The following is a 126,966-nucleotide window of genomic DNA, read 5'->3' on the forward strand; positions in this document are numbered from 1 at the left end:
GTCACTTAGGCGAAATATGAATGACTGTCCATGAAAGAACATCCCTCTGGGTTTGTGGCATATGTATAGTTGTGTAAAGGGAACCTATCATCACCTATCATTACCATAAACTAAGTTGTATGTTCAAAAGAGTGTATTCAAAGTAACACAAGTTGAGAAAAAAAGAGAACACATTTTTAGTTAACAAAACAGTTTTTATTAAATAGATATGATTGATGAGATACACATTTGGTAATCATAACGTCTTGTATAGTAGGTTTTATTAGTACGGCACAGTTACGATATAAATAAATAGAACACTGAGAGAATAACTTTTGCCTATCCGCCCGTCCTCCACAAAGGCCTCGTGCCCACAGTCGGGTAGGATTCTGACTGCGAAATCTCACAACGGAATCAGACCCGGTGTCCCGGCAGTGACCCCCAGAGACCCATACTCACCTGTCCGGATCCGCTGCGAGTATGTCGGCTGGCGCGCATGCACAGTGCAGGGCATGATGCACTGGGCTATGAGCCGGATTTCCCACGATACTTCCGCAGTGCTCACTGTGAAAGTACGGCTGGATGGACGGCTTCCATTGACTGCAATGGAAGCCGTCCGTGTGATTTTCTGCAGCAATGCACCAATCCTTAGCAAGCGGAAAATCGCAGTTGATTTCCACTCGTGACCAGGAAAGAATCTGTCTATGGACGGACATTGCTGCAGAATTCGGGGGGCGGGTGTCTGGCCACATATTCTGCATCGAAAACCCATCCTTGGGCATTGGGCCTAAAGAGTAAAGGCTAAAGGGGTTTTCCAGGAGAATACTATTGATCACCAATCCTCAGGACAGGTCATCAATAGTCGACGGATGAGTTCTGCTGTTTCGGACACCGACCGATCAGCTGATCGGGCGCCTGCTTTCAGCGCCGCAAGACATAGTGGTCAAAGCAGAAAGTGCTGCTCTGACCCCTGTATAGTGGCAGGTGCTTGTAACTGCAAGTGAGCTGGGGTCTCATTAAAATCAATGGGAGCTGCACCTGCAGTTACAAGTGACAGCCACTACACCGCTTCTTCTCCATACTCCAGTGTACTATGGTGCTAACAGTGGACACCTGATCAGCTGGGCCTGCAAGTGGTGAACCCCAGCCGATGAGCTATGAAGGACTTACTTGGGGATAGGTCATTATTAGCATTTTTCTGGAAAACCCCTTTTAATGTACTTAAAATGATACCACTGACAAATACGACTCATCCTACAAAAAACAAGACCAGGGTAAATTTGAAGGAATCTGCTGTGTCTTTAAGGTACTGATTGGCAAGTCAGATTGGAGCAGCAGGGTAATTTGTATCACAGCATTGCCAAGCGGATCTGTTATTCCAGAGCCTATAAAGTGTGCTAAAACTCTTGTGTTAGCAGTGTTGGAGGCCATATTAGTTGTCATCCTCCAACACCGATAATTCAAGAGTTTTTTGCCCACTTTATAGGCTCAATAGAATACTTAATAAGATCAAAAAGATAACAAGTGAATGATGTACTTCATGCCACATTTGGAAAGTTCCCAACAAAACTGTAAGGCCAGATTCACATGACAGCAGGCACATTTGCATGCGCATGAGTGTAGTGTTTTGCACTGCTTTTTTGCACACGCATTGGCAGACTTTTCTGCACTTATTCCGCGTGCATTGCAAAAAAATACACACGATTGAAATGGCAAATTAGTTCCAGATATGTTCTTTTTTCTGCACAATTGCGCAGTATTTCATGTATCTCCTCTAGTATTTTGCATGCATTTGTGTATCCCCTTTGACTTCTATAATAGAAAGTAAGAGCATGCTGCGTTTTCTTTTCGTGTGTGACTAGAGATGAGCGAACCTACTCGTTTCGAGTATTTACTCGATTGAGCACCGCGATTTTCGAGTACTTCAGTACTCGGGTAAAAAGATTCGGGGGGGGGGGGGAGGCGTGGCGGCGCGGGGGGTAGCAGCTGGGAACAGGGGGAGCCCTCTCTCTCTCCCTCTCCCCCCCCCCCCTACTCCCCGCTGCAACCCCCCACTCACCCACGGCGCCCCCCGAATCTTTTCGTCCAAGTACGGAAGTACTCGAAAATCGCGGTGCTCGGGCGAAAAAGGGGCGTGGCCGAGTAGGCTCGCTCATCTCTATGTGTGATCAAAGTATGTAGGAAAAATATGTGCATGTGAACAAACCCATTGAAATCAACGGGTTCTATTCACTGCGTGTTGCGTGCTAAAATACACCCGTGTAAATCTGGCCTAAGGGTGCATTCACACGAACGTATATCGGTTGGGTTTTCACGCCGAGCCGATATACGGCGTCTCTCTCTGCGGGGGGGGGGGGGGGACGGAAGAGCCAGGAGCAGGAACTGAGCTCTCGCCCCCTCTCTGCACTATTTGCAATGAGAGGAGGCGGGGGCGGGGCTAAGTGCAGCAAATTAGCCCCGCCCCCGTCCCACCTCTCCCCATTGCAAATAGTGCAGAGGAGCGGAGAGGAGGCAGAGAGGGGGCGGGAGCTCAGTTCCTGCTCCTGGCTCTTCCATCCTCCCCCCCCCCCCCCCCCCTGCAGATGAGGACACCGTATATCGGCTCGGCGTGAAAACCGAGCCGATATACATTCGTCTGAATCCAGCCTAAATCTGCTAGGCAAGTCACCTGCAGTGTAAGAAGTAAAATAACTAATTGTTATATTTAGCATTCATTTTCAGCAGTAATGCCTTTTGCAAACCTGCCACATCAATGTATCTCATACAACTGATCCTTGTTAGCCAACTTGGAAAAACAATGTCATTTTTGCTAATATTCAACAATGGTAAAAACATAAAAGTCTTCATGAATTTGGATGGCTGCCTCGTACAAACACATTTAAGCTTATATGGCTACACCACCTTGCTAATGTTAATAATGATGCCAGTATTATAGTAAAATAGATAATTACAGCCATAAAAAATAAGCTTTGTTAAAAACAGTATTTAGAAAGGCCAGCTGGAAGCAGGCCAGCAGCTTACATGCCCTCGGACATATTAAACTCATGCTGGAAAATTAATTGCTGCAATACAAGTGATTATTAGGACTTTCCCAGAATGCTGACTTTTCTCTCCGTGGCTCTCAGTTGCCTAATTTAGAAGTCATCCCACTGAACCTTATGTATGTTGGCACAAAGCCTGTATGGCTGTGCATGGAACCGCAACGGCTTCTTTAGCTTGGGAACGTACAGCCCCCGTGCAATGCTGCACTGTGTATATGGAGATACTCTACCTTAAACACAATGGTGCGCCATGACGAAGGACGCTTTTACATGGAATGATTCAGTTAATCACTAATCGTTTAGTGTAAAAACTGCCAGCGACTGAACGACGAGCGATAATTACTTTTTTTTTATATTCGTTGTTTGGGTTATCCAGGCTTAAAAGTCAATCAATGAACGGGGGATTTAAACAGGCGGTCATTCATCTGAGAACAATGCCTGTATATGTGAATGGAGTGGGCGGCCAGAAGAGCTCTCCGGCGCACTCTGACTCGGTTCAGTGGGTGATTATCGCTCTTGTGTGAAAGCATGGGAGCGATAATCCTTGGAACAACAGTCATCCCGTGTAAAAGGACCCTAATTATCCTTTTTGAAAAAACAATTATCGTTTAAGTGACGCCCCCACTAGCTTGTTCGGGAACACGCAGCCTGTTTAGACAGGTAGATACATCATTGGCTCAAACGAGAATCATTCAGTCTTTTACACTCGCAGTACGATTGAATGAGATGGACTGAACGAGCGCTGTTTAATGCGAATCATAAGTGAACGAACCACCATGCTTGCTTTTATGCCTGCGTAATATTAACAACTAACAGAAAGTAAACGATTCCCGTTTGTCGTTCAGTTATTGGCTCGTGTTTAGACCAAATGATTATCATTCACTTTCGCTCGTTTGAATGATAATCGTTTAGTCTAAAAGCACCTTAAGTGTCACCAACATTCTACAAACTGACAGGTGTCTATCACCTGCTTCCAGCTGTGCCTGTTGTATAGAGGCCAGCAGGTGCCATTCGAAAAAGTGCTCTTGTATGTAAATTATGTGGCCCTCTTGGTTTGTTGGTCAGGAGCCCATGGCTTCTTTCTTACCAAGCTATTGTGAATGTGGCCACAGGCTTGTTTTCCCCAAAGCTTCCCTGTTCAATTTTTGGAATATTCCGATCCTTAACCCCTTAGTGACAAAGTCTGTTTGCGCCTTAGTGACGGAGCCAAATTTTGGAAATTTGACATGCGTCTGTCAACATAGCATAACTCCGTAAAGGTTTTGCATACCCAAGTGATTCTGACATTGGTTTGGTTGTACTTAAAGGGGTTGTCTCGCGGGAGCAAGTGGGGTTCTACACTTCTGTATGGCCATATTAATGCACTTTGTAATATACATCGTGCATTAAATATTGGCCATACAGAAGTTATACACTTACCTGCTCTGTTGCTGGCGTCATCGTCTCCATGGTGCCGTCTAACGCTGTCTTCTCCTTCCATTTAGACGCGCTTGCGCTGTGCGGTCTTCTGCTGTTTCAATGGAGCCGCTCCGGCGTGCTTGCGCTGGAGAGCTGGTCTGCGCATGCGCAGAAGACCTCGGCGGCGCGAGCACGCCGGAGCAGCTCCATTGAAACAGCAGAAGACCGCACAGCGCAAGTGCGTCTAAATGGAAGGAGAAGACAGCGTTAGACGGCACCATGGAGACGAGGACGCCAGCAACGGAGCAGGTAAGTGTATAACTTCTGTATGGCTCATATTTAATGCACGATGTATATTACAAAGTGCATTAATATGGTCATACAGAAGTGTATAACCCCACTTGCTCCCGTGAGACAACCCCTTTAATTTAGGTAGTAAAAATAGACCGATATAATTTGTGTATATTTATTAAAAGTACCAATATTGGAAAAATTGTCATTATTTTCACATTTTCAACTGTAATATCTCAAATATGTGCAAACATACTGTACAAATGTTTGATAGGATATATATTTCCATCTGTTTACTTTATTCTGAATGCACATTTTAAAAACTTTTGTGTTTTTTTTAACCATTTAGATGACGTACAAATTTAACATTACTTTTCAGTATTTTGAGGAACACCTTGTTTTCCTATACCAAGCCAAGTTTGCAAAGGCTCATGAGTGTCAGAATGATAGATACCCCCACAAATGACCCCATTTTAAAAACTACACCCCTTAATGTATTCACTGAGGGAGTGTCGTAAGTATTTTGACCCCACAGTTTTTTTTCAGGAATTAATTCAATTTAGAGGAGAAAAAATAAAATTTCATATTTTTGCAAATATGTCATTTTAAAGACATATTTTTTTCCTATAGTGCACATGAAAATGAGGATTGACACCCCAAAATGGATACCCCTGTTTCTCCCGTGTTCAGAAATATACCCATTGTGGCCCTAATATACCCATTTTGGCACAACGGGGCCCAAAACGAAAGGTGTAGTCAGTGTCTTTCAGAACATAAATTTTGCTTGAAGGCGTTTTAGGCCCCATAGCACTTTTGTAGAGCTCTTGAGCGGCCAAAACCAAAGAGAACCCCCACAAATGACCCCATTTTGAAAACTAGACCCCTTAACGAATTTATCTAGGGGTGTACTGCCCATTTTGACACCACGGTTTTTGAATGAATTCAAGCAAAGCAAAAGTAAAAAAATTGTGATTTTCGTTTTTTTGTCAATTCTGTCATTTTAAAAACAGCCTTTTTTGTACAGCACACACATGAATGAAGACTTGCACCTCAAAATGGATACCCCTGTTTGTCCCGTGTTCGGAGACATACCCATTGTGGCCCTAATCTTATGTCTGGATGCACAACGGGGCCCAAAATGAAAGAAGTAGTCGGTGGTTTTCAGAACAGAAATTTAGCATGAAGGTGATTTAGGCCCCATTGCCCCCTTGTAGAGCCCTTGAGAGGCCAAAACAACAGAGAACCCCAACAAATGATCCCATTTTGAAAACTAGACCCCTTAACGAATTTATCTAGGGGTGTACTATGTATTTTTACCCTACAATTTTTGAATAAATCTAAGCAAAGCAGTAGGAAAAAAATTACAATTTTCATTATTTCGGCAGTTGTATCAATTTAAAAACGTTTTTTTTTTGTACAGCACACAAATGAATGAAGACTTTCACCCCAAAATGGATATCCCGTTTGTCCCGTGTTCAGAAACATACCCCTTGTGGCCCTAATCTACTTAAAGGACACATAGCTAGGCCTATAATGGAAGAAGCACCCGTTGGATTTCAGGGTACAACTGAATAAATTCCAGGCCCCATTGCCCACTTATAGAGCCATTGAGTGTCCAAAACGATAAAGAACCCCCACAGATGACCCCATTTTGAAAACTAGACCCCTTAATAAATTCATCTAGGGGTGTACTGCATATTTTGATCCCACAGTATTTGAATGAATCTAAGCAAAGCAGAAGGAAAAAATTACGATTTTCATTTTTTGGCAATTTTGTCAATTTAAAAAGTTTTTTTGTACAGTGTACATAGGAATGAAGACGTTCACCCCAAAATGGATACCCCCGTTTGTCCCGTGTTCAAAAACATTCCCGTTGTGGCCCTAATCTACTTACAGGAAACATTGCAAGGCCTGTAATGGAGGGAACACCCATTGGATTGCAGGGCACAACTGAATAAATTCCAGGCCCCATCGCGCAGTTGTACGGAATAAAAATTGACACTTAAAAAAAATTCTTCTACCCCCCCCACCCCCCCTCCATGCCCTTTTCGGCGTTCCCCAAATCTTAGATAAAAGTAATAATATGAACGGTGTGGTATTTCCGAAGACAGGGGCAATTATGGAGGCTGGTTGGGATGGGTATATGGGGCAATAAAACCGGGTATCCCCCTCCTCCCATGCTTTTTGGGGGGTATTTCGGTATCTCAGCGGCAGGGATGGGGTGTAAAAAGTGTCACTCTCTAAGTCTCCGTAAGCTTGCTGAAGTGTGGCGGTCTCACACAGAAGGTGCTCAACAAGCTGCTCCTGGAACTGCATGAAGGCGAGCGTTCCCGGGGCTTCTTGTAAATTACGGATTACAGGTAGTGGTCTGAATAATGCCGGGCTCACACGGCCGGATGTGGAATCTGCTTGCGGAGGCCCGCAGCGGATCTCATCTGTGAGCCCGGCTGTGACCTTGCGAACGGGCACATAATGTACTGCGCATAACTGCCTACTCACACAGGTGGTCATTCGCAGTACACTTTTTTTTTTGTTTGTATTTTCCGCAACGTCGCTTAGCGATGACACAGGTACCCGCAGCCCGTACACAATATAGTTGCGTATGGGCTGCGGGTATATCTGCAACCATGGAGCACAACGGACTCTATATTGCGGATGTCACAAAAATCAGAAGTTGCAGCAGCACCCCTCAAGAACCTGTTGTCAGGGGTGGAGATGCGAAAGCAATGGTGCCGTGCATGCTGAGCCTGAGCCCACACTTTTCAATGGGCTCAGTGGAATGTAAACATAAGAGAAAAAAATGGACCAGCAGCACTTGCAGAAAAATACTTAATGAGGGAGGAGATCCACCACGAAGTAGAAGAGTAAAAAAGCGTACCTTGAGTATCCCAGATAGTAAACGGACAGCAACGTTTCGGCTATAAAATTGCCTTTGTCACGACACCGCAGCGAGAAAACGCAGCATTATCGCACAGAAATCGTGGGAACACAGCTGCAATTTTCTTGCAGCGATATTGCCGTCGCCCATGTGAAAAAGGACTTAGGGCGAGCACCCACTGGCGTTTGCGTTTTCCGCGGGAAAAAAACGCAGCGTTTTCGCGGCGTTTTTCGCGGCGTTTTCCGCGGCGTTTTCGCGGCGTTTTTCGCGGCGTTTTCGCGGCTTTTCCATTAATTTCCATGGAGAAAAATAAGGACACATATGCAACTGACAGTTCCTATGTTAAAAACGCAAACGCAACGCAAAAAAAACGCCAGTGGACAGGAACACATGTTATCTCTATGCCTGTGCAGGAAAAACGCAAAACGCAAAACGCAGGTAAAAAAACGCCAGTGGGTGCTCGCCCTAATTCTAGAGTGTATTGGCAACTTTGGACACATATTTTCAGCAATGTACAGAAAGCCTTGGTCAGTGGTTACTTGTACCTTCCAGCTTAGGACACAGCTAAAGAATGCAATGTTTTGTGCAAAACGGGAAACTGCACTGCAAAACTGGTTTCTGATCCAATACTGACCTGCCCTGTTGTGTGACCTTGCTGCTGACACTCTTTTGTATCTGCCTATTTCTTTGTTGAGTAAATATTTCTCGTCTCAACATTCTGCTTTGCCTGACTGCTTTGGCTACCATAACTTGTTCTTCTGTCAACTGCTAGCACTGGGATTTCTTTGAAAATGACCATAGTGGAAGGTAAGGTTGAAGAATAGATTGTCCCTGTTCACACATGATGAAACGGTTGCGGATTTTCTGTGCAATATCCCACAAATAAGAACAGAATGCAATGTAAGTGATCTGTTTTACTAATCCCAATTTAAACAATATGGTAAAAATTAGAGTAGATGTAGTGTGGATTTTCAGATCTACTCTATGCCCTATATGTGGAGTATTCGTAAAGGACATTTGCCTACAGATCCTGCCACAAGTCTGTGCAGCTAAGAAATTCTGTGGACCTAGCCTTTAATCTAGGTCTAAATGTATGCTAAATCGCAATGCAACCCTGTCAATCCACAGCCTGGTTATGAGATAAGGCAGAATAGGAGTTAAGGCCCTTTTACACAGACCGGCAATCTGCTGACTACACGAGCGCTGATGTCACTGCTAAGGTCGTCAGCATTCGTGGAGTGCTTTCAGACTGAAAGCGCTGCTGGATGGGCTTCTTGTCTGCCTCTTGCTCCCCGCTCGGCGCTTCCTATGCATTGAGTGGGGAGCTGTCACACATGACGAGAAGCCAGCGAGTGCTATTGAGGTTTTTTAAGTTGACTGAAAAGTTAGCTTAAACAACGGTGAAAGACAAGTGAGCGATATTTTCGGTTCACATTGAATAATTATCACTCACTTTTGCTGGTTTAAACGAATTTTGAGCGATAATCATGTGTAAAAGGGCCATTAGGTAAATTGCGCTAATTGTGCTGTTAAAGGGATTGTACCAGAATTACAAGCTTTCCCCTATTCTGTGGATAGGGGATATCTTGCTGATCACCGCTGAGACCCCCACCGATTCTGAGAACAGCGGTCTCATACCCCCATGTTCTCATCACTGGAGAGATGCTTCTCCCACCTGCAGTGTTGTTACATTGAATGGAGCGCCAGCTGAGCTTGTGCAGTCACTGCTCCATTCATTTCAATAGGGCTGACGGAATACGGCTAGCTGTGGCAGTCCCAATGAAAACTAAATATGCGACCGTTGCTCCATTTAAAAGCCAACTGACAGCAGGGCCAGCAGTGAGGATGACGGTGACACATTCTCGGGATTGGTGGGGGTCTCAGCTGTGAGATCTTAAACGATCAGCAAGATATCCCCTATCCTACAAATGAGAGCACGTTCACACTGAGCACATATGACAGACTTGAAAGTGTCAGAAGAAATCCTGGTTCATTAGGAGCTGATATATGATTTCAAGGGAATGTGTCATCAGAAAATGACCTATTATATAAATCACATTTTTGTGTTAAACATATTTTTAAGAATTTTTGACGATTTTGTTTTTTTAAACTTTCTGTCACAAACTATATTTAACATAAAACAAACTCCTAAAATCCTGCATTTTTCCCACTGAGCGTAATACTAGTCTGATGCTTCCTCCTGCTCTATAGAGAAAGCTTTACAGCAGTCATCTAACTAAGGCCGCCTGCACATGGGCGGATTTGCATTGCGAAATCTGGAGCAGGATTCCGCAGTAAATCCAGCCCATAGCATGCTATGGCAAAATGCGATTTCTTGCCAACGAGCGGAAATCAATTGTGATTTTTCCCTACGCAGGGGAGACATCACATCATGCTGCGATTTTGTGCGGGCTACGCACAGACAGCTTCCATTGAAGCTAATGGAAACCATCCGTTAATGGAAGCAATCATCATTGCATAATGGTCGCAGCGTCCGCGTCAACGCCATCGTCCTCTGTATTGCGAATGTGCGATGGACGGCAAATCAGCAGTAGAGGAGAAGACCCTGGACAGGTAAGCAGGGGAGCCTGCCGAGCACCGGGTAAAACTCTGCTGCGGGAATCCCGCATGCGGGGTCCAACTCGCCCGTGTGCAGGTGGCCTAACACAGCAAGGTTATACTGAGAGGTGACACCTATGTGGAGATAACGCAGGATCCATCATTTACTAGAGGTCTAAACTGAGACTATCTACTCCCCTTCCTGCAAAATAACCCCTCCACAGATTACAATGGTCTCCCATACAAGTGAAGGAGTCCCCTCCTGTCTATTGTGTGAATGGCCCATGAGGCTGCTGTAAAGCATCTCTAAACACTGTTAAATGCAGCTCAGGGAACCTGGCCGCCCCCATAGTCATGTACAGACATCAGAATAAAAAATACTACAATCAGAAAATGAAAACTTTATTTATAAAAATGGAAAATGCTTCTCTATCTGGTTTTAGGCTTCTCTATCTCTTGGTGATATAGTCCCTTTAAATGTTCCCTTAATTTTTTGAGCAGTGTACGAGTCTTCCAACAAGCTCTTTCTTCTTTGGATCACCATTTTAACAAGTGAAGTATGTAGACATTGTGGAACCAAGCATTTGGAGCGTGAACGCACCTCAGATGAGTAAGAGATTTGTTTTTTGGAAAAAGCAAAATGTGGCTGGAAACTCTTACTGAATGAAAAGCTTTTGATGTCAGCACAACTTTGGCAGAGGACAAAAAAGTTACAACACCTCAGAATGGGACTGGTTTGCCAGAATCTATCTCCTTTTCACTAAGCACAATTAAAACCCAAATCAAAGCAGGGGTTTATGGGATTCAAAAAGGTGTTCTGTGAGAGATAGACCTGTTTCATAGGGATCCAAATACTCTAAGCTGGGCTCAGTGGACTTGGAAGAAGATGGGTGTCTGAGTTTTAGGTAGATAAAAAAGGATAAAAATATGGTAAAGGGGGGGAGAAACGGAACTACATGCTGGGTGGTACAGTTGATAGGGCAATCAGCAACTGCACTGCTCACCATCCTTTTTACGTCACTCCACACTCAATGCCAGATCAGGTGGGAAAGTATCCTGGCAGCATACTTTAACTCTTCAATAGTGATAATACAACCTGCGGCAATGGTTGGCTGTTGCAGGAATTGCGTATTGCGCAACCGGAAAAAAACGCAGCTCGCTCTACTTTGCCGCACAATCTGTGCATATGAACCCAATTGATCTCTATGGATGCATTCGAAATGTAGTGCATACGCAATTAACATTGCTTATAGACGCGGGTCCATACGTATGTTGCTAGGAGACCAGATGATTAATGGTATAAAGCAGGAATTTGTGGGCAGACAATGCAAGACAGAGTCTGGGGAGCAACAACCAATACAGACTACTGTCTGCAACCTCGCTTATTCTTCTGGGCTCTCCCTCCACAAGAATATGTGGGTATGTTTTTTTTTTTAATGGTTTACACTACTTCCAAAATAAGTAGTATAAAGCAGCCGAGCCTGGAGAGCAGTATCCCGTTCTGAAGGCTCTCACAGCAGCTCCTACCACGACCGCACAAGGGAATGTCACCTGGGTGGTAGAAGGGTGTTAGGCGACTTTCTGAAGTCATTCTAAATTCTTCCTGTCCAACTTCAGATGACCGCAGGGAAGGGGTAACATGGACTTTTGACCATGTTATGAACCCTCCAATCAAGCAGAGAGCATATTTGCTGTCTGATTGTCACATATGGGTGGTCTTTTTTCCCATAAAGGAGTGATTACATGAGCATTTGCTCATCTAATCATTCCTCTGAGTCTAGTTAAGCCGTTTATTGACTCTACAACCCAGTTATTTAACTATTCTGATACAAGGGTCAATGTTAACTGCAACACTCAAGTATTTTTAGGGAAAAATAAACCTTTTTCTCTTTTAGGGCTCATGCCTACGGCTGTGACAGGCTCCGCAAGCGGAATACCGCAGCAGAGTCCGTCAGGTCCCCCCCCCCCCAAATTCACCTCCTGGATCCACTGTGCGAGTCCCGCATGACGCACCAGCGCAGTACAGCGCATGACGAGCCGGCAGTGTTATATGACGCGGCTGGCGGGGAAGCGTTATATGACACGCTGAACTTCCGCTGTGCTATAGCGGAAGTAAGGGCTAATGCCCGTGTCCTAATAGCTTAATGTTCACGCTGCAGAATTCCACCGCGGAATTCCGCAGCGTGAAATAACCTGCGGTATGTCCTATTTGCCGCCGGAATACGCGCGGCCGGCTTCCATTGTAGTCAATGGAAGTCGTCCATCATGCTATACTTTCGCTGTAGCACAGCGGAAGTATAGCATGAATACGCTTCCCTGCCCACCGCATCATATGACACTGCCGGCGTGTCATGCGGGATTTGCACAGCGGATCCGGGAGGTAAGTATGAAGTCTTGGGGGGGTGCCATGACGGACTCCACTGCAGTATTCCGTTTGCGGAGCCCGTCACGGCCTTGGGCATGAGCCCTTAAGCGTTACGGCCGGCTTCCATTGACTACAATGCAATGTTTTTTTGTGAAATAAAGAATAAACAACCACACAATTGTTATCTCTGTATCCATAGAGATCCATACTATTACATTAGTATGGCCTCATGTCCATGGCACGTGCAGATTTTTCATGCGGATTTTCACAGCGGATGCACTGCAAGTCATCATTTCATTGATTATTTATTGCTTGAGGGAGATCGCGAATTGCATTTTTTTTCCGCGAGGGAAAAATCTACAACCCCACCTCCCAGCCTTTTCCCCACCTCCCTAATTGATTTTAGCCTTCAAATCTGCAGTGAATCCGCAAATGTATTTGCGGATGCACTGTGGATCGTAAGCTCCCATAGAGATGAATGGAGCACATCCGCACGTGATCCACGGTAAAATGGAGCATGCTGCGATTTATTATCCGTGCATGGCATCCATAAATCAAATAAAAACACATCCGCAGGTGTTAAATGCAGACGCCCCATGCTTTACTATGGGCGGCTTGAGTTGCAGATCTCACGCGCGGCTTCCCCAAATCAAATCCACCTGTGGACATTCGGTCTAACAGTAAATGGCATAAAAAGTACATTTTTTATCCTGGTTCTCTGGGTTGTTTTACCATCAGTCATATGATCCAGTCTGCTGGAAGCTGCACAAAACAATATTATGCCGTATGGCTAACAGGAGTGATCAAGGAATACACACAGGTTAGAAATCTGGTGTGTTCATTAGCAAAGCGCTTCCTCCGGTGAATGCTGAAAAGCTACTGTGCTTCTGCACATACAGCAACCTGTCAATCACTGTGAGAAGGTGCAGCTAGGGGGCGTAGTGAGCACTTGCTTGTGAATACATCAGACTCCTAAACCAGGCATCTGCTGTATTCTCCGATTGCTCTTTTTCACCAAATAGCACAATATCTTTTTGTGTTGTTTTGGCTAATAGGAGAGGAGCTGTCTGAATACTATGCCACCGTTAGGGCAGACACCCACTGGCATTTTTTTCTCCACTGTGCTGCTAGAGTAAAGGAAAAGTCTCGCAGCGCAGTGCGAGAAAAATCCGGCATAATGCCGGGATATCGCCAGTCTTTTCAATGGGGCCAGCGGCAGCAGCGCTAGCCCCATTGAAAAGAAATGGAGAATGCCGTGGACTTCTGCCACAGCTGTGGCAGAAATGCAGAATAATATCCCATTGCTTGCTTTCTTGCAAGCCCCGCAGTATGATTATCGGGGAAGGGCTTGAAATATAAGCCCTTCCCTGAAAATCATCAATAAGTGTTAAAAAAATGTAAAAAAAATTTACTCACCTCTCCGCCGCTCAGACGCGTCCTCCGGCTGGCTCCCCGACACTGCTGTCCAGCACTTTCAGCAGGCGGGGATTTAAAAATCCCCGCCCTTCTGAAAGGGCTGTGCTGATTGGCTGAGGGCTCAGCCAATAGCAGCTAGTGCTTAGCTATTGGCTGAGGGCTCAGCCAATAGCCAATAGCAGCTAGTGCTTAGCTATTGGCTGAGGGCTCAGCCAATAGCAGCTAGTGCTTAGCTATTGGCTGAGCGCTCAGCCAATTACAGATAGTGTTTAGCTATTCATTCATGAATAGCACTATCTTACCTATTCATGAATGAATAGCTAAGCACTATCTGTAATTGGCTGAGCGCTCAGCCAATAGCTAAGCACTAGCTGCTATTGGCTGAGCGCTCAGCCAATAGCTAAGCACTAGCTGCTATTGGCTGAGCCCTCAGCCAATCAGCACAGCACTTATAGGAGGCAGGGATTTTTAAATCCCCGCCTGCTGAAAGTGCTGGACAGCAGTGCCGGGGAGCAAGCCGAAGTGGTGAGTAAATTTAAAAAAAAAATTTTTAACACTTATTGATGATTTTCAGGGAAGGGCTTATATTTCAAGCCCTTCCCCGATAATCATACTGCGGGGCTTGCAAGAAAGCACTGCTTTCAATGGGATATCATTCTGCACTTCTGCTACAGCTGTGGCAGAGGATTCTTTCATCCCTGCGGGGATGAAGGAAACTCCTGCCACAGCTGTGGCAGAAGTCTGTGGTATTCTCCCTATGTTTTCAATGGGGCTAGCGCTGCTGCCGCTGGCCCCGTTGAGAACACTGGCGATATGCCGGTTCTATTTCGGCATCTTTCTTGCGCTGCGAGGCGAGAGTTTTCCCGTGCTACCGCAGCGCAAGAAAGAAAATATCGCCAATGGGTGTCCACCGTTAGGCCCCCTGTCCACGGGCGAGGCGGAATATTGCTAGTGATATTCCGCCGCGGCTCACTGCGGTGAGCCTATCTGACAGATAGGCTCACCGCGGAGAATCGGGGGACGCCGCAATTTGAATCCTGCATGTGGAGAATCGCTATGATTCGCCGTTCGTAGACAGGGTGGCTGCGCTTTCCATAGCAACACTATGGAAAGCGTTCACTGCATTACCCGCGGCCGGATTATCGCTGCGGATAACGCAGTGAACAATCGCCCGTGGACAGGCAGTCTTACATATGGCAGTAGAGTCTTTTGACTGAGCCATTTTAAGTGACAAGAATCCTAGACAAGCCCCATAATGGAATGTACTAGGGCTCTTCTTCCTTAGTAAGTCTTCGGGAAGACACGGCATTCCATGCATTGGCAGAGTATGTCACAAGGCTTCTGGCTCAGGGCTTCCCTCTCTGTCAGTGCTGTTGCTATTTATATAATGTATATTGATATTTCTTTTTTGGTTCAGCCTATTTTGGAGGTCAACAGTTAAGGTTAAGTATGTGCTTGCTTGTTATATCACATTCTGTTGGGCTCACGTATTTTATTTGCCTTTAGATATATTAGATATATTTTTTTTAATTTATTATAACAGCCCGCCCATCTATTAGCTTACAAAATAACTAACTCACAAGTTGTCCACATCAAGTTTTAATAAGATTCCCATCAGTCTGGATAAAAACATTTTCCTACTTTCTACTGGACAGGCCATCAAGGTTTCATTGAATGAGGTCCAACCTCCAGGACCATCACTGATCAGGACGGTGAAGGGGCCTGTAGTTGGATAAGTCACTGTGTGTAAAGGGGCCCCTCACCAATCAAATACTGATGGGCAACCTACAGTACTTAAAGGGGTTGTCCAAGTTATGTAAAGGGTATTAACGGGTCCTTCATGGTGTAAAATAACAAAGCAACTAATACGCACCGCTCCCCGCCCATCCCCCACCAGTGGCTCCGGGTCTCCTGATGATCTCATCTTTACAGGCTACAGTCAGCCTGAGCCATCTCCAAACAAGCTGCTGCAGCCAGTGACCATGCTCAGCACCAGTTGCTGAGCATGGTCATTGGCTGCTGCAGCAGGTTTACGGGGCGCCATAGGCTTTGGCCTCATTCACATGGGTGTTTTCGCACTTCATATTACAAGTGTGTTTCTTTACGCATGTAATAGAGATAAAATGAACCCCATTGGTTTCATGCTCAGTACAATTTTGAGACCATACGCAGAGTCATGGCCAATATGGGAGGCCTGCAGCGGATTCCACTTATGGCCATGTGAGCCCGGCCTTAGTAGTAGTCCAAGCTGGTTCCTGGCATGTTGTACATCATCATAAAAGTGTGCACAATAGTCTTCAGATGTCAAGCTTCATCTGGTATAAACGTCTCATTTTTTCAAAAACATAGCTAACTATGGCCTACATCTTGTGGGTAGGGACATCTAATATTATTTTAGCCTAAAGAACCAAGGACCGTAAATTTACAACGCTTGGTCCTAGGCTTTAATTCTGGCCGATAGTTAAAAAATAAGGTGCGGGATGAAGGTCTGTTTCACACAGGCTACAACACGCATGTATGTGAAGCCCATGGTTTCCCTTAGGGTTCTTTCAGGCTACAAAATATATCATGTGAAAGAACCCACTGGAAACCATGGGCTTCACATACATGCAACCGCACTACAAAATCGTTCGATTTTGTAGCCTGTGTGAAACAGGCCTAAAGCTCCTGCAATCTAGCAGGAGCATGTCAAGTCCTCAGCTGTCAGACAGCCGAGGACCCGAAGGAGAAGACAGAAGCCGTTTTTAACCACCTCTGCCTCCTCCTGTACAAGCTACATAGCGTTCAATCAGTGGAGGAAGTGGCAGTGCCATTTTGTGCACAGGACCCGACTATCTGGTGAACGCTGGTGAACCCTGGCATATAAGAGCTGCAGGATTATAGCAGACCCCTGACCAGCTCCGACAGGGACTACTGTCACACTAGCGGGATTTTTTCCCCTATAACTGGGGCTTCTATGGATGCTATTCCTATGGATGCCCCAGTTACAGTGTGAAAGTGTGAAATTAAAAAAAATACAGCGTGAATAACCCGCAGAGGTCTTCCATGACGTCATTGTGGATAAAGATGTTAAATAAAACATTCATTAAAAAAAAAAAAGTTAAATAAAAATATATATGAAAAATGGAAAACAATGCACCACCAACATAAACCGTTGCCATACCTGGCCTGTAATCTGCGATTAGACAATTATATATCAAAATAAAATGAAAAACACATTCCTGTACTTTATTTTAAAGGGGTTGTCCCGCGAAAGCAAGTGGGGGTATACACTTCTGTATGGCCATATAAATGCACTTTGTAATGTACATTGTGCATTAATTATGAGCCATACAGAAGTTATTCACTTACCTGTTCCGTTGCTAGCGTCCTCGTCTCTATGGTGCCGTCTAATTTTCAGCGTCTAATCGCCCGATTAGACGCGCTTGCGCAGTCCGATCTTCTCCCTTCTGAATGGGGCCGCTCGTGCTGGAGAGCTGCTCCTCGTAGCTCCGCCCCGTCACGTGTGCCGATTCCAGCCAATCAGGAGGCTGGAATCGGCAATGGAACGCACAGAGCCCACGGTGCACCATGGGAGAAGACCTGCGGTCCACCGTGGGTGAAGATCCCGGCGGCCATCTTCGCAAGGTAAGTAAGAAGTCACCGGAGCGCGGGGATTCGGGTAAGTACTATCTGGTTTTTTTTTTAAACCCCTGCATCGGGTTTGTCTCGCGCCGAACGGGGCGGCTATTGAAAAACAAAAAAAAACGTTTCGGCGCGGGACAACCCCTTTAACGTAAATATAATACTTTTAAAAATAATTCTAAATTTTAAAAGATCTTTTTTTGTCTTTCGTACAAATTACCCCTAATCAAATAAAATAACTGAAACAATTTCAGTGAAAAAAAAGTAATGAAATATAACCCTGTATGTGACAAAAAACACCGCAAAAATAAGTTTAATAGGCCATAAAAAAAAAATTGTGCCATAAAACCACCACATGGGGAAAATTGCTACAAAGTGTCTGGTCCTTTAGAAGTGAAATAGCCTGGTCTTTAAGGGGTTAAAATGAATCTGTCATTGGGCTGGTGCTGCCTGAACCACAGGCGCCATGAATGCAGTGACAGGTTCTCTTTAATATGTGGAGCATATAAGTTTTTCTTTCCTTTTAAAGACACGAGTGCCGGCAGTATATAGACAGACTGGGTGCCGGCAGTATACAGACAGACTGGGTGCCGGCAGTATACAGACAGACTGGGTGCCGGCAGTATACAGACAGACTGGGTGCCGGCAGTATACAGACAGACTGGGTGCCGGCAGTATACAGACAGACTGGGTGCCGGCAGTATACAGACAGACTGGGTGCCGGCAGTATACAGACAGACTGGGTGCCGGCAGTATACAGACAGACTGGGTGCCGGCAGTATACAGACAGACTGGGTGCCGGCAGTATACAGACAGACTGGGTGCCGGCAGTATACAGACAGACTGGGTGCCGGCAGTATACAGACAGACTGGGTGCCGGCAGTATACAGACAGACTGGGTGCCGGCAGTATACAGACAGACTGGGTGCCGGCAGTATACAGACAGACTGGGTGCCGGCAGTATACAGACAGACTGGGTGCCGGCAGTCTGTTGCAACCAAGCCACGCTGAAACTGACATGCCACGCGTAATTCAAAGCCGCGACATGTCAATTGTATCGCCGTTTCCGCTGCCGGCTCTATCATCCCTATGGGGAAAAATGGCCACAGCAAAACAAGCCGCTTTCAAAACCCACAGAACTTCAGCTGTGGAAATCTCGCTGAATTTCCGTGCGGTCTCGCTGTGTACACGGTTCATGACATTTGCGCCCCGTGTGAACCCAGCCTTAGGCTATTTTCACATTGTGCAATATCGGCCGTGAAACTCAGCTCTCGTTAAAGAGCCTGAGGTCTCTTTTGCGCCGGGACCTATGTGCGCAATAATCACTGTAAAAACGTGCGGCTATTAGAACCCATGGCTTCCTATGGGAGCGGTCAGATGACAGAATTTTAGACGTGCAAAAACATCTGCACATTCCCATAGGAAACCATTGGTTCTGAAAGCCCCAAGTTTTTTTTTACGCGCGTGATTTTTGCGCACGTAGGTCCGCGTACAGAAGAGGCCCTAAGGCAGCCTCCATAATAATCTGCAGGCTGCAGCATGAACAAAGCTTCCATGTAGCCCTACTTATAAATAGGCCTTGTCTTGGCCTAAATGCTAATGTAGTCAAGAAACGCCGGGCACTCGTCCATAGCAACCAATCAGATCGTCGCTTCTATTTTCTAACCTGGCAAGAAAGCTGAAGTCTGATTGGTTGCTACGGGCAACCGCTGCCTGAGAGCACTTCTTACCAGCAGACTCTGTATAGACTGCACATAAGAGTGTGAGCGCCGCGACATGTCCGCACACACGACCACCTACCCCATCCATCACCCGGCCCCGCCGCCTCCTCCCTCCTGTGAGGGAGAGCCGCCGTGATGCATGCTGGGCCGGGACATCCCCCTTCCCGCGCCGCCGTGTGAGCCGCAGAGTCTGCGCTGCCGCCGCCATGTTGCCAGCAGCCGCTACCGTCAGGCTCTAGCTGTGTCCCGCTTCGGTCCTCCTTTCCCCCCTCCCTTCGCCTCTCCCTCCCTGGAAATAGCAAACCGAGCCGCCAGGAGGAGGAGGAGGCCGAGTGACTGCAGCAGGGAGAGGCCCCGCCGCCATGTCCACCAAGGACGGTAAACACTCCACCACCGAGCGGGCGGTTAAATGTGAGTCTCGTGTGTGTCGGTGTGACTCCCCGCTGTGCGCGGCTCCCTCCCCGACCGAGTGACAGCTCTTCTGTAATAAAGATGGCGGGCCCGCAGCTGATAGCACTGGGGGGAGGCGGCGGCCTGGAGCGGGACCGACTGGAAGGGAATCCCCAGCTTAGTGTATCCTCCAGCGGCCTGACCTTCCGGCCCCGCAGGCGGCCCTCCATGGCCGTGCAGCGCTCAGCCGGAGGAGGATGCGGGACTCCCTCTGTGTAGTCCTACCCGGGGAGATAGGGGCTGTCAGTGTGCGGGAGGCTGCAGGCCGGCCCTGCTGCAGCTACTGGAGGGGCCGCTGCAGAGGAGGGAAGGCAACAATGTATCCATTCTGTAGGCTCACGGTGTCAAAACATACAAACACACATGTTGTTATACTGTGTTCCTCTGCTGATGCCTAGCAACCAATGTATGCCAGAAAAGCGAGTCTTGGGACATAGCCGGGTGCATGGAAGCCTATGGACTGTCAGATGTTTACGTCCAGAAACTCTTCTGATGCGCAGAAAAAACGGGACATGAGCGACTAAGGCCGGCTGCACATGAGCGGGTCAGATTCCGCATGCGGGATCCCACAGCAGAATCTGACCCTGTGCCCGGCCGGTGACCCAGTGTACCTGTCCGGATTCTTCTTTATCCTGTACTGCGGATATGCCGGCCGGCGCACATGTGCAGCACAGATTATGCTGCGCCATCGCTAGCTGATGACGTGGATCCCGCAGTGTTTCCGTAATGATGATTACGGAAGGGCCGCGGGTTGGACGCCTTTTCTATTGACTTCAATGGAAGCCATCTGCACAGAAATAGAGCATGTTGCGATTTCCTCCACCCCCCACCCTCCCTCTGCAAGCGGAAAATCGCAATTGATTTCCACTCGTTAGCAGGAAAAACTGCTTTTCATAGCATGCTATGGAAGATATTTGCTGCGGAATCCAGAGGCGGACGCCTGCTCCGGATTCCGCAAACCAAATCCAGCGGTGTACAGGCGGCCTTAAGCTTGGCTCACACAGGCGGATTTGTATTGCTGGTTCTGGGATCACCATCTGCGGTAAAACACATGCTTTTTTGTTCACACTCGCAGGTATTAATCGTGTATTCCGCGAGTGGAAGAAAAATTGCAGCGTGCTCTATTTTGCCATGGAATACGTGCGGATGGGCTTCATTGATGTCATAGGACGCCATCTGACCCGCAGTCCATGCGCAATTAATATTGTGTATGGGCTGCGGGTACCTGCTTCCTCTCTAAGCAACGGCGCAGGAAATCCCAGCAAAAAAAACTGCTGCGCATGACCGCCTGCGAGCCACCATGGTCATGCGCCATACAATTAATTGCTGAACGCAGTGTCACCGGCCGGGTTCACAGAATCTGACCCACTCGTGTGAGCCCAGTGTAACGTTGTGTGTTGGAGGACTGATTTGTGGCCGATGTATTTGTGTTTCAGACGAGTAAGGGGATATCGTAATTTTGTTTGTTTGTATGGTGAAATAATGATTTTTGCAACCATGTTATAGTCAATGGGGTCCGTTCGGCGCTGTTCAGTTCCATCATAAGACTAATCCGTTCGGCCCGGAACCCCGAACACAGATGTGAAATCAGCCTGAAAGGGTTTTCCAAGCTATTGGTGGCAGTGGGAGGATGCCGAGTACAGAAACAAATACTTACTCCTGCTGCTGTGATGCCCTCCCAGTCCAGCGGTCTACTGTTTACAAGCGCTGCATCGGACAGACATGTTCTTTAACGATGTGACCACTGCATTCAAGTGAAGCCCCGACAGGGACGTCATTGATGATGTCCCATAAACCTGCTAGGGGCTTCTATGTTAAAAACCAACGTGACAGGTCTAAATCACCTGTCAGGTGCCTTGGCACTGGACCTCCAAAACGCCAGTCTGGTGTTGCAGTTTGTGTATTTACTTTATATATTTTGGGGCATGAGAGACCCAAAACTACACCCAAAAACGTTAAATAACTCAGCAAACCCCTTTGAAAGGAATTTTCCAGGCAATAACTATTGGTGACTTATCCTCAGGGGGCACTGGTAGTTGATTGGTGGGGACCCCTGCCAATTAGCTGATCCTTCGACCCCCAATGTGGAGCCAAAAGTGTAATAGAAGGCATTTATTTCAGTGGGAGCAAAGCTTTTCTATTACCCTTGTAGCTCCGACCCAACCCCCCCCCCCCCCCCCCACCATGACGATGTTAGGTCCCACTGCACTGACAGCAGGCTCACACAGGCGGATTTGTATTGCTGGTTCTGGGATCACCATCTGCGGTAAAACACATGCTTTTTTGTTCTCACACTCAGGTATAAATCGCGTATTCCGCGAGTGGAAGAAAAATTGCAGCGTGCTCTATTTTACCATGGAATACGTGCGGATGGGCTTCATTGATGTCATAGGACGCCATCTGACCCGCAGCCCATGCGCAATTAATATTGTGTATGGGCTGCCGGTACCTGCTTCCTCTCTAAGCAACGGCGCAGGAAATCCCAGCAAAAAAAACTGCTGCGCATGACCGCCTGCGAGCCACCATGGTCATGCGCCATACAATTAATTGCTGAACGCATGTCACCGGCCGGGTTCACAGACAGAATCTGACCCACTCGTGTGAGCCCAGTGTAACGTTGTGTGTTGGAGGACTGATTTGTGGCCGATGTATTTGTGTTTCAGACGAGACTCACTTGTGATTGTCAGGGGCTCCCCGCTGATCGACTGTTGATGACCTATTGTGAAAATAGCTCATCAATACTAAATGCCCACAGAACCCCTTGAAAGGGCTATTCACAAAATTTCATTTTATCACCTATGTACGGCTTACAAAGGCCTGATCCTTGGGGGTGTATTCTATTCCTCTTTTCCTCACTTGTGTGCTCATTGCTTCCACCCTTTAGTTGAACATGCCCTCTGCTGCTACATTCACTTTCAGTGGGACTGCTGGAGGGTGCTGTTGTATGTTGTCTACACCGAAACGATGGGTGGAGTTCTAGGCAACGCCCACAGCTGGCGATTGGCTGGTATATTTGCTGCTGCTGTACCATAATGTCCCGTGCCGTCTCCTGTCACTCTGGTACCATAATGTCCCCTGACGTCTCCTGTCCCTTCTGTGCTCACTGCTTTTGCGCTCTCCCCTCCCTGCTCCTGTCAATGCTGCGGGGCACAATTCTTCTGCTCCATTCTAGTTCCTCCATGGAAGGATGCAGGAAGGAGAGGGGGACATGGGACCCCTGTACTTGGGATTGGTAGTCTCAGCAGTGAGACCGCCACTGATCAAACTTTTATCCTGTGGATAAAAGTCAGTTTTGGGGTAAACCCTTTAAAGTCGTCGTGCCATGATTACAAGTTATCCCCTATGCACAGATTAGGGGATAATTTGTAATCATGGCACCCCCCCTTTAAGGAGCTTCCACGACCAGAGTGATATAGACTGGGATGACTGCACTGGGTTGGGGGACATCTAACTGGTGAATACTGGATAGTTTATTCTGTGCCATTTCGGGTCTTTAGCTTCTTTTCAGCTCCCTGTGGTAAATATTGGAAGTGTGCAGAAACTGTTAGCATTATAAGGCTGGTTCATGTTGCAGAGGCGTTCTATAGGCGTGCGATTGTTTTCTCCTTGTATGCTCTTAATTGGTAGAAGTAGTTTACTTGGCATTGTTCTGGTCATATAGGCACATGCTGTACGCCCGCTCAGGTCAGTACTTCAGAAAGAATCTGTAAAAGGTGGCCTAGTGCAGCACGAAGAGGTGCAAGGGAGCAGTACAACTACTAACCTGGTGGAGTAGTGTAGGTTCAAGGGCACGTTTGCATGAATCAGCTGTAGCCGAGTCAAAACCAGTAAATGGAACATAAAAGAAGCTAAAAATTAGGACCAATGGCACTTCTGATGTAGTGACAGATATTCTTCATCGTTTAGATGTCAGCAGCACAATTTGGTCCCATTTTTCTTTCTTTTGCTTTTTCAGTGCAGTGCTTCAGAAAGATGGTCGTATGAGGTGTCAGGGAAAGATGAATTCAGTAGAACAATGATTATTTACACCAGAATAACACCAGCAGATAAAATGTATTGCAAGCATTTCTATAATATTTGATAATTGTCATAACTGGAGAACCTCAGAGGTTGTCTGAGTTTTTTGTTTCTTTTAAGTTCATGTTCCCCATGAAGAAACATAATACATGATCTTTACATGCAAAGATAATCGTTCAAAAGATCGTTTTGAGCGATTGTTTTGCATAAACTGCTAATGAACACTATTGTTCAGTGTTCATTAGCAGCTTATCACCTTCATTTGCATGTAAATGAGCCTTTAGGACCTGCCTGCAGAGAACAGGTGGCCTGTTCTCTGCATACAGCTCCTTTGTTCTGCCACAGGGCTGCAAGCTGAAAACAATGTAATCAGCAGCTCCCATGGAGAATACAGCACCATGCGGTCTGTGTTATCTTCTCTCCGGCTGAAGATGGATTTTATGCTCAAATTATGGCTTTTTAGCGATAGTCATTGTGTGTAAATGGGCCTTTATACTCACCCCTTTCGTGTCCGCTGGTTTCTCCTCTGACAATGTTGACCAGCTGCAGTCAACCATACAGGAAATTACAGACTGCTGCAGCCAGCCACACACCTCAGTTTGTACACTGAGGTCTTTGATTGGCTGACGTACCGTAAACAGGCTCACTAGAGCCTGTCGACAGACCCGGCAAAGAAAAAAGAGCTGCAGGGACCTGTGAGAGATAAGTTATAGGATAATGCATTGTTTGTTCATGGGGATCGCTAATTAAGAAAAAAAAACCCGTGTACAACGCCTTTAATTATCAGGACATAATCCTTAAGGGGGTTGTCTCGTCAGTGTATTCCCTTTGAGAATACACTCCCCGATACTTTCACCACTAGTGATGGGCATTCTTGGTGAACTGGTTTATTTTACTCAGTTCACCAAAAAAAGATCTGGCTTTTTAAAAATTTTTGAATGGCCCTTTTGTAATGGGTTTTTCTAGCATTACACTATTGACGACCTATCCACAGGATACATCATCAATAGTTGATCCGCGGTGGATCGCCACTCAGGATCTGCACCGATCAGCTGATTGAAATAACAGTGTGTGAGAACTTCTGCCACTTCAGTTCATGCCAGACACATCGCCGATGTGACAGTGCTACAAATCTCATGTATGTGATGCCCATGCTTTCCTATGGGTTCCTTCACACTAGCGATGTTTTGTAGCATGCGACATTGCAAGACAAAAACATTTTAGGTTTTGCGATATGCACACGACCTACGAGGTTTTGTAGCTTATGTTTCCCTATGGAGCCTTCCTCACTGTTGCATCGCACAAAAATGCGGTATTCGTGCAGTGCAATTTTGACAGTAGGAAATCTACTGTCAAAGCCATAACCACCTAAGCCCTAGCTGCAGGGGGAAAAAAAAGTATACATCACTTTAGAAGCGCTGTCCAGGGCTCTGCTGCAGCTTCTTCCTGATCCCCAGCACTGTTCTTCTTCATCTCTTCCTGCCTCCTGGAAGCGCTGCCTCTGATTGGCTAAGGCTTAGCCAATCAGAGCCAGCGCTCGATGAATGGCTGTGATTGGTTCATCAAGCGCTGGCTCTGATTGGCTAAGCGTCAGCGACCACCGATCCTCCTCCATACAAACCCCGAACCTTCAGGACGTAAACGTACGTCCTGTAGCATTAATAGGTTTTCTGACACTGGGAAAAAAGTGTCTGAAGACTAGGGAGGGTTTAAATTATCCAGTTATGTCATACTCAATGGACAGATGTCCCCCAGGTTCTTCGCTTTCACTGCAGCAGTCTTGTGCTCTTCATTGTGTACATGACCACTCAGCCAATCACAGGCTTCAGGGGTAATTCTACCATGAACACACATGACCACTGAAGCCAGGGATTGGCTGACTAGTCTCATGCACAAAGAACAGCCTGTGATCGTGGCTGCGATGGACTCGGAGAACATCCAACCATTGAGTATGCCTTAGTTTATTTTGCTGACTCCTCAGCCACTTTTTTCCGAGTCTTTTAAAACTCCTTTAATCTGATTTTTCCCTTTTAGTATTCAATGTGACTCAACGCTGTCTGTTATGTTTGAAAGTGGTTCTTGGCCTAAAAAGGATGACCACCTCTATACACTGTAATAGAGTAGATGCTTTAACGTAGACTCCTCCAATACTCTGCTATGGTTGTGGAAGTCCATAGTAGTGCATTGATGCCTATATCTGAGGTACCCAACTTGTTTGTAGCTGTGAGGCACTTTTAAATATGACAGGTGATGCGGAGCCCAATGTATATTAAAAATAAAGTCTTTAAGGTTACATCCACACGGGGCATAAATAGTGGGCTTGCGTGCGGAAAATCTACAGTGTTCACAATAGCGGCATAATGGATGAGATTTTACTAAAACGTATCAAAATTTAAAAAGAAAAAAACTGCAGCAGAAGTTAATCTGCCCTGTAGATATCAAATCCACAACATTTCAACTTATAGTGGGGAGTTTTGGTACAGATTTCGCCCTTTGGAGTGCACAGCAGGGAAGCCACATGCAGAGTGCTGCATCGAAAACTTAGCATGGCATGTCGTGCTGTATCAGTGGTGCTCCATCATTCTCAGGATAGTTAGGGGTGTCAGAGGTCAATCCACCGCTGATCATAAAGTGATGCCTTCTACTAGTGAGAAATACATCTTTAATAGAGGCTGGCAATTGAGAATGTTTCTGAGTTTTCCAAAAGACTACAATAGAGAGGCAACAGTTGTGGGGAAATCAACATTGGGAATAGGGGACTGTGCCCTCTTCTCAGGCTAAGCCAATTATGGTATATCAAGCTAACTTGTCATTAAAGGTAAAGGGGTTTTCTGGAACTAAGATACTGATGACCTATTATCAAATTGGTAGGTCTGCTGCTTGGGACTCCCCATTCATCTGTTTGAAGTGGCTACAGCCACTTCAGCCATACCATGCATAGCATCATACAATTCATAGCAGCTGTGCCTGGTATAGCAGATCATCCCATAAACTGCTCTCAGGCCATGTGACCAATGAATATGATGTCGCAGCGCTAACTCCAGTGCCGTAGTCTCTTCAATCATTGGAGATCCCGGGTAGCAGACTCCGACTGATTTCCTAAAAATCAAAAAAATCGGAGAGCAGCACAACCTTGTAGTAGATAAAGATGGATACGCTCTTGGTGCACAGTCCAGGAATGGATCCAGACTTGAAGATCCCCACAGAGCCAGGATATAACCAAACAGAGGAGAGGACCAGCACATGGGAAACTTTGCGAAAGATCGTCTTCTTTATTTCCCAGTACAATGCATAAAAACTGCGACGTTTCGACCAAATAGAATAGGTCTTTGTCAAGCATCATTCTATTTGGTCGAAATGTCGCAGTTTTTATGCATTGTACTGGGGAATAAAGAAGACGATCTTTTGCAGTTTCCTGTGTGCTGGTCCTCTCCTCTCCTCTGTTTGGTTATATCCCACTGATTACCTTTCTTGGGAATAGATCATCAATATCTTATTACAGGAGAACCCTCTAACTCCGCGGGCATATATGTACGCCCTGGATGAGAAGGGGTTCCTGCAAATGGCATACAGTTACATCCTATGGATGAAGCGGGCTTAATCAATGGCATACTGTTCTGCCATGGCCTGTGAGTACTGCGATAAGCGATAATGCATTGCTGTACAGAAGTACTACAGTGCATTAAAGAATCATAGCACTGCAGGTTCAAGTCCCCTACAGGGGCAAAAAAAAGTAAGAAAAAAAGACAATAAATTGAGCAGACTTTTTATCTTGCAAGAGAAAAGCTATAAAAAAGAGCAAAAATACTTATCTTTGTGGTCATTTCGCCTCCCAAAAAAACACAATAACAGGGCTCAAAAAAGCCATATGTACCTCAAAACGCTATCAATAAAAGTTACAGCTTGTCACACAAAAAGCAATTTATCAATGAACTCAGGCGATGAAAAAACAATTATCGGACTTTGAATGCAGCAATGTAGAAAATATATATATTTTCCAAAAAAGGGTTTTTATTGTGCAAAAGGGAAAAAGCCTAAAAGAAAATATATAATTTTGGTATTGCTGTAATTGGACTAACCCACAGAAAAAAATGCTCGTGTTATTTACACAAGCGTATATCGGCCGGCATTTTCACGGCCAGCCGATTATATGCTTCCATCTAAGCAGCTCACCCCTTTCACTCACCTGCTCTTTGCTTCTCTCCTCCCCTCCAAGTGGATTGCAGCGAGAGTGGGCGAGATGGAGGTGGAGCTAAGTTCCTGCCCCCTCCCCATAGCCAACAATGGGAGTGGGCGGAGCATAGCTGACTTAGCTTCACCCCATCCCACTCCCTCCTATTGCAAACGCCGGAGTGGAGGAGAGAGGCAGAGAACCGGGAAGGTGAGGGGGAAACTTCTTAGATGAAAGCATATATCGGCCAGTCGTGAAAACGCCGGTCGATATACGCTCGTGTAAATAAGCCCTCATGCTGTAAAAAAAAGATTAAAAAAAGGCAGAATATTTTTTTCCCTGCCCTCAAAAGAATTAATAAGTTCTGCAATACATTATACGAACCCAAAAAAATAGTATTAGTAAAAACTACAGCTCACCATGCAAAAAAACAAGCCCTCGGGGGGCGTGGTCTGCAGATGGCCGAGTAGGACACGTTTGAGCCGGGCTCCCGATAAAACCCCGTTCCCCTCAGTGTATACCACCGGAATCCGGTCAAAAACACCCACCCAGGCAGCATGGGTAAGAAGAAGACGACCCCTGAGACGAAAACCGCGGCACCCACCAGCAGAAGAGGAACGCTGGAGCGGTTTATCAGCGCGCCGGCCGCCGGCGGGAGAGGACCTAAGATGGCGCCGGCGCCGACTTCCAGAGCGCACGCGCCGCCTCTCTCTCCATCTCCGGCACCCGATGCGGCTCAGCTGGGCCCCGACACACCGCCTGCGCAAAGGGAAGGGCCGACACCGCCAGCGACACCAGCGGCAGCGGGGACCACAGGCTCCACGAGCTCCAGAGTGCACGCACCGCCTCTCTCTCCATCTCCGGCACCCGATGCGGCTCAGCTGGGCCCCGACACACTGCATGCACGGAGGGAAGCGCCGACACCGCCAGCGACACCAGCGGCAGCGGGGACTACAGGCTCCACGAGCTCCACACAGCACAGACCAACAGAGGAAAGCAGCCCAGGGACTGAGACCCGAGGTGCGATGCAGGCACCCATCAGAACTGTGAGTAAGGGGCAAGACAGCCCCAACAGCAGCCATGCAGACCCCAGCCCTGCACCATATAGCACTACAGCAATACAGCCCCACAGCCCTGAGGATAGTGGTGGCCCCCACAGCTGGAGCAGCCCCTCAGACAAAAGTGCACACAGCAGCCCCGCACACAGCTCCCCAGAAAGGGCAATACCCACAGCAGACAACAGCACATGGAAAGCACGTATAATGTCTATCCCAACAACCGACGAGCTGAACGCGCTTTTTACAAGATTTGAAACGTCCAACAGACAGGCCCTAGAACGCATCCATTCCGATATACATCAACTGGGTCACAGAGTCCTACAAGTTGAGGAGACACAGGAGGGAATGGCGGACATATTGGAATCTCACAGACAGGTCATACAGTATCAGTCAGACCAAATCTCCAACATTATATCGCACTTAGACGATCTTGAAAATAGAAACAGGAGGAACAATGTGCGAATAAGAGGCGTAACAGAAGAGATAGAGGGACACCAACTGGAAGAATGGGCCCAAGCGTTCTTCCTACGATTATTAGGACGCTCTCGAGAAAAACCGATAATGATAGACAGGATCCACAGAGCTCTAAGCCCCAAGGTGTTAGATCCTAACCGCCCACGCGACATAATCTGCAGGATCCATTTTTTCAGAGATAAAGATGACATAATGCGGAAAGCCAGAGAGAAGGGAGACCTCACCCATAACGGCCGACCGCTAATCCTCCTACAGGATCTCGCGCGCAATACACTGCGCCTTAGAGGAGCGCTGAGACCACTGCTGACAGCATTAAAAGAAAAGGACATTAAATATAGATGGGGCTTCCCATTTGCATTAATCGCCAAGAAAGAAGGGAAAACGGCCACCTTTCGCATGTTAGGAGACCTACCTAACTTTTTAGGAACATTCAAACTTCCTCAGATCAAACTACCGGACTGGCCAACACCCCCGCTACCAACCGCCTACACAGCCCAGGAACAGTGGCAATCAGTTCCCCCCAAACAACGACGAGGCGGTCGCAGACACCCGGAACACGACATATAGAGACTAGAACACCAGTGTCTCAACAGGAACATCATGGAAAGGACATCTTAAGGCCCTTACACCGCTGCCTGGCCACAAGCAAAAATTTATAACACTAACTTCTGTCGTCATTTAATGTTTATAGTTATGTTATAAGTTACCGTAACCCATCACGACCACAGAGAAAGTGTACTGATACCGGAACCCACCAACGCAAGGATCCCATTAGGGACCTCAACACAGGAATACACACGCTGGGGGGGGAGGGGTGGGGCGTGACCCGGCCCTGTTTCCCCGGACACCTCACCACTCTCCACCAGGGTGAAGAGTCGCATGACAATGCGACACACAACGAGTTTATACTCTCACCACACTGGTGTGGCAATTCAAAGCCACACAAAGGTTTCTCCTTACAAACCTTTTTTCTTTTACTCTATTTTAACCCTCTATCTTCCCTCCCCCCACCCTCCACTCCCTGAAATCCGGTCAAAAGACAATCGCCCAAAAACCCAACATGATGACTAATATCACGTTCAGCACTTACAATGTAAGGGGACTGAACAAACCTGCCAAAAGAGGGCAGATCCTAGATCATCTGCATAAACACAGAATTATGATCGCACTCTTGCAGGAAACACATTTTCAGACGAACAAGATACCCAATTGTAAGAATCGTAACTACACCACTTGGTATCACAGCCCCCACCCGGACAAAAAAGCAGGAGGCACCTCGATAACTATACATAAAAATTTCGCGCATAAATTTATTTCCATGTCAAAGGACAACGAAGGCCGCTACATTTTCCTAAAAATCCAGGTTGGCAATGAAATTATTACCATAGCTAATGTGTACTTCCCGAACCAGTCGCAGGTACGATACGGGATCCGGATACTGGGGGCTCTGAGGACCTTTGCGGACGGCTCCAACATCATAATGGGAGGCGACCTCAACCTCAGCCTGGAACCCAAAATTGACTCCTCTGGGGGTAAGTCAACTATTGCATACACAGCACTCCGTAGATTCCGTAGGGAACTAGCGAACCTCCGCCTGATTGACCTCTGGCGGACGTTACACCCGGGAACAAAGGACTATAGCTTTTATTCCCCACCACACAACTGCTATTATCGATTAGATTACTTATTCATATCGCACAAACTTCTAGATCGAGACCCCTCAAGCTCAATAGGCTCCCTTATATGGTCCGACCATGCTCCGGTCTGGGGGTCCCTAGGGGGGCTCCAGAATAACAATACAGGCACTAGCTGGCGTCTAAATGATAATTTATTGAATGACGCCATATGCTTACACGAAATCCAAGAGACCATTAAAAACTTTAACCAGGATCACGCCCTAGACCCAACCCCAGCACCCACGAAATGGGAAGCCCTTAAATGCGTAATTCGAGGAATACTTATCTCGCATGGAGCGCGCTTAAAGAGAGAGAGGGCTGGAACGCTAAAGAGCCTAATTACCCAACTAGAACAACTTGAACAGGCAAACAAAACCCTATCCTCCACGAGCAGAGCGGCGGAAATTTCTGCGGTACGGGATAAGATTCTACACATATTAGATCAGAACTCGTTATGCCAGAGGGACAAGGCGAGGGGTTGGTTTTACGAGCACGGAAATAAGAGCGGCAAAGGACTAGCTAAAGTACTAAACCCCAGGACCCCACAGACATATGTCTTCGCCATTCAGACACAAAAGGAGGGATTAGTACACACCAACACAAAAATAATAAATAGCTTTCACCAATATTACCGCGAGCTATACAACCTCCCAGACAGATACGGGAGTAGGGGAACGAACATAATACAGGAAAGGGACGCATACTTAGACGAACACGTCTCAGCCCGGATATCGGACTCTGATCAGACCTTACTAGAAGAGGACTTTACACTTCAGGAGGTAAAAGAAGCAATCAAAACGCTTAAACTAGGGAAGAGCCCCGGGCCAGACGGGTACACGCCCCGATTTTTTAAGCTCCTGGAGGAACACTTAGCCCCCCTACTACTCCACACCTTCAACTCCATCTCGCACACATGCCCTTTTACAACCCAAGGCCTACAAGCAGTGATTACAGTCATCCCAAAGCCGGGCAAGGATCCAGCAGCCTGTGGTAGCTACAGGCCGATCTCCCTCCTAAACATCGACACAAAAATCTATGCAAAGATCCTGGCCACCCGTCTACAAACACACATACCATCATTAGTTCACAAAGACCAGGTTGGCTTCGTCCCGGGGAGGGAGGCAGGGGATAACACGATACGAACGCTGGCTCTTATATCACGAGCAGTTAAATCCGGGGACCCCCTTTGTCTCCTATCGGTAGATGCGGAGAAAGCATTTGACAGGGTAGGCTGGGGGTTCCTGGAGGCGGTCCTGGGGAGGGTCGGCTGCGGTCCCAAACTCAGAAGCAGAATAATGGCTTTATACAGAGACCCCACGGCTCGCATCCGGGTCAACGGCCAGCTGTCAGACCCAATCCAGATCCGCAATGGAACGCGTCAAGGGTGTCCCCTGTCTCCCTCCCTATACATATTGGTTATGGAGACCCTGGCAGGTGCCCTCCGGGCGAACCCGGACATACGCGGGATTAAGCTGGATGGCACAGAACATAAAACAGCTCTATATGCGGACGATCTCTTACTGTACATCACAAACCCCAGGATAGGTCTCCCCAACATATTAGAGGAATTTAAAAGGTTTGGACGGCTCTCTAACTTTAAAGTAAATCTGAGTAAATCAGTAATCTTAAATATCACACTAACAGACTTAGAAGTCGCCACCTTAAGACCATCCCTTCCTTTTGCCTGGAGACAGGATGAGATCAAGTACCTAGGGGTCACGATAACACCAGACCTAGACCAGCTTTTCCAGAAAAACTATAAAACTCTTCTAACCAAATTAGAGACGGACTTTGATAGATGGAAGGCGGTCCATCTGTCCTGGTTTGGGAAGATTAACACCGTCAAAATGAACGTCCTCCCTAGATTTTTATACATGTTTCAGACGGTACCCATAAAGCTACCCAGGACATTCCTTCTGAAGATTAGGAGATCCATGATGAAATTTATTTGGGGAAACAACAGGCCAAGACGAAACTGGAGGGCTCTGACAGCACCTAAGGACTTAGGGGGAATGGGCATTCCAAACCTAGCCTTGTACCACAAGGCCTCTCTAACTAAGCACATCCTAGAATTACAGAACGACGGAACGCAAAAATTATGGGCAAGAGCGGAACAAAATTCGACCCCCTTTAAAGGGCTGGGTCTCATATGGCTACCGGGCAAAGGACACCACAGAGGTCAGGGACTATCACCCTTTACAGAAAACATGATTGCAGCCTGGTTAGAATACGCGACCACAAAAGGCCTAATCAACAAACCTGGTCCCTTGACCCCCCTGACAGGCAACCCCGAGTGCCCTGACTTTTTCAGAGGCATACCTCTGATACAAAACTCACCAAATACCATGATAAGGGTCCGGGACGTGGTCTCGGAAGAGGGACTCAGGCCATTGAATGATATACAGGGAGATGGGAGACCCCAGCCCGGAGCATGGTTCCAGTACCTACAGCTTAGACACTACATCAGGTCACTAGGAACCATCCAACAACTAAGCCGTCCCATTACCTCTTTCGAGAAAATAAGCATCTCACCCGCTTCAGAACAATCAACAATATCAGCATTGTATCGGATGCTGATCGAAAGAGACACCCAAAACAGTGGGAGGGATATAATAAGGAATTGGGAGCAAGACCTGACTGGCATCCCCCCAGAGGAGTCCTGGGAAAAGGCATACATCCTATCACACAAAATTACTATCTCTAACAGAATACAGGAGTTAAATTATAAAATTCTAATAAGATGGTACCAGACCCCAGTGAATTTAGCCAGGATATTCCCCCAGTATCCGGATACCTGCTGGAGATGCCTAACAGAAAAAGGGTCATTTATCCACCTATGGTGGTCATGCCCTCGCATTCAACCCCTTTGGCAGGAGGTCAATGCCCTTTACACGGCGGTCAGTAGAAACCACGTTCTATTTACACCAGAGATTGCACTACTATCTATGCTCCCCGGACCAGTGACACAAGCTAAAAAATCCTTACTCAGATTCTTTGTTCTGACCATGAGACAAATAATACCCAGAGTTTGGAAATCTACGTCACCCCCCACTAGAATAATGTGGCTGGAGGCCATGGATCAGATAAAACATATGGAAGAGCTATGTGCTAAAGATGAACTAAGGTATGAGAAACACATTGTTACCTGGATGATCTGGGATCAGTTCCGGCACTCTTCCGACCTAACCACTTGGCTGGAAACCGGTGCCCCCCCAATCACGAACATGACCGTAGTAATACCACAACCAACGGATTATTAACCCCAAAACAGTAGATACAACCTAATCTTCATGGGACTTAGACCGGATTTCACCCCACACAACACTCCCTATTCCCCCCCTCCTTTCCCCCCTGTCCCATCTCATCTCTTCTCTCTATTTTTTCTATATTCTATTTTACTCCAATTATCAATTCCAGTTGAATGTTATAATTAATTTAGGAATATATCTAAACATAGTATAAGAACCAGATATTTTGGAGTTGTTCAAAAATGTTTAGTTAAGAAAATAAACTGCCTTATAGCAAAAGATTACATTACAGGAAAGAAGACAACAGGACAAGAAAAGAATAGAAGTTTAGATTGTTTATATAGTTTGTCTATCGACATCTTTGTATAATATTGTACACATTATGTAAGCACGGCAGACCAATAAAATCCTTTTGAACCATAAAAAAAAAAAAAAAAAAAAAAAAAAAAACAAGCCCTCATATGGCCATATTGACAAGAGAAATACGTTATAGTTTGATGAAAATACCCCAAAAATCATTGCACCCTTGGGTCAAAAATAGGCCGCATTACTTAGGCCCCCTGTCCATGGCCGTTGCAGAATATTTGGAAAGCCTTCACTGTGTTACACGCGGCCAGATTATCGCCCGATGAACAATCGCCCGTGGACAGACAGCCTTAGGGGTTAAATTGAAACTCTGGTCTTGATTTGACATTAGAGCTGAAATAATACACTACTGCAGGTTTTTTAGAGATAAAACGTAGGCGTAAATTCAGTTTTTTGCTCTCTGACATTCCATGGAGTCTCATCCTCTAAACTGAGAGTTTAATTGTAGGCTTCTATATTTACTGAACGTTGGGCTCCTTTTACACTGGACGATTGTCTGGCGCTTAAGCCCAACAGTCATCCCCACTGCTTTCACACAGGTGAGCTGATCGCTCAGTGAATGGAGGTGGAGCAGGCTGGAGATCGCTTCCATCCGCCTCCATTTGCCCCTCTACACAGGCCAATTATTGTTTGATTACTGTGCCTACAGAAACTGAATGATAAGCAAATGAATTATCTTTCGTCATTTAGTGACTGGCATCATTTTCACAGAATGACTATCATTCAGATTTCCGCGTTCCAGCGAGAATCTGACCGATAATCCTATTATGCAAAAGGGCCCTACGATTTAACAGTATGTAGACATTGTAGGAGGCTGTTCATGTAAAATCAAGGGATGGCTTTGTTCATACACTTGCAAACAATCGTAATATTAGCAAGATACAGATCCACAGTGCAAGTTGGATCAATAGCTGCTTCTTTTTAGCCGATACAATCGTTTGGCCCTGTATAGAAAACATGTATCATTAATTGTGTATCCCCCTGCTACAGATAATCTGCCAGTGTGCAGCATATTAACAAGTACCATCCAGCATGCTTCTTGTCAGTCAGTGCTCATTGCCAAGAGTAGATTATCTTCCCATGTAAAGGCTTACCTTTGGCTAAATTAACACAGTGAATTTTTTTCCAACACGGATTTTCACATGCAGTTGCCATGGATTTAGCCCATTTCAATGGGTCAAATCCATGGTCTGATATCTCGATGTGAAATCTGATCATGTCAGGTTTTTTTCCCATAATGTAGAAAAATCCATGACCTATAATCTGTGGTGTGACTTGCCCTAAAAGGAGTTTGCCAGGCTGCACCCTCCAAGAGGCATCTGGGTCGGAGCAGAAGTCGCTACTCCAAATCTTGTGCAGTGGCCGGCACTCATAATTGCAGGTGCAGCTGTCATTGAAATCAAACAGAGGCTTCTGCCTTGACCCCAGTTCATCCTAGTGGGGTGCTGCTTGGGGGACCCTTTTAATATACTGTGTGATGCGGATTTCACCACAGATTTGATGCAGACTTGGTGTGGATTCCGCATCAAAACTATGGTGAGCATAGCCTCAAAAATAGCAGAAAGTTTTGCAACTCTGAACCTGTTTTGTACATTTGAATGGGCCGGTTTCTGCAATATCTGCTTCGGGTTTTTAAAAACCCTCTTGAACCTGTGTGGAACAGTTGCAACAATTCTGCCATGTGTGAACAAGATGTAACAGGAGTTCTGCTCTGATAACATGAGCAGCTGGCTACTTCCTTGACCTAGAATTTAGTATATTGTCGGAATATTCTAAACGTTGTGTCCTTTGCAGTTGAGTCATGTTGCCAAGTATCCGGAGTGCTAGACTAACACGGGAGATGACCGGAGGCTTCAGGTGACAGTGACGGCCCAACACTGTCATCTGACATTTGGCCATAGCTTAATTCAAGCATCAAAACCATTTTTTGCTTTCTTCTAAATAACCGTCCTAAACTGCCTCTCCTATAACTGTAACTCTATTTATATATTGGAGCTACTTAAAATAGCATTTTTGTCTGGCAAATGCAGCAGCTGTGACTTCTTGGTACATATGGTGGTGCGTGTCTTACTCTGTAGCACCTTCAGTGCGTTGTACTTATGTGGAAGTTGTACGCGTAGTTTCTCATAATTTTTGTACCCGCAATTTAGGAGTATAGTAGTGGTTAACGTTTATTGTCGAATCTTCCATTTGTTACTTCTGTTGGCCAACGGAATGAGAAATCTGCTTGTATTCTTTTGGCTTGTCTAACCCATATATAAGCCAAACTGGAAATTCTACCATTATTGCGAAACAACGCGAGGAAACTGCATGTGTCTGTTATTCCTAATCATATTTTAAGCAATCCTGCTAGCTTGGCCTTGTTCTCTTGGAGGAGCCTGGTTATACTATTAGAAGTTTAGGGACTGGAAGAATTTGTACTAGGTACATGCTATACAGATAAGGGGAGGTTAAAGGGGTTCTCCATATCTAGTATTGCAGCTTATTCTCACGAAGCTGAGCTGTGAGACATGGGCCATGGACAAGGATGGCGCTATTTGTTAAGAGGTGAAAAATATGGCTTATTTACTGGTCAAAATACAACGATTCTCTGGCTCAAATTACGCCAGAAAACTAGCCTACATTCTTGCTCCACATGTATCATGTGGTTTTAGACACTTTCAGACAGTTTTCCGACTTGTCAGAAATAGGGACGTGACCTAAATTGCATCAACTTCTCCGGCTTATTGAAATGTATGTAGAGAGCGAAGCAGAGGTGGGAGGGAAGGAGAAACCTGTGTAGATGCTGCCTAATTTCATATTTATATGGTCGTATTGCCTATTCGTATTACGCACGTATTTTATACGTGCAGAATAAACCCCATAGACTTGCATTGAAGTATACAAACATGCGTTTTTCACATGCATGTAAAACAAATAGCATCATGTCTTCTTTTGGTCCGTGTGACAGACCAAGTCTATGGGAGCGTTAAAAATACAAAGTGACTTCACATGATACAAACGTATTTGATGCGTATTTATGCTGGGAGGCAGGAGAAATCCATTGGGCCTAATGCAGTGAATATGCGTGCAAAAAAAAATGCAGCAAGGACAGAGTAAATACAAGTAGTTTCTGTTTATGACAGTGCTGCGTATTTCACAGACTGAAACTGCATACACTAGTGTGAATGATCCCTAACAGTCACTTGTTACTATTTTTGGGCTGCAGAAATCACGTCTCCACTGCTCATTCGTGCTGTACAGGTTTTAGTAGTCCTAAGGTTAAAGGCACATGGCTGTATATTCAGGCCTTATGCTGTCTGTGTGGACAGCACAATGTCATGTTATGGCCCAGGTGGCTATACAGATGCACAATTTTTCTTCGGAACAATGGTTTACATAGAAAAGGAAAATAAATCCTCATGGTATGTGCTATTCCCTCTTGTTTTTACAGACAAGAATAGGTCATGTGATTTCCATGAACGTGTAGGGTCTGTCTTATATTGGAAAGCACATGGCCGGGTGTTTGTGTGGTATCGAATCCAAGTTGCTGCCGAGTTTCTTGGCCACAACTTGTATTATGGCTGTGTGCCTCTACCTTATGACTTTTAAGACCCCTGTCACACTGTGTAATCATGCTGCACACTTGGGCGCAGATTCTTCTGTAAAATCCGCATTATTTTTGCATTCCGTTGAATGCTATGACTTTGAAATCTTTGTCTGGTGACCCAATGCAGTTTGTGTGTTTTCTGCGTTAAGAATTGAAGTATCAGTTTTTTTCCAACCCGTAAACTTCAACATTCGATGCGAAAAAATCCGCAATGTATGCAGTATTTTGTGAATTCCTATAGCATTTAATGTAATGTTATAATGGCACAGAATCCTATGCAGGTTTGTTCTGTGGAATCCACACCACAATTGCATTGTGTAAATGGACCTAAAAGTGTGGATCCCATTGGACATGTTTATGGCATTTCCGCATGAAATGCCATACATGAGTGATTCGTGCAGTTCGCAGCTCTGTGTGGCCGCTGTCCCCATAGACTTCAATGTAGCCGGTGAGTTATGAGAGTTGAGTACAGCTGCCTGTACATTGAATTCTTTGGAAATGGCAGCCACACAGAATCAGATTTGAATGAAATGGTCAGATTTAACATTAGTTGTCATAAATAAGACGCAGATGTTTTATACAGCAGAATCCATTTAACATTCTACCTGTTTTGTCATCTCTGGTTCTGGGAGCTGTTTGATGCCCAACAAACCTTTATGGAAATCCTATAAATGCCTTTGTATAAAATATCTATCTCAATCTAGGCACTCAAGGCGACCCTCCAATTTCGGGGCAAGGTTCTGCCGCATGGGATGGGGGGGGGGTTATATTACCTGCTGTTGTGATTCTTTGCTACTCTATTTCATGTTTCTGGGTCCCATTTTTTAGTGTCTAAAATAGCAGACACAATCTTCAGAGTACCTAAACCCCACAGTGCATTAGTTAGCGTACTATATCTGCTTTCTGATTGGACAAAACCGCTCACGTGATCAGTGTTGACCAATAAGAGCGCAGTGTGCATTAGGTACTTACAAAATTGCAGTGGCCAATAGGATGGCTGAACACAGGACCCATAACCAGCGGATCAGAGGGCCGGCAGAGAACAATTACCGATATTGTTCCTTGCCCTTTGGGCCCCGAACAGAATTTTGTCCCAAGCCCGCACAGTCACTTTAAATGTTTTGATATATTGCCTGTGATGGTATTTTAAATTTTTTTGGACATTGGGTGGACTTTAATAAAGTATTTTATACTAGTTTCCTCCATACTTGTGTCAAATTTTTTTTTCTTGCCACTATTGAAAACGAGAGGGGTCTTGTTGGAGAGGGCAGGACCTCCAGCGGCTCGTTGGTTTTACTATAATTTATGCTAGAAATGGCTGTAAATTATAGCCGATATCTGGATGTTTTTATAATTTCCTTTCTCTTACTGAGAGGCAATACAGTGAGGCCATCATTAGTATATCGTTGTGGTAACTGCAATAAGTTGTATATCAAATCTATCAAACTTTACAGAGGAGACAAAAAACATTCCCATTTTGGCCCCATCATCTTGATTCATCCTATAGAAAGAGAGGGAATTTGACAGTTTCCCATTGGTCTGTTGGCATATGACATATTCCAGTTGGTGAAGTTCACTAGATTTGCCATCAGGGTGCAATTAACCAAAAATTTTTTTTTTCTACATACGACCTATTGCAGTTACCACAACGATATGTTCCTTCACTCGATGTGGTAAGAAGCAATCACTGTGGTTTTGCTGCAAGTAGTAGCCATAGCATTCACCAACCTTTCCCAGATGTTTTCCCTGATGTGAGCAGCACATGATATATGTTAGTTAACCATTACATTCCTAGAATTCTGGTGTGGGTATAGGATTTCTGAAAACCGTAATCTGGGTAACATTGTTACTGCCTTCCTTGATAAAGAATGTAGTAAAAAATGTCTGGTTGGTTTCACACTGTGTTTTGCAGCGTCCGCCGCAGTTACACGTCAGTAGTATTTCCCAGCGCGTCCCTCTGACAGATGGCAGCGTATAGACATATGGTGGGTTATGTTACCCATAAGTATGTTAAGAATAAAATGTATACCGTGCAGTGTATATATAGGTTACTGGAAAACTCTGCATGCAATAACACCACAGGAAAAAGGTACAATGATGTAGACCAGCGCAAAAGACGCAAAATGGACACGTTTCTGGCCGGGTGAACATGTGACCTATGGATATGTTTGACATATGTGAGCTTTCCCTGCACAAATGGAAACGGCAAAATGCATTGTGAAAATAAACCCCTCTTTTACTTATTTCTCTGAACTTGTATGTATTAGCACCAATATATTCCACAGCTCTCTGCAGAGATTGTCATCATACGCAGCAGTGCGGCCTCATGCGCAATATCGGTCCAAGAAACTCTTGACACATATCGCACTGGTAAACGTGAAATTTTTCTTTCTGCAATTGCGATATGTTTTGTAAGGAAAACGCATTGCCTAACATACGATTTCCTGCATCATGTTCTAAATAGAAAAATCACATAAAAATCACATTTACATACGGGTGCTATATATATATATATATATATATATATATATATATATATATATATATATATATATATATATATATATGGCTCCTATAGCGAATAATGGGTGATTCTTGAACAGAAATGCCCAGCGTTAGGACATGTTGGGATTTTTCTAGAAAAGTCGCTCATGTACATGCACTCATTTAAAGAAGTGGATTCTTTCCTCGTGCGATTTCTGTACATCTCACAATACGTGTAAATGCACACTGAGACGCAGAAGCTACTTGACAGGTTTCATACACAAACAAGGGACAGTTAAATGTTCTTTTTTGCGGAATATGATTTTGGATGAAACAAAATGACGCTGTAACCCTCCAGCCACTAATACAGTATGTAACAGGGAACTGCCCAGAGCTAATGTTCGGACAGGTCGTCACCGGGTCCTGTCAGTTGTGGGTAGCCAACAACAAACTCTCCCAGTATATGCTGTAGACTCAATGTGCGTGTCGTACCTAACACTTAATGTGCTGTAATTTGGTGACAAAGCAATGGGCTCATTCGTTCCTGTCACTCATGTCGTGCCTCCTAGTAAAGGTACATCCACATAGGATATATTTTGTACAGAGGAAATCTGTGACAAAATTGAAATGGTGACAATTTTAAAGGGGTTGTCTGAGTTGTAAGACCTCGGGAAACCACTTCCCCATGCAGTAAAATAACTAATGATGTATTCTCCTCTCCCCGCTCTTGCTGTGTTTCACGTTGGTTCCACCTGATTTATGGGACATCACATGTCCGCAATCAACTAATCCAAATTCTATCATACTATTTAAAAGTGAAGGGTATTGGCTGTGCTACCTGGCATAAAGTACACTTGGACAATCCACAGATGGTTATGGCTAATATGGTAAAACATTGTTTATTGGACAACTTGTTTCTGGAGATCCTATTTTCACAGCTGAGAATAGGACATGCAATGTCTGTGAATGTGAAGGGTCTGACTAAATGGACAGCACGTGGACGGGTGACCATGTGCTGTCTTATGCAGAGTGCTGCTGATTTCCTTAGCTGTGTTAGGAAAATTCACCGGTTTCCTCCATATGCTGTCGGGCTCCAAATTATAGTGGTATGACTGACCGGTCATGAGAAACACTGACACACAGACGATGCTATGTGCAAAAGCATTCTAAATTTATTACGCTATGTGCTGAATTTTATAGGATTTTACAAAGCAAGGGGCTTTACGCCAAACATAATTAATATAAATACATAGCAATTTCTTAATACATAGTAGTTTCTTATCAGCTGTCTTCTTCTCTGCAGATGTTAGTCCTTGAGATACTTCCTGACCATCTCATTAGTAAGTTTTGGCAAGAAGCATCTTGAGATAAGACAAAACAGGAAACTTTGTGGTGGGCTGTTTTTGGCCCAATTACTATTTCCAGCTGGATACTGAAGGTGACTTTTAACAAATACCTAGGTAAAAGCTGAAAACCATACAAATATGTGTTTAACGAAGTATTATAACATGTAAGCAAGAGAGAGACATCATGGAGTCTTCTAGGCGCACAGCCTTCACAGCCACAACTCATATTAGAGCTGTTCGCCTCTAGCCTAAAAGATTTTTAAGGTGCCTTCCATTAGGTCCTGTCATATAGCTTCATATTTATTTATAAAACCCCTTCAGACCAGACATGGAATATTGTGCACAGTTTGGGTATCTGTACTCAAGAAGGACATATCAGAGCTTAAGCGGTTGGCAGGCAACTAAAGTAATAAATGGGATGGGCGGACTACAATACCGAAAGAAGTTTTCAAAATTGGGATGATTTAGTTTAGAAAGAAAGACGGCTGAGGGGCAACCTAATAACTATGTATACATATATCAGGGGACACTACAGAGATCTCTCTCATCATCTATTTATACCCAGGACTGTAACTAGGGGGCGCCCTCTACATCTAGAGGAGAGAAGCTTTCTACACCAACATAGAAGGGGGTTCTTTACTGTAAAAGCAGTGAGACCATGGAACTCTCTGCCTGAGGACATGCTGATGGCAAACTCATTAAAAGAGTATAAGAGAGGCCTGGACGCATTTTTTTGACAGTTACAATATTACATGTTATATCACTGATTGATCCGGGAATTATTCTGGTTGCCAGATTGGAGTCTGGAAAGAATCATTTCCCTTAAATGAGTAAAATTGGCTTCTACCTCAGCACCTTGTGGAGGGTAATAGGCTGAACTGGATGGACACATGTCATTTTTCAGCCTAACATACTATGTTACTCCTCTAAAGGGGTCAGGGCAAGGAAAAGGAGCACACATTACTTTTACATACCACCTTTGCAAAAATAAATGTTAAAAGTGTACTCCAAAATGAAATACAGACATAAAAGGAAAATGTGTTCAAAATAAATATAAATCTGATAAAAGGGCTTTCTGGGGGCTGAAGTCTGTCATATATGTCCGAGTCATATTAAACATGAAAAAAAAAAGACATCAAGCACCATGCTTGAAAGGAGAAGGACAGGCATGTAGTGTACAAATACTGGCTGGGCAGAACTGTGGCACTGCAACGCCAATCTCCTGGGTTCAAACCCGACCAGAGGAATAGTCCGCACAGAGCCTGTCTCCATGCTTATGTAGGCCAGGTAGTGCAGTCAGTAGGAGGGTTTTTTAAGCCCTGGGGAAACACAGCAGCCTTGGAATTGTGTAATGGGGCTGCCTAACTTTGCCCTTACAGATGATGTTTGGGGAGTGGTAGATCAGGACTATTGATTTTCAGTGCCTGATCTTTTTGTTCCACAAGAGATAAGCCACCACCAGAGCTGTATGGCAGCGGCTTAACTCCCTAAACACATTCAACGATCTGAATGTTCGTGTGTGTGGGGGGGGGGGGGGCGTTGTTGAAAGAAGCTGGCAGACAAACAAATGTGCATTCAACAGATATTGAAAATGTATGGGTGCTGCTGGCTCCTTAAGGATAGTCTTGGCTAACAAATATTTACCATAATATTCAATGTGAATACAGACTTGGCTAGCATGGTTTTGGAAAGTTGTTGTTTTTGGGTTGATGTTTCCCCCTTTTTTTCTACCTATTTTTCTTTCTTATTTTGTATAAGAAATTTCATAAATCTCATTTCACATCTGTAGTATTTTTTGATATGTTAGAAGATGTGTGTCTTAGGCCCCATGCTCTCATGTGCAGGTCAGTTCTTAGCTGATGCTATATCTCGATGTGCTTTGAGATTTACAAAGGGAATGTGCTTGATCATGTCAATAAAACAAGTAAGGTATCAAATCCAAGGAATGGTTTGCGTACATTGTCCTGATGGAATCTGATCCTGTTCTTGGCAGTACATATATGGCTCCCATATGCAGTGTAGTAAGGCCCATTTAGACACAACGATTCTCGCTCAAAATTCGCTCAGACGTCTTTTGAGCGATAACCATTGCATCTAAATGCACGTTCCCCTGCAGTTGTCGTGCACGATTCATTCCTCGCTCAGTTCTAGAAAACTCTAAAAAGCGGTGCAGGCTGTTATCATAGTCGGCATCGCTGATGAGACTCTTTCAGTTCGTGTCCCGCTGGTAGTTCACTGCGGGACGTGAGCTGTAAGCGCAGAGAACAATGCAGCTGTTTGCTTATGCAAAACAGTTGTATTGTTCGCTGAGCCATAGCGGCAGTGTCCCGCTCCGCCTGCATAGCTCTTTAGTAGCTAATTAGCTACTATAGACTATACAAAGATGATTGTTAAAAACTGTCACACAAACTGTTGTTTGAACAATTTTTGAGCGATCATCTTTCAGTGAAAATGGGGTCTTAGGCGGTCTAGAAGTGGCCTAAAGCTAATTAATGCATTGGTTTACAGCAATTAAAAATGGAGTGTGCACATTAGGTATTCGTTGACTTATCTTTGTAATGACTATGAAAACAGCCCAACTGTAAGTTAATGTTGAGAAAAAATGTAAAAACTTGCCAGAGGCGTTCGGTAGCCATACATTTTTCTCCTGGTTCAAAACTGGGAAACCAGCAAAAACACTCTGTAGGGCTTGGTCTACACTTCAGCTGGGTATACATGGGGCTGACTTTACATTACCAAGGTTTTGCCCCTTCAGTACTTGGACTACAGCTTGCTGTAGTGGTTCTACTGGTGTCCTCCCCTCTAGTAGACACAAAGCCCCGTTTCCCTGTCGGTCCTCAAAAAAAATTTTTTTTTTTTTAAATTAAAGCCCCTGAGTACTCCTTCAGTCTAGGTGCCAAAAAGTGGTGATACACATGCATTTACAATGCATCCCCATGTGTATGTGAATCGCAGTATTTTTCTGTAATTCTTCTACTAGGACAAAGTAGTGACTTATGGCCTCATCAACAGCCCAAACAATTGATTTTGGTGCCCCTCGGTTTTATCATTGTTTATCGCCCAACACCTGTCTGTCTGTCACACTCTGGAAGTCTGATATGTATATTGAATAGCATGTTTCAATAGAAAAACTCATTGCAGTCTCATGCAAATCGCATTTACATATGAGGTTAATGCAATTTTATTCTTTTTAAGCAGCTATAGTAATGAATGGGCAATATCACCCAAAAAAGAGACTCTTGAGTCAAGAGAAAAATCAAACAAATAGCAAATAGGTTTCTCGTGCAAGTTCTGTCCTTATTGCAATTGTGCCTCTAATCCTCATCATTAACTGTGATAGAAGTTTGTGTGTCCCCCCCCTCTAAAGAGCTTGTGTGGTAGGGTCCATCACACAGGAAGTATGCTGACTGAAAAACTAACTTTTTGCAAGAACATAAAGTAAAGTAATCCTCAGGTGGTAAGAATGAGGTGGCATGGCCAACTGGGGAGAAGGACTCCAGGACGATTCAGATAACTAAACAGAGTAATAATGGCTGATTCATATATACTGGGGGACTAGTTATGTGAGGGATGAATGAAAAGAAAATTTCATTAGTCGCCCTTTAATATTCAGTATAAGACCGGTCTCACACGGACGGGTAGGATTCCACATGCGGGAGCTCATAGCGGAATCCGACTCTGTGTACCTGGCTCACCGTTGTTCATATGCAGTACAGATTTTTTATATATTTTTTTTTAATCTTTATTTTTCCTGTGCTGTTGCTAGGCGATGACGCAGGTACCCACGACCCATCCTCTATGTGAATTAAGGATGGGCCGCGGGTCGGGTGGCTTCCATTGACTGCAATGGAAGCCATCCATGCGGACACCACACAAAAATAGGACATGCTGCGATTTTAAATCCACTCGCGGAAATCACACTCGCTATCCGCTTATCTGAGCAGATATGCAAATGTTCTATTTTTTTACTGTGTGCAGAATCAGTCCACACGGGTGCCCAATGCCCATGAGTGGATTATTGCTGCGGAATTTGCAGTGAGACGTCCACCGCGAATTCTACAGCAATGTCCCTCCATAGACACGCCATGTGAAAAGATTCTTCCACGCACACGAGCGGAAATCGACTGCAATTTTCCGCTCACGGGGAAGAATCGCAGCATGCTCTATTCTGAGCATCCGCACCATTGATGGCGTGTCATGCCCTGCACTGCGTAGGTGCGTGCCGGCTCACCAGACGAGACACTCGTGGCAGATCTGGACAGGTGAGTATGGGTCTCTGAGGGGTCACTGCTGGGACACCGGGTCTGATTCCGCTGCAGCCATGGGCATGAGGCCTAAGGCTTGAGCTTTACTGTGTCTCAACACAGCTGTATTTACCAAGTACATGATAACTTTTTCCATTATAGATCCGTAGATTTTACATTGCCTCGGCGCCAACAACAACATTGGATTCCGTTGTTCAAGGCATTACAAATTATCTAATGTGTATTGCAAGCCTTGCTGGCTCCTAATTTGTCTGGTCAGCTTAAGTACTTCATTTCTTCTGCACTGATTCTAGTCCTCAACTGGATCTCACATGGAGGAATTATGCTTTGGATAGATAATATACTGTAGGTTTACTACGGAAAACCCGAGTAATAAGGCTCAAACTAAACACAGTAATTTATAGTCTTTGTCATCTTCTGTCAAGTTGAGTTATTGTATCTGTTTTTGTGCCATGTGTATGACAACCCCTGTGGAGTTTTACTATAGCTTTCTCAGACTCCCAAATGGCCAATCTGCTTAGCTCTGCAGTGAAAGTATCGTAGCATAGCCTGGCAGATTACACCCAGCAGCTGGGAACTAGTGTATTACTGCTTTGTACTGTAAAGCTTTGCTTCAGGTTTTTCAGGCAGTATTTATTGGTCAAAAGTAGGGGTGGAACCTAAGGTCCCCATATAAATTAGACTTAGGTTAATGAAAATGGATGAATTCAACCCAAATGATTGTTCGTCAAGTAAAATCTAACAACCAATGATCTTTTTAGTCAATTGATGGCAGTCCGTCGTCATCTGGAAAGAAGTCGTCCACGTTTTGAAATTTCATCCGATAGTTGGGGTGAAAGATTAGTAGTCCACAAATGATCTATCTTTTAAAAGAGTGTTTATTAGAAAGATCTTTCTTCTGCCATTTGATGTAATTGAACTTGTACGGACAGTTTAAAGAACTTAGGTGGAAATTTACTAAGCCTGGCATTTCCTGCGCTGGGCTTAGGCCGGTTTTACACGGCCAAGAAAATCATGCGAGATTTGTGCGCTGCGAGACTCCCAAATCTTGCGTGAATATGAGCCTCATTCTTTTGAATGGAAAAATATAGACGAGTCATGTTTTTTGCGCAAAACTTTGCGACTTTTGTTTGCTAGCATTCTGGTGTACAAGCTTTTGGTAACTGTACCCCTATTATGGTGGTTGATGGGAACTACAGTAGTGCTCATGGCTGCAGATGTCAAACAATCATTTACAAAAGAATTGTTTGTTCAACGGTTGTCTAATGTGTATGGCCGCCTTTAGGGGGATGCAGGTATAAGTGAAAATCCTTGAATGTGTCCTATGCACATATTGTGGTCGTGATGCCATAAAAGCTGCAGTATGCAAGTCGATAGACTTGAAATCAAGTGTAGCTAGAAGCAGTGTGATCGTGGCCGTGTGGTGTTGCCGCGATTGCCTGCAATACTGTGCCGCCTTTTACGATCAAATTGCTCTGGGCTGGTACAAATACTGGTGCTGCTTCAGCCGTGTCACAACCACAACCTGTGGCCTGAAAAGGGCATCTAACTGTATCTCTTCGTCTGGGTTCACACAGCCTTTCTTTGTGCGCCCAGCACTTTCGCCCCAGGGTTCCATCTGAATCGCCAAAAACAGCATTCATTCGGAACCTGGGACCTAGCCATAGGCTTTCATAACTAAACTGCAGACCAAAGCTTCAGGTGTTTGGAGTTACTTTGTTGCTGTTGTCATGGTACTGTACACTATTTGTCTTTATGTGTCTTCTGTGGATAAGTTAGATTTAGTCTTGTGCTTTTGTGTGTGTGTGTTACATTTATAGCAATTTCTTTTTGTTTTACAGCTGTCCCCTTCCCCCCAACACACCGATTAACATCCGAAGAAGTTTTTGATGTTGATGGAAAACCAAGAGTGGACGTTTTGAAGAACCACTTAATAAAAGAAGGTCGAGTAGATGAAGAAATTGCGCTTCGAATCATCAATGAGGGGGCAGCAATTTTACGGAGAGAGAAAACGATGATAGAAGTTGAAGCACCTATAACAGGTGAGTGTGTTTTGTTTTGTCCCTATTGAAAAGTTACTGTATTTCAATATATTTATGCAGATTTTAGTTTTTAAATTATGAATAGCCCCTTATGAAAATTTGTAAAACTGGACAATATCCCGTAGTCTCCTCCCTACGGGTCATCAGACACTGTTGACAAGAGGTTACTTGGCAAACACAAGTTTTGTTGTTTTTTTTTTTTTAAACAAGGTTTTTGTTTTTCGTGTTAGTTCAGAAGGACTAAAAGTGGAGAAAGATTTAAAAAAAAAGAAAATGCAAACCCCCAATTGGCCTTAAATATAAAACCACTGACTGGTAAACTTGCTTTGTCACCTGGCAATGGTTGGGATATTTTCGACAGGACGTAGGAGTCAGTTCTTAAAGTTCGCAGGTCAGAAGCAGCAAAATTGGGCATAAGTAATGACCCTTTTACACAGGATGACAGTCAGCTAAAGGACCAGCAAGACCGCTGCCTGTCGTACGTGTAAAAGGGCTATTACTTATGCCCAGTTTTCCTTCTTCAGACACCAGAACTTCAACTGTCACCACTAAGGTTGTTAGCGCTCGTGCAGAGCGTTTACACAGGCAGAATTCGACTCTCGATTTCAGGCTTCACCTTTTATGTGAAGCACAAAGTGGGAGGCATTTAATGGAACGAGAAGTCAGCAATCCAGCGATAGTTATTATACTGACTGAAAGTCAGCGATGACGAACTGTGAACGAATACTGAGTGATTATTATTTTTGTCTTTACACTGCACGATTATCGCTCAGATTTTTTCGTTGTAACAAATTTTAAGCAATAATCATCTTGTAAAAATGGCCGATTAGGATCTGAGCAACTTTGATAAGAGCCTTATTGTTATGGGTACTCAGCTGAGGTCAAAGCATTTGCAAAACAGCAGTTCTTTTGGCGTGTTTACTGTAAGCAGTGGTTAGTACCTACCAAAAGTAGTCCAAGGAAGGTCTACTGATGAATCGTCGAGAGGGCAATGGCACTAAAGGCACACATTGCATATGGGGAGTGAGGGCTAGTCTGTCTGGTCTGATCCTGCTAAAGAGCTGCTGTGACACAAGTTAATGCTGCCATGATACAAAGGTCTCGGAACACACCGTGCTGCCAGCTTGCTGTGAATGGGCCTGGATGGCTGCAGACTAGCTAGAATGCCTATGCTGACCCCTGTTAACCACCGAAAGCTTCTAGAGTCGGCATCAACACTGGCCTATGGAAGAAGATGACCTGGTCTGATGAATCCTGTTCTCTTTTGCTTCATGTGGTTGGCAGCTCTATATGTGTTGCTTACATGCTGGAAAAGAAGACACCAAGATGCACTACGAGACAAAGACAAGTCAACAGGGGCAACGTTATACTCTGAGTAATGTCCTGACAGTCATGTGGGTGGTTTTTCGATGTAGACTACCTAGCTAAGCATTTTTGCAGACCAAGTACAACATTTCACGACAGTAGGATTCCCTAATGGCAGCGGCCTCTTTCAGCAGGATAATGCGTCCTGCAACACTACAATTTTTTTTTCTGGAACTGAGGAACACAACTTTTTCAGTTATTTATTTTTACCTCCAAATTCCCCAGATCTCAGTCCAGTCACGCATCTGTGGGATGTGCTGGAAAAACAAGTCCGGTCCATGAAGTACCCACCTACCAACTAGGTTCTTAAGGGATCTGCTAATACCTTTGTGCCAGATACCACAGAACACCTTGTGGAGTCTATAATTGAATCGGTCAGAGCTGAGCTCAAGGAGAAAATTAAGGAAGTACTTTGTATGTTATGGCTGATCTGGGGGAAGGTAGGGGAATGTGAATGGATATACAGTTAGTCACAAAAGTCATGTTGAGGTTCGAATGGCTTCTGTTGAAACACAACAGACACATAAAGCAGGTGCTAAGTAAAGACAAAGTATCCAAGTTTGTGTCCCAAAAGTTATGGTGGGGTTTCAAAAGATTATATTTTATTATAGGGAACACTGTACCTATTGAACATGAATTAAACTAAATATTTCTACATGTTTAGAGAAGTCCTATATATGGACTGTATTGGTGGCTCTGCAAGCATGTAACCAGTATTCCACCTACATGTTTGTATATTACATAGCGTGGTATATATTATACATTATGGAGAGGGAGAGCCATTGAATGCATGTTTGTTTTTTTTGTTCAAAGACTGATACTCTTATTTTTGTTCTTTCTCCAGTATGTGGTGATATTCATGGGCAGTTCTTTGACTTGATGAAGTTGTTTGAAGTGGGAGGATCGCCAGCTAACACAAGATACCTCTTCTTGGGAGACTATGTAGACAGAGGGTATTTTAGTATAGAGGTAAAGTACATTTTAATTTCAAAATGTTTTGTGAAATTCAATATTATTACGATTAATTGAACGTTCCATACCCGCTGTAACTTTCATACCTGCTACAAGTGTTATGGTCTGGTTGATAACTTCTTTTGTGTAGTATAGGAGATCAGCCTTCTTAACCTTGTAGGAGTAAATATTGTGCACACTGCCAAGTTTTAATTTATTTGATCATTTTGCATATGTAGTGGTGGATGTACTTGTAATGTTCCAACTAGCATACAATGGAAAACTTTTTTATAGTCACCCAATAGGCTTAGGCCAAACTACAAAGCCCTGTAAATAAGACCGATCAGCTCTCTAAAAAAAAATGTCGATACTTGTGTTCTTCATAAAATGATACTACACCATCTATTCTGATAACTTTGAATTGGGCCTTTCCTCTGTCACTCCTCTTGGAAATTTTTGAATAAACTGACAACTGGCTGTAACCATTCTCCCTGTCAAGGGGGTGTGTGGGGGGGGGGGGTGCCTGTATGTGCATTTCACACGCGGATGCAAGGTGTTTTTTTATTCAAAAATGCCTCGCATCACTACTGTGAAATTGCGATCCTCGGGCGTGTTTTACACGTAAATTTGAAGGATCACAAGTGTTTCCCATTGTTTTCAATGAGAAACATAACATCGCACGGCATGCGAGTGCAGGCAGTGTCTTTAACCCCTTAAGGACAAGGCTGTTTTGCACCTTAAATATCAAAACAAAAAAATTATTTTTGCTGCGTTTTTTCCCCCGTGACATATAGGGCTAATATTTTAATATCTTTTTCACTGATTTTTTTTCTGTTTTATTGGGGGGTAAAACGCTAAAAAAATGATTTAAAAAAAACAAAACATTTATATATTTTTTTTCTTGTTAGTATATTTGCGCTAGAATAAAGTATGGGAATCGGTTCCTCATTTTGTTTTGAGCGTTTTATAGTAGAGATGGAGCAGCACCCAGGGAGATTCTTTATGCAAAAAACTTTATTCTGCCCACAGCATAATAAACAACGTTTCGACCACTCAAATGCTGTGGTCTTTGTCAAGTGATGTTTTGGACGTTTTGATATATAATCTGTATGGTTTTGGATTACAGGGCACATACAGCAACGGTTTGGGTTGGTGTCGGCTTTGGGTTATTTTCTTTCTTATGTATATATTTTTATTTTATTCAGCAATTTTGTTTTACTTATCTCTGTAATTATTATTTTTACTATTTATGTCTCCCAAGACGTCATATAAGACCTCTGGGGGACATTCACATTTTTTTATTTGACGTTTTTCACTGTAGCTGGGGCATCCATAGGAGCCCCAGTTACAGGGAAAACCTCCTCCTGTAGTGATGATAGTCACTGGCATAGCTGATCAGGGTCTATTAGGGCCCTGTAGCTTTGCTGTGCCAGGGGATCCTGGCGGTCACTGACTGCTGGCTCACATAGTGGAAGAAACACTTCCACTTTTTAGTACATAGCACTCATTGAGCGCTGTGCACTAAAGAAAGGAGGCAGAAGGGGTTAAAAACCACTTCTCCCTTCTCCGGGTCATCAGCTGTGACTAACAGCTGACAACCCGTCCTACTTCTGATTGATTGCAGAAGCGGGGGCTTTAATCCCCCCCACCGTATTTTTACTATCGGCTGTGATTAAAGCCCAGGATCAAGCTTCGTAAATTTACTGTGCTTGGTCCTTAATGGGTTAAGATCCCATGGAAAACAATGGGCGATGCGTTCCGAGAGAACGACAAAAAATAGGACATGCAGCAATTTTTAACCTGGTAGCATCGCTCTGAGGGGAACAAAATTGTTCATGTGAATAGCTCCATTGAAAAGAATGCACAAAACTCACGTTCGTGTGCATGGAGCCTTACATGATGATAAGCAGAAGTCTTGAAAATGGACATTGACACACATATTGCATGACGATTCAGCAGTCTAGTGCTGTATAACACTGAGGCCAGCTTCAGCGGTTGTGTGGGTGTACAGGCCTGTCGCTGCAGCCATGTAAACTAAGGCCAGCAGGGAAGACTGTAATGACAGTGCTGGGGCTGTGAGGGATCGGACTAATGAGTCTTGCTTCTTTATTTTAACCCTTTTCATTCCAGAATTTGTTGTATAAGTCAGACAACCCCTTTTAAACTTTGTATCAACTTAAAAACCCTTTAACACTAAGTCACACCCACCCGTGAATGAGAATTTCCACAAGTCAGGCATTATACGGTGTTGTATCCTTTTTATACAACAGCCCATAAAATTGTGGCTGATACAACCACAACAGGTGGGTATTGCAGGTGATGCAGCAGCCATGATGCTACAAGGGATTATGCTCGTGATTTTAAAAAGCAGCATTGTTTATTTTCTCCTTCTTTCTGTTCCTAACAGTGTGTGTTATATTTATGGGTGCTGAAGATTCTTTACCCCAATACTCTCTTTCTTTTGAGAGGCAATCATGAATGCAGGCACCTTACAGAATATTTCACTTTTAAGCAAGAATGTAAGTAAGAACACCCCCCACCACATCCATAATTTAAGCTTCCTTTTGAGATGCATGAATTTAATTTGGACTAATTGCTAGATTCACAACGGCACAGCAAAATACCTTTAATTGTACAATGTTGTATTCATGTATTTTTTTTTTAACATTTGACTCTGGAAATGCAAAAACATGACCTTAGTGGCGCCAAAAGTGTTTGGAGCTACATGGTGACATGTTGCCTGCATCCCTGCTGTCTACTTCAGTCATGTGCCATGCATGGCAGCCAATTCTGCAACACCCTGCTATTAGACAATGAAGGAGGACAGGATCCAATATCAAATTGACAGCATTGCATTCCATGTTACTATCCAAGTTCTAGCCTCACCCAGACCTCTTAAGGAATTTTTCAAGATTTTATTTTTATTTTTCTTTCACTCTGGGACACTTAGTCACATACATGTAAGGGTAAGGCTTGTGTTTGGAAAGCTATTTAATTAAGGGTGCATTCAGACGACCGTATATCGGCTGGGTTTTCACGCCGAGCCGATATACGGTGTCATTGTCTGCAGGGGGGTAGGGGGAGGGGATGGAAGAGCCAGGAGCAGGAACTGAGCTCTCGCCCCCTCTCCGCCCCTTGCGACTATTTGCAATAGAAGGGTGTGAGACGGGTGGAGCCAAGTCCTGCCGCTTAGCTCCGCCCCTCCTATTGCAAATAGTGGTGAGGGGCGGGGAAGGGGCGGGAGCTCAGTTCCTGCTCCTGGCTCTTCCATCCTCCCCCACCCCCCTGCAGACAAGGACACCATATATCGGGTCGGCGTGAAAACCCAGGCCGATATACGGTCGTCTAAATAAGCCCTAAATCTGTATAATTTTTGACAAAAGTGGGTGTGAATCCATACATGAAATGGGTTCTGTTCACATGCACGCTTTGGGCATACGTATGGCTTATACACTGGGAAAAGCTTTCAACGTAAATGCAAAACATATCCATAGGGTTCCAGGATGGTGGCCAAGATTGTCTTTTTGCCTAGTATTACGTATATTGTTTATCTATATTTTATCTTTTGGGTGGTATGGAATTGCATAATAGACTGCACTATTCCATACAAGAGTGTACTGTAAACACACCAAGTGCTGTACAGGAGGTTTGCATCCTGATATTTTCCATAGTACTGTAATTGCCAAAGGTGATGTAAGATCAAGTAAACCTTTCCTTGTGGATAGCATTTCCTTAATTTTGATTTGATCTGTTTTAGAAAGGAACGTTGAGTTTAAGGTGTAAATGCAGGCTTTGGCAAGTTACACAATTTAAAACAATATCTTAATAACTTTGATTGGATTTAGTTTTTAAAGTTGAAAATTTAACCTTTACCCAGAGTTTAGGTAGTTTACCCACATTTAACATTTCACTTAAGCCGTCACTGACCCTAGAATTCCCTGCTGTCGTCTTGCAGGTCTCTGCTCTGTTTTCCCTCTTGAGTATGTTCACATATAGCGGAACAGGTGTGGATTTTCCATAGCAGATAATTTGCATAAAATTCTAAGTCAAATTCAGCGTCAAAACCCGCAGCAGACTTCCAATTGAAAAGGTGAAATCTGCTGCAGATCCGCATGAAAATCTACACCAAAATAGTGCAGTTTTGTTGTGGATCTGCACCAATATCCACTACATGTGAATGTACCCTTAGAGTGCTGGTTGCTGTTACCTACCATGTAATAAGTACAGTAATTTTACACCCTTTTATTGATGCATGGCATTTGTCATCATGTCATTAGAAGATGGAGTTAACATTAACTCTAACTCTGGAATTGTGAGTATTCTTTTAGGTCACCTTTTAAAAATCCCTTTGCGTTTTAGAGAAAACAGAAAGGCGTTGTACAATGGTTCTTGTGCTTGCCATGTGCAAAATAACAAACCATCCTATAGTCGCCTCTCCAGCCCCAGTCTCCCCTCTGATCTCCTGTATACAGGCCTTCACAGGCTGCTGCAGCATTCACAGGCCTCAGAGTTCAAATGCGGAGGTCTCTTATTGGCTAACTCAGCCTGTGATGTCCCTTAAAGAAAGACTATCACTTAAGGCCCATTTTCACGATGATCACTCAAAGATCACTCAAACAACAGTTTGAGAGACAGCTTTGAGCGGTCATTATGCATAAACTATTAAGTAGTTACTTAAGAACAATTAAGTGTGCAAATGAAGCCTTAGCTGAATGCAGTTAATAGCCTGAGGGCTCTTATCTGCATTCAGATCCTTTGTTCTCCAATGGTAAACAATGCTATCAGCACTACCCCTGGAGAACTCCTCATAAGGCAGACCAATGATTTTTAGGTTTGACTGAATTTAACTATCAGCTAGCAGTGCGCGAAAAGTGCACAATGGGCGCGCATTTAAATGCAACAATTATTGCTAAAACGATCGCTTTTTAGGGGTTTTTTTTCTTAAAGCGATCATCATTCCGTGTAAATGGGCCTTTACTCTTAGCTCTTTAAGCTAAGCTTATGGGCTGAAACTTAGTGACCTGCTGAGTCCAGGGATGTAAGTGATATACTTGCCTTCCCTTTCATTCCCGCAGCATCAACACTGAAAACCGCCACTGCAATGCATTGAACAGCGCTGCGAAGTAGCTCGCTAATTATAAAATTAGAGCGGGTTGACTACTTAGCACACTGCTCAATGCACTGAGTGACGTCTTTTAGTACTGATACCAGGGGAACGACTGGGGAGGTAAGTATAACGCTTGCATCCCCGAACTCAGCTGGTCACCTTTTAGTCCATAAGCCTAGCTGTCAACACAGACAAGAGATGGAAGATGGAGCTGCAGCAGTGGAGCTGAGGGGAGCCAGGAGAGGTGATTATAGGATGTTTGAGTATTTTTACACATGAGGAGCACAAACATGAATTACAAATTAAAATAGCTGACAACCCCTTAACCATACTTTTCTTACCATTTCATGACAGAAATATTTATGCACTAAACCATGTGTTTTTTGTTTGTTTTTCTTTTCATTTTAGGTAAAATAAAATATTCAGAAAGGGTTTATGAAGCCTGTATGGAAGCATTTGATTGTCTTCCCTTAGCTGCACTTTTAAACCAACAATTTCTTTGTGTCCATGGAGGTCTATCTCCAGAAATACACACATTAGATGACATTAAAAGAGTGAGTAGTTTCTTAATTATTCAATATTGCATCGCATGCTTATAAATAAAGGTTTGTTTTTTGTATTTGAAGTTTACCTTTTGTTAAAAAAAAAAAAAAGATGGGGGGGGGGGGGAATCACACTCTGTAGGCATCTTTTCTCTCTATAAGGGCGCCTTCACACTGGCATGAAAATGGCACGAGACGCACAAATCTGAAACCCTTTTTTTTAATGGGTTCATTCACATTAGCAATGTTTTCCTGCATTGCACTGTGATGCACATCACAGCATGTCCTAGCTTTCTGTGATAATGCATATTGTTTTCAATGGGAGAATTCCACAATCCTCTGCTGCAGCTGTGACAGCCGCAGGGAGGATTCTCTTCATCCGCTAAGTGATGCAAGGCTTTTTTTACATGGAAACTTTTCATATGCACTGGGCTTTCACAATGCGGGGAGCACGATCATGGCCCAATATCATACTCGCCAGTGTAAAGGAGCGCTCAGGCCGCACACGCTAATATGATTAGAGCTGCATAAGGCAATGTAATTGATAGCCTGCGAGTTACTGCGTATCACACGAGCGTACGGAGCCCCGCTTAATATGCTGTAAATATTCGCCTATATGAGCCCGGCCTTACTTTCAAGGTGCATTAGTACTACTATGTTTGCAGTGTATGTTGGAGGTATATGTCTGGAGAATATCCTGAATTCTGCCTACAATGTCTGCAGCCAATGTGTAGGCTTACAGAGTCCTATGTCGCTCATGGGCCTCCATATATGAAAAACATATTCTGCAGTACAATTATTCATATAGTCAACAACAGTATTTTCTGTGCAGCAAAAGAAAACATATTGGTAGCTTTTGGACACTCTTTTGGCCTTTGTTGGGTGTATGTTGGCTTATGGATGCATTTCACCTATGTGACGAGAACCTTCCCCACACATACGCGAAATGTACACTGCACACAGTGTGTCTGCGCCATTGTTTTCTCCAAGTCCCACATGTAAACTGGGATATTGGATATCTGCATATTTATCTATTTGCTGGACATAATCTTTAACTGATAAATGCAGGTTTAAGTGCAGAATCCTTATTACCGCTGATGTAGCAGCATGTTTAACAAGCATGTGTTCTGTTCTGGTTGTAGTTAGACAGGTTCAAAGAACCTCCAGCGTTTGGCCCCATGTGTGACTTGTTGTGGTCAGACCCCTCAGAAGATTTTGGTAACGAGAAGTCACAAGAACACTTCAGTCATAACACGGTCAGGGGATGCTCTTACTTTTATAGGTATGTGACCTGCTTAAACCATCTGAACGCCCCATGATTTGGACTGACTTCCACATTGAGTTCTTTCTGTTCTTACTGCTTTCAGTTACCCAGCTGTTTGTGAGTTTTTGCTGACTAACAACCTGCTGTCAATCATCAGAGCACATGAAGCACAAGATGCTGGGTAAGACTAGAATGTAGTAGTAGGTTTGGTTTCTCATCACTGTTGGAGATTGTTATGCTTTCACTACTTTTTGTTGTTCCTGCAGTTATCGAATGTACAGAAAAAGTCAAACAACGGGGTTTCCTTCTTTAATAACGATATTTTCAGCTCCTAACTACTTAGATGTCTATAATAATAAAGGTATCTATATTTTTCTGCATTTATTTCAGTCATGTATAATTTTTAAGATGTGCTAAATTTAAAAAATGGGCAAATTGTCTTTATCAGCACACAGTAACTTTCTACTTGTTTAAACCTTAAAACCAGTTCTTCAACCAAATCCAGCATTATGGACTTATCAGGTGGCATTTGCTTCAATTAACAGACTTTTCTGTTACTGCTTCCTTTTGTGATCAATTGACGATAAAAATCTAAAATGAAATGCTTTTTATGGTTCGTTTTTTAGGGGGTTACTGCCTCTAATGAATTCCCCATTCACATTACAGCTGCTGTATTAAAATATGAAAATAATGTGATGAATATCCGACAGTTCAACTGCTCACCACACCCGTACTGGCTGCCGAACTTTATGGATGTCTTCACTTGGTCCTTGCCATTCGTTGGTGAAAAAGGTATCTATTATTGTTTTTGTGTTTTTTTTTTTTTTTTTATTAAATTGGTTGTACAGAAAATTTTTTAAAAAGGCGGCTGACCATGCAGGCGCTGATAAACCTGTCCTAGAAAGTAACTAGAGGAGATCTGGGGGGAGGAGCCTAATACTGCACTCTTCATACCTGTCAGACTGACTTTCACACGGGCACTGAGATTTTCGGACGCCCGCATCACAGCTGAAAATCACATGAACAAGAGGCAGCCATGACCACGTTGCAGCTGCATCTCCCGTTTTCTCGTCCATTCAAATGCCCGGGCTGCGGCGTGTATATATGCCGTAGCCTGGAATACCAGCGGCCGGTGGGAGAGAGTTCAGCTCTGTCCCCCTCTGCCCCTTGCTAGCAAAGGGAGGAGACAGGAGCTTAACAGAGCTAGTGAGCCAGCAAGGAGAGGGGGTGTGACGGGGTGAGTAGCAAAGCTAGTCTCTTCCCCTCCCTCCCCAGCCTACGGGAGCTGCCAGCAACGGGAGGGACTTTAGCATCGCGAGCCACTGCTAAACTTCCTCCCTTTCCCAGTAGCTCTCATAGGCTACCATAAGTGTCTATGGGAATGGCTGGCGTATTCCCGCAAAAGATTAGACAAGACCTCTCTTTTCTGGTCACTCATAAAAGCGTCTGGCTGGAATGTGCACCGTGTGCGCTATCTTTTTCAGCCAGACAATTTTACGCAGGGAAAATCACCCATCTGAACAAATGCATTGAAATCCAACGCTTTAGATGATCGCAATTTTCACTTGTGTGAAAGAAACCTAAGCCTGACAAACAAAGTGTGTACGATTAGGCTCCACACCTGCTTCCCCTCTGGTCTCATCAACCCATCCTACTTACTCTGAAACAGGTTTCTCAGAGGCTACATGTGTTAGCCTTTTTTTTTTCACGTCCTATACAACCTGTTTTAACTTTTGTTTGGTACCCTATTTATGCCCATGCCTATCTGTCTATCTACCTGCTTTTTTTTTCTCAACATGTACCATCTAGATAATGTGAGTAGATTCTGTTTTTGCCCATTGCTATATACTATGACTTGCCTGTTTCATATCATTGTTATATTGACTGCAACCATGAAAAAGGTTTGCAACTTGAAACCAGTAGGAGAGAGACCACGCCATTTGGGGTGACCTTTATAGATAGGATGCCCTGCTGCCAGATGAGATGATCCGACCTTGCATTAATCAAGAAAAAAAACGATGTGGCATTTACATGGAAATGTTTGGAAAAACAAAAATATTAATTTGAGAGCAAATAAAGTTTTGCCTCAAGGTGGGCCTGCCAACTAAGAAACTTTTTCTTTCATCTGTTCTTACATCATGCCTTTACTCTGCTACTCCTCTTGTCAATTGAAATTGTTCCTATACACTACCATTACCCTTGTCAATAGGATGTGTCCCTATATACTTGGAGGCTGTCATCTCTGATTAGTCAGTATCAGGCTTTAGGTACATGTTCTACTGACAATACGAATGTAACACCCAGTTGTCAGTTCACAAATTTTTCAGAGGAATAACGGAGGAACAGCTCATTGTACAAATCTAAGAAAAGATGCTCCAGAATTATTGTTTCATGGGTGATACAAGTATTTACTGAAAACTGACATATCAGGAGTGCTGGCAGGTCATTTTTGTAAGTGTGCAGGAATTGAAAGGGTTCTCCAAGACTTTTACTATTGATGACCTATCCTCAGTCCCTCCAATTAGCTGATTCCTGGCACTGCTGCCAATGTGGACAGCACTGGAAGCAGACAGCGCTGTCTACATCGCAACAGCCCCGTTAAAACATTGCACAGCTCCCATTGAGGTCAATGGGGAAAAAACATATCAGTTTATTTCAGTTTAAATTCCATTTCTCTGCTTAGAAAATGGAACAGTAGACTGAATTATGACTGAAAGCAAAGCGCAGGTGGGAACCCTTTGTTGTAATAAGGAAACATTGTTTGTCAAATACTTCCTTTAGTGCTTTGACCCTTTACATTTTTTTCTCTTTTAAACAGTAACAGAGATGCTGGTGAATGTTCTGAGTATTTGCTCAGACGATGAGTTAATGACTGAAGGAGAAGACCAGTTTGACGGTAGGAACTTCACAATATTCCTAATGTCTAATGTTTTTTTATAGAGTCTGTGACATGTTGTAAGTCCTTAACATATAAAGCGGTAACAATGAAACAAAGGGCACAATTACCACTTTTTATGGAAACTGCATTGCTGGGGTTTTTCTAAAATTTCAGTTCAATTAAATATTTCCAATCATTTTATGTTTTTTTTATTTATTTTTCTTAACTTTAAACGAACAGAATTCAACCAGAAGTCCTCCATACAATGGGGAAGGTTATTGAAGGCTATTTCCAAAATGTTCTAATATTTCTGTTATATCAAAATATGACCACAGTGGGAGTGTGTGAGTGCAGAATTCTTCACACTGTAGATGAGCCGACTCCTTGTAGGGTTTTCCTATCCTACAGTGTGATATGATTTATAATGGTAGAGTCTACTATGACTTTATGATCAGTGAGGGTTCAGCCTCTGGGACCGTCACCTATCCTAGGGATGACACAGGAGACACAGTGCCATCTTCTACTGCTATCTCTTCTGGCCTTGCTGCTGAATAATAAAATATGGTAACAAAATGTAAGTGCTGTGTTCCCCACTGTGTTATCACAGGAGCCTAGCAGCCAATACAAGTAGAAGTGGGCTGCCTTGTGGTATTTTGTATTGATGCCTACTTAGTTCCTTTTGAATTTTTGCTTTAAAAAAAAAACCACACACACAAAAAAACATCCTTGCTGCAGGATTGATGTATATCCCATCTAAATTCTGCATGCATTTGGCCACCACTGAGCGTTTACCTGTATAGGAGTGCTCTAATGGAGGCCCAATGTATTGGCAGTATGGTTGGGCACTACCTCTCCTCCTCAACTATCTCCTTTGAAAATCTGGTGCTGCTTTTGTTAGCACCAAAATAAATGGGAAGATGCATGTTTCCTCAACTATAACTGAGTAGTGTTTGCCTTCCTTGTTTTACACTTTCAAATTGGACTTGGGCTACATGGTGACTCTGGCTGTGACGTAGGTCGCACAGTCAAGGATTGCCATGTAGGCCTGCTACATTACAAAGTAATGGAAGTCATCGCTTTCTCGTTGATTTGACCCAACAGTTGCAAGAAATCCAACTTGCAAGCAGCAATGCGACAGTATTGATTCCTGTTACTTTGAAATGTCAAAGGGCTACACGGTGATCTTTGGCTGCGTGAGCTGTGTCACCGTATAGCCTTTGATGTAATTTTTGGATACATTTTCTTTTTTTTGCCAATTAATTGTATAATTCACAAGTTAAAGTTATTTTGTTTGTGATGTTAAATATTGTGTCTTTTGAAATCATATTCTTTTATGCCATCAGTATTTGTTGTTTTTTTTTAAAAATTTTCTCATGAGAAATGAAAGAATGTGATTGTTAGAATATTCCTGTTAATCAGCTACTGTAACTAGCTTAACATCTGTCTAAACTTCGGATCACAGTATAAATCTATGTGCCCATAGGGATTTTATGCCTAACTGAGGGGTGGAAGGATCTAGCATTAATTTTGTGGGGTTTATAAAGCCAGTAAAAAAAAAATTGTGTTCAGCTGTAATTGGTTTTGTTTGGCGAGTCAGTGCCAGAAGTGAAGTCCACAGTTCCGCCATCCTCTGCACAATGCACCACTCTGTCCATGTAATACATTCACACTTTTGGTGGAATATTGTAAACCACAAATGCCTGCTTGACTTGCTGTGCTGGAGTATTATGCTTCTTCAATTCCCTTGTGCTGCCACATTTACTTATCTGCTTCATGATCACTGTACTGTTATCTGCATTTCCTATGTTAAGCTCTTCAATGACTATTTCATTACTGCACAGAACCTGCACAAGAATCTTTTCATTCCCATGACTGTCTTTATTTACATGCAGCCTGTCTTTGTATATATTTTTTTATGCAGTCTGCCCTCTATTTTTCCATATTACAATAGCAGGCAAGTGACGCAGGCTGTCGAGATGTTTTATAGAAACACATTGGGTGCTTTGTTTTTTAGTAAATATTATCCCGTGATCCGAAAACTTTTGCTGTTGATGGCATGTTAAAGTCTTAACCTTATACTGTCTAGATACTGTACTGTATTATATATTCTCTACTTAACCCCACTGCTAAAGTCTAGCAACACCTATAACAGCACGTTGATGGCTCTGTGGCCATAAAGGGGTTAACCTGTAAATACTTGTTCCCTGCATTAAATTCAATACCTATATATTTATTGCCACCTTTATCAAGAGTCCCAGAGTTGCAGCTTTTCCTCTCTTCCTTTTTTTTCTTCCTTTTTTTTGCCAGTCCACCCTCATTCTTGCTGCTGCCAAGTAAAATATCTTTTTTATTTTTTTATTTTTATTTGTCTCACTCACCTATTTCTCCATCGTTCACTTCCTTTTTTTCTGGACTCTCCATCTGAAGAACGACTCATATATGGCAATAGAAAAGGTACAGACCAGACAGAGCACCATTGTTTTGAAATATGACTTCCCAGTTTTTTTGAAGTTGCTACACGACACATTTAAATGATGTTACATGTCAGTTATCAAGTGTAGCATTTTTTGTTTCCTTTTTTCCTTTTATTAGTAGTTCGTTTTTTTTTTCTTTATCGCTCACACTTTTTTACCGCGAACACTTGGATATAATTTGAGTTTTGCATCATCAGAAGTCATATTCCTAGACATCTGTCTTTCTGTGCATGGCATTTTCTCTTCAGTGTGTCTTTCCATTCCTTCCATTCGTAGAGTCCATCCTCTTTATCCGTATCTAACATTCTGTATCGTTGGCCCTGCATGACTGGGGGACATTTTCATGTGTGTGTTTCTGCTTCATGGTTTTAGTACTTGCTTTTTTTATCCTTTTACATTTCTGCATGTGATGTGTTTTCAAACAATGCTATCACTTTAATTTAGATTGATGTTTGTGAGATTCTGGGGAGGGAGACTGGATGTGTTTCTGCTTTGTTAGCCTAAGATAAGTAATGTAATTGTATTTATATAGTATGTTAATAATTAACACCTGTAGCCAAAATATATCATGTATCTTTTTTTTTTTCCTTTTTTTTATTTATCTAGACAGATTTTAAAATTTATTTTGTAGCCATTTTTCCTACCTAATAGGAGGGGTGGAGCAGCCAGTGAATAAGAGTGCCTACGTGTCCATTACATGGACTTTTTGGAACTCCGTGTGTTGTCACACTGAGTCTGTGTGTACTGCATCTCATACTTGTCGCTGGGTTTTTCCTTTTGGGTTAAAAAAAGTTTGTTTGGGTATTATGTGAACACTTGGCGACTAGCCATTAGTTAAGAATTTCCCGCATCGATATTAATAACTCTCAAAACACGACTGGGCAAAACTATGGTTATTTGGTTCTCTATTGTGAGTAATTGAATTCTTACATAATGGATTTGTAACCATTTTAATCCCGTCTTTTTTTTTTAATAAGAAAAAAATTTAAAACCTTTTTTAAAAAAATATTCTGTGTAAAATCAGACTCATTCAGTGTCTTTACCCCTTTCCCACCCCCTCACGTAATTATACTGCAGCCAGCGGTGTGCCAGTTTGCTCAGCTGCCTGTATATTTACGTATCTCCTTTTCTCAGCCATAACTGGCTTCCTGCTTCAAGGAAATTCCAGCTATGGCTGTAACTAGCAGCTTCTGATCTGGTTACCGATATCGAGACCTGATTGGTTCAGGTTCTAATAAGGGCACCTGGATTAGAACCTGTTAGTTTAACTCATCCTGCAGAAACACCGCAATCGGCAAGTTCCTGCAGCATAGCATCTGGACCTGTTCCCATTGTTACTTACTGTGACAGCTGATTGCAGGGTTTCCTGCAGCATGGGATAGATAAGTCTGACCTGTATGCAAAAGGGCTGCTAAGGAATCCCTGTGATGTCAGTAGTGATATCACAGAGATTCCTTCTGCATACTGGAGCTTGCAGACATGTGGAAAAGATGCAATTTGCATGTCTGTAACTACAGATCACTGCTAAAGGCCCATTTATACGGGACAAGTGTCGGGCAAATGATGCCCGACACTTATCCACGCACATACTAGCCCATCCCCGCACATACTAGCCCATGTACACCTGCACGGGAGCTAGTATCGCTGGCCTACAGCCTCTTCTTGCGCTCCCCCGTCCCTCTCCATTGACACAACATAGCGGCCGTTCAGTACTGAACGGCTGCTATTTATATTGAGTGATCAGCTCATCGTCCATCGTTTATGCTGCATCACTACACAAGGTAACATTGTCAGCACTGATTGGACATTGCAGAAGTGCCTAGGGACAGGCAGAAAGGATTTTACAAATGCTGAGTAAAAGTAGTGTAACACAGTTGCTTGGAATCCCTTTTCATTTTTGGAGACGTAGATTTAGGCTTGATGTCCACAGGCGGATCGGATTTCTGCAGCGGGAGACCTGCGGAAACCATTTGCGAGAGATTGCGGATGTACTGTTTTTTTTAAGCGGGTGTATGTGGGTGCACTGCGGATCATCCACGCAGAAAAAAAATCCACAATCCCACCCTTTTCCCCACCTCCCTAATTGATTTTAACCTTCAAATCCGCAATTGTATTTGCAAATACACTGCGGATCGTCCGCACCCATTGACCTCTATTGAGCCCGTCCGCACGAAATCCACACTGAAATGGAGCATGCTGTGTTTTGTTTTCCACACCAAACGGTCCGCAAATCAAATCCGTATGCTTAAATTCAGTTTGGATGCCAATGCTTCCCTATGGGCACTTTGAATTGTGGATCTTCTGCGCGGGAGACCTCTGCAGATTCCACAAATCAAATCCGCCCGTGGACATTGGGCTTTAGAAATTCCTTCTGTGTCCTCTGCATTACTGATTAAGTTCAGTTCTAAACAGCAGGCGCTAAATTGGGGACTTGTAGGCCTTTTGACTTATGATATGCAGAGAGGGTGCTACTGTTACATTATGTACAACCAGTGCTTCCCCATGTAGGCTACTGTGCCTGTTGCTGAGCCTAGGCTTATTTGGAAAATTTATTGCATTACAGATGAAAGCACAGAGGCACTGGTTTTTATCTGAGCATCTTTTTTTTTTTTTTTTTTTTTTTTTTTTTTTTTAAGAATATACACGGTTTGGTTGTTTTTTTTAAATTGGAATGTGCTTCCTCAACATGTAGTCAATCTGGTAAAGGCATGCAGAGTTCATTTTTACTTCAGACCACGTACTACTGGCAGTATTTCAGTAGACTTTTAATTTTTTTAATGATTAGAGTCCAAGGGCTCACACACACTGCAAATATATGTGCACAGAGGCCCTAGAACCACCTATATGGAGTCATGTGGGCTCCATGTGCTGCTGTACAGGCTTTCATACAGTTCCATATTTATTAAAATATTCTCCCTTAGACTAGGTTCAGGTATTGTATTTGGGACCACATGTTGTCCTTGTTAGTCTACTGACAGCATTAGGCTCATTATAGGTCTATGAAGCTAGGCACATTGGTAATTTTTCAAATGGACCGATGGTCCACATTAAAATAAATGGCATGCCATATTCCTGTCATTTCACTGATGAGAAATCGGACATGTCAGTGTGCTGTCTCCTTGTAAATCAGACAGCGCACGGACTTCTCAGGCACATCTCGCATTCACAGCTAGTGTGCTGGAGACCTTAGAAGCATACTTGGAGAGAACATCTATGTACTTACAGAATCCATGCAGTTTATACAGAATTGAATGGATAATTCCCTATGCCTCCATATAAGATTGGAGGCATACATCTCCCCTTTCTATGTTCATGCTGGTTTCTAACAAATAAAGTGACGCAATGACTGGAAAAGCACATTCCCTCTAATGTGTTTACATTTCTTTTTCTAATAACCACAGGGGTGGACAAAACTTTGGAAACACTGTACAAAATGCATGCCTTAAAATTGGTCTCTGCATGTCTTATTTAAATATGATGTATAATCCCATGTAACTTAAGTGGAGGTAATATGACACAGATGCTGCCGGGCAGATGTGAACATCTGTCCGAGCAACCAGGTTCCATTGGACAGAGGTTTGAAGCACAACCAGCTGACTCTCCAAACCACCCAGAGCATTGCAAGAGGTGAAGTCAACACAAATTTGGTAAGGAAGCTCTCGGTCAAGCAGGAGCTAAAAGCAGCTCAGTGCTAATGGTTAAAATCCCATGCATTTTGTACAGTGTTTCCATATTTCCCACTTTATGTTTCATTGCTTAACTTTTGACATGTGTGATCTTCAGTTAATATTTGTATGAATGAAAGCGAGGAAGTTTGTTGAAGCTGCCTGGTACATTTTTATTTTTTCTCTCGTATTTGATACTAATTCTGTATATGACTACGTGGTTTCACCTACAACTTTGCGCTTCTGGTCCTCAGAACGGGTGAGTGCACAATAGACAGATGCAGTAGAATTAACAAAACGGTTTTCTCCAAAACACATGCTAGCCCATAGTTGTATGTTCCATGTAATCCTCTCCACACACATTTCTGTGCTTCTCAAGGACCATTCAATGTTTTAACACTCCAGCCTCGTTATCCGATTGTCACATTATCCCATTCACAAATCTACAACTGACTGAAGCGCTTAACAGCAAGAATGGAACCCCCTATCCACAGTTCAGTCTTTTCTTTTTGCTCTGGTTTGTTTCATATTTTGCTTTTATCGGTGTACTTAACCAAAACGATTGTAAGTTTGTGAAAACAAACTTTATAAAGCGTGTGGTGGTGTGTTACAATTAGGGTAAGATCTGCTGTACTATTCTGTGAAATGTCTATTCCTGAGCTTGAGATTCTTCTTATTCCATTGAAAGTAGGTACAGCTGCAGCGCGTAAAGAAATCATCAGGAACAAAATACGGGCAATTGGCAAGATGGCAAGAGTCTTCTCTGTGCTCAGGTAAGTGGAGATGTGTTTTCACAAATGACAAGGACAAACAATATTGTAGATGAAATTGGCTTATCCTTATCCAAATGATTAGGGTGCATATTTGCGCGTCTCGCAATGCACAAATTTGGCACAATTTCAACTCCTGTGTGAGTCAGGCCTAAGTCTAACATTTCAGAAGCCAAATTGCATTTTTTGTCACATTGGTTAATTTGGTTGCCATGTTGACCCCTCTATAGCTAAGACAGCACTGTAAATATGACTTCTAAGTACAATATGTTGCATGAAAGGATTAAAGAAGACTCTTATTGCCACTAGTAAAGCTTTGACTTTGTCACCACGGGTAAATTCTTGCACAGATTTTGGCTTGCTCACACGAGCGCGTTTGTGCAGTTTTATTTATATTTTTATATATATATATATATATATATATATATATATATATATATATATATATATATATATATATATATATATATATATTACACAGTCTGTTCATCCCACTCCTAACTAATATGTGAAATAAGACACCTAATGATGTAATTGAAATCAACAAAGTAATTAAAGGGGTTATGTGATTAAGAGAAAAAAATCTTTGAAAAAAATAAGACTGCATACTTGCTTGTCCTCAGTCCCCCTGGGACCTAGCTGAGGGACTCTTGCTGCCCCATCCCCCGGAACCGCCATATGTCAGATGACCACTGCAACCAATTTGAAGCCACAGAGTCATTGCCCTGAACTCCTGGCATCATTGCACCCGGGATGTAAACGCTGATGCCAGGAGTTTAGACTGTGATGCTGCGGCCTCTGGCTGCATCGATCACCTGACGTCCAGCGGTGCCAGGGGATGGAAGCGGGAGCCACTCAGCTTGGTCCTGGGGGGCCGAAGACTGGTGAGTATGCTGTCTGTTTTCATTTTATCACCTGCCCAGCTGTTAATTATTTAAATCATGCAATTTATTTGTAGGAAAGGGAAAGTGGAAAGTGGAACGCTCCAACACAGATTTGTACAAAGCGTTATGCTTGCATTATTATCTTAATTTTTTATTTGTTTTTAGATGTTTTATTCAACACAGGATAGGCTAGAAAGCCAACAAATTTCCCACGTAGGGTTAACACACCTAACATGTAAAAGAGGAATTGATCACAGTATAGATAGCAACATATAAACTAGCACAGATAAGTATACTGAAGTGTAGAAAAAAAAGAGTTTTATCAGAGATGATATGATGTCACTCTCTCGGCATTAGGAACTGTTTTTATTGGCATTGTGTTTTTATGGCAGATTTATACCCCATAGCCTTGTGTGTGTTCACACGCAATATGTCAAATTGTTTTGCAATTCTATTTCAGCTGCATGATTTTAGGAAAGGATGGCATTTTTAATTTGTGACTTTCTCATATGTTTTAAGAAAAAGAGTAAAATTAAAGCTTAGTTGTAAGAAATCCTGAAAACTGTTTAATGGGAACAGCTAACCCCCAACATTGGTATATTTTTCCTTGGTACTTACCTTGGAATGTGTTGGAATTGGAGCTTGTGCAGGCATCCGTTGTGGGAATACTCTGGACAGTGATAGCCTGACTATAAGCTGTGAATGGATCCATGCAGCTGATGGGTGGGTACACCGTCCAGGAGCGGAGCACATCCTGACGTCTTGCTCTGCATGCTCGCTTTTTTGGATCCTCTCTTTATTTTATTTTATTTTTTTATTTATACATTTAGAAAATTGAAAGTCTTGATCTTCCTGTTTGTTTACTGTGTTGTGCGCCTCTCTATTTGTATTACTTGGCATGAAATCTTTAGATTTCTTTTCCAGATGGATTATCATGTAATACAATATCAGTACAGTATGCTGAGATGTTCAGAACTGCTTAGAGAAGGCAGAAGGGTTTTGCCCGTCCATCACTGTTCTCATGACAAAAACTAAGAAATTAGTTCTAGTTGTGTAGTTTTATGGTAATTGAGTTGTAGAAAAGTCTTTTATTATCTGTAAGTGTAGATGAGAACTAATGTGGCGGGGTTTTTTTTGTTTGTTTTGTTTTATTTTTATAAAGCTATTTTTAATTTTGAAACTTTTCTTGGGGCTGGCCAAAAGGCCTCCAGCACACAACAGGGTCAGATTCCGGATGTGAGATCCCACTTCCGGAATCCGACCCTGTGCCCGGCCGGTGACCCTGCTCATGGCCCCATGCCCACTGCCATACCTGGCAATTCTTCTTCTTTACTGTACTGCGGATGTGCCAGCCAGCTCACATGCACAGTACAGATTATACCGTGCCTTCACTGGGTGATGATGCGGATCTCTTGACCTTTCTGCAATGATGATTGCAATTGATTTCTGCTTGAGGGTAGGAAAAAGCGCTTTTCCATAGCATGCTATGAAAGGTATTTGCTGCGAAACCCGGTGGCGGACACTGGCCACGGATTCCGCAATGTAAATACGGCCATGGGCAGGGGGCCTAATAAAGACATCATATTTTCCTGCATTGTCTGTAGATACAGTGCAGCAGGGTACATGCACTCTATGGTAGCTTCTATGAATGTGAGTCAATTAACATAGTTGGAAGTACTCCTTCTCCTTGTGGAGATAGTGATGTTGGTATGAGGAAACGTATAGGCCATGCAATAAGCTTTTGGGGAATTTAATATGCAAGTGGGAGATGATATAATACCTCTGTAGTGCCACCTATTGGAAGGTAGCTTCCCTGCATGTCAATGCCTGACCCTTTAATGGGATTTGCAAAATGATTAGGGTGCTAAAGAGGTGTAATACCATCTTTCATTTGCATATGAATTAACAGGGAAAGGTGATCGATTATTATAGACTCTAGAAAGTGATGAAGTACAGCCTCCTTCCCCAGAGACCAGAAAATGACAGGAGAGTTGCATATGGAAATTAATCTGTATGGGCAGCTTGTGACTCTTTTGGACCAGCAGACTAATAAGCTTAAAATTAAAATTTAACTTTTATTTATTCACTTAAAAAGTATGAAATAGACAAACAAACATACACATATATGTAGTGGATTCTGTCTCACTTAGAAATCTCAATTCCTCAATCGAAGATTTCGGACAACTAATGTGTCCAATTACTAGCAAGCTAATATAGTGCGTATATTTTATGCGTGCCCTCAGGTAGAGTGGCAATTCTGAATAATTCACAGGCCCTCCCGGCCACAAACACACCAGTGGCGGTCGATTTGTATGATATATTTTGACCGCAACAAGTGTTTAATAAGTTCCCTACGCGTTTTACCCCCAACCACACAGGGGCTCCTCAGGGGCCAATAGTTGTACCAGGAATCAGTCTCTGGCAGGTGGTTATGGAGAACAAGAATGTCGCGCGAAGGTCAAATCACCTCCCTCACGTACGTATTAGTGATCAGCTAGTATGTTTCAAAATTATTTGTTAGTGGTTAGCTGGTATAATCTTCCCACAAAAACAATCGTGGACAAAAAAAATATATATATATTTTTTGGGGGAGTTACCCTCAGGGGTATTGTTAATATAGGCAGGGAAACCCCAATAGATATTAATACGTCCCTCTATGGTTTCCACTGCCTTGTCCTCTATAGAGCTAATCCCTCACTGGTGACTCACTATAGAGAAGGTAGTAGCATTCAAAGAGCAGTTGTTCTCCTTGGATATCTAATGCATCTACCTAGCCTTCTCTCAGGAGTCAATAGTGACAACCCACAATTGGTTATTCACCCTCTGTTTCTAAGATAAGAGACAGCTTTAAAAGCAGATATCAGAAAATAAATAAACAGAGATGCAGCATGTCAGCCCTGATGGTGGGCTAACAGCAATGAGCATGGGCAGCTTGCAATTAGAGCGGTCACTGTCCTCCCTCTTATCACTGAGTAGACTTACGCAGTGTATACAGCAAAACCGACAAATGAGCTACAGGAAGTATTAACTTATTGTAATTGCAGGCCTGTACATCTTACAGCCCGCGGGCCACATGTGGCCGGTAAGTTCCTATAGGCCCGCGGGTGCAGGGAATCTTTTAACCAACAGTATTTGCAGCCATGTCTATATGCTGAAGTTAGTGCATTGTTCCTGTTCAATGCCTATTGGAACTTAAATATCCCTAATAGTGCAGCACAGATACTCTATCCAATATGTGACCTGATGAGAGAGGCTTAATGATGGAACAATTGCCTCTTCTATTGTTCCAATAGGCATTGAACAGGTACAATTACAGGGAGTTACGATCTTAAAATTCCAAACGATCAATACTACCCTGAAAGAGGCGATCTATTTGAGCCTCCCTTATCTAATCCTATATTGGACACAGTATCCTAGCAGCACATCCAGAGATATAGGTCTATGGTCGGCATTTTTGCAAACGTACACCACACTTGCCAACAATCTCAGATTGTTTTTTTTGTGGTTTTTGTGTAAGGTATGCCCTATTGTGCTATATGTTTTTAGGCAAGTATCAATAAATATTATTTTAGCGTGAAGTCTATACTGTGAAGGGCTAACTTTATGATTTATAGACTACGGCCCCTGTGAATAAAATAGCTTACTTACAGAGTGAGCCACTAAAAACCTATCTCTGGCCTCAAATGGTTTGCCGATTTCAATTTTGGCCCCTACCTACTGCCAAGTTGTGCAGGCCTGCTCTAGTGCTCTAGTGCCTGCTCTAGTGTCTTATTAGCATGGCTAATAGAAAATTACAGATTTTTTTATCATTTACTTTTTCTATATTAATTCCCTTTAAGATGGCTACATACACTTTGTTATTCATACGCACTTTCAAACTGGGTAAGCATATGTATGTTTATTGCCATGGGGAGAGAGGATTCTGCCAGACATCTCTTGGCAGTGCATCTCTCCTGAGGTAGACAAAGAATTGCACATGTTGAAATCTAATATGTGTGTTCCTTGTTTTCCCCAGACAGTAGGTTGTGGATGACGGTCAGGTTGCTATGATACGCATTGGATTGTCAGGGGATCCACTAGAAATTGTCAGGATCTGCCAACAATTATGTAATTCGTACAGCCAGTTAAGCATCCAGAACTGTTGGTTTTCTGCAAGACAATAATTCTAGAGACATTAATTCTAACTTGTATATAAGCATTTCAAGCTTTGTAGCCCTCGTCAATGCAACTTAATTCACGGGTTGTAGCTTCTGTAGTAAATGGAAGCTACAACACTGTGATGCCTTATGGATGGAGGCTAGAGATGAGCGAGCATGCTCAGTAAGGGCAGTTACTCGAGAGATCAACACTATTTTCGGGTAAATGCATGCTTGTCGGAGAAAAGTGGTGGTGGGGGAGAGTGGGAAAGATCCCCCCCCCCCCCCCCCCCCCGAATTTTCGCCGGCGAGCATGCAGTTACTCAAAAATAGCGTTGCTCTCTTGAGTAACTGCCCTTACCGAGCATGCTCGCTCATCTCTAATGGAGGTGTATTGTTGGGAAACATAGTGCAGTTTCTGACACAGATGTGAACAGAGCTTATGGACACCATAGCTTTATGAAGTAATGCTTGGAAAGCTAGCCATATTTGGTAAGAGTATGATTTGGCCAAATGAAAGAACCTAAAAAGTCTTTCACCGAAAGACGATGAAGAACATAAAGTGGAGAGCTTTTGGGTTCTTTCATCCGATCACACTATCCTCTTTGTTTTCCACATTGTAAAGCTGTACTCCGATAGCCATATGCGAGTTACACCCAAGACACTTTGGCACAACTTGCATCAGACGACACGCAGGACATGCACATTGCATTTGCTGTTTTCATCCATTTTCGCAGGACATTGAAATAGAACATGCAGCAATTGTTCTGCGTTAAAGAACCCTCTTGTGGATAACCTCATAGGCTCTTATGGGGCCGTGTGCTGTCCCTTGAATACACGGACCGTACACAGCCCAAATCTATGGCCATCTGAATGGGCCTTAAGATTATGGTCGCATGTTCCGGATCTGCTGTGGGTTTTAAAGATATTCTGCAATCCCATTTTGCTTGTTAATATGGAATCCACGGCAATAATGAAGGGATGAGGAATGTCCAAAATTATAAGAGCATCCACCCCAAAGTTATACTAACCTGGTCCCCAGCATCCACGGGGGTGGGCGAGATTTCATATGGGTAGTACCTGTCATCAGCAATGATTGTTGTGGATCGCTTGGGAACCTGTACAGGAGGTAAGTGTACGCACAGAGTTACTCCCGGTATAGCTTTTCAAGTCACTTATGACAACCATTACTCCTGGATCTGAGCTTGGACTTGTATGAAAACATTCCTGGGTCTGTGGAATCTTGGGGAGCAGGTAAGTATAAAATTCGGGGTTAAGTTAAGTCAGAGTAGTCACAGCACTTACCCCTGAAGGAATGGTCAAACGGCCAATTCGTGGGTGCAAGCTGGAAAAGAGCTGAATCCCGGCTCTTTAAATAAATCGTAGTAGAGAGATTGGAAGTTCCAGCAGCACTCCAAAACACAGCGAGAGTCTTCACTTAATCAGTCATTGCTTTATTGATCACAGGATAAAGGTTTACAACAGCAACGTTTCGATCTCAAAACGGGGATCTTTTTCAAGCTCGGAGTTAAGTTGGCGCTTTTTAGTGGGAGAATTTTTTTTTTTCCTTGGAAGATCACTTTAAGGACCGTAAACTAAGTGCCTAAATAGTGATAGAATATCAGTGCCAGCCTTGCTGTATTTTGACAGACGCGCACATTTGTCCTCAGCACAGGTCTGATGATCCCTGTGTCAGTGAAACAGGTTTGGTTTTCCCCCTTATACCCAGTGACTTAACCTTAAGTGTTTGGGAAAACCTGGTAAATCTTTCTGCTTTCCGTTATGCTTGCCCCTATTTCCTCATTCTGAAGCATGGGGTGTCTGCCGGATGTAAAAGGCAGTGTGTTTATTTCCTTTCCTCTGTTTGCAGTTTGCCTGCTATCTAGATCTTGTGAGAATACCTGATTACTGCGTTCATACTTTGATCCCTTTATTTGTGTTCTTCTTGCCTTTTGTTTCCTAGGGAGGAAAGTGAAAGTGTTTTGACTCTGAAGGGTTTAACCCCAACTGGAATGCTGCCAAGCGGGGTGCTGGCTGGAGGACGGCAGACTTTACAAAGTGGTAATGATAAGCAGCTCGCTGTACCTCATATGGATTGGTGCACAACTCGCTTAATGTCCAACCCTACATATAATGCATGCTGGGTATTTCTAATGCTTTTCACTTCCTGTCTTAGCAGCTGATGCTAGTGCATTGTACAATTCTAATGTGCAGCGGACTAGACATCTATACCAGAGTACAAACTTTTAAGCCATTTCCCCATTATCCAATATAGTTATTGATCCTATTAAAACAAAAAAATACAAATGCAATAATGAAAAAGCTAGAGCGATTTAAAATTAGCATAAAGAAATGAATCCCAGTAGATAAGTATTGTACCCTGGTAGCGCGTGCCAAAGTCTTATGTTACGTGCTCTTTGTAAAATAATAAGTCTACATATCCCACTCCTTACCTTGTTCTTTCTCCTCCTGATATGTGGGTTCTTCTGCTCTGTTATTTTTTTTAACTGTACTAATATTTCAATCTGTATATGTAGAAATGTCTCTTATGTTTAACCAATAGACATTTTGCCTTTTGGTATTTTCACACATCATGTGCATTTAACCTTTTCCAATCCAATTTGTATCCTGGTTTTCCTAGGGGGTTTACTCTTTCTCTGCCATTATACAACGGCGCTATCTGCTGGCTAAAGCCAGTACTGCATGCGGTGACACGTTTGCTAGGCTCTGACAGAAGAGAGGCTGGCAATATACAGTAAGAGAACCCCGACGGACGTCTTACAAAATCGGAGCTGTACAGCCTTAAATCATAATGTCTTCAGACGTCAGACAGTGGATTGGAAAGGGTTAAATGTATTTTAGGCATTTATGGCTGCTTTCTTCTGGAAGCAGCACCACACGTGTCTATAGGTTTTGTCTGGTATTGCAGCTAAGCTACATTGAGTGAATAGAGTTGCAGTGTCGTACACAATGCATGGACAGATATGCTGCTGCTTCTGGATGAAAGCAGGCATGTTTTTCTAATCCTGGATAGCCCATTAAATGTTGTATCATCTGAAGACAAACCTATGAGTAACGTCCTCAAGGGTATTAACTGTGAAAGTAACTATATATACATATACATTTTGCATGAAAATAAAAGCCTTTACTTTAGAGTCCTTTAGTACAATAGAAGAATGACACTGAGGAGGAATCTTGGTACTAATCAAATACAGTACAGCTCCTTTAAATTCTGCATACTAGAACCCAAATGCTATGATAATCCAGCACTCTTAATAGCTCTCAGCTGACACCCACTGGCAAAAATGTAAAAAATAGTTTTAAAAAGTTTTATTAATTTTCAAAAAAAAAAATCTAAGGTAAAATTAGTTTAAATAAATCTTTTTGCCGTATTTATAATGAAAAAAATCTATATAATAAAAAAAAACATATTTGAAATTATTGCTTCCGTAAAAGTCCGGTCTATTAACCCCCTAATGTTATAGGACGTACATTTACCTCCCGCAGCGTCTGTGTCTGTATGAAGGGAGATTGCGCAGCGATCTCTCTTTATAAAACATGGCCACCAGCTGTTTCTTACAGCCGACACCCACTGGCAACAGCTCCGATGAGCCACGCGGCTCATCTGAGCTGTCAACCCTTTAAATGCCCCGGCCGATGTTCCAGGGTCCCATATGGCCCCCCGCAATGAGATTGTAGGGAGCTGTGCAGCCTTCTGAAAGGGCACCAGGGCTGTCATGGAGAATGCCTATTAAGCCATGCCTGTTGGGTGGCTTGATAAAATGCCCGCGCAATCTCAGTATGATGTAATGCTACGTCATGCAGGAGCGATCAAGGCATCGCAAGTTTTTGTTCTCTCTGGGGACTAAGAAAAAAAAGTGAAAATATGATCAATAAGGTTTTATTAATAAAAGAAAGTGAAAAGTTAAAAAAAAAAACAAAAAAAAACTTTTGCCATATTTATAATAAAAAAAAACAAAACATATTTGGTATTGCTGCGTCCGTAAAAGTCCGATTTATCAAAGTGATGCATTATTTGCCCTGCGTGGTGAATGTCATCAGAAAAAAAATAAAGACCGCCAGAAATGCGCTTTTTCTGGTCACCCTCTCTCCAAGAAAAAGCAATAAAAAGCAAATTTTGTTTTTTTCCATTTTACTCCACTGCCATATGATTTACTTTAACCCATTAAGGACCAAACACTGTAGATTTACGGTGCTTGGTCCTGGAGTTTAATCCCAGCCGATTGTAAAAATACGACGGGGATTTAAGCCCCTGCTTCTGCAATCAATTAGAAGCAGGTCAGGTTGTCAGCTGTTAGTCACAGCTGAGAACCTGAAGGAGAAGGCAAGAGTGTTTTTGAATGTACTAAAAAGTGAAAGTGGAAATGTTTCTTCTACTACGCGAGCCAGCGGTTCCATGACCGCTGGGATCCTCGGGCACAGCAGTGGTACAGGGTCCCAGCAGACCCTAATCAGCTCTGCCAGTGACTAATGTCACTACAGGGGTTGTGTTTCCCCTGTAACTGGGGCTCCTATGGATGCCTCAGCTACAGTGGGAAAGTGTCAAATAAAAAAAAAAACACATGTGAATGTTCCCTAGAGGTCTTATATGATGACATGGAGGACATTAGATGGTTAAAAAAAAATTACGTAACTAAGTAAAACAAAATTACAGAATGAAAGAAAAATATAACCCAAAGCCAACACCAAGACAAGCTGTCGACGTATGTGCCCTATAATCCAAAACCATACATATTATTTATCAAAATGTCCGAAACATAATGAACAACCCCTTCCCATACTTTCTTTCAGTGTAAATATACTAATTTACAAAAAAAAAATTACTATAAATGTTAAAAACATTTTTTTTTAGCTTTTTACCCCCAATGTCATGGGGAAAAAACGCTGCAAAAATAATTTTTGTAGCTGAAGGAAAAATATGGCAGTTAAACCACCACATTGGGTAAAATCCCTAAAAAGTGTCTGGTCCTTAAGGTACCAAACAATCTGATCCTTAAGGGGTTAAATGTGAGGATGAATGATCTTTTTGATCTATTTCAGTTGAATAGTTCTATACTTGACATCAGTGATGTGTAGAACAGGTGTGCTGTTTTCCTTTTTTGTAGCACAGTAGTCCCTCAACATAAAAATGGTTGTAACGGAACCAATTTATGTGCTATGTTGAAAATATTGTATCTTGGCACCATAACTCTATGGAAAAATGGTAAGTAGTTCTGAAGCCCCCAACATGTCAAGCAAAAGTAATGCAAAAGGGAGATTAAAGAAAACTGCACATGCCACAGAATGGATTGTCTGTGACATTGGAAGTTGAATCATTACAGGTCCATTTAGATGGGATGAATATTGGGCAAGCGATGCCCGACACTCGTTCCCACACATACTAGCTCTCGTGCTGCTGCACAGGACCTAGTAACACTGGTTAACAGCGGGGCGGCTGCGGGAGATTTTTCTCCTCGTGCTCCCCTGCCTCTCTCCATTGACTTAACATAGTGGCCGCTCAGTACTGAACGGCTGCTATTTACACTGAACGAAGATTGTTTATGCTGCATAAACGATGGATGATGAGCTGAACTATCATTGTTCAGTGTAAATAGCAGCCATTCAGAACTGTATGGCCGCTATGTTAAGTCAGTGGAGAGGGGCGTGGGAGCACGAGGAGTGAAAGCTCCTGCAGCCTCCCCGCCCCCTTCCCCTGCTGGCCATTCTGTGTGAGCCAGTGATACTAGCTCCTAGGCAACAGCACGGAGGAGAGTGTATGCGGGTTAAGACGTGATGTATTGAGGTGTTTCAGAATGTAATGTGCAACATACAATATCCTGCTCTGAACACCATCTGGCAAGATTTGATCAGGTATAATAATAATAATAATCTTTGTATAGCGCCAACTTATTCCGCAGCTCCTCTCCACAATCTGTTGTTAGTCTGTGGATTAAGGCCCCCCTGCCCACAGGCGTTGCGGTATCCTGCGGCGAATCTCCGCCTCGGGAGCCACCGCCCAGGAGGAGGAGCCGGTAGACGGTTCTCTGCAGGTCAGCTTATCAGACAGATAGATAGTCTGACCGTGGAGAATTGGAGCAATTCGCAGCATGCTGCGAATTGCCGACCCGAGTGGAGAATTGCAATGATTCTCTGCTCGTAGAAACGGGGCCGGCGCTTTCCATAGCAACGCTATGGAAAGCTTCAGACGGCATAAATCGCCGGCAAAACCACGTCCGTGGACAGGGGGCCTAAGAGAGTTCTGTTTTGGATTACTTAGTTGAAGGGATTTTCCAGTTCTGTATAAATAAAGCCTAATCGCTGTATAAATAAAAGATTACAACAGCCTGGACTTCAAACTGATATGTTGTAACAAACCATCAGTTAGATTTGTGCAGCTCACAGATTATTTCTAGACTGGATACAACTATATTCACTGAGAGCAGGACTAACAGTACAGGTTTGTAGTCACTGAATATTTAGAGTGATGTCTTGAATGGTGGGGAATTATTCCATAAGGTTATTAGAAAGTCACAGAACACAAATTAAGCTTGATTAATCTGAAGCTAGAAATGGTATGTTTGCATGTAGCGGAGATGCTGCAGAATTTGCCATGGAAAATTCTGCAACATCTTTCTATCCAGAACAGAGCCTAAATCCGTATTTATCTCTGCATCACCTGACCAGCAGCGCTGTGCTTACTAGAGGCCGCCGGGTGCCCAGTGAAGAAAGCGGTGAGAGCCAGATGTGATGGGAGGAGCACAGTATCTTCTGAAATCCGCTGCGGATGCACAGCTGATTACAATTCAGAATCCACACGAATGCTGCTCTGTTTTGGATTCAGAAGTGCTGTGAAAAATCCACAGCATTTCAGCTATGCGTAAACATTACCGTAAATGGGACTTTGAGGAGTGCAAAACATTTTCAAGCCAGCTCAGAATGATGGCAAAACAGTCACATTCCCTTCACCCGATTCCCAGCTGCTCCCATTACACTGGTGCTTGGTTGCCCACTGATCTTCACTTTTTGTTAAAGGCAGCCAGCGATGACATCACTCATTTGGGTCATGTGACCACTTCAGCCAGTGATTGTCCCTGTGTTGGGATGTCATCGCTGCCGCAGCAGTGAAGTTAGGTGGAGCGAGAGCGACGAGGGGTCTGGGTGGGTGATTCTGTTTCACCGCCACTCTGAGCAGGTATGATTCTTTTTCTCCCTTCAGTTTTGAGGGCACAATAAGTAAATGTAATCTGTCTCTGGATTATCCCCATACCACAGGCATATCTGTGGTATGAGGATAAGCAATTGTATTATGATTGTTCCAAAAAATAGTAAATTGCAGAGCAGCAGCCAAGGCGTAAATCCAAGTTAAATACTTACATCAGATGTCCAGTGTGAAGTCCTTTATTTTGACACACAAATCCACTGCATAGCAACGTTTCAACTGCGTACAGCAGTCTTTTTCAAGTTATGAGAAAAAATGCTTCAGAATTATTTTTTAATGGGGAGTACAAATATTTACTTTAAAATAAGACATGTCGGAAGAATCGACCGGTCTGCTTTATATGTGTCATATAGTGATCTGTCCATAATGGAGAACACCACCTGACCAGGCAAAGTTGTCCTTTAGTTTGTGTGTTCTACAATTCTATACTGTAGCCTGTGTCACGTGTTAGTAGCATTACATGTATGTGGCCAGTTTATAGAGGCAAACTGATTGTATCCCGTCATCTATTTGATACAGCTATAATGTTTAAATTTGTCTCTTATTTGCGTTTTCACTTGGCTTTTCCCCCACTGGTCCAGTTTCTGTGGTCTACTTGGGTAATTTGCCAGTGACTAACCTGACACAGCACTGTGCAATACACAACGTCCATTGTCCTGTGTGATTCATATAAGACAAGCCTTGGACCCGCTACATGGCCCTGTAATGCTTGCAGTCCAGTAGAGCGGTGCATGCTCCAGGTTTCTGGCTGTAGTAGAGCTTACAATGCTTTCCCATTACGGCTGTCTCAAACTAAGCTGCCTACATATATCTGTGGATGCTTTGTGGGAATTGCTTTCTGAATAGGACTAGGTATGGTGCATCAAACTAGTATTTCCTACCTGAGCACCAGGAGAGATCTGCTGTGTCTGGTTGATCACCCTGGTATATCACAGAAACTGGGGACCCAGGATCTGTAGGGCTAGGAGGGTTTGGGGACTCCCTTGCAATATTTCATTAAACTAAAATGTCCAAGTTACTTTTTCCTGTTTTTCTACTGTAACAAGTGAAATAAGGTATTTTTTTTTTACTTTGTGTTACCTTTTGTTTAAACATACCATAGACATTACTAAATACTCATTTCTTTCACGTAATGTATTAATGTAATGTGCATTCTCCTTTTTTCATCTTTTTTTCTATCCAACTGAACATTACAAATCTAACCAACTTGCTTTTTGAAATGCATCTGCTATGTATTAGAAAGTGAATATATGTATGAAACCTACTATGGGGTGGCGGTATATAACTATAGAATTGGTCATTGCCTTTTTTGTTATCGATTTTACACTTCTCATCTTTTTCATTCATTTTGCATGCATCTGCTCACTTCTGTACAGCCACAGTTGAGGCAATTGAGGCTGATAAAGGTATGCTTAGTGTCTTTGCTATTGGCAGAGATTTCTTTGGGTTGGGGATTCGACTGTTAATGTGTGGTTCTGACCCAGTTTTAACTTGCACAACCAGAGATGGATCTCCCTGTTGATCCGTCACCCCGTTCTGTAACCCCAGCTTAGTTATGCGTTCTGTTTCCTCCTTGTGGCATGGTTTTGTAGAGTAAATTGGGTCCGTTTACTTGTTTTTGTTTATTTTTCTGTGATCCTTTAGTTCCACTTCACTTGAACTTTTTGTGTACCTTGTGTTCTGTGTTGTGTGGTGGAAGGAAAGATCTGATATTTCTAGATCCATTTCTTCTCTTAAAATTTAATTTATGCATGACCCAAAATCCTACTTATTGTGGCACATTCCTCTCTTATGTGGTTGTACAGCTGTTCTGGTGGTGCAAGGTATTATTCTGTTAAAAAAAAAAAAAAAAAAAAAACTAATTCTGTTTTCGCCTTGTGGAAGCAACTAGTGTTGTAAACTTACACCAAGGTTTGAGATGTACAATTTGAGAAGTGTTTGGAATCAGTCATTGTCATGCAAGGGTATTCTGGTGTTATGCACAAATATATTTCCCGGTAGGGTCTTCTGTCATTTCCAAGGTTGTTTTAAAATAGAAGTTGTGCAATGTTACACTAAAAATGTTAATTGAATTGAGCATTTTACGTACTGTGAGTTGTCCTTAAAGAGGTTGGTCTCTTCAGGGTGAAATCGTATAAAGCATTTTTAATATGGATGTGTCATACTTATCAATATACTTGTATTACATCTTCCATCCCATTCTTCTGAATGACAAACGTCATTGTTCCTCCCCTTGGCTGGTCTCTTCTAGTCCTGAGGTCTTTCCTACCCCTAAGGTGGCTGCTTATCTAGGGATATGTAACCGGGAACATCACCCAGCCACCCCTCCCACGCTTGTTTCCAGTACACGTCTTGCTATGAAGGAAACAGAATAACGTTTCTGGTCCCATGCCACCCCATAAACAGCCATCTTATGCTTGGCGCCACGTGCTGACTTTGGCCTAGTGTAGCCCTGCAATGTTGGAACCTAGTGGATCTGAATGAGATTAAGTTGCGACTTGCAAGTTGCTGCAACTCGACAAAGCAAGGAGTCCTGGAACAGTCAACACAAGGCTTAATGGAGGTTGTAAATTCAAGGGTCACACAGTCCAAAATCCTCAGAATACAGCAGCGGAGAACACACACTTTGAATACGATGTAAATAAATGTTGAGATTTTATGAGAAATGCTATCGAGGCATACAGTAGAGGTTGAGGTAATTTTGGGGCCAGAGTCTTTAACAACCACCTTTGGTCCCAGTCCTTATCTCCTCTAGCTTGACAAAAGGGCTTTGACCGAAATTGTGCCTCAACCTGTGCTGTATGCATCAGGAGCATTTCTAAGAAAAAGTCAAACTTTATTTGCATCACATTCAAAGTATGTGCTCTCCGTTTTCTATTACGATTGTAAGAAATCAAACCTGTTCGTTCAGGTTGTAGTAACTTGCGAACCGCAACCTAACCTCATTCATGGCCATTAGGTTGCAGGGCTACAATGTGATCTTTGACCACATGACCTGTGTCAGGGCCAGAGTTTCTGTGTAGCCCCCCTTCCTTTTGGTCAAGGAAGATCCCAGGATGGGAGGAGGCGGCTGGTTTAGCGGGGCCATGGCGTCGTCATACAGGAGATGTAATACAAGTATATGAGGACGTGCCAGACATCCATATTGTAAATATTTCATAGGATTTCACCGTAAAGTGCCCCGCCACTTTAAGTTATCCTAGATCATGGACATCTCTAGGAGACTGTATTAATACACAAACAATACTGCAGGAGTATCTACAGATTTTCTTTCTGGTTGCAAAAACGTTTAAATTGAAAAATAACCCGATATTTCGGATTGACACGTGGTGTAATTTTAGGCCACGGACTTCTCTGCAGCAAATTTGTCACAAATTTGCATGTCTTACATGCCGATTTTGTTGCACATTTGCAGTAGCTTGCTGTGGTTTTCACCATTTACATTGAAAAGAGTATATCTGCAGCGAATCTTCCACACAATTCCCATGTGTTCCAAAGTTGTGGCAAAAATTACCGCATTGTGTGAATCCACTCTAGATTATTTGATGATTCTGTTCCCAAACATTTCAGGCTGGCAGGATTGTGGTGGTCTGATATGAAATTACTGACAGGATCCCCTGCCACCAATTTTTATTGCTTTTTCACATGTCCACTTCTGAGATCCTCCATTACATTTTCATTCATATAAATGAGTGATACTAGCCGCCCTCTTTATGATCTGCTCATTTTATTGCTTTGTACTGTTTAGGTTTACTGTCACTTTAAATGTTTTATGCATGCTGATTGTCTTCTTTGGGGTGTGTTCCCATGAGCAGAAATGCTGCAGAATTTCTGCAGCTGAGAATTCCACATAATCGGTGTAGATTTTGACTCAAATTGAGCTGCACATCTGCAACTGATTTCAGAAGATACCGCACTCCCCTCACCTCCAAAGCCTTTGCACTTTCAGTGCTTCCTTCACTGGGCACCCGGCAGCCTCCAGTGAGCACAGCACTGCTGGTCAGGTGCCGCTACTACCACAGTGGCTGACCAGCTGCACTGCGCTCACTGGAGGTAGACGTGTGCCCACCGAAAGGAGTGCTAGAAGCGCAAAGACTCGGAGGTGATGGGGAGCGAGGTATCTTCTGAAATCAGCTGCACACTGATGGCGCGGATTGGATGGATCTGTCTTGGATGTGGAATTTGCTGAGGAATTCTCCACTATGGAAATTCTGCAGCATTTCTGCTACATGTAAACATACCCTTAGAACACAGATGTCACACTTCACACAAAGCATATAAAATGCTGTGGAGCCAGCCTGGAAATCCACACGCAAGCAGATTTGGAAACGGCTTTTACCCTGCATGGTAATAGGTGAAATCTGCAGTAAAAATATTCAATATATAGGGCATGTTATAATCTTCTGCAGACTTATTTTATATTATACCTCAATGGGGTTTTCCAATTCACTTGGATTGTACTGTACTTCGTTTAGAAATACGCTGTGTGTGAACTTAAAGGGGTTGTCTGGTTACTGGACAGCAAGCCACATTTAGTGCCCCCTGTGCTAAAATAAGAGGAGAAGCAGTACTTAACTCTTCCCTACTGCCACGATCCAGCGCCCCTGCCCTTCTATGGTCCCGATGTTGCTGCTGCTGTCGTCACCAGAAGTCAGTTGACCGCTGCAGCATCATGTTTCTGAACTCCTGACATCATGGCACTCATGATATGAGCACTGATACCAGGAGTTTGAGCGGTGACGCTGCAGCGGTCACCTGACTTAAGGTGATAACATCTGTGACAGCAAACACCATGACCACAGCGGGGCTACAGCGCTAGATCACAGGAAATGGGTAAGTACTGCTCCTTCTCTTATTTTAGAACATGGGGCAGTCACCAGATAACCCATCTAAGCTCGTACTGTTGAGACTCACAGAATCATTATTTACTGCTATTAATTTCCCAGTATTACATCAAAAAGTATTTAGTAGTAGGGAACACGGGGCACACAATGCAAACACTACCAAGGTGCTGCCTAACACAAGCTTTATAAATGTGACTGCAATCAGTTCACATTACACTACAGTAACAGCATTTCCTGAAGGAGTGAAATAACACGTGAATGACCGCGCCGTTTGTTTTTAGCTAACTTCCACTCCCAGTGAATCTGAGCTAACTCTTCCTATTTGCATTTTAAGCAATACGAGGATTCTCTCCACAACATAAAATCTGCAGCTTCGAGGAAGCAAAGGGATTGGACAGGATCAACGAAAGGATGCCTCCCAGGAAAGACGCCAGGCAACAAGACGGTATTAATTCAGTAAACACCAATGCCAAGGAAAATAACGGGACTGGCAACAACAATGCCCAGTGACTGCTCCATGTCCAGGTTTACTCTCACACCTTGCCTGAGAAGTCCTAGATTCATGCTTTGTGGTAGAACAGCTTCAATAGCCAAGGGGCACTAGAAGACCTTTCTAAGAGACTGCTCAAAGTCCTGGGAAAACGCAGCAGATTTTTGTGTGTAAACTTTAAATCCAAATTAAAAGTTCTGGACTCGTACAAGGGCCAAGTCCAGAGCCTTGCCTGTTGGTGGTCTTTGAATCATGGGAAAGCATGGGGCTGTTTTTCATGAAAGCACATCTAGTGTAGCATCTCACGCTTATCATTGTCGACACTTACGTTTACAAATGGAAATCTGTTTTTGTTCACTAGCTAGATTTTGTTTTTGTTTTTTTCTTTTCAATCAGAATTTAAGTACATCCCTTTAAATCTGCTATTTATTTGAGACATTTGTTTATTAAATGTCTTTAAACGATTGGACTTGTCTTACTTATACCGAGGCTGCGAAATGCGGTTTGCAAACCTGCAAAGTGCAAATGCCAAAATAACCCAGTTGGCTCTCCTGGCGTGCTGACCTCAGGTGTATTAATTAGATGTTGCTGATTATGTATTATATATTCACTGTATTTTTTTTTTTTAAGTTTTAAGGATTATGGAAAGATTTCTACATAGGAACATTTATTACTTGAACACAGATCAAACAGATATTTAATTTCAATACTTTGTGCCCAAAAATTTGTGAAGATTTTTTTTTTGCCATCCCTTTAAAAGAAAAAAAAAAGCTTTTCAAAAAGGATAAAAAATATATTTAAAAAAAAAAAGTCATGATTGTTCATTCTAGGGTACTTTTAATTGAGCAATGTACATTCTGTTAAAGTAAATTTTTGATTCATATCAAGTCTGTAAAGCTTGGCATTGTATTTTGTGTATGCATGTTTTCTTTTTTGCAAATATTTAATATATAAACCTATGATGTACAGGAACTGCATCTATAGGTTACATAGATGTTATTGATACTTTTTAGTTTATTGTGAGTATTAAAGTTGCTTCTCTGGCTGATCACACGACTGCGTAGCTGCAGGGTTTTGACTACACTTTATTTCTGCATAGACTTTGCGGAGTCTTTGCCGAACATAAGGAAGTTACTCTGTCCAACCGTTACAACATTAGTGACTGTAAATCCAAGACTTGCATGTTCATTTCTTTTGATATTTGCTGGACTGCTAAGTTTGAACTCCAGCAACTTACTACTTTGTTCCACAAATGAAATGTACTGATTTCCATTGTATTTTTGGTATATATTTTGACATTTTACCCTTTTCATCTTGGCAACATCACTTGAAACATGAATCCATTAAGGTTATCCAACCTTCCCCCTCCCTGCCCATCCTTCTCATTTACCATGCTTTACAATTGTACATATTCCTCATCCAGGTCAGAATTTTATGCATGTTCTGAATTATCTAAGAGTTTTATAAACTGTAGCACACGATACATTTTGTGCATGGGCCGCTGCTCTGAACAGTGTGTCAATTTTTGTATGTTCCTGCCCTTTTTGCTTTTTAATATAAGAATCTAGAATAAATAAAAAAAAAATTCCCTAATGGCTTAAAGAAAAAAAAAACCTGTTAAAATTGCCACATCACCATGCAACAAATGACTGAGCATAATTGTCCATCAAGAACCTTCTCTAGATGTGTATGCCCTCTATAATAAAATGTATGTTTCTTCTATACTGCCAAACTTCTTCCTCTACAATATGCAACCTATTTGCAGGCGATAATGTATGACGTTCTCCCGAATAAAATGAAAATGTATTTAACAATAAACGATTCTTGCAGTTTGTCAATACAGACAAGACTTAGTGAGTATTGTGGTCTTTCCTGGGGAAGTGCGGTTGGTGACATAAATGGTAAGTGTGGGGAATTCTATGAAGAAAGATGCTATAGAGAAAATTACGTGATTGATGGGTCCAGAAAAGACAGCAGTGTTGCCGCTGTTTGCATCCACTACATAGTGTGTATGACAACTGGGAACCTCACCCACTCCTCCTGGATTGCAGGAGCTTTAGACCTCTTTCTCACGGACGACAAAGTCGTGCGATTTTCTTGTGATGCGACAATGTTTCAAATTGGATGTATGTGAAGCCCATATTTTCCTATGGGTTCCTTCACATTTGCGATGTTTTGTAGAATGTGGCATTGCCAGTCCAAAACCTCGCAGGTTGCACGCAACAAGCGAGGTTTTGTAGCCCACGTTTCTCTATGGAGCCTTTCTCTGTTGCATCGCACAACAATGAGGTGTGATGCAACAGTAGGAAATCTTACTGTCAAAGCCATAGCCTAAGCCCCAGCTGCAGGAAAAAAAAATTTTTTAAAGTATACATCACCTTAGAAATGCTGTCCAGTGCCGCTGCAGCTTCCCCCCCCAGTCCTCGACACTGTTCTTCTTCATCTCTTCTGGCCAGGAATTGAAAATTAACTACCTGTCGTCTTATACGCCGGGAATACACTGTAGAAAAAAAATCAATACTCGCCTCCCGCAGCGCTGCTGCAGGTTGTCGCTCCACGCCGACAGAGCATTGCTTTGTGGATGTGAGGCTTGAATGCCCTACCTACAGAAAGCTAATGCTCTGATTGGCTAATTCAGCGCGGCGTCAGCCAATGAAAGCCGACACTGCGTTAACCAATCACAGCCATTCAATGATGGCAATCAGAAAGCAATGCTCTGTCGGCATGGAGGAGGGAGCGACAGCCTGCAGCAGCACTGCAGGAGGTGAGTATTGATTTTTTTTTTCCTACAGCGTATTCCCGGCGTATAAGACGACCCCCGACTTTGGAGAAGATTTTCCTCAGTTAAAAAGTCGTCTTATACACCGGAAAATACGGTAATTGGGTCAGTGTGGCTGTTAACCCTTTAAGGGCCCTGATTGACGCCCCCACCGACTGTGAGATTGTGAGGTGTCATGCGATTGCCATGGCACCCTGGGGCCTTCTAAATGCCTGTGGCACACTTTAATAGACTGCCTGTCATAATTTGACACTGTGGTATTACATTATACTGCATGAACAATCAAATAATCACAAGTCCATGTTCCCTATAAGGGCTAAAAAAAATACATGTAAAAAGTGAAAAAATAAAAATTGAGAAAAAAACATCTTCCCATATTTATAATTTTAAAAAATGATATATATATCTATTTGGTATCGCTGGATACGTAAAGGCTTGGATCTATCGAACTAACACATTAGTTATCCCGTATGGTGAACGTCACCAGAAAAAAAACATAACACCAGAATTGTGCTTTTTTTGGGAGGGGGGGGTGACCCTGCCTCGAAGAGTAAATTTAATGAGAAACAAGGAAAAAGTTGTATTTAGTCTAAATTGGTACAGCTAGGTTGACGGAAAAATAAGAGTTATGATTTTTTGAAAGTGGAGTGGAAAAATCGGAAATGGAAGAAGAAAAAAAGGGCCAAGACCACAATGGGTTTAAAGAGTAATCCAGTTTCTTAAAATTGATGGCTTGTCATTAGGATAAGTCATCGACACCCGAAACCCTTAATGATCGACTTTTTGAAGGGGCCGTGAGGCTTGGGCAAGCTCTGCACTCTTCAGTGTTCATATTGGCCCTGAGCAGAGTGCCATATTTTAGTTGTGGCTGTTCTAGGTTTTGCAACTTTGCCCTATTCACTTAAACCTCCTAGAGGATCACCCTCTTATCCAGACCAGATTTCATGTTCCATGTTACACCAAATATTATGTATACTGACCATCTTTGAGAAGACCACTATTCAATTCAATTTTGGGTGGGGATCGTGTGTGTATAGTATGTGTATAATAAATATATATATATATAACTATATATATATATATATAACTAGAGATGAGCGAGCATACTCGCTAAGGGCAATTACTCGAGCGAGTATTGTCCTTAGCGAGTACCTGCCCGCTCGGAAGAAAAGATTCGGGTGCCGGTACGGGTGAGCGGTGAGTTGCGGGAGTGAGCAGGGGGAAGAGAGGGAGAGAGAGATCTCTTCCCCCTGCTCACTCCCTCAACACACCGCTCACCCGCACCAGCACCCGAATCTTTTTTTCTGAGCGGGCAGGTACTCGCTAAGGACAATGCCCGCTCGAGTAATTGCCCTCAGCGAGTATGCTCGCTCATCTCTATATATAACCCTTTCCTTGCCAACCACGTATCTCCTTACAAGGAGGCACTTCAGTAGCCAACAATGTAAGAGAAACGTGCTTGTTACTAATGGCCATATCTCGGTCTGTGTTGTGGTTAGAACCAAAAACTTTTGTTTTAAAACAAAACTGAAATTGTGGCAGATGCACATAACTGAAGCTCTCATTTCCAACTGTGTTTCTATAGGTACTATCCCAGGCTGTTACTCCTAGGGCATCAAAGATGATCATATGAACTTGACAAAGACCATTGTTTTACTGATGGAGACAATAAAGGAGCATCTTATGATGTAAAGAAGAATTCTATGGTTTTCTGTTCTGCTCATATGATCATCTTTGGGTGTGTTTATGGAGGATTTATATGTCAAAATCCGTTATTAGAGCGTGCACATTTTTCACTTCCGCACTGCTTGGTTTCTGGTTGTGCTGCTGACATCTTTATTTTGTGGACTCCTAGGGCATCAATTATGGTCTTGTTTTAAAAGGTAAGAGTCTACAGGTACCTGGGCACATCCTGAAGACACTTCAGCAGATGACCCTCCGCTCCATTCCCAGGCTGTCACGTTGCACTTTGTATAGACATAGACTGCAAGGAGGTTTTGGAGCCCCACACGTAATAGAGTTGAGCGAAAGTACTCTGCCAAGCTTGATGCTCTTCGAGTATTAGCGTACCCGATGGTGCTCGTTACTCGAACGAGCATCACGCCGTGCTCGACCCCGCCCCAGTTTTTGGCTCCTCCTCGCTGTGACGTGCCTGTTTTGGCCCCTCCCCGCCGCGACACAGCACGCGTCAATGGCAAATTTTTTGGCTGGCTGGCTGAGAGAGAGAGAGACTGAGACTCGGCATCCGGCGTCCCACATGCAAAAATGCTCAAGTCTCCCATTGTAGTCAATGGGGTTTGTTACTTGAGCAGAGCTCTCGAATTTTACGAAAAGCTCAACTCGAATAACGTGGACCTGAGCATTTGGGTGCTCGCTCATCTCTATTAATAAAATATTACCAGTTAGCCTCCCTTCATTCTACAACTAATGCTCCTCTTTGGCTTGCTCTAGAGGCCATGGAAATACACCCTCTCACAGTAGATTCACTTTTATGGACCCCCCAAACCCACAGGCCTACCATTTCTAACCCCATTTTAAAACACTCCCTTAGAGTTTGGGATTCCATAAAATGCTCTGAAAATCTGATCTCCCCTCATCTACCTGTTTTACCACTATTGCACAATCCTTTATTTTCACCAGGCTATCACTAGCTTTTCAGGTCTGAATAAACAAAGGCATTACCAAAGTACATAATTTACTTTCACAGGATGGCAAGGATCCGTTCCCCACCCTTCAGAAAAATAAAGACTACTGCCCTCTGAAATATTTCATTATCTACAGCTTAAGAATGTTATCCTCCCTTCTAAAAAACGCGAAACCCCCATACACTATTACCCACTTTGAAACCTTTTGCCTTAAATACACCCAAGCAAAAGGCTTCATTTCTCAAATCTATTTGAGCCTTGTCCATGCCACATACCGCACACAACTATCATATGTAACAAGATGGGAGAGGGATTTAGATAATACTCTAGGTGAGGAGAAGTGGTCCCAGATTTGGAGATTGACCAATTGTGGCGCCCCTAACACACTAATGTTGGAAACCTCATACAAAATTCTTCTATGCTGGTACTTAGTTCCCACCAGAATTGCACATGCAGGCCCTGGCTACTCTAAAGATTGCTTCCGGGGTTGTTCTTCCCCTGGAGACATACTCCACATATGGTGGTCCTGCTCAAGGGTCAAAAGACTCTGGTTTAGGACATGGGTTACTTAATAAATTAGTGAATATCATAACTTGCTTAAAAATCCATTGGAAGCTTTGCTTAACAAAAAGATCAAGGAATATATCTCCAAACTCCAGAAAACTGATCTCATTCTTCTTTTTAGCCACAAAGCAAACTATCGCTCATTCCTGGCGAAAAACGTGTTTTGGACTTTTCCGAAGTTAAGCGCCAAATTAATTGGTATTTGATCAATGAGAAATTAACATCGATAACAGAAGATAAACAAGATAGATTTCTTAGTATCTGGACACCATGGATAAATTATGCCTTTCCTGCAATGGGGGTGAGCCCACTAAACCTCACTATAAATCTATTTTCCTATACATAGCCTTGCAGTTCCCAAGCCCTTCCGGGTGACAGCTCTGGGAGAGTAGAACCCCCCCTCTCCCCCTTTTAACTTTCCCACCTTCTCCGTACTTGACCTGTGATTCGGCCCTGGCCAGGCCATTGTTTTCTGCAAAGCATTTTTACAAGAAAAATAGTAATGTAAGGCGAGAAACCTGACAACGCTAGATTGCTGCTATTTTGATAAACTTAGCCTAACCAGAGTATACAATGCCTTGTAACTAGATCACCATGTTATACCTGTAAAAGTTTTTGTCTACTGCGATATTCTCTTATATATCAGAAAACTTTCAATAAAAATTTATTTAAAAAAAAAAAAAATGGTAAAGGCCTATTTAGACCGATTATCGCTCAAAACTTGCTCAAAAGCCATCTTTTGAGCGATAATCGCGCTGCCATCGTGCACTGTTCTTTCATCGCTCATTTCTAGCCAGCTAGAAATTAACGATGAGCTTTATCAGTGCCGCGCGCTGATAACATTCTTTCAGCTGGTATCCCGCTGGGACTTCTCAGCAAGATACCAGCTGAAAGCTCAGAGAAGGAAGGAGCTGTATACAGAAGACAGCGCTCCAGCTGTCTTCTGCATACCCCACTTTGAGCGCTCCAAGAACGCAGCAGCTGTATACAGAAGACAGCGCTCTAGCTGTCTTCTGTATACCCCGCTCAGAGCTCTCAGCTGTATACCAGTTGAGCGCTCCGAGAAGAAAGGAACTGCATACAGAAGACAGCACTCGAACTGTCATCTGCATCCCCCGCTTGGAGCGATTCAAGAACAGAACAGCTGTATACAGAAGACAGCGGGAGCCTTCATTTACACACAATTGTATACATGGTATGCTGTGCGCTCTCAAACAGATTTGTATTTTGGTAGCTGTTTGGTAGCAGTTTGTATTCTACTGTGTATGTTTAACAAATTTGTGAATAAGGCCCCCTGCACACGGGCAGAAATTCTGAGGTGGGATTTCCCGCAGAATTTCCGCCCGTGGCCGCTGCCATAGGATTGCATTAGAAAATGCAATCCTAGGCAGACGGCCGCTATTTGTCCGCGCAAAATCAGGCGCGGAAAACAAATCGCGGCATGCTCTATTTCTGTGATGTCACAGAAATGTCACTCCCCGTCCGCCGACTCCGCTCTGCGCATGCGCCGGCTGGTCGGCAGCCGACACATCAGAGAGCCGGAGCTGCGGAAGAGGTGAGTGCCGCGCTGGTCCCTGCAGGGGCACGGGTCGGGTCCCGCGGCAAGAATTCTCGCAGCGGGATCCGACCAGCCCTCTGCAAGCAGCCTAACTGCCAAATATTGCCTGACCCCTGTTTTGTGTGCTATATACTGTATGAACTTCCCACACCTTAATCTATTTTTATATGCATTTAGGCCTCATGTCCACGGCACGCGTGGATATTTGATGCAGATGCATTGCAGGTCATCTTAAAACTACTTTTTTTTTTCCTTGCGGGAGACTGCTTATTTTTTTTCCGCGTAAAAAAAAATCTGCAACTCCACCTCCCAGCCTTTTCCCCACCTCCCTAACTTAAATGTATTTGCGGATCCTAAGCTCCAATACAGATGAATGCAGGAAAAACAATGAAGTTCCCAGCAGCACTGCAGCAATCCTTCAAGTAAAGCCAGGCAAGTAAAAAGTGCAAACGCCAGTATCAGAGCCCAAACCAGATAAGCTCAAAAAATGCAGTCCACGTAATTAGAATGACTGGCAGCAATCCAAGGTATGGAAAAATACAAATGCGTTTATTTACCCCATAACAAAATACATGTGAATGCAGTCAGATCCGCGGTAAAATGGAGCATGCAGCGTCTTATCTGCACGTGGCATCCGCAAGTCATTTAAAATCAAATCCGCAAGACTTAAATTGAAGTGCGGATGCCCAATGCTTCTCTATAGGCGGCTAGAGCTGCAGATCTAATAAATTAAATCTGCCCGTGGACATTATTGGGCCTTAGGCCTCATGTCCACTAGCTAAATGGAATTGCCGAATCCGCAGCGGATTTTGCCCATAGGGAAACATTGGCCATCCGCGGTCCATTATATTGATTTTTGCACCCGCGGATGGCATTTTAAAAGAATTGCGTTTTTCACGCGCGGGAGAAAAAACGCTGCATGCTCCATTCTGCCGCGGATCGGCAACATTGCTATCACATTGATAGCAATGTGTGCGGATATCTGCATGCAAAAAAATACAATTTAAAGCAAATCCGCCGCGGAAATCCGCGGCAGATTCTGCGCAGATTGTATTTTTCAAGTGGACATGAGGCCTTAGAGTTGCTTGCACCAAAGTTTTGATCTTAGATCAAGTAGAAAAGTGTTGCACTAACACAGTTTAGCCTGTGATCTTGGTTCAAATCTTGGTTCAGTTTGATCCTCTGATTTTGGTAGATTAAACAAGTTGAACTAGGGGGCCATTTACACGTAATGATTATCACTCAAAATTCGTTCAAATGACTAAAGTTGAGTGATGATCGTTACATGTAAACGCGAGCATCATTCACTTTTCATTGGAATGATAATTTTAAGGTGAATTTAAAATTCATCCATTATCTACTGGAGCTAAAGCTGTTCCCTCCGCGAGGAGCCAGCAGATTACATTGTATTCTGCCGGCAGCCCCTAGGCGAACAGTGCAGCTACTCGCACAGCTGATATTTGCGTGTAAATGAGCTTTTAGTTGAGCAGCTGAAATGGCAGACTAGGCCAATAGGCTTTTCCGGGGTTGTAAAATTACACCCACGTTTGCTGCTGGTAGTGGCCATGCTTTTTTAGTATTGCTATGAATGCTGGGAAGATCTATAGTCACCAATCACCGTGCAAGTTACATTTCTTCTAGGTCCAGCCTTTGATCGTGGATCAGGTGATCTTGGTATTAAAAATCTTTGATCAAAAAGTGTTGGTGCAACGCTTTTTCCTTAACCCCTTCCCGCTCCATGACGTGGCAACCTCTCTTCATACAGTGCGGGCGGCAGCTGTTTATAACAGCTGACACCGCGGGCAATAGCCGCAATCAGCCGATTGCGGCTATTAACCATTTAAATGCCGCTGTTGATTCTGACAGCGGCATTTAAATCATTCGGGGGTCCCGCACCCCCCCCCCTTCCCCCCCGCGGTGAGATCGGGGGAGCCGTGCAGGCGTCATGGCAGCATGGGGCCTAATGAAAGGCCCCAGGGCTGCCTTACCAGACTGCCTATCAAGCCATCCCCGTGGGGTGGATTGATAGACTGCCTGTTAAATTGCAGTATGACGTAATGCTGTAGCATTACGTCATACTGCAGGAGCGATCAAAGCATCGCATGTTGTAGTCCCCCAGGGAGACTTCAAAGTAAAGTAAGAAAAAAAAAATCAATAAAGTTTTTTTAATTGTAAAAAAAAAAAGTTATAAAGGTTTAAATCCCCCCCCCCCTTTTGCCATATCTATTATTAAAAAATCTAAATTATAAAATAAAAATATGTATTTGGTATCACCGCGTCCGTAAAAGTCTGATCTATCAAAGTAGAGCATTATTTTTCCCGCACAGTGAACGTCGACCGAAAAAAAAAATAAAGAACGCCAGAAATGCACTTTTTTAGTTACCCTGTCTCCCAGAAAAAACGCAATAAAAAGCGATCAAAAAGTCGTATGTATTCCAAATTGGTACTATCAGAAACAACAGAGGACATCCCACAAAAAATGAGTCCTTGCTCAAGTACATCGACGGAAAAATAAAAGTTATTGCGCGCACAAAATGACAGCAGAAAATAATTGAAAAAAATTAAATGTCTTTGAAAAATAAAAATAGTATAGTAAGAAAAAACCTATACAAGTTTGGTATTATAGTAATCATACTGACCCATAGAATAAAGTTATCATGACGCTTTTGTTGCCGTTTGTGCGCCGTAGAAACAGGACGCACTAAAAGATGGCGAAATGTCTGTTTTTTTTTTTCCATTTTACTCCACTTAGAATTTAAAGTTTTTCAGTACATTATATAGTACTTTAAATGGCACCATTGAAAAATACAACTCGCCCCGCAAAAAACAAGCCCTCATACAGCGATGTCGGTGGATAAATAAAGTAATTACGAATTTTTTGAAGGGGGGAGGAAAAACGAAAATAGAAAAAGGGGGCTGCGTCATTAAGGGGTTAAACCAAGTTCAACAGCTGATTGCAGTTTTACATAACCTGAATCAGTATCATGGTTGGTGCAAGCAGCCTTAAAGGGGTTGTCCCGCGCCGAAACGGGTTTTTTTTTTTTTCAACCCCCCCCCCGTTCGGCGCGAGACAACCCCGATGCAGGGAGGTAAAGAAAGCTCACCGGAGCGCTTACCTGAATCCCCGCGCTCCGGTGACTTCTCTACTCACCGCTGAAGATGGCCTCTTCCTCCGTGGACCGCAGCTCTTCTGTGCGGTCCACTGCCGATTCCAGCCTCCTGATTGGCTGGAATCGGCACGTGACGGGGCGGAGCTACACGGAGCTACACGGAGCCCCATAGAAGACTGCAGAAGACCCGGACTGCGCAAGCGCGGCTAATTTGGCCATCGGAGGGCGAAAATTAGTCGGCACCATGGAGACGAGGACGCCAGCAACGGAACAGGTAAGTATAAAACTTTTTATAACTTCTGCATGGCTCATAATTAATGCACAATGTACATTACAAAGTGCATTATTATGGCCATGCAGAAGTGTACAGACCCACTTGCTGCCTCGGGACAACCCCTTTAAGTGTGTAACTGCTGCTTACAATTATACCAAATTTCATGTTTTAATGCATTAGAAAAAAAATTACTGTTTCTCATAATGTGTTATGAAGATAAATATAGCTGTCGTCAGTCCCTCATGACAAACGCAGTCAGCAGAATGTCTGCTTTTAGGTAATATATAGGGCTTACGGTGCACTTTTCAAGGTAATGCCTGTATTTTATAGGCCAGTGCTGGCAAACTTTTTGGAGATAGAGTGCTCAAAGGGCAACCCAAAACCCACTTATTTAACCCCTTGAGTGGCAGGTTTCCTACCACCCTGTCGTGCCCACCAGGGCAGGTTTTTTAAAATGGTCTAATCATTGAATTTCAACTAGTTTTGCAGTTGCGTCTCAAGAGCCATAACTTTTTCATTTTTCCATTGACATGGCCATATAAGGGCTTGTTTTTTGCGGGACAAGTTGTGATTTTTTAAACAGGGGGGAGGAAAAAAAGAAATGGGGAAAAAAGAAAAAAATGGGCCATGTCATTAAGGGGTTAAATAATGTATTAACTTCCTTCTCTGGGTCATTATGACGCATGGATACCACATGTGTGATTGTATTTTTGATTTTTTACAAAGTAAAGGGAGACAAGTGGTTTTTTTATTTTTTTAATAATTTTTTTCCTTTTTTTTAAAAAAAAAATTTTTAAATTTTTTTTTTTTTGTCCCTTTAGGGGACTTTCACAGGGACTCATCAGGACCCCTGATCACATTCTGGGGGTCCGATGGTGACAGCCCTTTACATGCGGCAGTGACAGCCCTTTACATGCTGCAGTCACATAGACTGCAGCATGTAAAGGGTTAACGCAGCAGAGATCGGAGGTTTTCTCTGATCTCTGCTGTTAGAGCTAGTACCTAGCTGTCCTCTGACAGCTAACAACCAGCTCTCCCTGCCACAGAGACCATCGGCTTGCTTCTGACAAGCCGATGGTCTCTATGGCAATTGTAAACAAAGCAGGACATTGCCGACATGCCGGCAATATCTTCTGCTGGTTTTTCAAAGCCCTTGCACTGCTCTGTGTGGGTCTGTGCAGGCAGAGCACACTGTCACAGCTTGTGGCATTGTGCTCTGCAGCTCCCATAGTGATACATAGCCCAGAAATCTTCCGGGCTATGTTGCTATGAGCAGTGGAGCTCGGTGCCACTCAAGGGGTTAAAAGAAAATGCCAACACGTTAGGGGGTGGGGCTTATCACGAGGTATAATTTTTACAGGCGTCGTTATATATATATATTAAAAAAAAAAAAAAAAAAAAAAAAAGGACAAGGCCACTTCAAAATAGACGGGGATGCACACTGTGTGTTTTAAAAAAATTTTTTTTCCTAACTGGAGTACCGTTGGTGTGGATTTTGACTGGAAATCAGTTGCGTACCCGTAGCTGATTTCATATGCGGTTTTCCCCCTCAGCTCCTCCAAAGGCTTCCCACTGTCAGTGCTCCCCAACTTCCAATTCCCAAAGGCCTGTAGTGGCCTCACCTGACCAGCCACTGAGAAGTGGGGGCACTGACAGCTGGGAAGCCTATGAATGAGGCGAGGAGTGCACAGCATAGTATAAAATCAGATGCAGAAATGCTGCAGAATTTGCCACAGAAATTTCCGCTGCGGACATTCGGCAGCATTTCCACGTAAACATTCCCTAAGTCAGCTTGAGGTATACTGCCACGTGTAGTGTCTCCTCCTGTAGTGGCCTCACCTGACCAGCCACTGAGAAGTGGGGGCACTGACAGCTGGGAAGCCTATGAATGAGGCGAGGAGTGCACAGCATAGTATAAAATCAGATGCAGAAATGCTGCAGAATTTGCCACAGAAATTTCCGCTGCGGACATTCGGCAGCATTTCCACGTAAACATTCCCTAAGTCAGCTTGAGGTATACTGCCACGTGTAGTGTCTCCTCAGTAGTAATATTAAGCCCCCTCCGTAGCCCCAATAGTAATGTTAATCCCCTAAATAGCACCAATAGTAATGTTGACCCCCTCAGTAGCACCAGTAGTAATGCTAACCCACTCAGTAGCACCAAAAGTAATGTTAACCCCTCCCCCCCTTAGTAGCCACAGTAGTAATATTAACCCCCTCAGTAGCAATATTAACCCCTGCAGTAGCCTCAGCAGCAAAATTAACCACCTCAGGGCCCCAGTAGCAATATTAACCCCCCGTCAGTAGCATATCAACCTCACAATACCCTCAGTAGTATTAACCCCACAGTAGCCCCAGTAGTATTAGCCTGCTTAGTAGCAATGTTAACCACACTCAGTAGCCCGAGTAGTAATTTTAATCCCCCTCACCAGCCCCAGTAGTATTTACCCCCGCAGTAGCAATATTAACCTCACAAGTAGCCCCAGTAGCAATATCAACCCCAGAATACCCTCAGTAGTAATATTAACCCCCCCAGTAGCCCCAGTAGCAATATTAACCTCCTGCAGTAGCCCCAGTACTAAGGTTAACCCCCCTCAGAATCTCCAGTAGCAATATTACCCCCCCCCCCACACACACACACACACACAGTAGCTCCGGTAGTAATATTAACTTCTTCCCCCTCAGTAGCTCCGGTAGTAATATTAACCCCCCGCACTAGCCCCTGTAGTCCTTTTAACCCTCTCAGTAGCAATATTAACCTCACATTAGCCCCAGTAGTAATATTAACCCTTTCCAATCCACTGTCTGACCTGTGAAGACATTATGATTTAAGGCTGTACAGCTCCGATGTTGCTAGACTTCCATCGGGGGTTCTCTTACTGTATATTGCCACCCTCTCTGCTGCGGAGCCTCTCCAACGTGTCACCTCATGCAGTACTGGCTTTAGCTAGCATATAGCGCTGTTGTAGAAAACCAGGATACAAATTGGACTGGAAAGGGTTAACCCCCCCCCCCCCCCCCCAGTAGCTCCAGTAGTAATATTAACTTCCCCCCTCAGTAGCTCCAGTAGCGATATTAAACCCCCTCCCCCCCCCCCGAAGTAGCTCCAGTAGTAATATTACCCCCCCCCCCCCCGCAGTAGCATTAACCTCTCAGTAGCCCCAGTCGTAATATTAACCACTCGCAGTAGCTCCAGTAGTAATATTACACCCCCCCCCCCCCCAGCGGTAGACCTAGTAGTAATATTTACTCCCACAGTAGCCCCAGTAATATATTGAAGGGGTTGTCCCGCAAAGTGAAGTAAAGGTAAACACTTCTGTATGGCCATATACCTGCACTTCGTAATATACATCGTGCATTAAATATTGGCCATACAGAAGTTATATACTTACCCCCCTGTGTTGGCGTCCCCGTCTCCATGGCGCTGACCGAAGCCGCCTTCTGCCTCGATTAGACACGCTTGCGCTGAAGGGGCCGCTCCAGCGTGCTCGCGCCGCACAGCTGGTCACCCCAGTAGTATTAGCCCCCGCAGTAGCAATATTAACCTCCTGCATTAGCCCCAGCAGTAAGGTTAACCCCCCCCCCCCAGTAGCTTCAGTAGCAATATTAACCCCACAGTAGCCCCAGTAATAACAATAACCCCCTCCCCCCCACGCACTATCCCCTGTAGTCATTTTAAATCTCAGTAGCAATATTAACCCCCCAGTAGCTCCAGTAGTAATATTAACCCCATTGTAACCCCAGTCGTAATATTAACCACCCACAGTAGCTCCAGTCAAAATATTAAACCCCTTTCCTCCCCCTTGCAGTAGACCCGGTAGTAATATTACCCCCTCCCCTTGCAGTAGCCACAGTAGTAATATTAACTCCCACAGTAGCCCTAGTAGTATATTAACGCACGCACGCGCACACGGTAGCTCCAGTAGAAATACTACCCAACACCCCCCCCCCCCCCCCCCCCGGTCAGGGAAATTCTGCGTACAGCACCAATCAGGCCCACCCCAATGCCCCGCTGCCGGCGGTAAAGAAGAGACACGGGAACATAACTGCGCACTTTATTACAGATTACATGAGATCTTATACCCGTTGGTCTCATCACTGGGAATGGTTAATGGTCTCATTGGCTCAAATTCACCGCATAACCATATATGTTAAGTCCGGATTTCCGGCTGAGGCACTGATAGGCATATACGTAGTTAAACAGTTGTTATCTTGATACGGCGCTTCTGGGAAAACAGCCAAGCACGCGGCCTTCGTGTTCGGTTCTGTATCATCTCTGAATTTCTGGACACCTCTCTCTTTCAGCCTTGCAAACCTTTGGAATATCTGATTTTTAAGGCTACATATTAAGTTTTTCTCATTTTAACTTTGAATAGAACTTGCATACAGGTATAAAAGCATAAAAAACATATGGCAATATATACATATACCCTCACATCCCCTCCTCCAGTAGTGCCAGTTGTAATAGTAACCCATCAGTAGCAATATTAACCCCCCTCAGTAGCCCCAGTAATAATGTTACCACCCCTCATTAGCCCTAGTAGTATTAAACCCCCACAGTAGCTCCAGTAGTAAAATTAACCCCTCTTAGTAGCTCCAGTCGTTCCATTTACCAGTAGCCCAGCAGTAATGCTAAACAGCACAGTAGCCCCAATAGTATTAACCTCTGCAGTAGCTTTAGTAGCATTAACACCCCTCCCCTCCCCAGCTCCAGTAGGAATAACCCCCACCCCCCACAGCTCCAGTAATATTATTCTCGCAGTGGGACCCGACCCGCGCCCCTGCAGGAACCAGCGCGGTACTTACCTGCTCCCACGGCTCCAGCTCTGTGATGTGTCGGTTGCTGGGGATGAGCGGAGCTAGCGGCTGGGGAGTGACATTTCTGTGCGGGACTCTGCGATTTGTTTTCTGCGCGAGATTTCGTGTGGACAAATTGCAGCCGTCTGCATAGGACTGCGTTTTCTAATGCAATCATTACGGCAGCTTACACGCCGTGGAATTTCTGCCCGTGTGCATGGGCCGCGCAAATACGTGGTGAATGCGCAGGAAACCTATGTGGTGAATGAGCAGGAAACTGCATATTTGCGCACCATTTCAATGGGCCCACGTGCGTTCATTTTTGCAAACGCAAATCTACAGGCCTAAGCGATTTTCGATAGCGCAAATACGCAGCGTATTTGCGCGACCGAAATACAATTACACCCGTGTGAATGAGCCCTAATAGTGACCCTGATAGTGGCCCCAGTAAAAATAATGACCCCCACAGTGGTCCAATTAGTAATATTAACCCCCTCGGTAGTAATACCCCCATAGCAACGTTAACCCCCCCTCAGCAACAAGAAGCCCCCCCCCTCAGTAATGACCCCCCACCCAGTAACAATAATAACCCCCCCAGTAATAAGCCCTTTCAGTAACAATAATAAGCGCCCTCCAACCCATCTACTTACCTCCTCCCTGCTGTCAGCGCCGCTCCTGCTCTTCTCACGCTGATTCCTAGTAATAATCCCCCTTCAGTAATGAGCCCCCCCCCCCCTCAGTAATAGTAATAAGCCCCCCGCAGCAACAATAAGGCCCCGCCCGCAGCAACAAGAAGCCCCCCTCAGTAATAAGCCCCCTCAGTAACAATAATAAGCCCCCCCCCAGTAATTACCCCCCCCCAGTAACAATAATAAGCCCCCCCAGTAATGACCCCCCCAGTAATAAGCCCCCTCAGTAACAATAAGCCCCCTCAGTAACAATAAGAAGCCCCCCCAGTAATAAGCCCCCACAGTAATAAGCCCTTTCATTAGCAATAATAAGCCCCACCCAGTAACAATAATAAGCCCCCCCTCAGTAATGACCCTCCCCCAGTAATAAACCCCCTCAGTAACAATACTACCCCACCCCCCAGTAATAAGCCTTTTCATTAACAATAATAAGCAAACCCCCCCCCCCCCCCCCAACCCATCTACTTACCTTCTCCCTGCTGTCAGCGCCGCTCCTCCTCTTCTCGCGCTGATTCCCGGATGCACACTGACGTCAGTGTGTAGCCCGGAACGCTTCCTCCCCGAGTCCTCTACTGCGGAATGGAAGAGCAGGGGACTCGAGGAGGAGGATCCTGGCTGCACACTGACGTCAGTGTGCGCCGGGATCAGCGCTACCGGCGTGATTACCAGCGGGAAGCTGCGGCACCCCAGCTGGTAATCGCTGCAGTGGCGATCGGGTCGGCACGCCGCGGGCCACATAACACAAGGCAGCGGGCCGGATTCGGTCCGCGGGCCTTGTGTTTGACACATGTGTTATAGGGAGAACCCCTGTGGCAATAACCCCCCCAGTAATAAGCCCTTTCAGTAACAATAATAAGTGCCCCCCAACCCATCTACTTACCTCCTCCCCGTCAGCGCTGCTCCTCCTCTTCTCACGCTGATTCCTAGTAATAAGCCCCCTTCAGTAATGAGCCCCCCCCCCCCCTCAGTAATAAGCCCCCCTCAGCAACAATAAGAAGCCCCCTGTATGAGGTTACTGGTCACGTCATCGCCGTTACCCAATGGATAATAGCAATCACGTAAAAGATTAAAAAAAAATTTTTAAAGTTGACATTTCATCTCACCTCACAGTTGCAATCGGTGAGATGAAACTTCTTACCGTAGACCACGTATTTGAACCCCGATGCAATACTTCTCCATGGACCTTCCCCCAGCTTCTACACATGCGACCACCAACACTATGCAGGACACATGTGCAGCAGCCGGGGAAATTTAAAATCTCCTTGCTCCCAGCAACCAAAGGTCACAGAGAGCCTGGAGCGGTGGCCTCATTGAGCAGTTCTAAGTCACATGATAAAAAAGGTAGCAATCTACCTTAGGCCAGTCTCACACGACCGGATAGAAATTGCGGATTCCGCATGGATTTGATCCACGGTAATACATGGAACAATCAAATGCATTGGATTACACAATTCCGTTCACATTAGCAGGTTGGAATTACATAATCCACTTGCAGAAAATAGAACGCAGCATGTTCTATTTTACCATCGATATCCGTGACATAGAGCCCATTGTGCTCCATGGTCGCAGATATACCTGCAGTCCATATGCAACTACATTGTGTACAGGCTGTGGGTACCAGTGTCATCATTAAGCAACGGCACAGGAAATATGAAACAAAAAAAAAGGTGTACTGCGCATGACCGCCTGTGTGAGTAGGCAGTTGTGCACCGCACATTACCCAGCCATATGCAGCGCCACGACCGGGCTCACAGCTGGGTTCCGCTGCGGGCCTACGCAAGAGGATTCCACATACAGCCGTGCGAGCCAGGCGTTATTCAGATCACTACGTAATACGCAATTTACAAGAAGCCCCGGGAACGCTCGCCTTCCTGCAGTTCCAGGAGCAGCTTGTTGAGCACCTTGTATGCGAAACCGCCGCACCTCAGCTACTTTATGAAGCCTCACAGAGCGCCACTTGTTATACGCCACCCCTGGCACTGAGGTCAAAAAATATTCCCAAAAACGCATTAAGGAGGGATGCCCCATTTGGCCCTCCCAACCGGGCCCCCGTAATTGCCTCTGTCTTCAGACATACCACACAGTTTACATTATTACTTTTATCTAAAAACTAGGGAAATGCCAAAAAAAGGATGGGGGGGGGGGGAATTTTTGGGAGTAATTCTTTTTTTCCTGCACAAGTGGGCAATGGGCCTGGAATTTATTCAGTTGTGCCCTGAAATCCAATGGGTGTTCCCTCCCTTATAGGCCTAGCCATATGTCCTATAAGTAGATTAGGGCCACAATGGGTATGTTTCTGAACACGGGACAAGCAGGGGGATCCATTTTGAGGTGCAAGTCTTCATTCATATGTGTAATGTAAAAAGAAAACTGTTTAACCCCTTAGTGACGGGGCTATAGTAAAACTACGTCCCTCCATACAGCGCAGGTGTCAGCTGTTTATTGCAGCTGACACCCGCGGGCAATAGCCGCGCTCGGCCGATCGCAGCTATTAACCCTTTAAATGCCGCTGTCAATTCTTTTTTTTTTTTCAAATCCAAATTTTTATTAAGTTTTAACAATTTTAACATAAGGTACAGACAAAGTACAGGTCGACATGACCTGAGTTGACATCTCCTGGCTAATTAGCAGATAAGATTCACGGTAAACAACAATGTAACAATTTAGCTCTTTATACAGCAGCGTGGTCGTGTCTGGACATACGGGGAGACATACAATGACTTACGTATGTGGGGGGGGGGGGGGGAAGGGGGGTCCGGGATGAGTAGGGGAGTAAGGGGGGTGTAGTAAGATTAGTGCAAGCCTGCACTCTCCAAAAAGGGGGGGGGGGGGGGGGGCCCTCTCCGGAAGGGCCAAAAGAGAGGGCTCTGCCTCCGCCTCTCCTCACTCGGGGGGACTAGAGGGGGAGCTCTGAGCGAATTCTACGCCATGGTCCCCAGGTCTCAATAAATTTATCGTGTGTGCCATTAGACCAGCTGGACAGTTCCTCTAGGTTATAGGTTCGGTCCATTCTGTCCCTCCATTGAGAGAAGAGTGGAGGTGACTTCTGCAACCACAGGGGTGGGACAAGTGCCTTGGCCCCGTCAATCGCGTGTGCCAATAGTCTGTGCCTAGCAGGGCTAAAGTCCCCCGAGGGCTTCCACAAGAACATCACCTCTGGGGATAGAGTAAAGTTAGGGAGAATTTTTTTGAGCGATTCCGCTATTTTCTGCCAGAAGGTGGACAAAAGTGGGCAGGACCACCAGATATGTAAGTATGAGCCTGTGCCACTCTCGCATCTCCAGCATTTGTCTGTGGAGGCAAGCTTGTGGTCCGACAGCCACTGTGGGGTCCTATACCATCGGGCCAAGAGCTTGTAGTGCGCTTCTTGATTGATCACGCAAGAGGATAGACCATGTGCGAACCTTAAAATTAGTTGAATATCAGAAGAGGAGAGGGTTATATTTAATTCCTTCTCCCAAGAGGAGAGGAATGCCGGCTTACAGGTAGATGAGGGCGGGAAGCAAATCCTGCGAAGGCACGCAATTCCTCTGGAGGAAGGACTGCCCGCTCCCAGCGCCCTCTCAAAGGTTGTGAGGGGCCTGGTGGATAAGAAGGCCTTTCTGAAATCAACAAAAACACCTTCTATTTGGGCCCGTTGGAGGAAAGGCAGTGGCTGGCCGGGCAGTAGAGATTCCACAATTTCCCTGGGGATCAAATGTCTCCGCGATTGCAGCTCACTCAGGGGCTTATTGCCAAATTTTTGCCAGAGCTTGACCGTACAGGGGTCCGACGGGAGGCCCATAAGGCTGGGGAGAGAGCATAGTGGGGACACCGGGGAGGGCATTGGTGCCAGAACCTCTACCATGGAGTCCCAGGCCCCGCATGGTCCCTTTAGAAGCGTATTAAATTTCGGGTTTCTGTAAACAGCTTTTTTGGGATACCACAGGGTGTCTGACAGGGAAGGTCCGTACATGGCGGCGAGCATCCGAGACAGAAGAGGGTCTCCTGCTGGCGTGGCCAGTCTCGACCAGTAGCTAATGTGGGATGCGATATAAAAGTCAGAGATGTTCGGAAGACCCATTCCTCCCTCTTCCCTCCTCCTTGTCATAAGGCTATAAGGCAATCTAGAGCCCTTTTGTCTCCAGACAAATTTAGTAAACATCTTGCGGAGGGAATTGAAAAAGCTAGTTGGGAGGTGTATTGGTAACGATCTGATCTGGTAGAGGATTATTGGGAGTATATAGGTCTTTATTATATTTTTCCTCCCAAACCAGGAGATATAGGGAAGGTCATAATTATGTAGTAAGGTTTTAATTTTGGTAATTAGAGGGAGAAAGTTTGCCTTGAAGAGGTCTCCTATCTTCTTTGTCAATTTCACTCCCAGGAAGTCTATTGCGTTATTGGACCAGGCGAACGGGGAGTCAGACGCCAGGTTTGCACAGCGAGCCTTAGGGATTGACACGTTAAGGACTATTGATTTATTAAAGTTTACTTTGAAGTTTGAAAGTAACCCAAAGTGTTCTAAACAGGCGGTGAGTCTGGGGAGTCCCGTTTCCGGGTTAGTAACTAAAAATATGATGTCGTCCGCGAAGGCGGCCGAGGATAGGGTGCAGTCTCCTGCCGTTAGTCCCCGTATCTCCTGGTCCTGTCTGACATATTGAAGAAGAGGCTCTAGGGCCAGGACGAACAGGGAGGGGGACAGCGGGCAACCCTGACGCGTGCCGTTTTTTATTTCGAAGGGGGGTGAAAGTATATTATTTATTTTCAAACGGGCGAAGGGCTTGGCATACAAGGAGAATATGGCCGCGACAAAGGAGGAGGGGAAGTTAAAGTGAAGTAGGACAGATTTCATATATTGCCAATCTACTCTGTCGAACGCCTTTTCGGCGTCGGTGCTCACCAGTGCGAGAGGGATTCTTTTTTCTTGGGCATAATGCATTGCGTGTAGGACGCGAATGCAGTTATCCCTCCCCTCCCTCCCCTTCACGAATCCAGCTTGTTCCCTGTCAATCAGACCCGGGATGAGTCCCTCCACACGCCTGGCGAGAAGTTTAGCCCATAATTTGGCATCGAGGTTAATGAGGGAGATGGGTCTGTAGCTTCCACACATCTCCGAGTCCTTATTCTCTTTCAAAATCAAGGTGATGTGGGCCTCTTGCGTCTGTCTCGGAAGCTCACCGCCACTCAGGAGCTCATTGAACATCTCTGCGAGTCGTGGCACTAACGTGTCGCGAAAGGCTTTATAGTATGTGAGGGGGAGACCATCGGGGCCCGGGCTCTTTCCCGGGGGGGAGGAATTTATCACCTCTTCAACCTCTGCTTCCGTTACTGGGGCCAGAAGTTGATTGGCAGTTTCCGAGTCTAATTTAGGGAGATTTAGCTTTTTTAAAAATTCCTTTATTTGTTTATTAAGGTCGTTTGTTTCGTTTTGGTCTACCTGGGGGCGTAAGTTGTAGAGTTGGGAATAAAAGTGTTGGAATTCGGCAGCGATGTCTGGGGAGGAAGTAACTCGGTTGCCTGAGTGGGTTTTTATTGAATCAATTTGATTTTTGGTGCGTGCCTTCTTAATCATTGCCGTCATATATTTACTTCCTCTATTGCCCTGGGCAAAGGCTATATGCTTAAGGTATAGGCATCTTTTATTGAATCTTGTTTCTAGACAAAGATTTAGTTCCTTTCTGGTAGCAGAGAGTTTCGAAAGATTTTCTCCGCTAGCAGAGAGTTTGGCAGTGTATTCTAGCTTTGCTATCTGCTTCAAAAGTTCATCAATGTCTTTTTGTTGGTTTTTCTTTTTTCTAGATCCAAGGGCTATCAACACTCCTCTGATAAACGCCTTGTGCGTTTCCCACACCACTGGCGCCGACTGATCGCCGCCTCCATTAATTTCGAAGAATTCCTTCAGTTGGTTGGAAATCGCTTCTTTGTCCTCAGCGGAGTCTAGGAGAGAGGTGTTCAACCTCCATCTCCACTCCCTGGGGGTGCAACAAAGAGGACTTAGGTCCACGTGCAGTGGCGCATGGTCGGACACCGTGGTGGGGGCGATAGAGGAGTCCCTTAACAGGGGAAGAAGGGATGAGGCTATAAAGATATAATCCAGCCTCTGGAAGGAGGCATGGACATGCGAAAAGTAAGTATAGTCTTTAGTAGAAGGTGAGCGTTGACGCCATGCGTCCACCAGACCCATCTCGGAAAGGACTCGCTGCAGGTGTCTCAATTTAGGGTACGAGATTTGGGAGCGGCCCACCGATGAATCCAGTAAGGGGTTTAACGTGAGATTCAGGTCTCCTCCCAATATAATGGGGCCTACTGCGAATTCCTTAAGGAACTCCAACTGCCCCGCCAGCCAGGCCACTTGATTTGAATTTGGGGTATATAGGTTGGCTAGGGTAATCTGGAGGTTATTTAGGCGGCCTCTTAGAAAGATAGCTCTGCCCTCTCCATCATTGTGTTGTGCCTCACACTTAAATATGGTGGACCTGTGGAAAAGGATAGAGACCCCTTTAGAGGCTGATGTCGGGTGGGGGTTGTGGAAGCTCTGGGGAAACTGTCTACCAGGCAGAGAAAGGCACTTACCCTCCCTGTAGTGGGTCTCCTGTAGGAAGGCAATCTTGGTCCCTTATTTTTTCAGGAGCTGTGCTATGTTGTGCCTTTTAAAGGGAGAATTGAGCCCTCTCACATTGAACGAGGAGAGGCGGAAGCGGTCGTCCCCAGCACGCGGCGGGGGAGGCATCTCAGGTCCAAGATGTAAGCTGTTGTGAGAGAAGTCAGAATGTTAAGCACAACAAAAAGCAACACTTAATCAGTGGGGTGATAAGGGGTAACCGGAGGGGCAGGAATTAGGGACACACACTGCGGGAAAGCGGGAGACACAAAGAGGGTACAAACACTGCAAAGAAACGCAAAGTATTAAGGTTGAAAGACCGATTCGTCCTAAGACGGTCAGGGTGGGGGGTGTGCAAGACGGCGTCCTCCACTACAGTGGGTTCTGGGACTCGTAAGCTCACCAGATGGAGGCCGGGGTGCACTAAACCTGCCCTGGACGACTCCTAAGGACCATTTTAACAATAACAGTAACAGCAAGAACAAGTCTAAGCGGTAAAGGGTAAACGGGTTAGGAGGATGGAAGGAAAGAGTACATGAAAAGAAAGGCCTGATACTCGATGTCCGACGGGCGAAGAGTCCGCGGGGGGGTCAGCCAACGGGACGGCAGCCCTTCCGGACGATGGAAAATGGAGGTGGGAGCAGGACCCAACAGTCGCCGCCAACCCCGCGTGAAAACTGGGTACAGTCCAACCGACAGCATCTCAAAAAAGAAAGAAAAACTCTGTTTCCATAAACCCAGCCTGAAGAGAAGGAGGAATTTCTTATCCCGACAACGGGCAGGCTGGTGTTGCTCCTCATTCCCCCGCTGGGGTGGTGTCCCGGCTCTTTTTCTTCTTGCTCCTGGGAGATTTCGCCGGCTGAACCACACCCCAATCTGTGGAAGATGGCAGGTTTGGGAGTTTTGGCAACTCCGGAAGTGGTAGCCAGCACGGGAGGTCCAACGGTTCTATCTCCAGAAACTGCCAGCATGCCGGGAGATCCTCCGGATCACGAATATTCAGTCGGCGGCCCTTGTATGAAATGCCCAATCCGAAGGGGAATAACCAGGCGTATTTAATCCCCTTTTCTCTCAGAGCGTCTAAGAGCGGGCGAAACAGGCGACGCTTTGCCAAAGTAGACGGGGCCAGGTCCTGGAAGATCTGTATCGGAGCTTCGGAGTATTTCAGATCTCTGTAGTTTCTCGACGCCCTCAGAATAGCAAAGGCATCCTGGAAGGAGAGGATTTTACATACGACGTCCCGCGGGGGGTCTGTGTTAGCCGGGAGGGGTCTAAGGGCTCTATGCACCCTTTCAATCACAATGGGGGCTGCCCTCTCAGCACCAAGAAGGAGTGCAAAAATTTCTTTGGTCACCTTGTGAAGGCAGTCCGCCGCCCACGACTCCGGAAGCCCCTTGATGCGAACATTAGAGCGTCTATTCCTATTCTCTAAGTCCTCTTGCATCAAGAGGGCTTTATTGATCTGGTTCTGGTGTTCTTGCAGGATGCGTGCAACTTCTGTGGAATGAGTAACAATGGCGGACGAGGAGGTCTCCAGCTCCTCAACTCGCCTGCCCAGAAGCCTCATGTCCTCTTTTATTTCGCCCAGCTCTGTCATAATGGGGCTCAGGGCATTCATGATCAATTCCCTCATGAAGCCCTTAGACACTGCTTCATTATCTTCGCTGTCCGATACAGCCCCCTCCTCCCCCTCCTTACTATGAGCTGCAGCCGATAGTGGAGCCGGCGCCATCTTGGCTGGAAACAGCGGGGAGCGCGGGCTCTTCTCCTTCAGGTATTTCTGCATATCAGATTGCCCTCTGCTCACCCGCGGAGTACCTGACAGTTCCGTGGCTCTCTCCTTCCCGGTCCTCCTCATTTCTGCGCTGTTAGTAGCCGCTGAAAGTCCTGTATTGGAGTCTTGCCGCGGGAGCAGTGAGTTCACGCGGCCATTCTCCTCAGCGGTCAGGCTCCGCCCCCCGCCGCTGTCAATTCTGACAGCGGAATTTAAATCCCCCGAACGCTGTTCGGGGTCCCGCACGGCCCCCCCGCGGTGAGATCGGGGAAGCCATGCAGGTGTCATGGCAGCCGGGGGCCTAATGAATGGCCCCAGGGCTGCCTTAACAGACTGCCTATCAAGCCCTCCACACAGGGTGGCTTGATAGACTGCCTGTCAAAAAGCAGTATGACGTAATGCTATAGCATTACGTCATACTGCAGGAGTGATCAAAGCATCGCATGTTAAAGTCCCCTAGGGGGACTTCAAAGAAAAGTAAAAAAAATCAATTAAAAAAAAAAAAAAAAAATCAAAGTTTTTTTAATTGTTAAAAAAAAAGTTGTAAAAGTTTAAATCACCCCCCTTTTGCCATATCTATTATTAAAAAGTCTAAATCATAAAATAAAAATATGTATTAGATAGCGCCGTGTCCGTAAAAGTCCGATCTATCAAAGTAGCACATTATTTTTCCTGCACGGTGAACGTCGTCTGAAAAAAAAAAGAAACAACACCAGAAATACACTTTTTTAGTTACCCTGTCTCCCAGAAAAAACGCAATAAAAAGCGATCAAAAAGTCCTATGTATTCCAAATTGATACTATCGGAAACTACAGGACATCCTGCAAAAATGAGCCCTTGCTCAACTACGTCGACGGAAAAGTACTACAGCAAAAAAAATACTATTTAAGATTGGTATCGTAGTAATCATACTGACCCATAGAATAAAAATATCAGGTCGTTTTTTGTTGCAGTTTGTGCGCCGTAGAAACAGGACGCACCGAAAGATGGTGGAATGTTGGTTTTTTTTCGTAGGAGTAGGAAAAAACAAAAATGGAAAAAAAGCAAAAATGCTCCGTCACTAAGGGGTTAAAATGGCAATTGCCCAAAAAATTAAAATCGTAATTTTTTCCCCTTCTGCTTTGCTTAGATTCATAAAAAAAAAAACTGTGGGATCAAAATACGCAGTACACTTCTAGATAAATTCGTTACGGGGTCTCATTTTTGGAATAGGATCATTTGTTGGAGTTCTCTGTTTTGGCAGCTCAAGGGCTCTACAAGTGGGCTATGGGGCCTAAATCACCATCATGCTAAATTTCTGTTCTGAAAGCTACTGGCTACTAGAGATGAGCGAGCGTACTCGGAAAAGCACTACTCGCTCAAGTAATTTGCTTTATCCGAGTATCGCTGTGCTCGTCCCTGAAGATTCGGGTGCCGGCACGGAGTGGGGAGCTGCAGGGGAGAGCGGGGAGGAACGGAGGGGAGATCTTTCTCTCCCTCTCTCCCGCCCGCTCTCCCCTGCTCCCCGCTGCGACTCACCTGTCAGCCGCAGCGGCACCCGAATCTTCAGGGACGAGCAGGGAGATACTCGGATAAAGCAAATTACTCGAGCGAGTAGTGCTTTTCCGAGTACGCTCGCTCATCTCTACTGGCTACTCCTTTCATTTTGGGCCTCGTTGTGCATACAAACATAAGATTAGGGCTACAACGAGTATGGTTCCGAACACGGGAGAAACAAGGGTATGCATTTTGGGGTGCAAGTCTTCATTTGTTTTTAAAATGACACAATTTGAAAAATCGTATTTTTTTCCTTTTCCTTCTGCTTTGCTTAATTCATTGTGTGTGGGGGGGGGGGGGGGGGAGGGGGGATATGCAGTACACACCTAGATGAATTTGTTAAGGGGTCTAGTTTTCCTCCTGTAAATTGCATTAACTTCTGAAAAAAAAAAATGGTGGTGTCATAATACTCCTGACCCCCCCCCCTCCCCTCCCCTCCAGTGAATACATTAAGATGTGTAGTTTTTAAAATGGGGTCATTTGTGGGGGTGTCTATCATTCGGACACCTATGAGCCTTTGCAATTTTGGCTTGGTGTAGGAAAACAAACTGTTGCTCAAAATGTTGATAATCGATGTTAAATTTCTAGGTCGCCTAAATGGTTAAAACAAACTAAGGTTTTTCCAATGTGCTTCCAGAATAAAGTAAACAGATGGAAATATATATCTAATAGAGATGAGCGAACACCAAAATGTTCGGGTGCTCGTTATTCGGAACGAACTTCCCGCGATGCTCGAGGGTTCGTTTCGAACAACGAACCCCATTGAAGTCAATGGGCGACCAGAGCATTTTTGTATTTCGCCGATGCTCGCTAAGGTTTTCATGTGTGAAAATCTGGGCAATTCAACAAAGTGATGGGAACGACACAGCAACGGATAGGGCAGGCGAGGGGCTACATGTTGGGCTGCATCTCAAGTTCACAGGTCCCACTATTAAGCCACAATACCGGCAAGAGTGGGCCCCCCCTCCCAACAACTTTTACTTCTGAAAAGCCCTCATTAGCATGGCATACCTTAGCTAAACACCACACTACCTCCAACAAAGCACAATCACTGCCTGCATGACACTCCACTGACACTTCTCCTGGGTTACATGATGCCCAACTGCCCCCCCTCCCCCCCACAGCGCACACCAAAGTGTCCCTGGGCAGCCTTCAGCTGCCCTCATGCCACACCACGCTCATGTCTATTTAGAATTGCGTCTGCCATGACGAGGGACCGCAGGCACACACTGCAGAGGTTGGCACGGCTAGGCAGCGACCCTCTTTAAAAGTGGCGGAGCGATAGCCCACAATGCTGTACAGAAGCAATGAGAAATAGAATCCTGTGCCACCGCCATCAGGAGCTGCACACGTGGGCATAGCAATGGGGAACCTATGTGCCACACACTATTCATTCTGTCAAGGTGTCTGCATGCCCCAGTCAGACCGGGCTTTTTAATTCATAGACACAGGCAGGTACAACTCCCTATTGTGAAGTCCCTGTCGACCCACAGCATGGGTGGCTCCCTGGAACCCACCGGCGGTACACAGAAATATCCCATTGCATTGCCCAACACAGCTGAGGTAGTAATGTCGTGCTTAATGCAGGTGGGCTTCGGCCCACACTGCATGCCCCAGTCTGACTGGGGTTCTTTATAAGTGTACAGATGTAGTAAAAACTCCGTGTGCACCTACAGCATGGGTGGGTGCCAGGAAGCCACCGGCGGTACATAGAAATATCCCATTGCATTGCCCAACACAGCTGAGGTAGTAATGTTGTGCTTAACCCTTTCCAATCCAATTTGTATATGGTTTTCCTAGGGGGCTTACTCTTTTTCTGCCGTTATACAACGGCGCTATATGCTGGCTAAAGCCAGTACTGCATGAGCTGACACGTAGGATAGGCTCCGACAGCAGAGAGGCTGGCAATATACAGTAAGAGAACCCCGACGGACGTCTACCAACAACGGAGCTGTACAGCCTTAAACCCTAATGTCTTCACAGGTCACACAGTGGACTGGAAAGGGTTAATGCAGGTGGGTTTCGGCCCACACTGCATGCCCCAGTCAGACTGGGTTTCTTTATAAGTGGAAACAGATGCATTTATAATTCCCTGTGGACCCACAGCATGGGTGGGTGCCAGGAAGCCACCGGCGGTACATAGAAATATCCCATTGCATTGCCCAACACAGCTGAGGTAGTAATGTCGTGCGTAATACAGGTGGGCTTCGGCCCACACTGCATGCCCCAGTCAGACGGGTTCTTTAGAAGTGTACAGATGTATTAAAAACTCAGTGTGCACCTACAGCATGGGTGGCTCCCTGGAACCCACCGGCGGTACATAAAAATATCCCATTGCATTGCCCAACACAGCTGAGGTAACGTCAGCTGTAATGCAGGTGGGCTAAAAATTTATTTGATTACACTGTAGGCGAGGGCCCACAAAAATTGCTGTATCAACAGTACTAATGTACATCCCAAAAATTGGCCATGGCCAGCCAAGAGGGCAGGTGAAACCCATTAATCGCTTTGGTTAATGTGGCTTAAGTGGTAACTAGGCCTGGAGGCAGCCCAGTGTAACGAAAAATTGGTTCAAGTTAAAGTTCCAATGCTTTTAAGCGCATTGAAACTTATAAAAATTGTTCTGAAAAATTATTTGAGTGAGCCTTGTGGCCCTAAGAAAAATTGCCCGTTCAGCGTGATTACGTGAGGTTTCAGGAGGAGGAGCAGGAGGAGGAGGAGGAGGAATATTAGACACAGATTGATGAAGCAGAAATGTCCCCGTTTTGGATGGTGAGAGAGAACGTAGCTTCCATCCGCGGGTGCAGCCTACGTATTGCTTACGTATCGCTGCTGTCCGCTGGTGGAGAACAGAAGTCTGGGGAAATCCAGCCTTTGTTCATCTTGATGAGTGTTAGCCTGTCGGCACTGTCGGTTGACAAGCGGCTACGCTTATCTGTGATGATTCCCCCAGCCGCACTAAACACCCTCTCCGACAAGACGCTAGCCGCAGGACAAGCAAGCACCTCCAGGGCATACAGCGCTAGTTCAGGCCACGTGTCCAGCTTCGACACCCAGTAGTTGTAGGGGGCAGAGGCGTCACCAAGGATGGTCGTGCGATCCGCTACGTACTCCCTCACCATCCTTTTACAGTGCTCCCGCCGACTCAGCCGTGACTGGGGAGCGGTGACACAGTCTTGGTGGGGAGCCATAAAGCTGGCCAGGCCCTTAAAGACTGTTGTACTGCCTGGGATGTACATGCTGCTCGATCTACGCACATCCCCTGCTACCTTGCCCTCGGTACTGCGCCTTCTGCCACTAGCGCTGTCGGCTGGGAATTTTACCATCAGCTTGTCCGCAAGGGTCCTGTGGTATAGCAACACTCTCGAACCCCTTTCCTCTTCGGGAATCAGAGTGGGCAGGTTCTCCTTATACCGTGGATCGAGCAGTGTGTACACCCAGTAATCCGTCGTGGCCAGAATGCGTGCAACGCGAGGGTCACGAGAAAGGCATCCTAACATGAAGTCAGCCATGTGTGCCAGGGTACCTGTACGCAACACATGGCTGTCTTCACTAGGAAGATCACTTTCAGGATCATCCTCCTCCTCCTCCTCCTCCTCCTCCTCCTCAGGCCATACACGCTGAAAGGATGACAGGCAATCAGCCGGTGTACCGTCAGCAGCGGGCCAAGCTGTCTCTTCCCCCTCCTCCTCATCCTCCTCATGCTCCTCCTCCTCCTCCTGTACGCGCTGAGAAATAGACAGGAGGGTGCCCTGACTATCCAGCGGCATACTGTCTTCCCCCGCCCCCGTTTCCGAGCGCAAAGCAGCTGCCTTTATGGTTTGCAGGGAATTTCTCAAGATGCATAGCAGAGGAATGGTGACGCTAATGATTGTAGCATCGCCGCTCACCACCTGGGTAGACTCCTCAAAATTACCAAGGACATGGCAGATGTCTGCCAACCAGGCCCACTCTTCTGAAAGGAATTGAGGAGGCTGACTCCCACTGCGCCGCCCATGTTGGAGTTGGTATTCGACTATAGCTCTACGTTGTTCATAGAGCCTGGCCAACATGTGGAGCGTAGAGTTCCACCGTGTGGGCACGTCGCACAGCAGTCGGTGCACTGGCAGCTTAAAGTGATGTTGCAGGGTGGCAGCGTCTGTGTGGGACTTGCGGAAATGTGCGCAGAGCCGGCGCGCCTTTACGAGCAGGTCTGACAAGCGTGGGTAGCTTTTCAGAAACCGCTGAACCACCAAATTAAAGACGTGGGCCAGGCATGGCACGTGCGTGAGGCTGCCGAGCTGCAGAGCCGCCACCAGGTTACGGCCGTTGTCACACACGACCATGCCCGGTTGGAGGCTCAGCGGCGCAAGCCAGCGGTCGGTCTGCTGTGTCAGACCCTGCAGCAGTTCGTGGGCCGTGTGCCTCTTATCGCCTAAGCTGAGTAGTTTCAGCACGGCCTGCTGACGCTTGCCCACCGCTGTGCTGCCACACCGCGCGACACCGACTGCTGGCGACATGCTGCTGCTAACACATCTTGATTGCGAGACAGAGGAGGAGGAGGAGGAGGAGGGTGCTTTAGTGGAGGAAGCATACACCTCCGCAGATACCACCACCGAGCTGGGGCCCGCAATTCTGGGGGTGGGTAGGACGTGAGCGGTCCCAGGCTCTGACTCTGTCCCAGCCTCCACTAAATTCACCCAATGTGCCGTCAGGGAGATGTAGTGGCCCTGCCCGCCTGTGCTTGTCCACGTGTCCGTAGTTAAGTGGACCGTGGCAGTAACCGCGTTGGTGAGGGCGCGTACAATGTTGCGGGAGACGTGGTCGTGCAGGGCTGGGACGGCACATCGGGAAAAGTAGTGGCGACTGGGAACTGAGTAGTGCGGGGCCGCCGCCTCCATGATACTTTTGAAGGACTCCGTTTCCACAACCCTATACGGCAGCATCTCAAGGCTGATGAATTTTGCTATGCGGACGGTTAACGTTTGAGCGTGCGGGTGCGTGGCGGCGTACTTGCGCTTGCGCTCCAACAGTTGCGCAAGCGACGGCTGGACGGTGCGCTGAACTACACTGCTGGATGGGGCCGAGGACAGCGGAGGTGAGGGTGTGGGTGCAGGCCAGGAGACGGTAGTGCCTGTGTCCTGAGAGGGGGGTTGCATCTCAGTGGCAGGTTGGGGCACAGGGGGAGAGGCAGGGGTGCAAACCGGAGGCGCTGAACGGCCTTCGTCCCACCTTGCGGGGTGCTTGGCCATCATATGTCTGCGCATGGTGGTGGTGGTGAGGCTGTTGGTGTTGGCTCCCCGGCTGAGCTTTGCGCGACAAAGGTTGCACACCACTGTTCGTCGGTCGTCAGGCGTCTCTGTGAAAAACTGCCAGACCTTAGAGCACCTCGGCCTCTGCAGGGTGGCATGGCGCGAGGGGGCGCTTTGGGAAACACTTGGTGGATTATTCGGTCTGGCCCTGCCTCTACCCCTGGCCACCGCACTGCCTCTTGCAACCTGCCCTGCTGATGCCCTTGACTCCCCCTCTGAAGACCTGTCCTCCTGAGTAAGCGTTGCACACCAGGTGGGGTCAGTCACCTCATCGTCCTGCTGCTCTTCCTCCGAATCCTCTGTGCGCTGCTCCCTCGGACTTACTGCCCTTACTACTACCTCACTGCAAGACAACTGTGTCTGATCGTCATCGTCCTCCTCACCCACAGAAAGTTGTTGAGACGGTTGGCGGAAGTCCCCAGCCTCTTCCCCCGGACCCCGGGAACTTTCGAATGGTTGGGCATCAGTGACGATAAACTCCTCTGGTGGGAGAGGAACCGCTGCTGCCCAATCTAAGCAGGGGCCCGAGAACAGTTCCTGGGAGTGTTCCCGCTCCTGAGCAGGTGTTATTGTAGTGGAGTGAGGAGGCTGGGAGGAAGGAGGAGCAGCAGACAGAGGATTCGGATTGGCAGCAGTGGACGGCGCAGAACTGCGGGTAGACGATAGGTTGCTCGAAGCACTTTCTGCCATCCAGGACAGGACCTGCTCACACTGCTCATTTTCTAATAACCGTCTCCCGCGTGGACCCATTAATTGGGCGATGAATGTGGGGACGCCAGAAACGTGCCTCTCTCCTAATCGCGCAGCAGACGGCTGCGACACACCGGGATCAGGAGCTCGGGCTGGGCCCACACCCTGACTTGGCCCTCCGCGTCCTCGGCCGCGTCCACGTCCTCTAGGCCTACCCCTACCCCTCAGCATGCTGTATTACCAGTGATTTGATTTCACAGGCAGGAAATAAATTGGCGCAAGACTGCAGGCCAAATATAATTTTTGCCCTTTTTGGAAAACGAAAGGCCCCACTGCCTCTAGTGAATGAATTATCTAAGTTTAATAACTGTGCTGTGTCCCTGCTAATGTGTCACAGAACGTGAGGGTAGCAGAGTTATTATAACTCTGGCAGAGCAGGTATTTTTTTCCCAATTAAGGAAAGCAAATGGCGAAGCCAGCAGTAAAGCGTAGCTGGGTGCGTCTGATTTAGCAATGTTGTTCACGCAGCTCACACGTGTCCACAGCCCTTAGGACGGACAGAGGCTGGACAAATAGATTTGTTTTCAGTTTTTTTCCACCAAAAGGCAGCACTGCGTATATTCAATGAACATGAGAAGTTTAATAACTGTGCTGTGTCCCTGCTTATGTGTCACAGAACGTGAGGGTAGCAGAGTTATTATAACTCTGGCAGAGCAGGTATTTTTTTCCCAATTAAGGAAAGCAAATGGCGAAGCCAGCAGTAAAGCGTAGCTGGGTGCGTCTGATTTTTACAGGTTGCAGACGCAGCTCACACGTGTCCACCGGCGTTAGGCCGGACAGAGGCAGGACAAATTTAATTATTTTCCGTTTTTTGGCACCAAAAGGCAGCACTGCGTATATTCAATGAATAACAACTGTGTTGTCGCCCTGCCTATACAATTCTTTCCCTGCAGTATCAATGGAGGGTGCAATGGTCTGCAGAGGCGATTTTGAGAAGCAAAAAAAAATGCAGCACAGCTAACAGCAGCCAGCACAGTACTGCACACGGATAAATATGGCCCTAGAAAGGACCGTTGAGGTTCTTGAAGGCTACACTCACTCCTAACACTCTCCCTGCCTATGCAGCACTTCTGTCCCTAATGCCGGGTGCAATGCTCTGCACTGCCGATTTTGAGAAAAAAAAAATTTGCCACTGCTAACAGCAGCCAACACACAGCTATCAGTGGCCCTAATAAGGACCTTTGGGGGGTCTTGAAGCCTACACTAACTACCAATTCTTTCCCTACAGCAGCTCCGGTACAAACAGCACTGTCCCTCATCTAACTCACCAGGCATCTGAGGCGAGCCGCGGGAGGGGCCGACTTTTATGTTCGGGTGACACCTGATCTTCCCAGCCACTCACAGCAGGGGGGTGGTATAGGGCTTGAACGTCACAGGGGGAAGTTGTAATGCCTTCCCTGTCTTTCAATTGGCCAGAAAAGCGCGCAAACGTCTCAGGGAAGTAAGTGAAAGTAACCAGAACACCGCATGGTGTTCGTTACGAATAACGAACATCCCGAACACCCTAATATTCGCACGAATATCAAGCTCGGACGAACGCGTTCGCTCATCTCTAATATCTAATCAAAAATTTGGAAAGTAGGTTTGCATATATTTGAGGTATAGCAATTGAAAATGCGAAAAAAAAAGATGATTTTAAATATTTTCCCAATTTTGGCGCTTTTAAATAACTACACTTTCTATGGGACTATTTTTACCACGTAAATGAAGTACAATATGTGACGAAAAACCAATGTCAGAATCACTTGGATATGCAAAACCTTTACAGAGTTATTCTATGTTAAAAAAGTGACATGTATTTCACATTTATCATTATTTCTGAAAGGTTTGTGTATAGATAGAAAGGGTGTCTGAGCGTTGCCACAGCAACAATAGTCTATAAGTAAGTTTTCAAACCTCATGTAAGCATAGATGGTCACTGCATTTTGAGACAGCTTGTGTTAATGATAGTTGGTGTGATAACGAGTAGAGATGAGCGAACGTACTAATTTCGAGTAATGACTCGATCGAGCACCGCGATTTTCGAGTAATTCCGTACTCGGGTGAAAAGATTCGGGGGGCGCCGGGGGGAGGCGTGGCGGAGCAGGGGTAGCAGCGGGGAACAGGGGGGAGCCCTCTCTCTCTCTCTCCCCCCCCCCCCCACTCCCCGCTGCAACCCCCCACTCACCCACGGCGTCCCCCGAATCTTTTCGCCCGAGTACGTTAGTACTCGAAAATCGCGGCGCTCGGGCGAAAAAGGGGCGTGGCCGAGTACATTCACTCATCTCTAATAACGAGCAGTTATACAAATTGCTTTAACACTGATTTTTCTGCACAAAAAACCTTCTGGTAGAGTGCTGATGTGAAGTCCATCTCTAGTAACAGAGAAAACACAATGGAGGAGGGTAATGGCTCATACTGCCCTTAGGGATTTACAGCTACTGAAATTACATCTATACTGCTCAGGACCGCTGTACCCTGTCCCCCATGTTTCTGTGTGTACATGCTATAGAATGAGGTTGTATAGTCTGCATAGTAGCTAGTCTTTATCCACCAGCTATGGGAAGAATTAAAACTAGAGAGGGAGCCTGCAAAAGGTAAAAACTGATGAAAAATACCATATACAAATCATAATGGCCAGAAATACTGCTACTTGTCATTGTACACACGCCGCAGTTTATTCTACTAAATCATCTGAAAATGCAGGTACACTTTTACTGTTTACATTATAAAGCAAGGCGAATATTCATCACGCACAGTGCTGCTTTGCTTGGCTTGTACACAGACACTAGACACTTCCACTGTAGTGCATGTGGGCAGGCCAGAAAGAATATTCAGCAGACAATGCCGTATGAAAATGTTACATTGTTCTTGGCCACAAGAAAATAACTTCCCCCAATGTTTGGTTAGGACAGTTTTGGCATGTAAAAATGTTAGAGGCTTTTGAGGGCTAAAGAAGAATTCTCATCTTAGCCAATCATATCTGAGAATACTGGTCTGTATGCCATGGCCAACAATGGCTAGGATTATGGAAACAGCGAGTGGCTGCTTTATGTGGTTGGTGTAGCTCCCATAGGCTTGAATAGGAGTTATGGAAACTGTGTTGTTCCCATTCATTTCAGGGATTTATGCGAAAAGGGTGTATGATACTGCATGTGGAACAACGATGCTGTTACCTGCTTTGAGTGCAGAATGTGGTTTTGAGGGGTAGCTTTAATTAACAGTTTATTTAAAAACGGGGGTGTTGTATGTAGTTCCTAGAACTGCTGCAGTTGAGTGGATTTTTACTTTTTTTGATCATGTATGACCATCACATGAATTAATGGTAATATTTATGGACATTGTTGCAAGAACTGCATTCAACAAACTAGTATAACTGTACTGTGCCAGTTAGTACAACCGCAGCCTTTTTAATGTCAACAGGGCGGAGGGTGGCATTCCAGTTATAACATGGGCAAATCCATATATATAAAATTGAATGTCTGTCTGTTTGTCCTTTATGCGCTACTACACCATTCATCTGATCGCCATGAAACTTTGGGAAGTTGTTGCATACACTCCTGGGAAGATTATAGGCATAGTACATTTATGCTATGATAAATGGCGCGCGTGCGAGCGTTGTCAACAGTTATGCCCCCCCCACGTAGATCGTTCGATTTCCATCATTGCCACTAATTCTCTCACTTCCCGATATCGTAGAAACATGAAAATTGGCACGAGCATTGATTATGTCAAAAATAGGAAAAGTTAATGGGTCCCAACTCGATTATTCAATTCTAAGCGCCAAAGAATTAGCGTCCAAATTTTACGTACGGAATCTAATTCTCTCACTTCCCAATGTAATAGAAACTTGAAATTTGGCATGAGCATTGATTATGTCATAAATAGGAAAAGTTAATAGGTCCCAACTCGAATATTCAATTCTAAGCGCAAAATAATTAGTGTCCAAATTTTACGTACGGAATCTAATTCTCTCACTTCCTGTTGTCATCTATATATATATATAAAAAGGAATGTATGTCTGTCTGTCCTTTATGCATCACTACACCTTTTATCCAATCACCATGAAACTTTGGGAAGTTGTTGAGTACACTCCTGGGAAGATTACTGGCATAGTACAACTATCCTGCGAGCATCGTTGACAGTTATGCCCCCCAGACAAAGATCGTTTGATTTCCATCTCAAGCACAAAAGCAAAAGGCATTACGAGCAACGGTATGCGTGTTCAACTACAAAATGATGCATCCGCCGAACGTTTCACAACACAATTGCTGGATATTGAGAATCCTGAGGTAAAATGAAAGCTGTGCTGTGATTGGTTGCTATTTCTTATACTGCTGAGGTAACATGAAAACTGTGCTGTGATTGGTTGCTATATATTATACCGCTGAAGTAACATGAAAGCTGTGCTGTGAGTGGTTGCTATATATGATACTGCTGAGGTAACATGAAAGCTGCTGTGCTGTGATTGGTTGTTATATATTATACCGCTGAGGTAACTTGAAAGCTGCGCTGTGATTGGTTGTCATCTAGATATATAAAAACGAATGTATGTCTGTCTTCGCAGCAACGCACGACGGGTAAGATAGTAGTGTATAAAAGAAAAAGTGCTGCACACAGTGTTCATTAGCCTGCAGAGTATTCCCTACACGCATGTATCTCAGCAGGTGCTGTGGGGCCTAGTATTTTGGACATTCTTTCCCCATATTCTTATCTATCCTCTTGCAACAACAGCCAACTTTTTCTTGCGTGTAAACCGCTAATACAGACAAAGGTGTGTAAAGCTGTTGAGAAGTGTATACTATATGGGTGCACTACTACAAAGCTCAGTCGTTTTTGTTCCTCATTTTTGAGAATAGACTTTGTACAACAAGGGGAAAAAAGCGCCATTCTGCAGTTTTGCCATATTCGTGGAGATTCATACATACCAAATGTCCTACTACATGTGCTGTAGACTTTAGTTCAGTGCATTTTGTATTCAAGTCTCTGCTTGTATACCAGATTTAACCACTAATGTCATTTTATGCTTTTCTCCCCAAAGTCATAACTCCTCCCATGTGTAACAAGTCATGACCATCATGCAACTTTAACTACTAGGTAGGCTGTTTATAAAGGGGTAAACCCGTTTTAGGGTGTAAAAACAAGATTACTTACCAATAATCAGTTTTCCATGACGGCACCTGCCACCTCGCAGATTTTAACCCAGTTCCCACCCCAGGATGTAAATATACACTCTGGGTGGGAAGCAGTTTTCATGAATGGTCGTACATTTACATGGATTGCGCAGGCTCAGAAGCTGAACCTGCACCTGCGACTGACAGACAGCCTTCAGCTCCAAAAGTAGGGAGACTGAGCAGTGATAACATTTATCCCCGCTGTTAACTCCTTACATGTCAGAGTCAGTGTTGATTACAGCATGTAAAGAGTTCAGAGTGAGGGTGCTCCCTCTGTGATTACATTGCGGAGGGCCAATGCGCCATCATGGCATCCGGGTCTGCCATGGCCTGTGACAGAAGTACTGCAATACGATCATAGGATCGCAGGTTCAAATTCTCCTACAGGGCCATAGAATTTTTTTGTTTCAACAAGTAAACAAAAGAGTAAAACAACTTAATGCAATGTGTTTTTATTAAGTTTTTCAACAGACAGGGTAACTTGCTTACATGCAAAAACATGTTGGATATACAATGATCCGAGAAACCAAGATGAATCATTTCTATATGCAGAGAAGGTGAGTACTCAGTAATGGTATATATGATTCACCAAACGCAGGTAAGATTGTAGCTAGATAGACAATAATTTGCCATAACCCGTTAAAGGGAAATTGGGGAAGGACGGGGAAAGGAAAAAAAAAAAAAAGGGGGGAGGGTAGGAAATATGAGGTCCCCTCACTGGACCACTGTAGCAGACAGACATAATTAAGGTGCTAACTGAGTGATTTCCTGCATTTCTCTCTTCTGCAGTTCCAAATTGACAAGAGTCGCACCCAGGTAATCTAAGTGAACATGCTGACACACAGAATCCCTGTTTTATCTTCAGAAGTTACATTCCATGACAAAGTGATGGCAGGTCTCCTATCCTAAATCTCTCCAGATACCAGGAAGTTAATTTGAAGGATGTCTTGTTAATAGCTTTCTTCACATTGGCAATATGGCAAAGCTTTCCCAGCTCTCAAAAAACACACAAACCTTTGTACCCATTTCTTTCCTAAAAGAGGTCTCCACCCAATAATTTGCATAAGAAATTAAAGTTTCTCTAAGAAAAGTTTAAAAGGTGGTGGAAAGGGTCGTGTCAATCCACATTTGCAGAATTGTTTTCGCTCCAACTATATGTAAGAGTTTGACTTCCTGACATGCATGTGTTCTCATCTTGGTCTATGTAACCAAAAATATTGCCCAGAAAAGATTAAAAGGGCTAGCGGAGGTTAAATATGTGATGGTGAAACCTATGTACCTTGACTGAAAAGATCTGATCAGCAGGACAATCCCACAGACTGTGGTAAAGCTCCCCTTCCCAATTCCTGATATATCCAAGCATCTATAAGATGTGTCTCATTGCGGTTCTGGTCTGCCTCTATCGCTATTGCTCGCTCCTGAAGGAAAACAATCGGTCAGTATTGACCTTGTTAAAAATCAAATGGTCCAGTATTATGGTCAACAAGAAGCTGGCTGCTATATCCACAGATCGCAAGAAGCTTTTTAATAACCTGGGCATCCTGGTACCAATACTCGCTCACCCCATGCCAGTTAGCCCATTGGTGCCCCTTCCACTTCCCCCATTTAACTTGTAACCGGTTTCATTTATTTATTTTCTAAGGGCTACACGACTCCCTTTCGCCATCTTTAGCAGATTCGCCCATCTTTTCTTTTCCCCACACTTGCCCCTATTGTATCCGTCTCGTCTCCCCAAGTTTTTATATGATAATATATTTGGGTTACTCCCCTATTATGTATACAGATTTCACTAGAATGGAAGATTAATATGCTGCAATTTTTTTTTTACTTCTTGTTAGATTTTTCCAGCATCAGTCCCATTTAAGGTTGTACAATTTTGATAATGAAAACAAAAAATTTCTGTAAATCATAATATTTCTTATACAAACTGTGTGGGAGGTAACATTCACTGTCTCACACAATGTAACCTTCATCTACCCAAACCTGCACATCATATTGTTCTTACGCAAACATCAAAACAGTCTTACCTCAGTCATCCAAAGGCTTTCTTTACCCGGGATGTTACTAAAAGGGCATAATGAGGAAAGAGGCAGGGCCTACTGACTTTTCCACCGAAAAATCACAGGCTAAGCCCATAAGTGAGAGGCCATAAGATAGAGGACCTAGATGGAAGCCCAGAGGCTGGCTATAAGCCATGCCAAAGATCAGAGGATTGACCAGCCAAGTCAAAACTAGACCTGCCAAGCTAAAAAAGCTCCAGGCGAACCCAAAGCTCAGAGGCTAAACCTGTCAAGTCCAGAATTTTGAGCAAATTCATAATATATCCTTGTCTACTAGAAAGTTTCAACTACCCCAGTTTTTCTTCAGGTTTTTTTGCATTTCTTTTAAGTTCCTAAAGAGAAGCCTATGGTGGGGGTAAAGCCATACCTGGAGCATGCTGAATTTGTAAAAACAAGCTTTTGGGCCCTAACATTTTGGGGCAAAAAAAAAACAAAAACTACATGTAAACCACTAGGAACAATGTGGTATTTTTCTCAAAAACTTTTCACATGACCAAGGTTTCATTACAAACTGTAGAACATTTAATATTTCACTATAAACAAAACCTGCAACCAGAAATGCATTAACGTGGCATGTTCTGAGTGTTTTTCCAGTAGGCTTTTCTACTGGACATAGGACATGAGAAATACCATGAAGAATGCTTGTATAAAAAAAAAAAAAAAAAAATACAACCCTTGAAATTCATAGCTTTTACCAAGTTAAAATAATAAAAATTGCTTAAAGTGTGCAAAGGTATTAGAAAAGGTCTTCGTGTAAAAAAAAATAAAAATTGAGTTTTCCCTATGAAAGAGCCTGTCTAGAAGCCTTCCATATCTGCACTACGGCAAAACCGCTGCGTTTGCAGTGCAAATGTATTTGGCCACAAAGCTGTTCTCAGAGGACGGAATTTTTCCCGCAGTGCGGAAATGCAGCTGCGGCGCGGTTTTAGAATATGCAGCATGTCAATTCTTTCGGATTTTCCGCTGCGCTTTTTTGCCCATAGCCTCCATGGACGTAGCAAAATCCACACTTAAATTTGCTGCAAAAGTAAAGAAGCGCTGCGGAAAAAAAACACTTGCAGATTTTCTGAGTCGAAAAAGCAGCCAAAATATTCAAGAAAATTCGCAAGCGAGGAAGAACCTTTGAAGCGGTTTTGCTGCAGAAGCGGTTCTTCTGCGGAAAAACCACAGCAAATACGCCCCGTGTGAATCTAGCCTAAAAGGGCTCACATGCACAACCATATTGCTGCTCCATTCTGTATGGAGCTGTAAGACTGGGCTCATATGTGTCATTTGTTGCAGAAATTCAACAGAGTACAGTGTAAGTGAATGAGAAACTATTCACACGCAGAGTAAAAAGCCTGCAGGAGATTCTAGGTATCCATTTTCCTTCAGGCCTGCCCTATCTGCTGAGAGTTTCTGCAATGGATAAAAATCTGTGGCAACTTAACACACTGCACTTGGAAAGCCACATTTAGTAGTTACTCCATGTGTGAACCTAGCTCAATAGGTCTTGCATAGAGATGTACGAGACATCTACTGTATTTCCATATGCCTCAGTATAAGGTCACATAGGAGCATTATACCTGTGGTATGCTCTAGGGGAGAATATCTCCATACACAGACCAGGCCTGTGCCAGTAGTCCTGTTATGTACGTGAGCCCTTTAGGGATTTGTTCACATGTAGTGGGTTTTGATACGGATCTGCACCAGAAACCGCAGTATAATTTGCGCTGCAGGTTTTGGTGTAGATTTTAATGCAGATCCACAGTAGATTTCACCCTTTCAATTGAAGGAGTGAAGTCTGCTGTAAATTTGCATCACTTGTGAGAAATTTGACTCCGATTTTGGTGCAGATTTTCCAATGCCAAAATATCCTTAGCTATTCCAGGACTGATTAAGCAGGTGGCACTATTCTCATGTTTAAGGGCTCATGTCCACGGGCAAAATAAGAATTAAAATCCGCAGCGGATTTTAACTCTTCTTCTGCCTGCGGATCCGCACCCCATAGGGATGCATTGACCACCCGCGGGTAGATAAATACCCGCGGATCGTCAATAAAAGAGATTTTTTTAAAAATGGAGCATGAAAAAAATCCGGACCATGCTCCATTTTCATGCGGGTCTCCCGCGGGCTTCTATTGAAGCCTATGGAAGCCGTCCGGATCCGCGGGAGACCAAAAATAGGAATTTAAAAGAATTACTCACCCGGAGCGGGCGCTGAAGGTCTTCTCTTCCTCACGGCAGGATCTTTCTTGCTTCGGCTCGGCGGATGTGCCCGGCGCATGCGCGCGGCACGTCGGCAACGTGCCGCCGGCGTGACGAATTCATCCGCCGGCCGAAAATGAAGATCCGGCCGTGAGGAACAGCTGACCTTC

General features: G+C 44.4%; 1 protein-coding gene across 7 annotated transcripts; it reads left to right on the plus strand.

Moving 5' to 3' along the window:
- Positions 1-19,425: 19,425 nt before the first annotated feature.
- PPP3CB (protein phosphatase 3 catalytic subunit beta) lies at positions 19,426-86,894 on the plus strand. Of its 7 annotated transcripts, none has more exons than XM_066600622.1 (15): positions 19,426-19,683; positions 48,258-48,458; positions 50,668-50,792; positions 53,182-53,293; positions 56,290-56,435; positions 57,566-57,705; positions 57,791-57,868; positions 57,954-58,048; positions 58,354-58,479; positions 60,506-60,583; positions 62,993-63,019; positions 67,393-67,477; positions 74,458-74,555; positions 81,090-81,119; positions 84,892-86,894. In XM_066600622.1, the coding sequence occupies exons 1-15, from the start codon at positions 19,635-19,637 to the stop codon at positions 85,065-85,067; spliced, it is 1,566 nt and encodes a 521-aa protein (XP_066456719.1). In that variant the 5' UTR covers positions 19,426-19,634; the 3' UTR covers positions 85,068-86,894. The 7 variants fall into 7 exon arrangements, with proteins under 7 accessions (XP_066456719.1, XP_066456723.1, XP_066456722.1 ...); XM_066600626.1 differs by having other exon boundaries at positions 19,426-19,650; XM_066600625.1 differs by lacking the exon at positions 81,090-81,119.
- Positions 86,895-126,966: the final 40,072 nt, after the last annotated feature.

The sequence above is a fragment of the Eleutherodactylus coqui genome, chromosome 4 (genome assembly GCF_035609145.1).
Source record: "Eleutherodactylus coqui strain aEleCoq1 chromosome 4, aEleCoq1.hap1, whole genome shotgun sequence".
In the NCBI taxonomy this organism is placed as follows: Eukaryota; Metazoa; Chordata; class Amphibia; order Anura; family Eleutherodactylidae; genus Eleutherodactylus; species Eleutherodactylus coqui.

Bases quoted from the DNA above. Each gene is read 5' to 3' on its own strand.
- PPP3CB (XM_066600622.1), top strand. From the start codon at position 19,635: ATGTCCACCAAGGACGGTAAACACTCCACCACCGAGCGGGCGGTTAAA. The intron at 19,684-48,257 runs GTGAGTCTCGTG...TTTGTTTTACAG, and splicing joins CACCGAGCGGGCGGTTAAAT to CTGTCCCCTTCCCCCCAACA. The intron at 57,869-57,953 runs GTAAGACTAGAA...TTGTTCCTGCAG, and splicing joins CATGAAGCACAAGATGCTGG to TTATCGAATGTACAGAAAAA.